The sequence below is a fragment of the Balaenoptera acutorostrata genome, chromosome 5, assembly GCF_949987535.1.
Source record: "Balaenoptera acutorostrata chromosome 5, mBalAcu1.1, whole genome shotgun sequence".
NCBI lineage: Eukaryota > Metazoa > Chordata > Mammalia > Artiodactyla > Balaenopteridae > Balaenoptera > Balaenoptera acutorostrata.
In genome coordinates this window covers 111,360,748-111,504,926 of record NC_080068.1, presented here as the reverse complement: position 1 = coordinate 111,504,926, position 144,179 = coordinate 111,360,748, and the positions used below count along the sequence as shown (strand labels likewise).

Here is a 144,179-nt window from a genome sequence, read left to right as displayed (position 1 = left end):
TGGTCACGGAAGGCATGCTTTAACACCACCGCTTTGGGGACTTGATGCTGACAGTGAAAGTACATGAGGGATAGCAAATAAAACTGTCTGCTCTGGTTTGGGAAATTTGGAGTTGCGTTAGGGAAACAGTGACTAATTTATGATAGGTATTTGGAGAAGAGATAGTCTGTCAAAATAAATCTATCTTTCCTCTTTTCTTGAGAGGAAGTAAGATGTCTTATGGATTTCCTTGGAATCCTTAAAAATAGCAGGGAGAGAAATGTTTCCATTATTCATGGCATGCTTTAGTTTTGCAGGTTGAACAGGCCAAAACATTTGAACTTGTACAGGTGAAACAGGAAAGCTCCATGCCATGCTGGAGATTGAACTCTTTAGGGATGATCCACACCAACAGCTTACATCCCCTGTATCCAGGATCTTTGGGCTTCCTCAGTCAATGGGCTTGACATGACTTTAGTCACACAAGGATTCTGAAATTTAGGAAAGTCAAACACAGTGGGGAGGAGAGCAGAGCACTGAGTGACCCAACTATCGGTGTATGCGAGTGCTTGCTGTCTTCCTGTGTATAAAAGAGGCAGAATTTACACTTCAAATTCTTTGGTTACCTTGCTTCAGACTGTTTAATCTACCTGAAAAATCGTCCATATTTTCTTTCCCCCATTCTCAAATTTAACCCCATTCTTTTGTGAAGCTTCTGAAGACTGGTAATTCTGGGGTTCAAGACTCATCACCATCTGTCAACTGGATATTATTTACTTCCAAGGATGTGATAAAGACTAAATGGAAAAATACGTAAGCAGTCCTTAATGTGCCTGTCACACAATAGGCTCTCCATAAAATGATAGCTTTAAATAAAAAATACTAGGACTTGCAACTATATTCTTTGAACTAGTGTCATAACAATATTGTCCCTAAATTATTTTTCCTTTATTTTATCCTCAGAGGCCCTCTTAGGCATGCAGTAGGAGAGCATGTGATAGGTCTTTGATTCTGAAAATGAATTTTGAATATTTGAAGGCATGTATATCATGCCCCGACCATCTATCGAAAGTGGGACAGCTTACATAAACAGTTTTCACTCTACTAGAAACAAATGTGCAGGATAAATTTATGGATGGTATTTGGCAGATTTAGATCCTTTGGGAAGATATGGAGGAAAATAATGCTTCATAATTATTGTAAATTCAATTTAAAATTGATTTAAAAGTCTTTCTCTTTGGTTATTATGATTGTTTAAGTTCTGGCCCTCCTCCTCTAATTACTATGATTTCTGGCACCTTGTACACATCCTTTATTTCTTGTCAAAAAATAAAATCAAACCCTGCTGTGATGATCCTTCTTCATTTTTCCAAACAAGCATTGTCTTTTCAGGAATATAGAGAGTGAAGTACAGGAAAGTGAACTTCTGGTTGAACTATTCAGCTCAGAATTCCCCTCCTCTGGGAAACTTTTTTCTACACTTCCCTTCCCTCAAATCTCTATAGAAGTAATTATTCATAATTATTAATTTTCTGTGCTACCTCTGCACTCTGCACATATTGTTAATCTTTCACTTTACCGTACTGTACTGTAACTTATTTTTCATTTCTGCCTCCCTTCCGAGACTGTGGGCTGTTTGAGTGTAAAGACTATGCTGTAAACATCTCTGTATCCTGACCTGCTGCTTGACTACATATGCGGCAAGTATTCACTGAAGTGAATTGTTGAGTTCTTGAGTCATTGCTATTACGTTTAGCTAACACATAAAGAAAACATGTCTACATGTCCATTTTCACAACAAATGGTCAGTGATATGGCTATTTGGCTAAGCCATGATTTTGAAAAAGTTTTCTTTGTAATACATTCATATTTTCTACTTTTACAAGTTAGTGTTGCTGTTATTATGTTTCTTAATCTCTAAACTCTTCGCAATGAATTAATTCTGCTTCACATGCAGCTTTAAACTCTTGGTGAAAAGTTTCCTGCCTGTTCTGCCTTTTCTGATGAATGTTTTCCTGTTGGGTGTGTTTAAGTTATTTACTTTTCCTGTAATGACAAATTCTGTCCAACTATATGGTGCCTCTCTACCTAAATTGTTATATAAATATCCTAGATTTAATTGTCCCTAGGGAACTAGCCTGAATTTAAAAGATGTATTTTCTCTCCATTGTTCCTCTGATAAATAAATTCAGCAAATACAGAAAGGCTGTTCTTTGGAATACTATGTACTATGTTTTTGTTTAACTACATTAATTTTTTTTGAAAAGATAAAGGTGAGAATATATAAATTAATAACTGTATTCTGTTTATCTCTCTTCCTTATTTCCAACGTTTACTCTTTAATATTTTACTTTATAAATTCCCAAAAGTAATTGCATTAGAATGTTAATACTAAGTTTTTCCTATATTCATAAGAGAGAGAAAAAAGCAAGATACACACATATATATATATGATTAATGGTATGACTGCGTATTAATAACAGCAGTAAAATAATTTTCTACATAACAGTTTGGGCAAAAGGGAAAAATTGATTTTATTGTACAGAACTAAATTATTTTCTGAATAATAGCAAACAAGTGAGATAAACAAATATTTTAATATATTTAAGATTATATTTAAAGTAAAATGATCTCTGCATCCTGTTATATTACAGAGTTTAAAAGGACAGTCATGTTAGCTGTTGTTTTAAAGATGAGGTTAAGTTACTTGTCCAGGGTCACACACTAGTTAGTAGCAGAGTTCGCCTGACTTGCAGACCAAGGTCTTGTTATTTTTAGGCAAATAAATCAGAAAGATACATTAGACCATGAACTGTCAATGCATTTCAGTTATCTCATTATTAACCATGACAATTACATAACATGCTATGTTTTGGTGCCCAATTTTTGTTAATTTTCAGTGCAAGGCCTACTAGAAATATGCAGAAAGTTACTGCTCAGTGTTTGTTTTTTCATTAAACATTTATTAAGCACCATCAGTGTGCTGCATGGTGTTAGGCACTGAGGATACCAAGTGGCTGAAAACACACATGCCCTGAGAAGGCATGGTTACAGTAGAAGAGCCAGCCCTGTGAGCACATATTCTGAGTATTAAAAATCCTTTTTAATATTTGATGAAGAGTGCATTGGAGCAAGGACAAGTGATATTCTTGGAGTTGTCCAGGTTTAAGGAGATAAAACTTGCAGAGCAACATAACTGGACATACCTGAAACTGTGGAATAAATCAGTGGGGCTCCCTTGTCCAGACCTGAGATACTGTTTTCCTGGACTTGCGGCTCTACAGCCTCCTCTCATTTGTCCCTAGTAGATTCGGTGCTCTACACCCTCAGGAAGCCTGCCGTGCACATTTGTAGCTCAGTGTCTTCATCGTTCCTGTGGCCTCTGTCACCTTCCTCCAGTTCACGTTTTCCTATTCATTCCTTAAATCTCAAGTCAAATATCATCTCTGCTTGGAAGCATTTCTTGGTCCCCCAAAAGCTAAATTTATTACTCAGTCATTTGAAACGCTATATCTAGTTGAAGTGACCACTGTTATAAAATTCTGATATATCTACTTTGTTTTCTTGCGATTTTGCACTTTATTAATTAATTTAAGTAAGAATGAATCCTAACGTTTTTCTAATACTACAAATGACATGTGTCTCTCATCAGGAAAAATATGTTCTCTTCCTCAGAAATTGGACTGTAATAATTTCAACCGATTCTGGGTTGTTTCCTACAGTGATTATTTAAATACTCACCTCATAGTATAGAGAGATGGGTTGGTAAGAGTTTACTTCAGAACTTTCTCAATTTTCTGACTTGTCATTACAGGAGTGAGTCAATTCCTATCTCTCAACGTGGGCTCTGGGAGCCTTGATCTTTGTGTCACTGAGGAGATTAAGCATACATAAGATTGCAGGTAGAGAACAGAATATGTGCCTCATGGAATAAAAATTTTGAAGCTCCTTTAATCAATCTTTTCCTCAAAATTTTTTTCTGTGTTTAAACATAAGCATACTTTTAATGTTCAAATTGCTTTATTAATAAAATATTGTTATAATCAGCTTTATAAGCTTGAAATACCACACAGTATGGGAACCCTAAACAGTCACAGCAAGTATTGTACACCCTCTATTTTACATCGTTTATATTATTGACTGTTAATACGTCATTTTCCTCTTTCATCTCCTGAACTAATATCATTTACTGAATTGCCTCATCAGTACTCCTTTTAGTAGAGATTATTTCAATATGTCGCACTTCAGAAAAAATATCAGACCTTTGAGAGCTTAGATTTTTTACTTTAGTTTCCTCCAAAATTGCTTTGTATATTAGGTCATAAAGATTTCCTAAAACTAAATCAGGCACATTTGATTTTGTATGGTTACAATTTCTTTGTTTTAGATAAATATTATCGATAGCTGTATGAATATGTTTTTAATTATTTTATGATGTCTTGAGAAATTATGTCCATTGTAACATCAGAAACAATTTTGACTTTTTCAATTGATCTTATAGGTTAGTCGTTGATGTTTTTCCATTTCCTTTTTTCCTCCTGAACTTTCCAGTGGAACCAACATCTCTAAACAATTATCAGAGTGAATGTAATGTCTGGTTTGTTTCTAAAATCTTTATTTTGTTCTGAAATATATTTATACCACACACCTATGAATGTTATAGAGGTGATACTGTTGATTTTAAACTTTATAAGGCATAATGGACAGAATAATTTCAAACATGTCTAATGAAACTTCTAAGATACCTGTATTTTAGTTTACTCTTAATAGATACCAAAGTCCTTTGTATGGAACCCAAATCATGCAATAGTACCCTTAAAGTATGAATTAATGATTCAAATCATTATTATTTCATAATGCTATCTCTCATAATTTTACCCTGTTTCCCCAATGAGAAGGAATATGTAAGTGTTTGCGTGGTAATCAGGATCATTTTTGTATTACTCTCAGCAACAGAAAAATTAACCCTTGCCTCCCTGTTCATATCCTTTCTGAAAAGTACCTGTGCCCATCAGAAGCTTCCATTATGGGGAATGGTGAACCTAGGTAGCTCCTTTGTACCAGGTGACCCTGCCCCTGAAGAGAACCAAGCAGATTCTTTTAGCCAGGAATTTGGAATTTAGAAAAATCAAACTGAGTGAATCATCCAGCTAAGAAAAACGGAGTCCCAAGATAACAAAGAGGTATGACTGGAAGTTGGCTCTGAAAAAAGCCAAATCCAGTTACAGAGAGAGGACTGCCACAAGTCAGCAAAGAAGGGTGGTTTTCAGAAAGAAGCAGCGCAATGAAACAGAAGCACAAAGCTAGGCAAGAACAGGAAACGGGCAGTCCCATGAAAAGCAGAGGGAGTGGTCTGGTTCTCAGCTCTCAGGTCTGGGCCAGTGTGACCAAGCTGAGTTGTGCTTTTGTGTCTTACCCTCAGGTGCTATCACATTTCTTCTACCACGTGCTTCAGATTTTCTAATTGCAACCTAATAATTCTGAGAGGTATTTAAAAATCAAAAGGTATTTGTAAATTTAATAATACCTGAGAGGTATTATAAATCAAAAGAGTGGAAGAGATTCTCCTTGCAGTTCCATTTCTTGTAAAGTTACCAGATCCAAAGTATGTGAATAATAAAATACATTTCAATCTGCAAAATAACTTTTTAATCTTAAGGTATATTTCCATATTAGAAAATCATAAGCAATTTTTTTCACATGGTATCTATCACACAAGACGATCATGTCAGATGTTCTCTAGTAAATTCTCAAACATCTTCTTGGCCCCAGTCAAACCTGAACTCTAGCATGTGTTAAGCTTGAACTTAATAGACAGTATACTTATTTGCTCAAGTAACAGATGTCCTCTATTTGTTTCTGGACTGAAATTTTTTCAGCTTGTGTTCTTATTTATTCCAAATTCAGTATATTTTTATGTAGGACTCTTTAGACTCTGAGTGACAAGACCCCCTACCTTGAAATAGCTTAGACAAAAAGAGAAACTTATCGGTTCTCATAATGGGATCCTCTAACATTAGATTTCAGGTTTGACTCAAACCGTAACTAGTAATCTTTCTCTCTTTGTCTCTTAACTCTGCTTTCCCCTATAGAGACTACTTTCTTGAGTAGGTGCTCTCCTATCTTCCCTCCTGCCAGTTAAGAAATCTTGACAAAAGGAGAATGTCTCATTCTCAATGTTACCAGCAAATATCTGACCCCACTGCTAAGAATCTGCTTCTATGGCCAAGGATAGAATGCTCTGAGTTGCAAGGTCTGGGTCCTGTGTCTACTCTGAAGTCACGTGAAGTAAGAATGGGGGAATGGGTAATTTCGCCAAGGAAAACCAAGATGCTTCTACTCTGAGGAGAAGGACAGGTGGTGCTGGGAAACATAAGTAAAGATATCCCCTGTATCTACCCAGTATTTCCCATTTCTGTATTTATTCTGACTTTGCATTCCCACCCCAGTTATTATAGCTTTGTTCTCGTCAGTTATGGTCTGTTGACCTACACATTCTTATGCACTGATAGTGCATTATCTTCCACATTGGATCTACCAATTCAAGAATCATTCATCCAGTGACAGTCTTAGGAGCTGAGACCTTTTATGTGATATGATTCAAAGAGTGCCTGGATATTTCCTTTTTTTCCCCAAATATTTCCTCCTACTGTCTGACACAGAGATGTACTTTTTTGGATCCTAGGGGTCTTGGAGTTTTCCAGTTTTGTTTAAACACAAATATCCCCTTAGAGCAGTAGTAGCTTAAGCCACTCAGAGTTGGTGCTCTAGCAAGGATTAGCTGATGGCTAGTGATAAAAGTTTTCTGAGGGACAGTGTTTAAGGGAGATGGAATATTAGATGATTTTTGTTGGCACGGCATCAAAGATTTACTTAGTCTAACTTCACAATTTTCTTATGGTTATTCCAGCTCTAAGTCATCGTTTATACTTCTTCAACTCCAATGGAAAAATACAGATAAATTGTATCAGATATAAGAGAAGAGAAAAAAGTTACAAAAGGGTTTATTATTCCTAGATGTTTTTAAAAAATGAAGGGATTTCAAGTGCCAAACCACAAGGAAGACAAGACATGATAGCTATCCATCAGTGCTTGTGGAGTCAGATTCTGTGTCAAAGAAAGATAATGTTATTATCTTTGCAGGTTTTTCTGGTTAAAAAAAAAAAAACTCATTCAATAACAGACGTTGAGATCATGAAAAATATTATTAAATTCAAGTACAAAGCAATAATGTTTTATTGAATTGAACTGAAGAAGATTTAATTAAGTCTTTTAACATTTGGTACCTTCCACATGGCAGGCATTAATCTAGGTGTTTGGGCTACACTGATAGGTAAAATAGACTGAAATCCTCACCTTCATTGAGCTTACATGTTAGTGGAGAACATAGACAGTAATCAACATAATAAATAAGTAAAATATGTAGAGTAATAGAAACTTACAAATGCTATGGCAAAAATAAAATATAGAATAAGTTAACAGAAATAAGGAAGGCTGTGTGGCGGTAATGGTCCAGTTTTAAGTAGGGTAGACTTGACTGAGAAGATGACATTTGGGCAAAGACGTGAACCGCTGAGGGGATGAGCCATACGATGTGGGCAGGAAGGAGCTGTGGGCCGAGGGAGCAGCCAGCGAGAAGTTCCTGGTGGGAATGTCTGCAAGGCTCAGCACCCGCAAGGAGGCTGGTGTCCTGGGAGTGAATGAACGAGGAGGAGAGTTGGGGGAGATGAAAACACAGAGGATATTGTATATTTTCTACCAAAATACTTGACTACAGATGGGTTGTATCCCCTGAGGTTCTAAAAGTTTAGCTATTACATTTTTTAATGTATTTTTCTCTGTAAATACGATTAGATTAACAGATTCTGAGCTATGGTCTCCTTTGGTTTGATGTTAGTTTTACCTATTTTAAATTTCTTCAATTTATAATCTCATTTTTTAAATAAATGTGAACTACTTCCTAAACGGGTGTTTCTGCCATGTATGTTAGTAGAGCATTCTCAAAAATGTGCTTTTCTGACCGGGCAGGAGGGTGGGAAGCTGCCACATGTGACTGTATGTAGCCGCCGACTGGATGATGATGAAAGGGCCGTGCTGCAAAATATGCCTAAAAGTGGATAACTGCAAACAATCTCCCTCTCCCTCTAGCGTCCAAGAAGGAAAACGTGCAGACCTTAGCTGAGTGGAATTTGTTGGAAACAGAGCTTAAGTGAAGTCGAGATAAAGTTTAGTTTGGACCTGGCCGCTGATGTGCTGGGCAACTGTGGACCAGTTACTGACCAAAATCTTAAGTAAATGAAAAGGTCTGATGGCATCATTGTGAAGTAACTTAGTAGCTGATGAAATTTATTTGAGATTAGCTTTTACTATGTGTGTTTGGCATTTGGCAATTGTATATATAATCATTTCATAAGCGTTTGTTAATATGAAACCCAGTGGATGGAGCTAAAGTATTTTGGAAAAAAATTACAAAACCAGACGGGTCCCTACTCTTGATAACTATAATACATTTCGGATTTTCTGTCCTGAGTATTTATTCCCAGCCCTGCCTTTGCTACTAAATGACACAATTTATGGCTTCTTTCTTCCAGGGACTGTGAATGCTTAGCGAAGAGCAATTTATTTAGTGTAAGCCTAAGTAAACACAAGAGAGCAGGTCTATGAAAGGAAATAAAATATTACATTCCAAAAATGGGTCTTATGCTTTTACTTGTTTCTTTTAGTGGTAAAGTTAAGAAATGATGATTTTTTTATTTGATAGAATTTTAGATCTTTTACTAATTGTTTTGAAGTAAAAAATGTTCCCCTTTAGGCCTTGAGTTCTTGCTCAGTGTTTCCTGGATATTAACAGTTATAAATTTTGTTTTTCTACCCGTTTAAGTAATATGTGAATATAAGTATATCTTAACTCTTACATAAACAAAACAAAAAACACAAATGAGCTATAAAAATTTAAATAATATTGGAATGTATATAATAAAAAGTACCTTCACCAACCTATTTCCCTCAATCCTACTTCCCTTTCCATGGTGAAACCAACATATTAGGAGTATGTGTCATTTAAATGTTCAGCTTGTGTGCACACACACAAACACAGAGTATGTTTTTCTGCATTTTGCTTTTCTCATTTAACTATATAACTTGGAGATATTTTTGTATGTGATAACTACTCATTTATCTCTATGGTTTTATCTCTATCTCTATATATCTATTTTCCTACTTATCTATCTATCCATCCATCCATCCATCCATCCATTTAACTATCTAATCTCTCATTTTTTTTGTTTTTTTAATTTTATTTATTTTTATATCTTTATTGGAGTATAATTGGTTTACAATGTTGTGTTAGTTTCTGTTGTACAACAAAGTGAATCAGCTACAAGTATACATATATCCCTATATCCCTTCCCTCTTGAGCCACCCTCCCTATCCCACCCCTCTAGGTTATCACAAAGCATCGAGCTGATCTCCCTGTGCGATGCAGCTGTTTCCCACTAGCTATCTGTTTTACATTTGGTAGTGTATATATGTCAGTGCTACTCTCTCACTTCATCCCAGCCTCCCCTTCCCGCCCACACCTCCCGTGTCCTCAAGTCCATTCTCTATGTCTGTGTCTTTATTTCTGCCCTGCCACTAGGTTCATCAGTACCGTATTTTTTAGATTCCATATATGTGTGTTAGCATACGGTATTTGTTTTTCTCTTTCTGACTTACTTCACTCTGTATGACAGACTCTAGGTCCATCCACCTCATTACAAATAACTCAATTTTGTTCCTTTTTATGGCTGAGTAATATTCCACTGTATGTATGTGCCACATCTTCTTTATCCATTCATCTGTTGGATGGACACTTCGGTTGCTTCCATGTCCTGGCAATTGTAGATAGTGCTGCAATGAACATTGGGGTGCATGTGTCTTTTTGAATTATGGTTTTCTCAGGGTATATGCCCAGTAGCGGGATTGCTGGGTCATATGGTAAAACTCTTAGAGGAAAACATAGGCAGAACACTCTTTGACTTAAATCATAGCAAGATCTTTTTTGACCCACTTTCTAGAGCAATGGAAATAAAATAAAAAATAAACAAATGGGACCTAATGAAACATAAAAGCTTTTGCACAGCAAAGGAAACCTAATCTCGCATTTTTAACATCGCCTCATAAGCCCCCTCTCTCCATCATTCGTCTCCACCTCTTTCTGCTCATCTGCATCAATCTCTCACCAAAGACTAACTTTCTTTCCTTCTTGTTCACAAGACAGAAAATATTACCAACAGATTCTGAGTTTGCATCTTCTTTTATCAAGAACACACGTAAAATTAGACTATTATTTTTAATGCTAATTCCAAGTTTCACAGGGAAGGAAGGGGGTCACTGGCCCTATTAGATCAGATGTGACACCAAATCCAAGTACTGTGTGGCCAGAGAGGCAGATGGTGTTGCAGCAATATGACTGCCAGAAACCTTGTTCTGCAGCTGAAAGAAAGACAAATATTACATAATATCACTTACATGTGTAATCCAAAAGATAATACACATGAATCTATATACAAAACAGAAACAGACTTACAGACATGGAAAACAAACTTACGGTTACCAAAGGGGAGAGGGAGAGGGGGAGGGAGAAATTAGGAGTATGGGATTAACAGATACAAACTACTGTGCATAAAATATATAAGTAATAAGGATTTACTCTGTAGCACAGGGAATTAAATTCATTACCTTGTAATAATGTATAATGGAAAAGAATCTGAAAAAAATATTTAACTGAATCATTTTACCGTATACCTGAAATTAACACAATATTGTAAATCAACTATACTTCAATAAAAAAAATACACATACCATACAATACAAAAAAAAAAAAAAAAAGAACTGTAGATGGGAGTCTGTTTTCAGAGAAAACGGTTCTCTGAGAAAGAGATGGGGGTCTAGGCCTCCAATTCAGTAAGTGTCCACTCAGTGGACTTCCTCTTAAACTTCCTCTTAAAAAATTTAATTCAGTTGTAAAACTTACCTCTCAAAGGTAAACTCTAGTATCAGTAGCATTATTTTGTATAGGAATTATCTTCTTATACAACTATTGATGGGACAGTCTTTTTTATTCTTCTCTAGCTTCTAAACCTGCATTACACTTATCTATTCCCTACTGTAAAATATGACACTTTGGGATCTGAATACACTGGGTTTTTTTTTTTTTCCCCAAACTAAATCAGGAGACGTTGTCTGAAGTGTTATTATTGAAACAAAAATTATTGTTGAAATTAGATGCCACCTAAAAAAAGTCAAAACATGCTTGTTTTAGATATATCTCCTGGTAAGAAATATAAACGGATAGGGGCACTGAAGCCAACTTGCCATGGCAGAAGCATTTAGAAGAGGTTAATTCCTCATGAGGACTTTAAGTTACATCTCTAATGTTTCAATGTTTTCCGTTCTCTTGAAGAGTTTAGAAGAATATAAAATGATATAATCAATATTCATGAAGATACTTTGCCCCAAAGGCCACCTGCTTTTATAATTGGAGATATTGCCTTAAAATTTTTATTGTTGTTGCTGTTGTCACTTTTATTTATGGAAATTTTCAAAACTAAAAAAACAGAAGAGTATAATGAATTCTTATACATACATCACTCAGCTTCAACAATTTCAAAACCCATCCCTGAGATTATTTTGAAGCAAGTCCCAGACATAAAGCTATCTCATCTTGTAAATATTCTAGTGTGTATCTTTAAAAGATAAGGACTGTCTAAGAAAACTCATTTACAGAAACCATTATCACAACTTAAAGATTAACAATAGCTCCTAAATTTATCAAGTATCCATCATATAATTTTTTCAATTTGTTTGCCTAAATCAGATCCAAATATGATCCATGCATTACGATTTTTTAATGTGTCTTAATTATCTTTCCTTTGTCATCCTTTTTTCCTTGCATTTTGTTGTTGTTGTTGCTGTGGTTCATAAAAATTGAATCATTTGTTAAATAGAGTTTTGCACATGATCAGGATTTTACCGATTTCATCCCCGTGGTGCTATTTAATATGTTCCTCCATTCCCTATATATCTGAAAATTCATACTTCAATCTAGAGGCTTGATTGAATTCAGATCCAATTTTTTGGCAAGACAGCTTGATAGGTGGTACAGCTGACCCTTGAGCAACTCCCAGGGTAGAGACACCAACCCTCTGCAGAGCTGAAGGTCCACATATAACTTCACAGTCAGCCGTCCTTATCCTTGGTTCTACATCTGCCAATTCAACCAAACTCAGATGGCGTAGCATTGTAGGATGTATTTATTGAAAAACTTTGTCTGTAAATGGATCTGTGCAGTTCGAACCCATGTTGTTCAAGGGTCAACTGTAATGTGCACTACTGCCATCAAGCAGCGTATCATATTTGGCTGTCTCAGTTTCTGTAATGTCAAACATTGATGATGATTGCCTAGATTCCATAACTCATTAAGGATTGCAATGGTGATGATCTTCTAATTCTGTCATCTATTAACCCCTATATGAAGAAAATGTTTTGATAATTTATTTGGTTACCCTGAGGTATGGTGAGACTAGGAAAAGCAGAATAAATGCTTATTTTTTCTTTTTTTTTATCATTTTCAAAAAATAATAAGCTAGTTACTATGCATGGTCCCCTCCACCCTATTCCTGTCCTCCATTTTATTTGTGTGGTGATTTGTCTTTATTATTTTTTAAATCATAAGCAAAGACAGATAGAGATACAGTTACAGATATATATTTGTAACTACCCCTTCTTAGTTAAATGATAGTACACAATCTTCCATCTTGCCTTTTTTCACTTAATGATACATCTTGGAGATCACTCCATTTAATATATTAAGTATATTACTTATTCCTTTGTACAGATACGTAGAACACCACTGTGGATGTGTTCTGAGTTTATTTAACCAGTGCTCTACTTATAGACATTTAGATTCTTTTCAAACCCTTGATATTACAGACAGTCCTACAGTAAACACCCTGTGTCAATGTATTTTTGCTAGTGTATCTTTTGAAAAGATTCCTAAAAGTGGGATTCCTCACTAAGTCAAAGGTAAAATGCATGTGTAGTTTTGCTAGGTTGCCAAATTCCCCTCCATATGGGGTACTGCCATTTTGTATTCCCATCAGCGTGGGTGCTTGTTTTCTCACAGGCTTGCTGTAGAGACATTATCAAACATTTGGATTTTTGCAGTCTTATAGATAAGAAATCATGTATTTGTGTAGTTTTAACTTGTATTTCTCTTATTATGTGCAAGCACTTTTTCATATTTTCAAAAGCCAATTTTTTTCTCTAAACTCTCTGTATCTCTAGGCTATTTTTTTTGTAGAGTTGTTTGACTTTTACTTTTCCATCTTTTAGAAGCTCTTTACACATTAGGGATAGTCACCATTTATCTCTGATATAAGATCCAATTACTTTTTCTTGTTTGTCATTAATATTGTATCTTTGTTTATAGTGATTTTTGCCATGAAAAAATGATCTTTATGAAATCAAATTTTCTAATCTTTATTACTTCTGGATTTTAAGTCAGAAGAGCATTTCCCTGGTTATGGAGGAATTCAGTTTATGGAGGAATTCATCCATGTTTTCTTTTTACCTCTCACATTATTTTATTATTTTTTTTACATTTAAAATTTTGATCCATTAGGAATTTAGCTGTGAGGGTGTAAAGAATAGATTCAGTTTTACCTTTTTAAAAAAATATTATTATCTAGTTAAACTAATCATCTTTTAGCCCACCGATTTAGGATGCTGCTTCTATCATATACTAAATGTCCATATGCAATTGGGTATACTCCTGAGTTTTCTGTGGTATCATGTTGGTCTGTATGTCTGTTTATGTGCCAGTAACAAACCAATGCCTCTTTTAGAGGTTTTAATTTCTGGTAGATTTATCTCCGTCTCTCTAATCACTACTGTTCTTTTTCAGAGTTTTCCTGACCTTTCTTGTTTACTCTCCTGAAAGATTTTTAATCCAATGAATTTTAAAAACAACTTTCAAAGAAACATGATGAATTTTTACTGAGATTATATTAAGTTTATTAATTCAGGTGTAACTGACATCTTTATAATGTTGAGTCTTCTGCTCCAAGAATATAATATTACTTTCCATTTGCTTAAGTCCACTTTTTTTTTTTATCTTTCAGGAATATTAGGTTTCAAAAATATATTTTTTGTACATATCAGGTTATGTTTATACCTAAGAATTGTATGATTAGATTTTGGCAATTGGCATGGGGTCGTCACTTCCTTTATAATGTCTAAACAATTTTTTCTTATATATAAAGACTAGAGATGATTGAATATTAAATTTAAAAACTGATTCTTTAGTAAATTCCTTTTTTCTTTTTAGTTTTCCAGATATATACTTAACATTATCTGCAAATAGAGGTAGTTTTACTTTAACCTTTCCAATTCTTATGGCTTATGCCTGATTGATTTCTGTTGCTCAACTGATGACTATTACCAATAGCACAGTGCTCAATAGTAGTGGAGATTGTGATCATCCTCATCTTACTTCTGACTTTCTCATTTAAGCATCAAGTGATTCTATTAAGTAAAGATTCCAACTTTTGTAATGATATCTCTATCCCTATTATCTCTATCTCTATCCCTTTATCTAGACCTAAACCTATATATATATACCTAGACCTAGACCTAGGCCTAGACTTAGACCTAGACAGTTGACCCTTGAACAAAGTAGAAGGATTAGGGGCACTGACCCTCTATGAAGTAAAAACTCTGAGTATAATGTATAGTCAGCCCTCTGTATTCACAGTTCCTTTATATTCGAGGATTTAACCAACCAAGATCCTGTAGTACTATGGTGTTTACTATTGGAAAAAGAATCCACGTATAAATGGACCTGGGCAATTCAAACCTGTGTTGTTCAAGGGTCAACTGAATATATCTCCATAAATTCCCATTCTGTTGGTTAATATTTAACATGAATAGTATTGATTATTGCCAGATGCTTTTTCTGCATGTATGGAGATGATCATATTATTCTCTTAGCCCTATTACACTGATGGAGCATATTAATGGATTTCCTAAGTACATTTCTGAACAAACCCTCATTTAGTCATGGTGTGTTGTTTAAAAGGACTGTTGAGTTTTGTTTACCACGACTATTGAAGATTTCTTCACATCCATATTCACAAGTGTTGTTATCTCTCTCTTTCTCTTCTGTTACTTGTTACTGCATAAAGCCATTATATAATACTGTGTCTCTCACTGAAGGCCATCCTGTAGTCTAGGCTCTACAGGTAATTGCATTTTTAGTACCACTCTTTATTTCAGTATCTCCCCAGTCACTGTGGTTTTCTAAATCTTATTTTCTGGTAGATTTCTAAGGAAGGGCTTATGTGATAATATTCTCTGACCCCTCAGATTCACAAACCATTTTGTCTGGAACTTTTGTATATAAAGATCAGTTTACCTGGTTTCAAAACCCTTGGTTCACATTTTCTTTCTTTGAATATCTTAAATATGTTACTTAATTGTCTCCTAGTATAAAACATGGTTGATGAAAGTGACACGATCTTTTTGCCTACTGGCCAAAGGACATTTTTTTTCAAGTTCAGTAGTTTAACTAGAATATGTTACGGGGTTGTCCATTCTGGGTTGACTTTCTCCTGTGTAACATTATCATATGTAATTTCAAATCTTTTGGTTCATGTTATTTTAGAACATTTTCTTAAATTATTTAGTGTTTGTTTTGTTCCACTGCCTAGGTTTCTTATTTGGGAAAACTATTATAAGTATGTTGAATCAGCTTTTCCTATTTCTATATTTATTATTAGTTTTCTTGAACTCTTTTTTTTTTTTCTTTCTTTTTCTTTTTTGGTCACACTGCATGGCATGCAGGATCTTAGTTCCCAGACCAAGGATCAGATCTGAGCCCCCTGATCAGATCTGAGCCCCCCTGCAGTGGAAGCTCAGAGTCCTAACCACTGGACCACCAGGGAATTCCCCTCTTGAACTCTTTTTATCTCTTTCCTTATTTCTTGATTTATCCACGTCCCTCCTTTTCATCTGATATTTCTCCTAAAGATTCCCTTTAGGAGATTCATTCAGTCTTCATTTCTGAAATGATTTTTCTTGCTACATATCTTTTCAAATATTTCTCTTCTTGAAACATATTATTAGAGTTTTTCGAATTCTGACATATGATGTTCTTTGATAGCTTCAATTTTTTTCTTAATTTCCTTTAGTGTGTTCTGGAATATTAGGTTACTCTTTTTATGTGTTTACTGGGTATTGTTTTGGTTTGCTTGTTCGGTTTTTGGGTTTTGGGTTTTTTTCTGCTTGCAGGTAGTGATGCTATTCCAATCCTTATTCTCTTTTTTTACATATTACATTTATATAGGATTGGGCCACAATCCTCTTTTGTTGCCCATTTTTAATTCAAATAAGTTTTTCTTTGCTCTTAGAGACAGGGTTGGGCCAAAATAACTTTTCTAGATACATTGCTCTAGTACTCCCTCTTCTGTTGTTTTTACAGAGTGATTTAAAAAATGGCCTCATATTTTTGAGATCTACTTCCACCCTTTGCTCATTTTTATCTAGACTTTTTCTTTTGTCCTGATTGTTCTTGGCCTGCTCAATTTGGATTCTATTTCCAGAAGTTGCTCTTCATTGAGGGGCTTTGTTCCTTGATATTTAGAGCCTGCAGAGCCCATTCCCTCCTGGTTTTGTATACTATTTTCAGATTGGTTGTTTTTTTTCCAATGAGGACCAGATAAAGATTTGGGGTTGTGCTTGTTCTCAGAGCTCCATTGCTTTCCCTCAATACAGTAAGTCCCCTAAATATAAACCTTCAAGTTGCGAACTTTCAAAGATGTGAATGTGCGTTCAGAATGCAATCCAGTTCTACCATGTCATCTATGACAAGAAAAAAAGAGCTGCTACCCAGACATCACTGGATGGTTTTTTCAAGAGGGTAGATAGACTTGAATCCAGCAAGGAACCAGACCCTGTGCCATCAACGTCAGGTGGGAGTGAAATTGCAGCTTGCCCTCCGTCTCCTATTGCTGACGATCCTTCAGCTCTACCATCTGCCATCTCCTCTCCCTCCTCCAGTCAGTAACTCTTCTTGCCTGTTGAGTTACTGGATGCCAGCCCCTGTATGCCAGCTGTTGTACTGTACTACTGTACGTTTCAAGGTCCTGTACTGTAAGATTAAAAATGTTTTCTTTATTTTTTTGTGTTTGTTTTTTATGTATTGTTTGTGTGAAAAGTATGATAAACCTATTACAGTACTATATAGCCATTGTGTTAGCTGGGTACCTAGGCTAACTTTGTTGGACTTATGAACAAATTGGACTTATGAACGTGCTCTCGGAACAGAACTCGTTCATACGTAGGGGACTTACTATAATCTTTTTCATGGAAACTGATATTGTATGGGCCTTATATAACTACTGATGATTTTGTTCACTCACCATGTTGCCTAATTATACTGTAGATGTTGTCTGTGTTTTTTGGTTTTGTTATCCTAGTATCTTTTTCTGGTTTTGTAAAGCAGGAGTTTAAAAACTATTCCATCATGTATTCCCAGACTCTCTACCTTCATAGTTTTACCTACAGACTTTTCGAATAACACTATCCCCTTGTGTCAGGGGCTGCTTTATTTGGTGGTTTATTGCAGGAAGTAGAACAAAGAGTAAAGTTAGGACAGAGTGAGTAAGGGGGAAAGCAGTTTGTTGAAATAATCTTTTAAAAAATCAGGACAAAAAGATGCAAATATTTTTACAGTGGTGAGCAGGCACAGGAACTAAAGGAGGGTTAAGTACTGAGGTCTTCAGATTTTGTTGCCTTTTTTTGTTTTGTTTTGTTTTGTTTTGTTTTTAGGTAGCCAGGGAAAGTTTGAGGATAAAGTGGTGGTAAGTGAGATTAAGCAGGTATTGTTTATTCCCAGTGCATTCTGCACGTTCATGGGACTGCTAGCAGCACTTTATTCGCCTTTGTTTCTGAGTGGTGTGGAAGAGTTTTTACAGCAGACTTCAGTGCCACATGGGCAACCTCTGAATAGGCCTTGACAAAGGAAGATGGCTCCTTGTGTATAGTTGGGTAAGGGGAAGATTTTTGATTTTATTTTTTTCAATCTTGGCAATCTGAGATTTGAAAGGTATTGCAACCTCTTCATTAGAGGAGTAGATGAATTCGTTTGTCAGTTCTCTTCCATTTAATAATAGCGGTACAAGAATGGCCTTTAAAAGCTTTTCTCCAGAAAAGTTACTTTGTAATAATCTCTAGCTCTTCATCTTTCTAACCATGGATATATGTGCATTACTCCCCTCTGCTACATGAACTTAGACCTCTCTTAGTCTTGTAGACTAATAATAACTATGTAAGATCACTTATTTTTTTAAAGCCCATTTCTAACAGTTAACAGGAACTCTTATCAGAGAAAAATGTCATGATGGGTTGCAATTTCCATCCCCCATATATATGGTCTCACTTAGAGGCACTACTTAGAGTGGTTTCCTTAGGGACATTTTAACATCAAATGGCCATTGGAAAAGAAATCAGTTGATCATGTCTGCTATATTCAGAAAGCGTGTTACAAATGAGTGACAGTGTACAAATTAACTTAAAATTAACAGTCTTAGGTGTATCTACACTTGGTTAAAGACAATTAAGAGTGTTGGACTGTAGCAAGAATAACTTTTGATCAGAACTTGTAACTGTGAGCTTTTTTAATGAGTGAACTCCTAGAATTATGCAAACATATAGAAGAAAAATCATGTAATTCTGTGAACTTGAAAATGGTGCTTAAAAGATTATAAACGTATCTTGACTTTTCATGTTAGAAAGGGTCCCGGTTGGCATACCCCTGACCCCAGTGCTAGCTCCAGTGTAAATTGGAAGGGGGAAAATATATTCAATATTATAGAACAATAGGATAGCTTAACAATTTGAATAATTCTATAACATGATAAGATTATATTTATGTAATACATTTTGATACCTAAAAGGCAAACCGATCAAAGATTTAAGAATGTCATTTTCTTGTTAATTAAAATACACAACATTGGTACTGGAGAACAAGGCTAACCCAATTTTAGAACATGGAAACAGTTGTTACATTCTAGGAGATACTATTTGATCTTAGGTGTATACAAATCTGCACATATATTCTTGACACTAACAACCAAAATAGCGTTTTATGGATTTCAGGTGAGATCGAGTGCATTCAGGGTGGTATGGCTGTAGACATATTTTATGGATTTCAGAAAGACCAACAACTAAAAAAAAAAAACTAAATGAAATTTGAACTTATTCTAACTCAGATTTCTTAATAATTTAAAACTAAGTGGTCAAAGTGCACATATATTAAAAAATGATTCCATGAGCAGTTTCAATGAAATTAGATATTCCCTCTGCTTCCACATATTTAGCACTGCCTTGAATTAATTAAAAGTACTGTGATTCCAAATAACTATTAATTTACTGAGTAAATTGAACAAATCAAATTAAATAAATGGACAAATTAAGTTAGTAACAGAACAACTTGCTGATTGCTAGATCACTCTATTTTTGATGGCCACTTCCTTTTTCTTTGATCTACGACAGTTTCATTTTTGTATCATATATACTCCTGTATTTTATTGTTTCCATCTTTCATTAACAAAGTGCTGTTTTTAAATGTAGAAATGATCTTATCTTCTTGGCAAATAGCTTGAATTTTTTGTGTTCTTTTTCAGGGCCCCAGTGGAAACTTGACAGTCACTTTCAGACGCGGTCAGCTGCATTCATATTTAGCCATAATTCACACAGAAGAAGGTGAGGAAGTTAATATCATTAACACAGGTTAGAGGTAAAATGGTAATAGGAAAATTTTTAAAATAGCACTTTTAAGTGGACATATGACACATCTCCCACATTATGTTTAGGAACTCTGGCAGAGTTCCAGAAATGTTCCACTTTCCTCAAATGTTTTATATGTACTGTCTATAAATTCATCTGTTAGGGGCTGAATTGTGTGCCCCCTCCCCAGATTCATATGTTGAAACCCTAACCCCCAGTACCTCCGTATGTAACTGCATTTGGAGATAAGGTTTTTCAAAAGGTAATTAAGTTAAAATGCAGTCTTTAGGGTAGGCCCTAATCCAATATGACACGTATTCTTTTACTAAGAGGAAATTTGGACAAAGACAGAGGGACAGCCCAGTGAGAAGAAGGCCATCTGCAAGCCAAGGAAAAAGGCCTCAGAGGAAACCAAACTGCTGACACCTTGATCTGGGACTTCCAGCTTCCAGAACTGTAAGAAAATACATTTCTGTTGTTTAAACCCCCCAGTCTCTAGTATTCTGTTACATCAGCCTGGGCAGGTGAGGATACCATCCTTATAGCAGAGAGTCTGTTTTTGGTTTTCTGCTCTATGATCATTCAGCTTCCAAGAGGCTTTACTATATTGGTCGAAGCTGCAATATATGTACTCATCTACTTGTATTCTTGGTGTTATTTGTAGCCCTTTATCAAGTGATTTATCTTGGCTCTTTTAGAGGAATCAGTGTTACGTCCTGCTGCAGTGATGCAAAGCCACCTCCATTTTGTTTGGATGAATTCTCCTTTTCTTAGGTGCACTGCACATTGTTGCCATAACTGGGCATCTGTGAGTACAAATGAGGGCCTGCTGTGCTGCAAGTTACTCTTTGCTCAGTATTATTTTAATATTGGACATTGTTTTAAAGGCATGACTAAGGCATACAAATAAGAGATAATACATGCAATAAATGTGAAGTACCTAACAAGTTTAGCACAGAGTAAGCATTCAGTATATTTTGGTCATTATTATTTTTTTATTATTACTATATCTTCCAAGCCAGTTACCTTTAAAATTCCTTAAACTGATTGAAGTTTAATACTTTGAGTTTTTCGTACCTCAAGATGTTTTTGAGCATTGGAGCCTATTCCCAGAGTATCAAAAGGTACGACCTATTGCAGAATGATCATTTGAAGATAAACTGAACACAATTTACATTCCCTTTTACCAAGCATGGTTATGCTTCAAACACAGATTTAAAATTGCCACTTAGGAACATATTTCCTTAGTTTGTGCCAATAGTTTTCCCATTATTTTTCAATCTGTGCCATGATTTGTTTTATAGTTGAAGTTTTTCTATGTTTACTACTCATAGTTTCAGATAACTGACCAGGAACAAACACATTTTACCGTGACTGGATTAACTACCCTGCCCTTCCATTTTTTAATATGCCTTACTTCAAATGACCATATCTGACTAGAAAAATTGCCAGATTTGCAATAGTTTCCCCATTTGAGTAATGTTTGTTTTGGCAATAATCTGCAATAATAGCAGGATAGAAATCAATCCGTCTTGTTGGCAGGTTGCATACTCATAGAGTATTTGCCCAACTCGTTGCATCCAAATCTGTATGGTTGATTAAAGCCAAAAAACCAACCAACACAACCCTCCCCCAAATAAAAACAGTAACAAGATAGACACTTAAAAATTCATGTTGCAGGAGCCCTCTCGCATGAGGTCCTGTCAAAAATAACAGCAGTTCTAACTTCCTTGTCAGACTCCTACAGAACCCTGGAGGACTAAGGAAAAGAATTTGGAAACTACTGGTCTAGATTATCTAAAAGTTGTGTGTTTTGTTGTTCAAGATGAGATTTCTTGCAATGAGCCTCTCTCAAGAATTAAACATATTTTCCAAACCACCAAGTATAGTACTCTTTCCAGAAATGAATCTTGAAACAGCCTGCCAGAGCTCAGCAGTAGGGGTATATGGACCACCAAGAAGGATATGCAGTGTATAGAACCAGCAGAAACTGTGCATCATAAAGGGAAAGGTTTGGTGTTAAACGTTTGGTGTTAAACGCTTCTAATTTCAGTTCTACCTAAGGTCACCCATATGCACAAGAGTCAACAGAAGTTTGTCTACCTGAGTTTCTGACTATATTATTTGCATGCTTTTTATTAGTTGGGTTCAGTCTCTTAAGGGAGGGATTTGTTTAGTAAGTTTCTATCATTTGGGTGGCAGGTAAAGTATTGAGAAGATGACTGATGTGTCAAGGATTAAGAAACAAGCCATTGGCTAGGAAATTATGTTTCTGATTGATTTACTCTGAAATAACCTTGAACCATTTCACTTGTGCGTGTTTGGGTCAAGCACAGCTAGTGCCTCAAATGTGAGTGACGAGGTCTTTTCTCATTCACTGGACCTGTTGTCCAGGAGATCAAGTCAGAAGAGAGTTAACAGGTGAAACTATGGCAGGGATAGAATAGGAGGTGCAATTTTTCATATCTGGTATGTAAATTAGTCCTATCAAGAGACACTAAAAATGTTCACAATACCAGTGCTAATATTCATTTATCACAAATTATTTAAAATGTAATTGACGCTAACACATGGTACTATTTTTCCTTAGACAATGAGAAACATAAAATTCTCATGTGATAAGATCCAAAGTGTGAGTCCTACTAGAATTGAAGACCAGGTAGGCTGGTTTACCATGGAGAGAGGAAACACACAAAACCATATATTCCAAATCCTTTAACACCGAAAAATGATGGAGATGTTTCATGTGCATCTTGTGTGAACAAGAAGATTCGTGGGCCTATGGGACCTACTAAAAATTAACGTCCCTTCCCAAGTTTGCCAGAGTACCGTACTTCTTACTTATCTAAAATGACCCAAATGACCACAGCTAGTGTCATTTCTCTGCATTTAACCGCAAATGTGGGAATACTGTCTCCCTGTGTGCTGTTAAAATGTACATGTAACTTATGAGAAAAGGAAAGACTCTGGGGGACATTCCTAATATTTTTATTCCCATAGTCATATGAATTCAATCCAGCTTGGAAGCTCCAGATACCCTGTGAGAGGCTGAGATTGGCAGAGTTCAGTGGTGGATGAGAACAGAGGAGGGCTAATAGCAGCAGCTCCTGAGAGGGGTAGAGGCAGATTTCAGTAAGTCAGGGCCTTCACAGTGGACCATAAGACTCTCCACGGCCAAGGCCCTGACTTACTCACTTTTGTATCCTTAAGGCCCTAAATTTAATAAATATACAGTGAATAAATGAACAACTGATAAATAGACTATTGTGGGAAGTGGTTACTAATGCAGGGAGAGAGAAAATAGGATGAAAAACAAGAATAAGGCAATGAGGTGTACACTTAGCTTACCTTGGCCCTAAGTATTCAGAAGGAAACCAGGACCCAGAAGAAACTGCTGAGTCAGTTGTGGTTTTTCTGTGGAGCCAAAATCACCCCACAGCTGAGGAGCAAAGAGAAGTGGGAAATTATGGCCAAAGGAGAAAGTGTCCACAGAGGCACTTTCTTCTGGACAAGAGGACCGTATCTTTACTTCTGTACAGTGTTGCTTTTATTTATTTACTCCCTAATGATGTTATGCAACAGGCATAAAAAATCTATTTTTCCAAGTAGAATATGAAGCTTGTATCTTCATATTTATGAAAACACACATGAGAAAACACATGTGGGATTAAAATGGTAATCCAAAGGATTATGTTTATTTGCAGTTAGCTGATTTTGTGTATGCATACCTACTTGTCCGCATATAGGTTATGTCTGTCTGTTTCTGTCTTCTATACAATGTTACAGAGAGCATTTGGACCATGAATGAAATTAGTTTTTATCTTCTTTTTAGCCTAAGGTGTAGTTGTGTATGTTTTAGCATTTGATTCCATAGCGTGATTTTGTTTTATATAAAAGGGACAATGTTTGTGAAAGTAATTTTCATGTGAACTTTGATTTTTAACCATATTTGTAAAGTTTGCTTTTGGAACTTGTAGGGTCCTCTGTAAACCTCTGAGATAATCTCTTTATCCTGATATCTAGAGCTGAAGGGTTTCTTGAGAGTACATGTGCTGAATTGTACACTATTTCTTTTTAGCATATGACAGGAGTTGGGTTCTGAATATGTGGTATCTTATTTTGGTTGGTGGTAAAGAAAGAGGGAACCAACAGAAACAGGCAAAGTATCTTCAGATTTTCTGTTGATTCATTGGAGTTGGTTCTTCAGCAGCTGGTGGATTCCCACACTCTTCAAGTGGAGGGAGAGTGATTTCTTGCTTACATATTTAGCTCTCTTTTCCTTTTGCCCTAAAATACTCTTGAAAAATATCCAAACCAGTAGGGTCCTAACTTAATTTTCTCCATTTCTCTCATGTTTTCTGTTTGGCAAATCACAATGAAGGCAAAAGATACACCTTTGTGTAAAGTCTAAGCATTGAATCCCAAGTACTTATCTGTAGAGTGTAAGTTAGTTTCCTTGCCCTCCACTAGTGCCTGGAATGCTTACAAATCCTTACAAATCCATTCCTGGGCATATTTTTCAAAATTGAAAAACAAAATTTTTTTTAACGTGAAAATCTCTACCCTGAGGAAGCACAAGGCAATCCAAAGATAAGAAAACATGTCTGAGGGTTCCTCAAGTTTTAATCACCTCTTGCTTGTGCATTCAAAAAGAAAAAAGTCATTCAGAAAATGAAGAATTCCTGGCAGACAGAACAGGGCAGAGAAATATGCAAAGCTGGTGCAGCCCGCGGGAACCCAGCTACAAGTTCACACTTTCGACCTTCTCAGCCCTTTGGGTGGAAAAGAAAGGAGTCAGTAACGTTCTCCCCTAGCAACTGTTGACTGTGCACCGCCGTCCGCGCTGGTGTGCGCCAGGATCAGGTGCGAAAGCTGAGGAACTCAGGTCTGAAGATCCTAGAGCGTGTTTAGAAAGAACAGCCTGCTCCCCTAGCTGTTAGCCATCAAGTTGTGCCGCACGGCCTCGATTTCTCTGTGCACAGATGTTAGCGCACCAGAGAAGGAGAAATGCAACAAATTCCGAAGCCCTTGGGTTGCCTTGGAAGCCTTGGCTCTCTACTGCCGCTGAACATCTCCAGTCCCAGAGACTGCCTGGGACAGCTCTCATCTCTGTCTCCGGGAACGCTTCCTCGCCTTGCCCAGCGGCTGCCACTGGCGCCCCCAAGCGCCGCAGACCCGCGCGCTCCAGGCCTTCTCTGAGCCTCTTTCCCACAGAAGCGAACCGGACCCGGGGAGCCTCGGGTCTCGCAAGAAAGGCTTCGCATGTAATTCCCAGAGGCTAAGGGGCAGAAAGCAGAACCTCCAAGACTTCCTTGCCGCCCCGTTCGTTCCTGTCTGGGATTTCCTCTTTGCAAAGCGGCGAGTTGCCTGGGACGGTAAAGGTGCCCGGTAGAGCTGTGAGATTCAAAGCTCGGAAGGTACTCAGGGGGCCCTCACTGCTCCCATTTCCTCAGAGAAGTAGGCAAATGCTGCTTGTGTGGTGGGGAGGGGGACTGGAGTGGGAAGAGGGGGAGACCAGAAAGTCCTACACGCCTCTCAGAGGGAGAATAGGAGCATCTTTCCCCCTTCTCTGGTACTCTTCTTCCCAAAGCCCCATTTGGGTCGGTTGGGCACTCCCTGGCGCACCAGTACAGCGCCAGTCTCACACATCCACTGGGAGGCACAGGCTAAAACCCAACTTGAGCATACACAGACCATTAACGCCCAGATGCTCACTTCTTTCAGTCTTCTGTAGGGCTTTCCCAGTGCTCCTCCAGGAGTCAGGGGCTGGAGGTGGGTTGGGGAGGGGTGCTGGCGGTCCCGAAGCGAGGTGGCAGCTCGCCCCTCTCCACGTCCACATTTGCCATCCGTTTGTTTGCAAGGGTTCTTCCATCCTCTGGAGTGGCTGGTTGTCAGGAATAATCAGAACCCCGCCTGTTCCTCTGGGGGTGAATCCCATTTCCTCAGCCGCTGTACGGTGGAAGGTGCAAGGGCAGTGGGAGGGGGCGAGGGAGAAGCAGAAGGGGAAGCCTCAGAAGGAGCAGCCGCAGGGAAAAGAGAAGAGGGGGGCGGGAACGCGGGGGGTGATAGATACGTTTTCACTCTTTGTCACTATTGAATTGGGGGCGGAGGAAAAAAAAACCCATTGTGGGAAGCTATAAAAAGCAAAGGGGGCGGCGATGAGAGAGCAGACGCAGAGAGGGAGACCTCGTGGAGCGCAAGACAGCTCCCAGGGCATCGCAGCGTCCCTGGCAGCGCTTGGCTGCTGCAGGGCTGTGAGCCGGAGAACAACGCTTCGGGGCGCCTGTGCGTGCGTGCGGGACCTTGGCTGGCCTCAGACCTCAGGGGTCTTGTCTGGGGGCGGTTCCTGATCCCCCATATAGTGCCCGCTAACTTTGAAAAGGAGGACTTATGTCCTGCAAAGGTTGAGACATAAGGGGTAGGGAAGGAAAAGGAGAGAAAACGCAACTGAGGCCGAAGGAGAAGGAACTGATGTGGACCTCCTGAGCAGTTGGGAGGAGGACTGGACCTCGGAGAACCAGGCGGGACCTCGGAGGTGCGGGGCAAGGAGCAACGGAAGCGGTGCGGGCCGTGGCGCTGGGTCTTCTTGCACCTCGGGTCACGCCTCCTTGGCAAGAAGGCGCCTCGCCTTTGATTGCTTCCAGTTACTGCAGAACTTCCTGCCCTGGCGGAGAAGCAGGTCTTGCTTGGGTCGCGCTCCCTCCCGGTCTGAGGCGTGAGACTGAGTTCACACGGTGCTGGGCCCCCAAAGCCAAGTGGGGTTGGGGGAAACAGAGTCTGCGAGTCCCGGCGCCCCGAGCGTAGGGCCCCGTGTTGGGCTCCTCCCTCCCTCTGTATCCGCACCCTTGCGGGCTTTGCCCCTCCCTGGGGACCCCTCGCCAGGAGATGGCCACGCTGATGCGGGGCAAGGACTCCTCCCGCTGCCTGCTCCTACTGGCCGCGGTGCTGATGGTGGAGAGCTCACAGTTCGGCAGCTCGCGGGCCAAACTCAACTCCATCAAGTCCTCTCTGGGCGGGGAGACGCCAGCCCAGGCCGCCAATCGATCTGCGGGCACATACCAAGGACTGGCTTTCGGCGGCAGTAAGAAGGGCAAAAACCTGGGGCAGGTAGGAAAATACCCCCAATGCACTCTTCAGCCAGGAGAGGTAGGGACCGGCCGGCACTCTCGGACACTTCATTTGCCTTTGCCCCCGAGGGCGCCCCCAGGTGTGGCGCGCGAGACGGCTGGGGAGGGGTTCGCAGATGCACGTCTGCACTGGCGGGGGTGGCTGGGTGGCTGCGAGTGCTGGAGGGTGTGGAGCGGGCGGGATGGGGTACTTTCTCATCTTTGCTTTGGGATATGATGGGCATGTGCGGAGATCTAGTGCGTACAGATGGGGGAAAGGGCCGGAATGGTCCTTCTCCACATTTAACACGGTGGATGTCGAGGATGATATTAATAGCTAACACACAGCAACTACTATGTGTCAGGTACTGTTCTAAGCGTTTTACATATGTTTAATCTTCACAACCCTATGAGGTGGGCGCTGTTACTATCGCTATCCGGCAAATGAACAAACTTAGGCACCGAGTAGAAGCTCTTTGCCCACGGCACACACTTAGTGTAAGTGGCAGAGCGGGAGTTGAACCCGGACAGTCTGAGTCCAGTTTCTGGGCGCTTAACTGTTTCATTTCACAATCCGAAGAGGGAATTTACCGTTTTTCAGGTTCTCCTTCCTTCCCAGCCACTTTCTCATTTCCGTGAAGTAAGGTCACAAACAGAAAGCTTCAGTAAACGTGCATTTCTCACTCCTGGATATAAATCATCCCGGAGGAAACAAAATAACGAAGCGACAATGGCAGTATCATAGTTACGGAGGACCAGGGTGCCTGGGACGTAGCAAGGAAAACTCCCGAGGTTTATTTTCCAGAGGGAACTTTCCGCGAGCATCTTTGTTTCTCTGTCACACAGACAGATAGATTGACAGTCATGCAAACAGTTACACAAACAGACACAGAAGAGACATGAGTGCGCACACCCTGCGCCCGTTGTGGCCAGCACGCAGCGGCCAGGAGAGGGGGCCCTGCGGGCACTGGGAACCACTACAGCTCCCCCTTCCACTCCTTTTTTGCGAAGCCAAAACCGAAAGCCAGTTTGCCAAGCAGCACGGGCACATCCACAGCACAACTGTCAACCCGTGAAGGCGGCTCATTGCCCCACAGATTCTGGGTTTCCTTGTTTTATGAGAGGCTCCTGCTGCAGCTGCTGTGCGCGTCCTCCGCTGCCCAGGCCCCCAGCGCAGGCGGCAGAGCGAAGGTTGACAACCAAGGCCGTCCTGGATGGACAGCGAGGGAAGATTCTGCTCCGCTTGGCCCCCTAGTGCCCTCTCACGGGGAAAGTTTTGCTCGTTTTGCAGTTCCAGAATGCTTCCTAGGCTTTGAAATGTCAAACATTTCAGCTATCCTCTCAAAGGAATACAAAGCCTGCAACCACAGTAATTTTTTTAAAAGTCTCAAGGGAAATAAACTATACATCTGCATACACACTACATGCATACATGTCCTGTGCATATTATCACACATGTGTACATACCTCCATCCACACTTACAAGACCACTCTCATTCCATTTTCCTCTTCCTTGGGAAACACCCTGCCATTTTCAATAGGAATGGACTTCTCTTAGAAGTCCATAATGTCATGGGTCAAAGACTAGAAAGGATGCTCTCAGTCCAAATCATCAGATTTTTTTCTAATGCTACTGACTTCAAATTCCACCTTAACAGTTGCTGAAAAGAGCTGGGTTTAGTTTAGCAAAGAACAGAGGGATGGACCCAATAATCTTTGAGGTTCCTTTTGATTCTAATCCATGTACATTCTGTGAGTTTCTGCAAAGGGCTTTCTGTTTCCGTCACCATTGGGCCCTAACACCTGCTGTTCCTCAGTCAAATTACCAGTTATGTCAGCACTGCCGCCAGCCATAGGGTTACATGGGTTAGACTGTGGGATGCATCCCAGCACCTGGCTTATCCTTTATGTTTTGGTAGCATATCAGTATATAAATATGTATAAAATATGTGTGCTTATTTTTCTATCTCTCCAAATATCTGCTCCTTAAAGAGGTTGTGACTCTGTTTTGCATGTCTTCAAATTGAAGATTGATTTATTTTATAAATGAGTTGAATTTTTCTTTTTTTTTTTCTTTTTTGAGTTGGATGTCTTGTATGCTTTCCATAACTTAGTGGTCCTATGGAATATATTTCATTATATTTACTTAACTATAATACAGGATCCTTAGAATTTGACATTGGGTTTGTGAGAAAATTACAACTTATTAGAGACAATGGTAACATAGACTTGAAACATTAAGTTGACTCACAGTAAGATAGCTGTAAAATAAAAGGATTATCTTTTGTACATTCTGGCTTCTCACTTGTTTATTGGGTGACCTAAAATGTGTACTGTTATAAAGGAAGAAATAGAAAAAATCTTTCCTCTTTGAAGTAGAAAGAGGAATTCTTTGAATATTTATGGGTCTCTTTATCTTCTTTCTTCCACTAGTTATGTGGTTACCAAAATTCTTAGTACTCTTATTTTCAATAATGGAATGGAAATTAGAAAGACTATTCAAAACGGAAGATGCCACATCGTTTCATGGAGAAAAACTTTAGAAGTAAAATGTAGCTGAACTGAATTTTTATCCATCATAACATGATTGATTGAGAAAATTTGTAGTAAAATGCCAACTGATAAAACTAGCTAATTACGTAGTGTCATCCTTAGGCCTAATAAGTCTGGTTGTCTCCCCGTCCCCAATCTTTGATTGATGATACTGAATTGTATGCATTTCAGAGGTACAGGAACCAGAGACTGTAAGGTATAACTTCAAGTAGGCATGTCAGAAACTTAGTCTTTGGTCTCCTTTTCCTTAAGTGAAAATTGAATAATGGTCTATTTTTCCTGATTTACTTTCAGAATAGAGAATTAAAATAAAAATTTTATTGCTATTGCAGAAAAAATTACTGAAGAAATTTAATAATTCACTAATCTACAAAAGTGAAAATGAGACTAAATTGGCGCTAAGGTTTTCTTGATTCACCGTAGCTGATTTCATATGAAGAAAACATTCTAATTAGTAGGAATTCTACTTGTCCTGTCAGCAAGGTGAATCATTTGTAAATCACTTCTGGAGGAGTAGCCTTTGAATTTCAGGAAAGATTTAGAGGGCACTCAAAGAAAATGAACTGTTCTCCAGGGGTGTTAAAATTCTCATTCTTAGGTTTGCTTTCAAAGACGCAGTTATGAGTTATGATTGGAAACTGACATAGAAAATTGAATTCATTCAGGTGAATCGATACAGAAGTAGCAAAAATTATTTTGCAGAATTATTCACATTGTTTTAATTTGACTTTCCTTTTGCATCTATTATTAATGTGTTTTAAAAGGTAGCGTGTGTATGTATATGTATATGGGATAAATGAGATTGTAGGACTGTTACTAACATATATATAAATATTTATATATCTCAATTTCTAAAGAGACTTGCAAATTTTCTAAATCAAAAGTATTATTAGACAAAATATTCAATATCATGCGCTTAAATATATTCTGATTAAGTACACTGTTGTTCAACATCACCTCTGGAGCATGAGGTATCAATTTTTACAGACCACCTTAAAGACAGATTTAAAAAAAATAAAGCAATTTATAAAATCAATTTACCCTTGAAATTAACAGTGATTTTTTTTTTTTTTTGAGAATGAAAAACCTTTTGAATGTGTTTGTAATAGCTTCTTTTAGTCTTTACTCCTTACTTTGTCTTAGACTGGCAGATTAATTTGAACACAATGCTGTATGATTTTGAAATATTTTTAAAAGTTACGATGAGAACTGTGGAAAATAATTATATTTTAAAGGTAGATAACCTTCCTGGCATGTGTCTCTAAAACGAAGGTGAAACTGGTCATGTAAATTCAGATTCCATTATTTTCTGATATAATCTTGATGCTTGAAGGACGGTGGTTTGGATGAAGTTATGTTATGAGAAAAGAACGCTTGAAATACATTGAAACAGAAGCTTGAGGACGTTGGTTAGAGAACACTCATATTTGTATATTGAATTTTCTTTAATAAAAATGCTGTATCTATTTGTATGCACAAACACTCATGAATATGCTCATTGAAAAAACTATATACCCTATTTTCTGTAGGTGATTTCTTCACTTTCTAAAATTATCCATGACTTTTTTTTCTCTTTTTTAAACCCCATTCCAACTTTCCCCTGCTTGAGGATAAATATTTGCTATCTCCTCTGGACATCAACTGACACTAAACATAATCAGGAAAGCAAATCAGTTTTTAAATTAAATTTTTCAAAGTGAAAAATATTTGAAATAATCTACACTACACTACTTCTTTTCTTTCACTGAGGATAGTAGAGAATTGATGGTTGATACAAGTGAAGGTTGCCTCGTGAAGAGCAGGAAAAGTATTTTAATGATGATCTAAGTAGAGGAATCCATCATTTTATTTCTGTGCTAGAGGAGAGAGAGTAAAGGACGAGGTTACTTAAACTCACTCCAGCTGTGACTTTGACCCTACCATAGTCTTCTTTAGCACTCCCCTCTGATACATATTCCTTCCCGGGATGTTTCAAATCTTACAATTTTTAAAGTAGAGAAAGCAATGTAATAGAAAGGTAACGTATATTCTGTTCTAGGAGAATACTGCCGCTTCCTCTTCTTTTCCCTGCACGATCGTTTTGTGTACGTTAAAATGATCTGTTAAATTATAGAGGCCTTTATAATACTCAATATACTTACTATTTTAGACTCAGTCTCTTCTGGCTGTTCATTCTTTGGTATTGATGTAACATTGAAATGAATTACAATCTTATTTCCATCTGTGACTCCCTGAATGCCCTTTTAAGTCGTTTTATTTCATTATACCTCTAGTCACTTGTACTCATCCATAAAAAGGAGATAAATCTGCTCCTAGTTAATTATTCAATCATGGAAAAGATTTATGCAATATTTATATTCCTCTTATTGAGTCATTTTTTTAAAAAAAATCTGAAGCAACCCTCAAAATAAAATTAATAATAATTAATAGATAGATTTTTGTGTTGGATTGCTTTAAGATTATATAGAAAGATTAAATATGGAATATATAACAAAAGTTTAGTATTACTGTTTAAGGAAAGCAGAAGTTAATTTTTTTCTTTCTCTGTCCCCACTTTCTGGGAATGAGAGAATGACATATTTATCTCTAATTGTTGGGGGTTTTTTTTTAGGATGAATATAAACCATTCTCCCAAACACAGAGGTCAACTGATATAAAATATGGGAGATTTTTTTTGATAGGAACATCTGTCCACAGGAGGAAAGTCACCATCCAAATATTTTAAATTGTGGCTTCCCATTGAGTCTCTCATGCTAACAATTTTGGGTTATTGCCCACTTCTTTGGGTTCGAAACAAGGAAGGAAGGCCACGAATAACACCAACATCTAATCAGGGTCCTTAGGGAGAGTTCATCCCATAAATCCTTGTCTTAGTGATGGTAAATTAAATCAGAAACCTTTAAGGCAGAAGGGATTTCAATATCAGATATAAATTGCTGTATTTTAACTCAGTTTATGCAGCACTAAAAACAGAATTATTATATTCTAACTTTTATCCACAACCAATGAACCTGAATAAGAGACTATATTTGTGGGATCTTAATACTAGCTTAGATTTATCTATGTGCTTCAAATAAATGTAGAAATAAAATCAGCAAAACACAAAAGTAGTAAACATTTTAAAAAGTTACTTATCTCTCTTCCATAGTTAGATAAAAGGGACAAATATGCATCAGATATCCTTTAAAATATATTACAGCGTCTAATTTAATTGGTTGATTCTACTTATGTATTATAATTTGGCACACACAATAGCTCAAATTTAAATATGTCATTATCATGCAACATTTTAACTGTCCCAACCTGTCTAAAGCAAACAAATAAAATCAGTGAATGAATAAGTACATTAAGTGGCAAAACAAAGCATCACAATTAGGGGGAGAGACTTCTTAAAGTAGTGGATCCATCCAAATATCTCCTAAAAAATGTTAGCTCTCCATATTATGCTTTACCATGTGGAATAATAATGTTCTTTCTTCCCAGGACTAGAAGAAAAGAGTGACTTTCAGATATTATTTCCTTAAACTGGCTTGCAAATAGTTATAGCACACATCAAATTATAGTAAGAGGTTCCATTTATTGATTATTTACTCTGTGCCAGGCACTGCTGCAAATGCTTCATTTGAATTAATTTTTTAATTCTCTCGGCAGCCTTTGGAGCAAGTCCTAACATCATCCTTGTTTTTATAAATGATAAAACAATAATTCTCCTGAGACACAGAGAGGTTATGCAATTTGTACAAGTCACACAGCAGTAAGTGGAGAAAGCCAGAATACGTACCCAAGCGATCTAGTGTCAGAGCCTGAATATTTAACTACCAGACCATGCTGCTACAATATGCTGCAATATACAATATGGATACAATATCCATACAGTGTGGACTTAAGAGGAAACATGGGCCTTTATTTTATTCTTCCCTATTCTATTTTCTAATGACATGGATATAACTCTACATTCATTAAAATCATAGCAAAACCCAAACCCTCTGTTGATGCCAATTGCTACTCTGAGTAACCAAAGTTTGATAGCAGTTCATGGGTACAAAGGCATGCACATAGTAGTACACTAGTTTCGTCTCTGCCTTTACTTGCCTCCCTGCCAGGGAGAATTCACTGTCAACAAAGAAAACATACACACACACACACACACACACACACACCTCTTTCTTTCTCTTACTCTTTCCCATTAAATTATTGCGTTGCCCCAAACAGATGGGAATGCTATTGCATGGATCCTATTTTTCTCTTTTTTTCTCATGGTAACCACCATACAGTCCCCAGTACCCATCATCCTGCATCTAAGTGACACCACGTGCCCACTGACATCAGCAAAGTGGAGGCCTTCTCAATGGCTTCTCTCCAGTGGCTTTAAGTTGGTCTGGCTGGCATCCCTCACATTAGGATCAGATTGGGGGAAACTGTCTAGGTTTAGAACCTGCTATTGCTTTTGTCTTGTCTTTACTTTTAACCCCTCCGAGCTGCCTTTCAGAGCATCAGTTGATCTGTAGCAGCACTGCAGCACTACAGCTTCCTAACAGAATTCCTAGGGGAATTTTTCCAAATTTCAGCTGGCTAGCTTAATGTCTTTGGAAAAGCCACTTAACCTCTGGTCTTTTTTTAAAAATCTGTAAAATAGGATAACAGTAGCAACCATAATAGTAACAATACTCATCTTACTGGGCAACAGGGAGGAAGAGGAAAGTGCACTTAGTCATTGAACTGATGTCATTATTACTATTACCATTACAGAAATAAGTAAGGTCAAGTGCTCCTGCACGAAATAGAAAGTGGCTGCTTAATTTTCCCCACCAAGATGGGAAGGAGTAACTAAACGAATGCATGTGATGTACATGAAGGAAACAAATGAACTCAATTATACCAAGGCCAAGAATTGTAAAACAGAACAAAACAAGACAAAATACACACACACACGCACACCCACACACACACACATATGCTATCATGTTTCTTGCACTGATTGTTAGAATTAAAAGGGATGGTAAGTCAGTGCTGTCTTGTAAAACTTAAGCAAAATAGCACATAATTGAAAATTGATGAAATTATACAGAAGGAAGAGTATAGCAGACATTAAAAATACAACCACAGTAAGGAGAGGTCCTAAAAACTATGGCAATATTAGTTATTTAAACATGGGGACCACAATAATTGAACAACATGTTATAGTCTGCTGCCAACAGCATTCATTTGATATTCTCCAAAGTAAGACAGCCTATGCCAAGGCAAGCTTCTTGACACTTTCTGCACAGTGCTTGGAGCCCAAAGGGCTTGCTGAGAATTTGGAAGACTTATAACTCTCTTTGAGTGTCAGACTGTCCTGCTAAGAGGACTCAGAAATTTGGAGCTCATTATTCTCGTTCCATTCCCTTTACTTGTTTGTTTGTTTTGAGTTCTTTTTTCATGATTCAGGTAATTTGGAAATATTTTAGTAATGTCAAATTGAGAGTGAAAGTCATCTCACTGAAGTATGTGATAAAGTTCTTTTAACATACTGGATACAAACTGTTTGCCAATAAGAGTTTCTATCTGGTAATGAACTAAAAAACTTCATTCAAGTGGGAGGACGGGGAAAATTGTCATTTAAAACCAACTAAAGTAACAGTTCACATTCAAATAATAGTCTTCACTTGCTCATTGTAACTTCATCTTAACCCTTTGGAATTTAGCACTGTGAACAAGCGCTGTGTTAACTTATCACTTGAAAGCCAAAGTCTTTTTTCCAGTAACCATCCTCTGTACTCTGTTGTCTGTCTTTTATACCTAATATAGCCCCTTGCTTCTGTAATATTACATATTTTTCTTTTCCTCTCTGGTTTGTTCCTCTTTATTTCTTTCACTGATTCCTCCACAACCTTCTGCCCATAAACGTGGGCATTCCTTCACATTCTCTCCCCAGTCCTCTTTTCTTTCTGTTCTGTGTTCTTTTCTTTGCTGATATTATTTCCTTCTTTGAAATCATTGGTCACATATACAGATGTTCTTGATAAAAACTCCTGAGCCCCCCTGCCTGCTCAACTGTTTTGAAGTCCTTTCAGAAACAAACAAAAAATCTCCATATCAAAAATTAAACCATTTACGGTTGACTATAAATTGTCAGGAGTCAGGCAACCAAGTCTTTATGATTTCTCATTGCTATCAAAAAAGTCTGCTAAAAAGTGCCCCGGGTTAGACTAATGCAGCCCCCAAGAATCAAGTCTGATTGCCCCAACTTCTCATGCTCTTTTCCCTTTCATCACTTACTGGACATGAAATAAACCTGTGTAGATTCCTATCAAGACAGGTGCTTTTGTTTCTTTAACTCTATTTATTTGAATGCTTTGGATGTAAAGGGCCTCCAGTTTTTTTTCTCTATGATGGACTTGTTACATCAACTAGTGTCTGATGAGAATATGCAAGTATCTATTACTTATGCTCATGAAATGTTACATATTATAATATGCAATACATATTTTAAGCAGTACATAATGTTTGTTTTTATAGCTTGAACTACGCACTAAAGAGTAATTTTTTGCTACTTGCTATTTTATAAATAATTACTAATTTCTAGTGTAAAATGCTTCCTTAACATTTATTTTCCACCTGATAGACTCTTAAAAGTGCTTGCCTCTTTAATAACTGAATAAGAGGATTCTTCAAATATGCCTAATCATTATTAATCAAGATGGAGAGCTTTATAGAAAGAAACAAGAGAACCTTTTATCATCTACAAGTTTCAAGAACTTGTACAAGAGACTAAAGTGGGCATAGTTATAGCCGGGAGATACATTAGAAATCACCTAGTTTAACTCGCTCATTTTACATACGAGGCAACCAATTTAGGAGATGGTCATGATCTGCCCAATGTACCACAAATAATGCCTGTGACAAAGGAACTTCTGCGGGAACTTGGATCTTCTGACTTCTAACACAAGCCTTTCGAATAATAACAAAGCTCTGTAGAAGAATTAAATTCAGTTGATTACAAAACTGATGGGAGATAAATTATAGGTAGAGCTCTTTATTCAGCTCTAAATTTGTGTATGTCAAAATGTATTAGCAAAGAATACAATGTCATGATTCCAACGGTGTCAGTAGGATTCAAGCAAAATTAATGAAAGGATGTGGCTTTGACTATATTATCCTTGCTTGCTTTTTCATTCATAATACCTCAATAAGCCTGGCTAAAGAGAGTCTGTACCAAAGAAATATATTTTACATTGGATCAAGTACACATACGTATACACATACACACACACACACCCCCTTGAAAAAAAAAGTTTCAACAATAAATACTTTTAAGATGCAGTGAGTCTTTAAGTTCTTTCCTTCTATTCTCCTCTGCACTATTCTCTTGTTCTGTTCTCTTTGCTCTCTCTCTTTTAAATACTGGTCATTACTTATAGAAATGACTGATCAAAACCTGTGGTTTGAAAAACCACTGACTCATTTGCTACTGCCCTCACCCTGAGGGAACTCAGGGCATTATGCTCAGAGATTGGTAGTACTTGAGGAATCAGCCCCAGTGCGGGGAGACAGAAAGCAGACGCAGGCGGGTTTTCACGGAGAGAAGCATCCACCATCTCAGACCTCTCCCACTTTCCCTTCTGCAACTGCATGTCAGCCTCTGGCCTAGATGTGGTGGAACTCTTCACCTTGGGATGTGCCTAACCTCTGCCTCTCTCTCTACTTCCAGGAGTAACTGACTTATAACAATGCTGGGTTTGGTCCTTGGATGTTTCCTGTTAATTAATGTCCATGTTAATCTGTTATCCCACATTAGTATTGTTCTTTCTGGGTGGATGCCATGTGTATCATCATACTTTATTTCTAAGAATATGCAGTTGAGGATGGCTACAGTTTCTACACAGGACAGCAGATGAGCTTGACAGAGCCTGGGATAAAGATTCAGAAGACCTGGTTAGCCTATTTTTTAATATGCTGGACATTGAAGAAATCATCTAACACCTTTAAGCCTTAGTTTTCTTATCAGTAAAGTGGGAGCTGTGACAATGGTGTCTTTTCCTATCTCTTTGCAAAAAATAAAGTATTGTTTATTTACATTACATCATTAGAGGTTGTGTTATGAAAAACAAAATTAAGACCTTTCCACTCTGAATTTATGAAAGACAAATCTGAATTAGACAGAATCAACCCAAGAATGAGTTATTCGAGTTGGATTTTATGATTCTGGAATCATAAATTCAGTTTCTGTTTTGACAGATTGCCTTTATTTTTTTAGGGAAGAAAGACTGAAAGCGGAAGGTGTTTTTTGGTTTTGTTTCCTTTCTTTGCCTATTTGTCTTGATTTTCTTGTATTTCATCAAAAATTTCAGTACCAGTAGTAATTCTTCCACATTTCTTATTAGAACTTAGTTCTTAGTTCTATTATTATAAGGATTATTATTTTTATTCTTGCAGGCTACAAACAGCCTGCTATTAGAATATTCTGCCTATGACATTCAAGAAGAGCTCTATGTGTTTTTATTCTATCATGTATGAGATGTGTTACTATTTATATATTTTTAAAACATCTTGGAAAGGCATTATAAGGGCCTCAATAATAGAAGTAAGTGTATTTTTAAAGCTCTAAAACTAAACTTGAGTGTCATATTTTGGGCACATTATAGGTTACAGGGTTCACAGTGGATAAAGTTCAGAGAAATAGCCAATTATAAAGTCAAGCTGTATGGGTGTGAGATCACGTGAACTGTGACAGACAAAATATATTTTGCCACAAACTCTTCAAACAGGAAAGTGGGTATTTTTCAAAGCTGGTGAAAACATATTTTTGTTTTCCTAAGTAGGCATTTCCTAATGAACAGTGTAGTAGTTCTGATCTTTCACGTTCCATGTGCAGGAATCTCACCCAAACATTTGTCCAGGCTAGAAACAGTCTAGGCTTCCTGCTTGCCATCCCTGCTCCTAGGCAATTATGCTCTAATTGATAGGATTCTACTTCTTTTTTAATATTGATCTCTTTTGTTGTTTTATTGTCATCCCAACTGCCATTGCGTTCAGACCATTGTCATTTCCCAGTGTAACATTACAATTTTGTGGTATTTTTGTGCTTCTCCAAACCATCCTCCACACTACTTCTAAAGTGAGCTTTCTAAAATAAAAATCTGATAAAGGTCCTCTAGAAATGTTCACTTCTAGAGCATGAAGTCTAAACTTCTCAACTTGGCACACAATGTCATCAATTGTCTTGTTTCTCTTACTTTGTCCCTGGGGCCACACAGCTGATGAATGGCAGAGCTGGGATTTAAAGCCAAGCAGTCTTCCTTGAGTCTGTCTACTTAATCATGCTATGTTGCATCCTCATATAAATTGGAGGCTAGAGAATCCAGCTAGAGACTTTTTATTGGTATGTTTTAGAATTCAGATGTGATTAAGTTCTTCTGGTAAGCCAGTCAACTTGTTAATTGCTTACTTACTTCTTAGATGTATTAGATGCTATGATCACAGTGAAACATTTATTAGACACATATGTTATGCTGGGCCCTTGGTATAAGTAGCCGTAAAAACAAGTGTAGTGTATTTGACGAATCCAGTTGGAATTTTCAGGTTGAAAGAGGATCCCAGATATTGTCCAATTCAGGCCTCTATTTTCAATACAGTATGAGAGCTGAACAATTTGATGAGTTTTCCTTTTTTTAAAGATTTTTAAGGATGAATACTTGTATCTCCTAGTTATCTAGTTATCTTAACTTTAATTATGTTAAGAATGGGGACATTCTGCTCTCTGCTGTAAATGAAGCATGGATAAAACAAAGCTGGCTATCAATCTCCAGGTAAAAGCACTTCCTCATTAACAGAAAATGTAATCAAGCTATTTCAGTCATTTTTCATGGAGTATACTCTGGTTCCCTTGATGAACAGTCAGGATGCCCTGGAAGAGTAAGACTGTATTCATCAGCGGTCAAGAAAAGGTCTGACATGCTAGACATTATGTTGGTAATGTAAAGAGGTGGTGCCTGCCTTTTCTTTTCCAAATATTTTGGAAGGAATTAAATTTTGATTTTTTTTCCTTTGTTAATGCCTCACTGCTCCCTGAGGAAGTCTGATCCTAGTTTCATTTACAAAGCATTAAGGAAACATAAGTGGAAAGAGGCAGGTTTACAAGGAATAAGAAGCATGGTAAGAAATAACAAGCTTGCACTAGTAGGAGGGTAGGAGTCTGGTGACTTCAGAACAGATGGTAGAGGGGTTGTGTTAGGTAAAGTGGACAAGATCTTCCTACAGGTAAGGCGGAGGAACAGAATAGAATGTGTGCTGAAATATATCAAAGCAAGAATGTGATAAATGTGCAAGTTTAAAATGATGTCATAGATTTTTTTTAACAAGCATGCTCAAACATTATTTTTCCAAATTAGTCACTGCAGAAAGCTCGTTCCTCTGATATTGTCATTTAGACCTTTCTTTTGAAACTTAACTTCAGAAGTAGTTTACATGTTTATTTATTTTAGGCCATAATTTTATGACCATAAACAAGATTATATACATTGACCAACACACCACATTGAAAATCCTTGGCTCTGAGTGGCTTTGTGTTGTTTCCATAAACAAAATATCCCACAGAAGGTGAGGATGTTAGTCAAAGAAATGTAGTGTACTTTCTGAAAACAATTCCAAAAAGTTCCGAAAAGCATTCTGAGTCACGGAGTCAGTATTGTGGTTATAATTATAAACGTTTCAATGTTGATTGCTTTAAGGTGGTATACTCTCAGTTTGGTTGATAGTCTTAAAAAAACCCTGTAATATCATCTTGTGACCGGGTCCTCTCTATTAGAAGAACCTGGTCGAAATTGATGTAGCATGGTTACCATTCCCAGGAAACCATCATTTTCAGGAAGCAGTTAATGAGTGCAAACCAGCAGTACGTTCCCCACCCAAAACCCACTCTTTTCCTGAAAGAAGAGGCAGGAACACATCGTACACAGTGCAATGCCATAGAGTCCAGTCTGGTGACACACGTTACTTCATGTGCCACTTAGTAAAAATGCATGCACTGAGGCCAAAAAAAAAGATGTCTGTCATAAGTTATTTTTTAATGCAAACATATCCTATTAAAGTTTCAGAGAAAAGGCTAAACGGCTTAACTCAGTAAAAATGTTTTGGCAATTGTTCAAAATTAATACAATGCTTCCAAAATGCTCTTTGGAAATCCTTGTAAATTTCCTTACTTGCCTATTTGCCCTACTGCTATCTTCCCAACACTCTTCAGAAGGAAATGGCTTTTTAACAAGAAAAATCTTCTTGAAATTACATTTCCAGTGGGGTCCTGGCCACACCAGCTGCAACACATTGTGACTAAATTTTAGTCTCTTTTGGTTCTCATTGTTAAAAACACAAGTGACCAACAGTCAGGTCTTGTGCCATAGCCACCCCAGTGATTGATTACAAATTGGATCGGAGTGTGTGTGTTGTTAGAAAATACAAGCTTTTGACACAAAATAACAACTATATTTGATGGCCTGTCACTTAAAAAATTAAGACCAAAAAATATAATTCTGATTCTCAGTAGACATCAATAAAAAAAAAACATAGCCCAACCTCACCAGTAATTTTTTTTTAAAAAGTCTACTTCTGGGAGAGTCAGAGACTAGCTGGAGAAAATGCTCTGGTGGTGGGACCAAGATGTTCTTAATCTTCAAGGGCTATTTAAAATATCTTAGGGAATCAAGGCAGAGGGCCAGAGCACTGGACAAATTATTGATTTCAAATCCCTGCTACCAGATTTAAGAATTGCACATTCAATGAAGAGCCAATAGCAATCACCATAATAAGATTTAATATAAGGATTTGAAGGAGTGACAATCTGCAGCTAAGATGCATGGAAAGGAAAGGAAGAACATAACTGAGAGCTACTTGTGACTTAATCACAAAACCAAACAGGATAAACAGGCCAACCTCCAAATTGTAGTCATTGCCTACCCATGGATAATGCAATCTGATATTATGTGTTGTGACTATACACCTCCAGCACATTCCTACCAATATCCTACAGCCAGCATGAGTGTGGTTGGTACTGTGATTGGATATCTAGGCAATACATGGGCCCTTGCTTCTAGAAGATAGTGCAACTAACATTTGTTGAAAACCTACTTTATGCCAAGAAATTTACATTAATTTCACTATATTAATAACATTAAATTAATTTTCTCAACACCCTATAGCATCTGTCATGTGCAGAGCACTCAGTAAATATTTGAGGGAGGCAGTTAGGCAGGAAGGAAGATGCTAGAAAAGTGACTATATACATTATGAGCAAGCTCAATATTTGGTATCTGTGGTCCCATGATAGATCAGCTTCAATAACTGTAGTTATTTGACTACAGTTTTAATACGGAAGAGTTTTACCTTGATGAGCGAAGTGGGGAGAACACTTAAGTTTCTTTTTTTTTTTGTAAAAGTGAATGAGATTGTTTTACCATACTGGCTTTTTTTTTTTTTTTTTTTTTTTTTTGGAGTTTAACAACTTTATAGAACTGTGCGTATAAACTCTGGAAACACTATTGAAGTCCTTGTTTTCTTATCTCTGAAGAAGAAACCAAAATTGGCACAAGCTTCAAGGGGAGTAGAGTATATATATCGATTAAAAGAAAAATAAACGTTTTAAATATCTAATAATTACTAATGGGACTTAAAGGTAACAATAGATTGCTAAATAAGGACCTAAAGATAAGTTGTGGGAAATTCAGCCCCGCAAATTGCAAAGAAGTGAGTCTTACTTTATACTATTCTAGATGTCAGTTTTAGTGGGGGGGGGGGGGGAAGACAATTAATACTAATTGTTCAATAGACTCTGGGTTGTCCACCATGTTTTCTCTGACCAGATTTTCATTAAAGATCAGGAAGTCAAGGTATGGGCCACATGTCTCATTATGGCTTAAAGGGAATAGGGAAGAGAGATATTCCCTTGTTGGTCTGATTGTTGCAAACCCAGTGACAAGAACATAGAGCATTTTTGGAATTTGCACATGCTTAACACCTGGAATATTCTGAGAGTTATAGTCATTCTTCATCAGTCACCAGAATGAAAAGCCAAATGCCGATCTGAAGGAGGACTTCTGAGGCAGCTCTTCTGGAGCTAGCAATATACCATATTTGTCATCTCTCAGACATAAGCCTTTAATCCCCTCTTCCTAAAATTGTTTATTTTAAAATGTGAGAAAGGCTAAGGATGTCACAGCCGAGTGGTGAGCTTTCTCTTTAAAGAATCCCATCCTTCAAACCCATCTTCGGCAAAGAAGCTGGCATTTCATGTGCTGAGCAGACGGCGTCCTGCAGCTCTGGCCAGCCCGCATGCGTAGCTGGGCCGATCTGGCACGCAGGTGTCCTGATTTGGACCTTCCTGAGATTCTGACACCACACTTTCCTCCATTGGGAAGTATGACTTGGCTATGCTGTTTTCCAGTGACAACAGATATACTGGCCTAACAATGACAGCTCCGACTAAGGTGGTAACATAACCCTCTAACTCATATTTAGCTGGGACCCAGGGTACAGGGTTTGTTCTAGGAGTCTAGGCCAACTTTTTGGTTTTGATTTCCTTTTTTATATTGTGTTGTGTCATCCATATCTCCTCCTTTCACCTCTTAGGATTTGGGGTACATCTCAGAAGGGTGGGAAAGTTCTTTAGAGAAGGAAACTACTGCTGTAATAAAGCTAAAAATTGTACATTATAAGGTAGTTTTCTAATAATTAATAAATATTGAGCAACCACATTCCAATGTTAAGTAGTCTTCAAGGGTTTAAAGATAAGCAAAACTAGACAAATGCATTAAACTTTTCATAGCATTTTACAAAAACTACTGTGAAAGTAAGAGGAGATTTTTAAAATGCAGGCAACAAGGAAGAAATTTAGTTGCTGTTCCTTCTGCGTAATCTTTTGCATAATCATTTCAGTCACACCAAAAATATTTCTTAGTTCTGGGCAGAACCCAGATTTTTGTTTTTAATTTTGTTTATTTATTTTTGGCTGCGTTGGGTCTTCATTGCTGCACGCAGGCTTTCTCTAGTTGTGGCGAGCGGGGGCTATTCTTTGTTGCGGTGCATGTATTCTCATTGTGGTGGCTTCTCTTGTTGCAGAGCACAGGCTCTAGGCACACAGGCTTCAGTAGTTGTGGCACGCAGGCTCAGTGGTTGTGGCGCACGGGCTTAGTTGCTCCGTGGCATGTGGGATCTTCCCGGACCAGGGCTCGAACCTGTGTCCCCTGCATTGGCAGGTGGATTCTCAACCACTGCGCCACCAGGGAAGTCCAGAACCCAGATGTTCTGCATTTTTTTTTTATAAAGAAAGCAATATTTAAGAACTTTCCCATTCCTTTCCATCTTAGTAACAGCTGCCTCTAACACCTGCTTATAATGAATATGTCTAAGTAGGAAAAACATAAGGGGAAATAATGAGGGAAGTAGGTGGTATCATAATTTAGAGCTATAGATTGTGTTCTTGCCCTGACTCTGATTCTCTCTCACAAAAAATAATTTTGAAACTGATATCTTATTTATTAAAAGCTACTCATTTTCACTCTAGTAGGTTCTACAAACTTGGTTGGGTCTGCATTTAGATAAGCAGATATGATTACTCGGCTCAGCTCAAGAAGGAAAAATTTATTACCCAGAAGTGATTTTATCCCACTGTCTTAAGATAATTCAATTATCGCCATGGATCTAAAAGGAATAATATAATATGGAAGAGATATTCTGATTTTCAAAAAAGTGGAGGTTTATTCTATAGAATGATGAATGTGGACTACATTACAAAGCAGATTATAAAATTAGGTACTTAGGGAAATAGATTTACCCAAGGAAAAAACACAGCTTTACTTAGAATAAATCACGACAAACTAATTTTATTATTTCTTGAGCACGGGAACTGGTCTAATACCAGTATGATATTTAGTCCTTGCCATTTATAGCCATTTTCTTTGTGAGTTAATGATCTTTTGGCTTTAAATACCACTATATGCCAATGACTCCCATATTTACATCTCTCAGCAATACCTCTCTCTTGAACTTCAGAATAATAAGAATAATGTGTTAACCTAACATTTCCACTAATAGATATTTCATACTGACCATATCAAAATCATCTTCTCCCTTTTCCAAACCTATTGCACCCATGGATTTCTTCATCTCATTTGATGGTAAGTCTCTTTTTCTAATTGCTCAACCAAAAAGGCTTGGATTCATGTGTAACTTCTCTCTTTCCCTTACACTCACATCCAGCCCCTCAGGAAAGCCCCTTAGCTCTGTCTTAAAAACATATCTATAGATCAAAACAGGCATTTCTACAAAAGTATGAGTGAACAGTAGCTCACAGAAAAATGACTTAGGAATTTAACTGAGGCAGGACAAGATACGTACAGGGCAGAACAGACCTTCCTAAGAAAATACCTTCACACAAACGTGAGAAACATATTCATTTTATAGTCTAGGAAGTGTTTCATCTGTATACATTTAGAGTATTAAAGAATTTGGTATCCTAAAAACCAATTCAATCATCAAGTCTGCCATTGCCAGAGCAGGAAAAATTAATCAAGAAGCATTTATTGACCATACCCTATAAAAACAAAAGCATTTTGAAAATCCTGTTATTTGTTAGACTGGATCCCTCAATCATTTTTTTAGTGACCAGACAACACCAAACCGATGTATTAGCTGTGCTTTCTTGATACTTTCCAAATGTTTTTTGGTTTTGGTTTTGGTTTTTTTTTTCCTTTTGGGGGGGGTCGTCTTTTAATTTTTCTTTATGTTATAGTACATACATAGCCAGCAGATAAGGAAAATGATTTCTTAGATTGGCCATTATGTTCTCTAATAGTCTTATATCGAGATGTGACTTAGTTTCCCAACCTCAAATTTTCAAATAACTTTGCTCTAACTTGACTCTTTGGAAGGGCAAGCTTTATTTATTGTTTAAAGGAAGGGGAAATGGGACTTCCCTGGTGGCGCAGTCGTTAAGAATCCGCCTGCCAATGCAGGGGACACGGGTTCAAGCCCTGGTCCGGGAAGATCCTACATGCTGCAGAGCAACTAACCTTGTGCACCACAACTACTGAGCCTGTGCTCTAGAGCCCGCAGGCCACAACTACTGAGCCCTCATGCTGCAATTACTGGAACCCATGTGCCTAGAGCCCGTGCTCCGCAACAAGAGAAGCCACTGCAATGAGAAGCCTGCGCACTGAAATGAATAGTAACCCCCGATCGCCACAACTAGAGAAAGCCCGCGTGCAGCAACGAAGACCCAATGCAACCAAAAAAATAAATTAAATAAAATAAAGTAAAATTAATTTAAAAAAGGAAGGGGAAATGATATCACACAAGAGGTATTATGATATTGTTATTATGCCATTTATCATGGTCTCAATTTTTATCATGAGAGATTTCTCTCTTTTGGTGTTTACTCATGTTACCGGTATGATTTATCTGTCATACTGGTACATAGACATTTGAGAAAAAATGTATTTTATTTTAGCTACTAAAAGTATTTTATTTTGCCAAAGTTTCAGGTTATTCTGTAATCCCATTTACAGAACTAAATATTTTGTCTCAAGAGAGATGAAAAATATAAAGCTATATTAATTGATGCTGTGGTATTGACCAATTAACCAATGAAACAGACTAGAGAGCCAAAAAAAGATTGAAACATTGATCATTAAGAGAAGAAGGAACTGTTTAAAACCTGATGTTGGAAAAATTGAGTATCCATAAGGAAAAAACTGATACTGTAACACTGCTATATACAAAGATCGATTCTAAATGAATTAGTGTTTTTATGCAAAAAGAAAAAAATTTGAAAAACACTTAGAAGAAAACATAATAAATATCTTTCAAATCTTGAGAAAGAAATGATTTTTTAAGTAAGGCACCAACCAGAAAATAGATGATAAATTTGACTACATTTAAAGTAATACTGGCCTACCCAATGATACCATAAAGAAAGTAGAAAACAGGTCACTAACTGGGAGATGTACACAGCACATGTAGCCAACCCAAATCTTGTATGACTAAGGATTAGTGTCCAGAATATTCAACAAATTCCTACGAATCAATAAGAAATTAAAACCGAGGTACACAATCCATAAAAATGGGAAAAAACCCATGAACAGGTGCTTGACAGAAGGGTAATAAAATGGCCAATAAAAATTTGAATAGAGCTTCAGTATTAATTAGTAATAAAGAGAATGCAAATTAAGATATTGACGTTCCATTTTACACATATTGGATGATGAAAAATTAAGAACTTGATACTACCAAGTGTGTAAGAGAATATGTGGAATTTTAATATATTTTTCATGGGAGTGTAATTGCTACAACCACTTGACAATATCTTGTAATTCTGAACATTCCTATATTCTCTGACCTAGCAATCCTACTCCTAAGGATATAACCCAGAGAAGTGTTTATTTAGGTGTACCGCAAGATATGTATAAAAAGGGCTATAGCAGCATGGCTTGTAGTATAAAAAGCCAGGAAACAACCTAGTTCATCAACAAAAGAACGTATATACAAATTATAGTAGAGTAATACTGTGGAGTACTATGGAGCAGTGAAAAATAAACTATAGCTAGAAGTGAGCTATAGTTTAGCTAGCTAGACTAGCTAGAACTATAGCTAGAAGTGAGCACAAATGAAGCTTTGAAATGTAAGTTATATTATTTATATATTATGTTCTTTAATATATGTTATTATTATTATATTTATAATATATAAATATTATGGAGGATACTGTTAATTTTAGAGGGAGTCAAGAGGGTTGGGATATAGGAGGTATACTAAATGGAGGCAAGTTATTGATATTGTTCTAGCTCTTGGGTTGGATGGTGGGTTCATAGTTGTGCTTGCCAACTTTAAAATATTTAAATATATTTTGCATGTATCAAATATATTTTAATATATTTAAAAAATAAAAATTAAAAGGTAATACAGAAGAGATCTCTGAGAATTCTTGTATAGCTTAGGGATCATCCATTCAGGTAAGATATCTGCAGATGAGTGTTAAGAGAGAGGTAAATATCTCTGAGCATATAGTTTGAGATTATCATTTTAAAAGTGATGTTTAGAGGTCGTATGTTGACACTATGATAAACAGTATTAGGGAAAGTTGAGTAAAAATAGGACTCAGACCTTAGAGAATGTAGTTAAAGCTTTTATGAGTTTCCTCCCTAACCAGTGATGAACCTCTTTCCCATTCTCACACATCCCCACCTTCCAGCATATTCCCTTGATCTATGAACCTGGATATCCCTCTGCTTACTCACCATCTCTGAAAATGTCATGATTTGGGGGTATTTTCTATCTAACCCTAATGTAGAAACATTTTTTTTTTCTTTTAGAAAAGCTTTCATGGCTTCAATAAGCAACCCCTTCTGCAAAACATGTTTCTATCTTGTTACTGTAACTTCCTAGGAGATTTGATAGAGATGAAATTACTTATTATAAATGAAGAGAATAATAATTTTAAGGTCTCAACACTGAAGCTGACATAAATATTGGATGAATTTAATCACATTTACGAAAAATTTTTGCTTAACTGTTCTACTGGGAATTTTATTAAATCTATTTGCTTCGTGGGTTTCTTGCTTGTAAAGTAGGTGATGATTCTTAAGCTGTACTAAAACAGGTTGAAATATCTTTAAAATCTGTGTTTAAACTTTCCCTTCAGCAATATTATTTATATGGGATATGAGATACTTCAGCCATTCAGCTTTGGATGCATTTTGCCTGTTGCATTTGGAGAGTGTGATTAAAATGATTTTTATTATGTGAATGGTAAGTTATATCTGGTTAGCAACTTCCTGTTCTAAAGAGAACAGGGGTGGGTGCTGTAACTCTTCTCTTTAAGAGCAAAAGAGAAAATTACTTTTTCTAATTTATTGACATGAAAAATCGCCTTATGCCAGTAGTTATTAAAATTTGGTCCATGAACTCTTGGGTATGTCCAGGACCCTTTCAAGAAGTCTAAAAATTCAAAACTCTTTTCATAATAACACTAAGATGTTATTTGCCTTTCTTTTACTATGTTATCAATGGTGCAAAAAACAATGGTGAGTAAAACTGCTGGTGCCTTAACATGAATCAGTGTAGTGGCACCAAACTGCTAGTAGCCATTGTATTCTTCACCAACATACTCATAATAAAATTATACATACATACATATGTATGCCACTTTCCCTTAAGAGAGTCCTTGATGAAGCAGTAAAAATTAATTAATTTGATTACATCTTGAGTACATATCTTTTAAGCATTCTGTAAAATGTAATAGTAAGTATGCATAAAGCACTTTTGTTGAATCTCATTATTCGACTGCAATACTTGAGTTGCAAGTTGAATTTGCTGCTTTTTTTTCAGGGACAGCCGTTTTTTGTTTTGTTTTTTTTTACCCGAAAGAATGACGGAAAAACAAGCTGTAGTTATTCAGACTTACCAAGTTATTTAGCAAGTGTTTTCTCAGAAAGAACAAAGTGAACCTGTTAGTTCAAGGAAAACAGTTCATGATATTTGTTGCCACGATAAGATATGAGCTTTCAAGGTCTATATAACTCTACAAACCAACATTTCCTAAGTGATCAATGGATGATGTTGCAGAATGATAGTGCAAAGTAGACCAAAGGATTTTAGTGTAATAGAGTATGAAAGTTTCATTAATATGGCTTTGGATTCTATACTGCAACTAACCTTTAAGAAACTACCATCTGTTGAGTTTTGGTGTAGTAATCAAAGAAGAATATTCACAATTATATGAAAAAGCTATTAAAATACTCCTCCTCTTTCAAACTACATACCTGTGTGAAGCCAGATTTTCTTTATCTAGTTCAACCAAAACAACATATCACAAGAGATTAAATGCAGAAGCAGATAAGAGAATCTAGCTGTCTTCTACTAAGTCAGACATTAAAGAGATTTTCAAAAATATAAAACAATTCCATGCTTCTCACTACATTTTTCTTCTGTTTTAGAAAATATAGTTATTTTTCATAAACATATAATGGGGTTATGCTATTATTTTGTAATGAACTAATAAATATATTTTAAAAAGTTTTAACTTCTAATATGGTCATTATGGATAGATATCACAAGCATAAAGAAAAGCTTTTGGGGGGCCCTCAATAGTTTTTAAAATTCTAATAGGGTCCTTAGACTCAAAAGTTTGAGGACAATTCTCTTTTGCAAATTCTTGGTCTTTCTCTTCCAGTGGTTAGGAGCAAAGTAAACAGAAAACTTTCAGGAGTTTTAGAACTTAACAGAACTAGAAAGGCAACTTGATCCACTCTCTTTAAGTTCTGAGACTTATCACCTCTTACTAAAATTGAACCCAACATTTATTCTCTTTAACCAATATTTTTTGAGAGCATTTTATATGACAAGTATTGTCCTAGAACTGGGAATATAGAGAAAAGACAAATGCCCCTGTCCTCTCTTAGAAATGTTATTTAAATTAGATATTGGATTTAGCTTAAATTGATAACAGTGAAAGATTGTGTGACAGTAATGATGTGTATTTTGTCAACCGAAAAATAAGACCATTGCTGTAATGCAACAAAAGCATTTATTTGGGGTCTTAAGAATTGCAATTCTGGAGACACAGAATCTGGTAGAAACCCAAATGTACTCTCAGGAGGGTTGAAAGCCAAAGGATTTTTAATGGAAAAAGCAGGAATCTGACATAAGTCATATTGCAAGAATTATGATTGGTGCTGGCTGACTGGAACCATTTTTGTCTATACTTGATTGGTTGCTAGGGTTGTTATTATTTGAGAGTCTGCTGTGTAAGTGTTCTTTCAGGATACTGTGGCCCAGTTCAAAGTTCATGTTCCATCCAGGTGGAGACATGCATAGGTCCGCTTCCCAATGGCCTCCCGGCTCCATTTTAGTGCTCTCTTGGCATTACAGGCTCCATTTTATTCATTCCTTCACAATTTAGTAGATATTTCAGTTTTAAAAATAGAAATAGAAGTATTATGTATTTTTATTGCCTAATGACTCTCATATTTAGGTGTCTTAATACAGGGTTAACCTATACTTGGAAAGGGAATCATTAGATAGTTTATAGTGTTTAGTTGATGAGGCTTTAACCAACTAAAAGCACACAAGTGAGTATAGATGTTGTATCGTTATTCGTTTCCCACCTTGTAGGAAGGTAGCCTACTTGCAGGTAAATCAAGTCATTTAAATGGAAGGAAAAAAAACCTACATGGTTTTTTCTTTTCTTTGCCTTTGTGTGTGTGTGTGTGTGTGTGTGTGTGTGTGTAAAAAACATCTCATTTAAAGCGATAAAGTGATGGTACACTTCACAGATGGCAAAATGCTTTGGGATCCTTAGAGGAAAATAAATCCTTTTGAAGTACAAACTTGAAGAATTGAGGAACAGTCACCTGGGGCCAAAATCTTATTCTCTGTAATTCGAGAAGAATTCCCACAGAATTACAGAGATTTAGAAACTGGTTAGCAAGTACTCATTTAAAGAAAAATCTCTGTTATCCAAGGAGCCTAAAATTGTTTTTTTGCATAACAAAATGTCTTAGTCCACTTTGATACTGATTCAAGAACATCCCTTCCAATGCTGTCAAAGTGAGGGCTTGCATATTAAAGTGACTTACTTGAAAAATGTTGCTGTCCCTTTGCCCTCCCCCAGCTGCAAGATCCCCTGTTGAACCATGATTTCATAAAATTATTCTGAAATAAAATTTCTTTTTTCCTTTGCTCTACCCCTTCCAGCTGCAAACTCCTACCCTGCTTTGTGTAATAATTAACACATATGTTGAAAATAAGAACTCATCTTCTCCCCTCTATCCTTCCAGCTGCAGATTTCTAGCCCTTCATGGTTTTTTCAGCTTTTTGTTTGTAGTAATATCTCATAAATACAGAAAAAGTTCAGATTCTCTGGTTCGTCTTTCCAAACCCACACTGTTGTCCTGACTCTCAGTGGTTCTGATTGTTGTCAGTGGAGATTAGCCCAGGCCCTTCCTCAGTTGCAACATTACTTTTTAATTCCACTATTTTTATTTTTGAATTCTCCAGTCCTGAAAACATTACTAAATGAGCATTAGCCAAGGAAGGGCATGTTATAACTTTCTAGTATTGAAACTAAGGAGAATTTTTTTTCTATGCTTGAAGATGATAGACATCCTACCTTTTGAACTGATCCTTTAGTAGGTAATCTAGAATTCCTTCATGTTAAAAATGTTATGTATATAAAAGCATTTCAGTTGTTGAGAAGATATATTTGGTTCTACTTTGATAATCCTTGATGCTCATGTTCGTTTTCATTTATCAGATTGCGAACAGAAAATTCTCTGTTATTTGGCATTTTATGAAAATACATTACAAATAATCAAATATTCCTGATCACAGAGTAATGAATGGATATATCTGTTATGCAATCCAGTTTTGATTGTATTTGTTCATCATCTTTCTAAACACTCTTGAAAATGTCTGTTTAGTAAAATATCAAGTCTAGGAAACCCTTCTATGTTATTACTACTAGTAACAATTTTATATGACTTATAATTTTCTTAGACTACTAAACCCTAAAACTTGGAAACAAGTATAAGTCTTACTTGACACTAAATAAATAACTTGAAGTGTAGAGAGTGTTCAGTTTGCACGTGTGTGTGTGTGTAAGATGTTGTGTGTATGAGACATTAAAGGAGCTTTTGGCCTCTCCCTTTGCTCCTCCACGTTCTGGCTGGAGTGAGCTTTCAAAATTGCAAATCTGATGGTGTCTCTCCCTTTTAAGGTAAAGTCTAACTGCTTTAACATGACTTACAAGTCCATGACTTACAAGAGTGCTTATCTTTGCCTAACACATGGTGCTTCTTCTTTTTCCCATTACACATTTTACTTGCGTAACTCTTGCTCATCCTGCAGACTTTCCTGAACTTCTCAAGACAAAATAAGATTCCTATGTGTTCCAATAGCACCCTGTATTTACTCTCATTATAATTGTTGCTACTGTAAATATTTTTGGTCAGTAGTACCCCTCAGTCCCCATTTCTACTCAAACTGAAAATCCTATTTTTCACCATTGTGTATCTAGTGTCTAGTACAGACACAGAGTAGACATGTAGTAAATATTACTTGAATGAATGAATAAGTGTTGAATTATAAATCTTTTAAAGTGTCTCTCAAACATGAAACGTGATACCATGTTGCTTTTTATGTAGTCTACTCAGTTTTTATTAGCGGTAATTAGAGAATACCTATTTTCTTTTATCCTGTTTTATCAGAGGCTGAGACATAAGCAGGGCGATTACTAGTAGAGAATATTGGAGTTGAATCAAACAAGGTGCAGCCAGGAAAGGAGTAAGGGTCAGGAGATGAGATGGGGGTCTAGTTGGGGAAGTTTCTCATTCTGAGAGTTGATATTACCCAAGGAATCAGCAAACCTGTATAATGACATGCAATCACCTCCCACTGTTTACCTGAGTCTTAGCAATATCAAGTATGTCATTATATGTCTATCCTTGCCATACAGCATGACTTCATCAACTAGTATACCAGCTCCTAAACTTAGCTACATACTAGAATCACCAGATGCCCCGTTGCACCTCAGAACAATTAAATCTCCTGGTGTAAAATCCAGGCATGGTTAGTTTTTAAAGCTCTTCAGGTGATTCCATTGTGCAGCCAACTTGAGATCCACTGTACTTGAAGATGACAACAGAACTATTGATTTAGAATTATATTAAACTCTATGAGCATGCTCAAGGAAGGGCATCTTTGGGTTAGAAAATCACCTCAAGTTGTGAGCCATAGCACCACCATACTTCAAATATTTGATTTCTTCTCAAAACATTTCTTATTTTGTAGTGGTATAATTTAAAATTCTATTTATTTAAAAATAGTAATGGAGTCACTCTCATTATTTTCAAGAGTGCTGAAATAAATGACTACTTTGGCAAGAAAAGATCATTAATACATATGAAAAAATAACCTGTTTTCTTACTTTTCTTAAGCCTCTGCTGAAAAAAAGAACTTAAATTTTTCATGACCATATAAAGAGAAAACAGAGCCTCCATTACTTTTGAGTCCATTGACACAGAGGGCATATTAAAGTTCCATGCAGGAGCTTAAATTTAAGCACAAACTTAAGAAAAAAAAAAGCACAGATCTTCTGTCTTTTTAAAATGAATTCAGGATCATTCTATCGTTCATTAACCTAAAAAAGCAAAGTTACTGTGATAGTTGCTCTTTCAAGATATATGCACCCATTTATTTTATCCATTAGCTCTGAAAATTTGAAGTTCTATTTTAAAGAACATCTTCTCTTTATAACATCTAAAACACTACCCTTTGGAAAAGTTTTCACTGTTTATCAATGTTTGATGTATTTGTCTTATTAACACTCCTTATTTCCCTTCACTTTCTCCTCCAAAATAGCTGCATTTTACTTATAACCAAGGAAGGTTAAAATTTTGTTTCAATTTTCTCTCAAAACACTATACTTCCCATTCAAAATTTGAGAACAATATTTTTGCCAAAAGGTTCTTATGTAACAGTTGTATGTTTCCTTAATTTTCACTTGATTTGCTTTGTATAGAAACAGGACACAAGCCAGAGATTGTCACCTGCCTTTTCACTTCTTTCACCGAAGTCAAATTGGGAGGTAGAGAGGGTAAGTGCAGGGGAGGGGATGAGCAGAGAGTAAACAAAAAAGGGGAAACCACCTGCCCTCAATTCAGCCATCAAATGAATCACACAGAATTTAACACTTGACAAATACTGTGCACTTAACATGATCTTGGAGTCACTAAAGATTTCAACCAGACTCTAGAAATTTGATTCAGACAAACAAACCTTCTTGGTTACCAAAAGATTGTTTGCCGAAGGTATTCTTTTTCCTACAACCAGGTGCTGCTAAGCATGGAAAGAGGAGCTGAGACCAGGGAGGACTCCCTCCCCGGGGTTTAGTTAGGTGTATAGAAAAGTGGACTGCTTTGAAACGTTGTTATGTTGGAATTCCTCCTTCTGAATCATGCTGTAATACCCTACCCACATTATCAAACTTATATATTCAGCCATGATGATCATTAATAACACACAAAAAGCTGCTTGTTTTTTTTTTAAGTCATTTTAATGTGAGCCCTCAAACCATTACCCTCCAGCCCTTTAATTTTTATTTCCGACATTTACCTTCCAGCTCATTAGCTACATTCTAGCTCTTTGATTACTTTCTTAGCTCTTTAGTTTTTATTTCCAACATTTTCTTAAATGGTGGAATTGTCTTTGAAGCCACGACTGAGTTTTACACAGAAGGGTGTTATTTATTTTAAATTCCCATTGGCATTACAATTCTAGTTTCTGTATAGTTATGCTGTTTTAAAACAGGAGACCATCGTCTTCTCTGAGGAGTTTCCCCAGTGATTCTGGTAAGCTGCCACATGTGGGAACTCACTGCTCTAGAAACAAAAGTATTTATTAAGTGAGATTGAAAAACTTCTTGTTAACTAGTGTAGCATAATCAGTGAAACTCTACTGATAATTGTAAGATCATAATATAATTTGTCTAACAGAGAGTGTCTGAGCCCATTAGAAACTAAAACCAAAATAAAATTAAAATCTCTGCATTTTACCCTCCCACTTAAAAAATACTTGAAAACAGCTTCTACCTCTTAATTGCAAGTTCAGAATAATAATGCAAATAGGCTACAAGAGGTGTAGAGGTGAACTAAGAGAATGGTGCACATCAGATACCATAGAGAAAACAAAGAATGCAATGATGTTAGAGCAGAATCAAAATATCTCCATATATTTTGGGGAGAACTGTGTTGAAGGCATCAAGGAGGAAGAAACAGGTCTTCTAGGTCTTTCTGCCATTGCACATTTTAAAATTTTCTAATTTTTGTTTTCTCTTGCTGCCGTAACAAATTACCACAAACTTAGTGGTTTAAATCAATCAAATTAATTATTTTATAGATCTATATGTCGGCAGGTCAGCACTGGTCTCATTGGGCTAAAATCAAGGTGTCAGCAGGCCTGAGTTCCTTTCTAGAGCTCTAGGGGAGAATCCATTTCCTGGACTTTTCCAGTTTCTAGAGGTTTCTCACATTCCTTGGCTCATTGGACCCCTTTCTTCCATCTTCAAAGCCAGAAACAGACGGTTGAATCCTTTCACATTGCATCACTCTGAAACCTTTTCCAGTTTTAAAGATCTATGTAACTGGATTGGGCCGGCCCAGATATTCCAGACTAATCTCCCCATCCCAGGGTCTTTAGTATCTGCAAAGTCTCTTGTGTCATGTGAGACAACATGCTCACAAGTCCCAGGGGTTATAGGATATGGACATCATTGGGGGGACATTATTCCTCCTATAATATGTGTGACCTTTAGGCAGTTGTTTTGTACACCCCATCTTCTATAAGTTTATTAAATTATAGTAGTATATAGTGAGTGAGGTCAATTTTAAAACTTTAGTAAAAGAATTTGTTGGCAACTGCAGATGACTTGTGGTTAATGGTAGAATAGATGTTAATAGATTCTTAATTGGGGCTTTGGTCTAAATCACCCTTGAAAATTTCTTAGGCAGACATCATTGTGAACCCTAGCATAGGTCTATCAATAAAAACCAGTACAATCCATTTTTTCTTCATTACTGGAAGGGATCACTAGAATTGTGATGTGTATGAGCATCAGATACAGTAGTTAATAGATGAAAAATGTATTTCTCTAAACCCTTGAATCACAGTGAAGTGAAATACCACGATATCACAATATAAGAAGCACTCTGAAACTGAGTAATTCAGTAGCATATTCATATACCCAATCCCTCACTCACTGTGTTATACAATTTGGAATGGTGGGCTTAATTAAAATTGTTCTCTCTCTTGCACTCTATTTTATAGATTCTTGCTCTCTTTCTCCCAGTCCACATAGTATTATGAATGTAAGTTACGCTGAACCATGTTGCTTCATCACTTCTAATTTTGACCATCCCTCATAAGAAAATAACTAAGTAAAACAAATAGGGAATATGAATTCCATCCCTGTGCATTTTTTTCCCCCATCTTGTAGTTCAGTTTGGAATGCAAGACTTACACACACAACTTCTTAGAGTGGGCGTCTCAAGTTATAATGTGCATACAAATTACCTGGGCATTTTATTAGAATGCAGTTTCTGCTTTAGCAAATCTGGGGTGGAGCCTAACATTTTGCATTTTAACAAGGTCCCAGGTGATGTGATGATGATGGACCTGGTCTGAGACAGCTTAGTTGTACCCTGCTGATGATTTGTTGTTGCCATGGTAACCCCACCAGCAGGAAAGGAAGCTGCTGGTTCAGGCATTTGGCGTATATGCTTGGCCGAGAAGCCAAGGGGGCCAAGCTACTCTCTGTGGAACTATGACTGAATGCCTCTAAGTCAGAATCCTGCCAAGGCCGAGCTTTAGGGCAGTGCCACCGAGGCTCGAGCCTCCTGTAGCCTTTGGCTCAATGACAATGAAGGCTGCTGGGCTGGGATCCCGAGGCCTCTCTAGTCAGCTCAGGGAACACTGGGAACATGAGCACATTTGTTAGGACTAGAATGATGGTAAACTATGCCTGGGCAGAATGAAGCCTGAGGAAGCTCTGGTGGAGATCCGTAACTGTCCTGTGCAGAACCCTCTTCTGACTTGCCTGCAGGAGAGAAGGACTAAGCCATCCAGGAGCTGGTTCCCTCTGAAGTTTCTGTCAGGGTAGCAGACACACACGGAGAGTGCCATGTGAAGAGGAAGGCAGCCATCTATGAGCCAAGGATGGCTAAAGATTGTCAACAACCACCAGAAAAGACAAGGAACAAATTCTCCCTCAGCAACCTCAGAAGGTGCTCTCCGAACAGCCCCTACTACCTGTTAAGTAACAAGGTTTTAGTGGACTTGAGCTATGGAAGAGCTCACTATCAGTCTGCCCCTAATCCTGTAGGAGGTGCCATGAATCAGGTACTATTAGTCATTTATGGAATGTGATAACTTATCTGACGCTATGCTAAGCATTTTATTCACGTATCTAGTTTAACCCTCACAATGGTGACAAGAGACGGGTATTATCCCCATTTTACAGAAAAGGAAGTGAAAGCTGAGGAAAGTCAAATGATTTGTTCAAGATTACATAGTTTGTAAGTGGCACAGTTGAAGTCAAACACATCTACGTTAATCTAGATCCTGGAATTTTAATCACTGTGCTATGGTAACTGTTTCAACAAGGAGTAGATCCAGAACCCCAGGTCCAGAAGTTAGACTATTAGAATGAGACTGATTTTTAATTTTTCATACCATTTTTAGGGCATGCCAAATTTGCTTTTGGCTCAACATTTATGTGATGACTAGTGGTTTTTCTCTTCCTTTTTCTCTCTTTCTTTTTTCTCTTCTTTTTCTTTTTGGCAGTAGAAGTCATTGAGCCAGCAAAGCAGAAGCATGTGAAGCCCTCCAGCAGATAAACATTTTCCATTCACATTTTGAAGAGAATTAAAAAAGCCAAATAAAAGAACCCAAATGGCAAACACTGTAAAGCCATTCCTTCATAAAAATAAATTTTTGGTGAAGAGGTCTTTCATTTGGAAATTAGATCCAGCTTCTGCTTATGGAAAAAGCAAGTAAAAGGCAGGGAGAAGACCAGTAGGTCTGCTAACTATATAGCCACACGGTGATACTCTGAGTTCCAGGATACAAAAATGTAGACTTAAAAGATCTGAACAATTTGTTTGCATATCTATGCACTGTGAAATCAGGCATTGTGAAGAAACAGTGTCTTGTAGCTAGTTCAGAATGATATAATTCAGGACAGATTTTTTTTTCTCCAACACATGGTTTTGAAATCAAAGATTTTTTTTTTTCTTTGAAGCAAGATGGAAAAGTCATTATGTACCAAGTGCAAAAAATTAAGTGCAGAGTAAGATTTTCATGGTAGGTAACATTTCACTTACTGCTTATCTTTGATTGGGTGAGTATATTTCTTGTCAGCAAAGACCAGAGGGTTTTCCAGGGCTGAGGTCTGCAGTAATCCACTGAAGGTAATGATGTAATGATAAGGCTTTCACATTCCAAAGGACAATGATTTTTCTCTGTTGTGAATTAAAATGTTTATTTTTTCCTAACTGTTCCAGAAAATTTCTTTAATGCATTGTTATATGCTTTTCCATATGGAAAACAAATAACTTTTCATTCTGTTAGGTAAGAAAAATAACAGTCCATTCTTTTGTAAACACACAAGACAACGCACCAAATGGTGTGAAAGGTGGCAAGCCATGATTCTCTGCCCTGTGTGGTCTTAAAACCTGCAGATAATCTAAGATAAGAAGGAAGAAAAAGAAAGAGAAGGTAAGGTACGGTTCCTACTGAGCAAGAGATACCTCCCAGGTTTGGGGCTAAGAGCTTTAACGATATTATTTAATCTTCACAGCAATCAGTACCAGTTAATTTAAACCCCAGTTCTGTTGCCTTAAAAAACCTATTTCCTTAATCTAGTCTTGAAAGCACGAATATCATCATATAAGAGTTAAGCTGCTTATTTAGAAAATTCTTAGAAAAGGAAAGCCTTTAGGATTACCAAGATCTCTATTAATTTCCTAGGGCGGCTTTAACAAAGTGAGTGGCTTAAAACAGCAGAAATTTATTCTCTCACAGGTTTGGATGGGAGATGCCTGAAACTGAGGCGCTGGCAGAACCATTCCGCCTCTGAGGGCTCTATAGGGAAGGGTTCTCTCTCACCTCTTCTGATGGCTATTGGCAATCCTTGGCATTCCTTAGCTTTGTATGTTGCATAGATTTATAGTGCTGGAGAGTTGTAAAACCTGGTTGCACTGGGGCTTTATATTTCTGAACAGAGGGTAGGTTTTTTGTTTTGTTTTGTTTTGTTTTGTTTTTAGCAGAGAGAAGAGCCCTGTCCATATGATATGGGGAAAAATCAAAAGAGGTCAATCCTCAGACCAGTCATACCTGGGTTTTCTCTCCCAGGAAGCTTCACATCTACAATCTTAGAACCAGCTGCAGTTAGTACATGTCAGGTAGTTGTGAAACGGAGAATAACTACTTACCTCAACTCTCACAGATTTTGAAGGTAGTGAGATCTAAACTTCCTAGCTGTATGGTCATGGACAAGAGACTGAATTCAAATTTTAGTTTCCTCATCTGTAAAACTGAGATAATATTCAGTGCAAGAGGATTTTATGAGACAGTACATTTGAAGAGTCTGGCAGATAATGGACCATTCGTTCTCTTTGTCCTTTGACTTATGTGGGTGCGCTCTATCTCAAAGGGGTCACAATTTAGGAAATCTGGTACAAGGCCACCTCTGTTAGCATATGAAATAGGAAAAATAGTCAGATGAAAAAAGACTAGCATACAGAAAGACACTGAATAGTTACCAAATAACAAATTGAGGTATGCAGGTATAAACTGCTCTTTTTCTCCTTGAATAGAAGCCTCCATCCTGAGTCAAGTCTCAGGTGCTAAAAGCAGTTTAGTGTCCAGTGTTGCAAAATGGATGGTGCAGTTGAGGTCTATCCCGATGGGGCTTTTTCTGTAAACCTACATCGTTGGAAACGCCTCATAGATTAACTGTGTGGTTTCCTTTACTCATAGAACTACCTGTTAGATCTGTGGGAAAGAACTACAAGACAGAACTGCCAAGTAAACTATGAAAAACCTAACAAACTTTTTATCTTAGGTATTGGCATATCCCAATGATCTGTACTGTTCTAGGGTGTGATAGCTTAGGAGTGAATATGATTTGAACCTAATACATTTTTAGAGGGTGTCAAATTCAGAACCAGGCAGATCCATCGCCTGACCCTAAACATGGTCCTAAAGTAAATCGCTTGAGGAAATTGGATCCCAAAGATTACAGGTGGGGAATTTTGAAGTGTGTCCATATTTCATTGGAGATCAAAGAAGCCTAACTAAAAGAATTGTGGGCTGACTCACACGATAACTTCTTTTTGAAAGGGCTATTTTATCTTGAAGATTATGAGTTTGGAGGAACTAAGGTGATTGGCAGTGGAAAGAATCAGAACATGTGAAATTCCTTAAAAACTTTTTGACTTAAATAACTTTGTGTTACACATAATTTAAAAAAACCCTTTACACTTAAAAAAAAATGGATGGTGCAAGTTTTGCTTAGACTTAAAAATCCATAATCATTTTGTCTAAATCTTATAAACAGCATTCTTTATTCTCATTGAAATGAGTGCTATACTTTTGATGAATTAAACAGAAACACTGTAACTTAATCTCTAGCCGTTAACATCACTTCAAAACTGTTAAACTGTGGTTTTCCAGTCTGTTAATGCTAGCAAAGAAAACTCCATAGTAAAAGCAAATTTGCCATTAATCAAGGACCATTCTTCTTAAAAGTAAGAATTTATTAGATATATAGCAAATCTTAAGTCCAATAAGTAAGTTTTAGTGGGTTTTTATCTTTGATTATTTATAAAACTTATGCATTGTTTTAAAATATTTTGGCCTGTTGATGTTTATGTTTTCATTTTATCACCCTTTACACACTTTCCTTTTCTGCAAATATGTCTGCTCTTATCTCTTTATGTATTTCTTTTCATATTACATATTTCATTATCACATTTATCCATTTTCATAGTGATAAGGTTTCAAAACATTCCCCTTCCTTTCATAGGCACACTTCTTTCTACCAGAATTATTTGAAGAGCTGAACTCTTACCAATTGAAAATACCGCAGTTTATACTTAAAATTTACATTGTACATATGTCTATACACTATTAAAGTAAGAAGATGAAAAAATATGAAAATTTGACTTAGATTTTTTTAACAAGCTATTTGTTTTTTATGTAGCCATATACTTTCGAACTAAAGAAATAAAGATTGAATTAGAAAAAGAAGTCCTCTAAAAAAAAGATATAAACATATATATGTATGTATACACATACACATACACGCATATATATTTAAAGATTTTCTTTATAAAGTAGGGTCACATCTAATGCATTCTTAAAACCCTAAAACATGCAGTGGCTCAGGCCTTGTGCTAGGTTATTTACGTATTTCAGTTGTGATTCTCATAGCAACTCTGGAAGGTAGGCTTAGGATTATCATCAGGGAAGTAAAGTAACTTGCCTAAGGACACAAAAGCTAAACTCTGAGGTCAGGTTATTAATCCAGGTCTTTCTGATTCCAAAGTTGGTATGCTTTCCCTGAAGCCAACTCCTGCTTTTTTTACCCTAAAGAAACTTAAAGTGGATGACTCTAAAGAGTTACTTTATGCATCTTGGTTAATTCAGTGACCCTCATTTTTAATGCTTCAGTTGTTCCTCTGGAAGTTTCTCCCATAGTATTCAGGAAGCTATTTTTATCAGCTGCAAAATCACATACTTATAATCAATTTATGTGATTATACTTGGGATTTACTGCCTCAAATGTAAGCTTTCTAATATGGTCATCAATTTGAAGTACTATTTAATGCTTTCTGTAATTAGTACAAATAAACAGATTTCTCTCTCTGAGTAAGACATTAGGACAGTTTTTCTGATTAGCTATAGCTATTTGTATATATGGCTCATCTTAAGAAAATCTGACAACAAATTTATTGAACATACACTTGTGAAAAGTATTATTAATATTTTGTAGAACTGTTCCATTTACATGAGAATACATTGAAGAGTTTCTTTTAAAATTACATCACTATTCTCTTTTGACTAGAGCTACTGTGTTAAACGAGATTTACTGTAAACTTCTTGGTGGCATCCATCTCAGAGAGCTGCCCTTTACTGGAGTAAAGGAAGGGAGGTAAACATACCTTCATGCCCTTGCATAACCAAAGTGATTACAGTACTTTGTCAGGAAAATGTGGGTACACTTAATGTACTCTTCTTCCAGAAAAGATGCAAGCAAAATAACTTGTTCGTGGCCAGACGGAGGGCTACAACATTGTGACACTGAAACAGAATGGACCAGAAAAACTCAGTACATTCAAAATAGATCAGAAAATATGATTCATTTATTTCATGGAAAAACAGGATGTCTTGACAGCTGAGAAGGAAGAAAAGTCTTTTGCTTAAATATTTCAAGTTCTCTCTGCCAGTTGTTTAGCATTCTCCTCCCTCACCTGCTTAAATGTTCACAAAAAGGGTGTTTCATATGCTGAACAATCTCTGGACCATCCTTGTTCTTGAACAGTCCTGACATCTTTAAGACTGTAATTCTAGAAACAGGAGCCTGATATTAAGCATCTGGACATGCTCTCCATTATTTCCTCCCGAAGAAAACAATAGCTGGGTAACATTACACTCTAATGGAATCCATTTTCACTAAATATGTACATTTAGTCAGATGCAGTTTGGTAGACCATAAAAGAGAAAAAGAAGAAACTATTTAAAATGAGAAGGACAAGTATTGATATAATGCCCATTAAAAAGTGTCTGAGTAACTGATTACACATACATACATAATTGCAGACATGAATATTTATTTCAATACACCTGAGTCTTGGAAAGTTTTGAGAAGAAATATCAGTATTTAGCTACCAGGACCTTTATAATGGATGTTTTGGTTTGTGGACTTGCTGTGTTCCTGTCGTCCAATAATTTTTTTCTGTATGAAATTACAAGGAAGATTTTTCATTGGCATGGTAAAGGAAGAATTGAACGCTAAGGAAATTAAAAAATATATCTCTTGAGTGTCTGGATAGCTGATTGGCCCCAGATAAACTTGTTGATACTCTTGGTAATTTCCTATATTTCAGGAGGAATTGAATCTGTTTGCATATTGACATTATATGCATAAATATGATCTATATATTCCCACCAAAACATGTGGCATTTGGCTGATAAAAAATCTGAAAACCATTTCAGAGGATGAACAAATAAAATAATTGAAACTTTTAACCTGGGAAGAATGTCTAGCAATATTTTAAGTGCTGATGTGGAGGTGCTACATGTTAGGACCCTGTGCTAGATGGTGAGGATACAGAAAGAGTTCTTGTATTATATAGCTAGCACGATGGAAACAGTTATTCTTTGTAACGGAAAGAAAGAACTGGGACTAATGGTTAGGTAGGCATTACAGAGATTAAACTTGAATTTTGTTTAAGGTAAAATTTTCTAAAAGTCAGAGATTTTATGAAAGTAAATGGGCTGTTTTTTGTTATAGAACTCTAGGAATGTTCTAAAGGTAATTGTGTGCCAATTTGTAGGGAATATTTAATATATATTAGTATATAAATATAGCGAAACTTCCTACGTTTCCTCTCAACTCAGTGATTTCTTTTCAAAATCATATGTAATTTATTATTAGTCAAAGTTAACTCAGAGTTAACCTTGGCCTACGGAAAAAAGCTAAACTAGGTGTCAGACACTTTTCAGAGAAGCAGGGAAACCTACTAGTTGTATTCCTGTCACAACTGCCTTAGAAAGGAGAGGACCAATCTTGTGCAGCTGTTTTTCCTCATCGCACTGGTTTTTAGACTACAAAAAACAGGCCACCGAAGGACCTCTGAAAACCTGTCTGCATCCCATGGCCCAGTAATTTTGTGTGTGAGGTTAATCACTAGATCCTGCCCTTTCTTTGATGTCTTGGAGGGTGAGGGTAGTTGTGGCCTCCAAGATCTGTCAACTTCAACATCCACCTGATTTCATAGTTTACCATAGAATTCTGGGCTCGAAAGAACTTCATTCAAAAACTTTTCTTGATAGCATATTAAATTTACAATCTTACAAACTTAAAATGAGAGGTGCTCAGTTACCTTTCCTGGAAATAGAAGGGAATCCTGATCAGAGCACTGGAAACAAGAGATCTCTAAGTTTATACTTTTTTCCTTATAGTTGCATATTCTATGTCTTCCATAAATTGAATCATAGACTGTTTTTCAAATCTGATCTATAAATCGTTGCAGTTGGGGCCAGCTTTGTATCTGAACACTTATCATTTAAGAGAGTCTGTGATTCCGAAGATCTGGAATGACAAATAAACTTCGTCTCTATACATTCTATTTGATTTTCATTACAAATGAAAGCTTTCCAAAGTAGACTTTTTTGTTTTTTTTATTCTTCAGCACTTTCCCCCCACTTTAAGGAATATCACAGAATTAAGAGTTTGGGACAGATGGCTAATTAAGTAAAAATATGGAAGTAAAATTTCTTTTGCATTTCTCATGGCAAAGGGTACTTAAAGGTACATAGAATCCTGTTCCATAGTGACCTTATTCTGCACATGAGAATGATTTGTTTTCTCTCCTACATTATGTAGGATCATGAAAATTCGTATTGGTGAATTTGTTTTTTAAAAATTTCTTCAGCAAAACGTGAACAAGCAAGAGGAAAATGAATTCATTCATTCTTATTTCATGAAAAATAACAGAACATCCATTGAGGCTTTTATCTAATCTGAAAGTGAAAAAAAATGTCAATGAGTGGAACACTGGTGAAATTTCTGAGTAAAGTTTAATTTTAAATTATAAATTTTTATATAAAGTACTTGAAGTAGGAAAAAGAATTTCAGAACTCTGGTCAGTATATTTACAACAATGTCTATAGCTAAAGAAAAGTGAAATAAAAGGATTAACAAAAATACTATACATTTTAATTGCTGACTTGTTAATTCTCAAAAACGTTGTCTTAGAAAATGACATTAGGACTATAATGAATCTCAATATAATATTTAATATTATGAAATTCTGGAAACAAAAAAGGAAACAAATTGGATTATAGGAAATTAATATTTTAGGTAATAATTTTAGTTTACATATAATTAGTACTGTTAATGTACTAATTATAATAGTATTATAATATTATAGTATTAATAATATTATCTGTAACAAATGAAGCCAGATTTTTTGATAAAATAATATACCAATCCTGAGAAGTTTTCCATGGTAGAATAACAGCATATTTTTCTAAAAAAATAAATGAGGAAATAACTCCTACTGTCTTAAGCTGTTTGAGCAGTTAACTGCATGTGTCCATGTGTTGGTCAAACAAGAGCCCTTGTAGTACTTGCTGTTGTGTTCATCAGCAAGACGGTCCTCAGAGGAGCACTGGGACTTCAAAGGAGAGCAGCTGGGGGCCAGATGGGGCGAGTGGTAGCCACAAAAGGGTTAATTTGGTAATTTCGTTAGCAAAGTGTCTTCTTCCCTGGCAACTTTCCTATTATTTACACAAAAAAGTCATGGTGCTGAATTATAAGAGAAAAAGAATTGGTCTCTAACCCTCAAATTATTTTTCTTCTGCAGTATCTGGTTCACTCAGTATAACCCACTCTTATCTAATTCAGAATTATTATAAACTTTAATTGTGAACTTGTTATGAGGATCATCTGTGAGTGAGTGTGTGTGTGTGTGTGTGTGTGTGTGTGTGTGTGAGAGAGAGAGAGAGAGAGAGAGAGATTGTTTTGGAAGAGGGATGGATCTGTCTAAAACTTGGACTGAAATTGTGTAAATGAACTCAGAAAATTTATCTTAAGTGAATGTAAGCAAACTTTCAGATCTGTTGTGGCCACACTGGTCTTTGGAAATAGTCTGCAACGCAAGGGCATTGCATGGCAAACTCTCATAGCTTGGCTTTTATCCTCATGAGGTCTTAGGCTGGTAACAATCCAGGGATAAAGGAAGCTAAATGGCCCCACTTGGTGAGAGGAGAGGATGGTATGAGAACTTAATAGTGGAGAGGCTGCTAAATACAGTGTCTGCTGGCCGTTTCCATAAACCACAAAATGCTCTTTAAGTTCTTCAAACCAAATTACTTCAACCACTAGATAAGGTTTCAATGCATGATATTATTATGCTGCAGCCTTTTATCCCCCTTCCAGGTTAATATCTTTGTTTTGATTTTGGCTGGGGAAGTTCCTTTGTTGGTCAGCCGCAACATTTCCATTAATTCACATAAATTCCCCATCTCACAATGCTTGCCAGATTTCTCCTTGCCCAAACAGGAGAGAGAACATTCGCAGCGTTGCATGAAACATCTAAAATTAAAATTATTTTTCCCAGAGCTTCACTGGATTGTGAATAACTTTGATATTATTCACAACCTTCCTAATCAAAGCAGTGAACTTGGGAATACTTTTTATTTTACCTAGGAACTAAAACTCTTTATGATATTAGAAATTATTTATAGGTTTTAAAAAATAAAGGGGTACCAGAATTGCTTCAGAGATTTCAAAGAAATCTAGCTTGCCTGTTTTAGCTGCCCGGAGCAGCGATCCCTGAGAGCTTATATGGCGTCCCCCTTCAATTCCTAACGTCACGGAGCTACCTGATAGGCTTCATGGGTCTAATCCAGCAATCTAATCAGTCACCAATCCAAGTGGCCAATATACTTACTCAGTATCGATCAGGTGTGAAGCAAATTGGTCCTCATAGATACTGTGGCAATGATTACGTGGGCAAAGTTAACTAGAATTTCACAGTTTCAATAAACTAGAGAAATTAGTCTGTTAGTAGAATGATTAGGAACCTCCATTTATTGAGCATATTTTACCATGTATCAGGCATGGGCTAAGTACTTCATACACACAATCTCTTGAATTACTGACAACAACCAGAGAGATAAACATTATTTTTAAAATTTTACAGATTTTTGGGCATTGCTCCTTTAATCAATTTGCCCAAGGGTACATGGTCACCAATGGAAGAGTCAAGATTTAAGCAAGACTCTGAAGGCTATGCTCTGAACCCTTGCTACTCCATGCTATTTAATTGAACCCTGCTTAGCCAGGCTTTGGGAAGAATGGAAAAGAATAAACTTCTTTGCACTTGAACCGTTTTCTGATTGAAAGGAACCCAAAGAGAGATCCATACTGGTTCTGTGCAGTATCTATATGAGATATTCATAGTTCCTGAAAAGATCCCCATTCAATCCATATGCAACTCTTTCCTTCTCAGAGGGCACAGGAACACCTGGTGAGGTCTCATTGAAACGGCTATGTGATAACAATGACAGCAATAAGCCCAAAGAGCTTTCGTCTGTCAGGCATTGTTCTAAGTGCTTTCCATGCAGTATCTCAATTCCATCTTCACAGCAACCCTATGAGGTAAATTCTCATGTTCTGGGGCCAGAGTTAAGTGGGGGTCGGTAGATTTTTCTACTCAAATATATGTGTAAACGCTACCTACTGTATTCTCTTCTTAATGATTCATAGTTCACATTAGCCTAGTAAAGGCTCTGAGAATTTCTGCAGTAACGAAACTTATCTTTGTTCTAGCCAGAGTATTCAAAATTTATTTTAATATATACTCCTATCGCCACTAACACCTATTGACATGCCACAGAGTACAGATTGAGGATTGCTCTTCCAGATCTTCAGTAATAGCCTGAATTCAGAAACAAAGCCATGGGCAAATCTTTAACGGCTAGGAGGTGGGGAGGGGGGCAGCAGGTGGAGAGGGGTGTTACTCCAGTGATTCTATAGACCACACCAGGGACACTGGGCTCAGGTGAGCAAAGCTGCATTCCACGTGCCAATCAGAAAGTTGTTTGCCAATGCAGAAGTACATAGAGGGAAAGTCTGGCGCTTAACTACAGGTTGGCACTCGACCCAAACCTTTGAGCATTTCTGCTATTTCCTAATGCAAATCTTTCATCTAATGATCTGGTGATTCCATGGCTTAGGGCAGACTGGCACCATGAATGTAACTGATGATAATAGGATAAGTCTGTTCAAGCAGAGGTAATCTTGTTACATTTACTTGTGAAAATTGTTGGTATTTCACAGCCTGCTCTTTAACTCAGGACTCTGGGGAAAGGTTTAGCAAGTGATTTAGATTCAAAATCCCATCACCTTTCTGGCTCCATGGGATCACTTTAGAGTTTAGCATCAGGACGGAGACCAAAAGGAGCCATGCAAGGTTGGCCATGCAAACAACTAGAGTTAGAGGATCCAAGTGGCAAAATGAGTAAGGGAATGAACTATCACTGGAGTTCAGGGTTTGAAGCTGAGGATGTAGAATGAATGATCATGAAGCCTTCAAAAGTTTGAGCCCCGATGAGGAACCTCATTGATGGGTTGGATTTGGAAAGATACAGATGAAGAAGAGTCGTATTCTGACATACACATGTGTGTACGTGCATCTGTACATGTGTGTATTGGAGGCCAGAAGAAAATAAGGAGTCAGTATGGAAAAAAGGACTGTGGCAAATTGGGCCCGTGTTCTGAAGGTCACAAGAACTTGATCTGGCTGCATGACAGTGCTCATAGGAAACTTTAGAAATGTAGGTTAAATTCAAGTTATGGGGTTCTCTGAAGGTCAGGCCAAGAATTTGGACTTGTCTTGGTAGTCAAAAGACAGCCTTGAAGGTTCTTGAGCAGTGGGATGACATCAGAAGTGGTGTCTTAGCAAGAATCATCCAGTGGTGCTAGGCGGGGTAATCTGGAAAGAAAGGGAGGAGACAGAGGGCCATACAGAGGCATGGGGTGCAGCAGGATGAAGACCTGGATTCGTACTGCAGTGGAATGGAGCCAGAAGGAGGGATTGGAAGGATTATGAAGTATAAGGGTGAAGACAGCTGTAGAAGAATATGGGCGTACAAACCTGGGTGATCCCTGAAACGGAGGTTGAAATAACTAACTCTGAACCACATTTTATCTATGCAGCACATCAATTTGGTCAATACACTGAATAATTATTAGTATAAACACATTGTCTCATACCAAAAAAGTGCCATTTCAATAACTGTAAAAATTTTCACAAAATTTTTTCCTAATCCATGGCAAAAAACTGAAATGTGCTCTCTCATAATTTGTGAGACTATATTAATTATTTTTCCCAAGTGGTATCCACCATGGATTGATATTGGAAGGGCATTCTTCCTTTGCATAAATTCTATACTCACAGAGAACAAAACTTTTTAATCTAAAAAGAAGATAATCTGATGCCTATTCTATTTAACATCCTGCCTTCAAAGTCTATGCCATAGATTTCAGCTTCCTCGTGGTCATTTTCTTCTATATGTGCAGAAGGAAAAGAGAAAAAGACAGATCTTTATTTTGAACATTGAGTATATTTTCCACGTGCGCTTCCTGATCCTTCTCCAACGTGTTTACTGCACCAGGAGGCTGACCTACAAGAAATATGTCAGGGGTACCCTCGTTTCTGGTTCCCAGTTTAGTCTGGCCATCAGAAGAGACCAGTCAGGAGACTGTGTGGTAGGAGGAGATGCTGTGGTTTGTTGGAGACATTCCCCTGGCCCCACTCTGCCTTCAGTGACATCATGTTGTTAGCTTTCATTCAGCTGTGATTGGAGAATTTATACCATGGCCATGAGCACATGTTACAAATCAGGGCTTTCATTTTTGGAAAGCCGGGTTACCTGCATGCTCCTAGAGGCGTGTGGTTCCAGGCACTTACGCCTTTTGTCCCCTCTGTACTTGGCCATCTAGGCCGGCTGTGTACCTTAACCAAAGGTGTATGGAGGGGACTCTTCACATAGCATCACTGTTCAGGTTCCTGCGACCACCACTTCGTCTTCAGGCTTAAGAGACATAATGGTTTCCTGCCTTGCTCACCTCAGATTACTGCACTTCCTCTTTCGTTTCTCTAAACCTGTACCATCTAACATGGTAGCCACCAGCTACATGTGGCTGTTGATCACTTGATGATGTGATTAACATAACAGTGTAACTGATGAGTTGAATTTTTTATTTTATTTAGTTAAAATTAATTAAATTTAAATTAAAAAGCCAGAGACAGTATAAAACATTTTCCCATTAAACACAGCTTTATTATTTTGGTAGGACTATATTTTACTTGAGAATTTATTATTTAAACTGAGATGGACTGTAAATGTAAAATACATACCAGATTTCAGTGACTTTATTTATTTTATTTTTGGCTGTGTTGGATCTTCGCTGCTGCGTGCAAGCTTTCTCTAGTTGCGGTGAGCGGGGGCTACTCTTCGTTTGAGTGCACGGGCTTCTCATTGCGGTGGCTTCTCTTTGTTGCAGAGCACCGGCTCTAGGCGCGCAGGCTTCAGTAGTTGTGGCACACGGGCTCAGTAGTTGTGGCATATGGGCTCCGTAGTTGTGGCTCACGGGCTCTAGAGCACAGGCTCAGTAGTTGTGGAGCACAGGCTTAGTTGCTCCGCGGCATGTGGGATCTTCCCGGACCAGGGCTCGAACCTGTGTCCCTTGCATTTGCAGATGGATTCTTAACCACTGCACCACCAGGGAAGCCCTTCAGTGACTTACTATGAAAAAAAAACTTCCTACCCTTTTTTTATATTTATTACATATTAAAATAATGTTTTGAATAGGTTGGGTTAAACTAAGTATATCATTAAGATTAATTTTGCCTGTTTCTTTTCACTTTTTTAATGCAGTTAAGAGAAAATTCTAAATTAGTATGTGGCTCCCACTAATGGACATTCCTGCTGTAAATCTTGCCCACACTACTGTAAATAGCCCCTTTATACTCTTCAAATACACAGCTTAAATATGCCGTCAGTTTTGACTGGTGGAACCCTGATTCCACTAAAACCAAAAAAAAAACAAAACCAGAAAACTGTGACTAATTTTATTTCTTGTGAGTTAAATCACCACTCTGTTTTTAAAGAGAAAAAAAATAGGCTTCTTTGAGGGGGATACATATATTCAGTAGGCACTATTAGCTTGGCGACGCTTGGCTTTTAAAGATGTTTCCTAAACAATTTTTACAGTGTGCTCTAGTAGAGTAATCCTCAAAAATGTTTCCCGAATGGAAGTAAGTATTAATATTGTTAAGCAGCTATCAGATGCCAGAAAGTTTTTTGATAGATTATCCAATCTATCCAATCTCCCAGACCACATTCCATTTCTTCCGCAGCCCCACGGGTAACACTTTCAAACAGACCTAGAAAAGACTATAGCTCACAAATTCCATGAAAAGGAGCTTCTAGCGGAGGCTTGTCAGGTCACTTGCAGGAAGGCAGAGACAGAGGTTTGGTGGAATAAATCAAGCTGATCTGGACAGGCTGCGTTCTGCTGAGCCTACCGCCAACCCCAGCGCAGTCTCACCCCATCCTTAATCAGAGTGCTACGTGGACCATTAGGCAGTCTTGCTTCCCTTTAATGACACTGCGAAAGGATGTAAAGAGAGGCTCAGAGATGTAAACTGTACCCAAATCACACAAGGGACGAAGGTCCTTGAGCTTGGGGTTGAAAACATCATAGTGCTGCCTCCCATTCTTATTTTCAATCTATGCATAATTTGATCCTCCTGCATTTGACTCTGACCTACACTGTAATTCTTCATGGGAGTTTTAAAGTGATGTTTACACACATGTTAGCACTTGTTGCTTTGGACTTCACTGTATCCTCCCTAGCTAAATGGGTGTGAAATAAAAATGTGTTTTTAAATGCAGGTAGGGACTGTACTTGAACCCATGTTAATTCTGGAATTGTGCACAGCTGTGTGACATTAAACACTAAAAAGGGAATTACAGGAACCACCAGAATCACTGCAAAATTGGTCATGGTTTTGTACTCCTTATTTAGTGCAAGGAATTCTTTGGGTGCATAATAAATAGTGACTATCTGATTAAATGTAACAAAGAAAGGGATGCTCCTTCCTTTATCCATTTTATATTTTTGGTCTGATCTAATATGACTGTGTGACCATCTAGACACGCTCTCATCTAAACTCTTCCAAAACTGAAAACAGAGGCAGTGTTACTTGGGGATTAAAAGAGAGCTTGGAAGCAGGCAGACCTGAGTTCAGCTTTGTTACCTAGATGCTGTGTGACTGTGGCCTAGTTCCTATACCTCTCTGCACCTCCATTTCCTTGTCTGCAAGAAGAGGGTAACAGCATAGCAGTTAGAGTTCTTCAGGTATAAGCAACAGAAACCAACTCTTAAGCAACCTATACAAAATATTTTTTAAAAAGGAATTTATTGCAAGGATATGAGAAATAATCAAATGAAGGAATGAACTGAGCCTCAGAAGAGCATGAACCCATGGCACTCCAGGGTTCTAGAAAACAAGACCTTTGGGGCCTTATTAGGGCACCTCAGCCAAAATAAAAGACCTCTTATAAGATTTCATCCTTTGGATTTTTTACTCAAGATGCAAATTCCCAGAAAGAGTCTGAGTGGCCTAGTTGAGGTCCTGCCTTCCTTTCCTTGATGAAGGGAGGGCAGGAGAAGGAAGGGTGCCCCCACTGACAAACTAGTAAATGAGGGAGGCTGATTTTTTAAATAAAACATCAGGGTGGTGTTACCAAGGAAAGGGATATGGGTGCTGGACAAGCAAAAGAAATGAAGTATTTTATATTCTCTTGACTTATATAGAGTCATTATACTGTTCAAATGAGATCACTGACATAGGTACACACAGTAACAGTACATATAAATTGTCAATAAAGATAATTTTTAAAAATTATCAATAAGAAAAAATTCATAGTTTAGTTTATTCTTCTCATTATGCTCTCAGAGCATATTTTAAACACACACGCACACAAACAGAGCAGTCCCTTAGATCTTACGAACGGGGGCATTTTAACAATTTGCTAACTAGATAGATATATATGGAAAACAAAATAAGTAGTAATTATGTCCCAAATAGTTAGCATGCAATTATTTAATTAAAAAATCTGCCTTCACTTTTTCAAACATAAGCCAACAATAAATCCCATGCCATCTATTTTAGTTATGGTAAATCATAGTCATATGTGGTCGTGATTATGGCTAATCGTGGGATAAAGGATTTAATTTTAGAGTATGAATGAAATACATTCTTGTTGACATTTATGCATGACAGTCTCGGAACAATAGGGGAAGAGCTAACAGCCATGTGATGTAAAACCCCCTTATAAAGAGAATAATAACATTTAAATCAAGGATTCTGATTCTTAATGATGGTACTGATGATTCTAGAAGCTTGGGCTCTCCATATTTAGAATGCACCAGCTGCTTCAAATTAGAGAGACTGTAGACTCTTCTGACGTGGGTTCATTGATGGGTGTGTGTGTGTGTGTGAGAGAGAGAGAATAAGTCTTTCCAGCTATATGCAAACAGAACGTCTAGAACACTTCCCTGAACTATCAGTCTACAGAGGAAAATATTCTGTGGTAAACTGCTATCCCACACTAAGATTGCGAATCTACATTGAAATTTGTAACTTTTTAAAGAACATTAAGAGAGATTCTATTTACACTTGGCCTGAAATTGCTTACGAACTGAACGAAAGTGCCAGGAACTTAAAAGGAACCAACTGTATTTATTATTTTTTTTTCAAACTTCTGCTTTCACTTCACAATAATGTCTTCCATTAAAACTAAATGATTAGCATCCTTAAAGCAAGGCCTCAAACAATTAACATAAGACTTGAAGTTACTTCCCTCATTGGAAATTTTTAGTAAAAATCAAAATATTCATTCAATATCAAGAGGAACCAGAGAATGCCCTCTGCTTCTATAACACACCTCTAGTAAGAGAAACTCCTGCTGCACTACTACATAGTGTCAAGATATAATGCCTGTCAAAACTTTTCAGGGACTTCTGCAAATAAATATGGGTTGAAGGAAATTTTAAATTGTGCCATTTTATAATTGTACTGTGTGCAGTACACTCTTGATATTGAAATCACCCTTTCTATTCTGGAAATATCTTAACATTCACACAGTGACTCTGAGCTACCATTAGGGGGCAATGTGGAGGAAGCTTGGCTAACTGGGACCTATTGATTCCTTTCAGTGTATTTTTCATTTCAATTATTGTATTTGTCCTCTCTGATTGTTCTTTATATTTTCTTTGTTAAAAAATTCTAATTTCTGGCTCTATACATTCGTTCTCTTCCCAAGTTCTTTGATCATCTTTACGATCCTTATTCTGAACTCTTTCTTGGGTAGACTGCCTACCTCCACTTCTCTTAGTTCTTCTTCTGGGGTTTTATTTTGTTCCTTCATCTGGAACATATTCCTCTGCCACCTCATTTCGTCTAAGTTGCTATTGGTATTTTTATGTATGTGGTAGGTTGGCTACATTTCTCAACCTTGGTGAAGTGGCCCTCTGTAGGAGGTGCCCTATGGGTCCCAGCTGTGCACTCCCCTCTGGTCACCCAAGTTCTAGGGGTTTCCCCTAAGATGTGTGGGTCCTTCTGTGGTGGCAGGCTGACTTTGTGGGCAGTCTGATAGGCTTGGTTGGCTCCTAGTCTGGTTGGTTGCCAGGCCCTGTCTTGTATGGATGCTGCTGGCTGCTGTTTAGCAGAGTCTGGTTACAAGGTGGCTGATTGCAGAACCCTAGGGGGCCCTAGGGCTAGTGCTCGCTCACCAGTGGGCAGAGTCTGGGTGCCCGAAGACCCACTGCAGGGGTATTGCCCACCCACTGGCAGGTGAAGCCAGAACGTGGGATTAGTGCCAGTCTGCTGGCAGGCAGAGCTGGTTCCTGGAGTCTGGCTACAGGACCCAGAGATCCCAGAGCTTGTTTCAGCTCGTTGGGGTGGGGGGTTCCTGACACAGTTGGGTATGAGGTCTGGGGTGTCCCGAAGGTTGTGAGGTGGGCCAGGGCCCAGCTAGTCCCAGGGTATGGTCTGGCCTGCGTTGCAGGATCATAGTTTTCTTGCTTCTGGTGTCTGCCCCTGGTGGGTGAGGCTGGTCTAGAGGCTTATGCAGGCTTCCTGTCAGGAGGGTGCCTGCCCACTGATGGGTGGAGCTGGGTCTTAGCCCTCTGGTGGGCTGGGCCATGTCTAGGGGCATGTCTGCAGGCAGCTGTGGGCTCTTTAATCTTTAGGCAGCCAGTCTGCTGATGGGAGGGACCGTGTCCCCACCCATTTAGTTGTTTGGCTGAGGTGTCCCAGCACTGGAGTCTACAGGCTGTTGAGTGGGTCCAGGTCTTGGCACTCATGAGCCAATATGACAGCTGCCAGGAGTGTTCTCGCATTTGAATGTTCCCCAGTTATGTCTCCCACCAGTGTCTATGTCCCGCAGGTGAGCTGCAGCCCCGCCACACACACCTCTCCAGGAGACTCTCTAAGACCAGCAGGTAAGTCTGGTGCAGGCTCCTATCAAATTACTGATTTCGCCCTGGGTCCTGGTGTGCATGAGATTTTGTGTGTACCCTTTAAGAGTGAAGTCTCTAATTCCCCCAATCCTGTGGGGCTCCTGCAATTAACACCTGTTGGCCTTCAATGCCAAATGCTCTGGGGGCTCGTCTTCCTGGTGCCAGACCCCCTGGTGCCAGATCTTCTGGAGCCAGAACCCCCCTCGTTCTGGTCCCTTCTTTATGTCTCTAGTTGTAGCTCTTTTCCGGTAGGTTCCAGTCTTTATCATCGATGGTTATTCTGCGCATAGTTGTGATTTTGACGTGCTCGTGAGAGGAGGTGAGCACAGGGTCCTCTGCTCTGCCATCTTGGCTGCTTTCTGATCCAGCATCAGCCGGGATCTAAACTGAGTCCTGATCAAAGACTCAGGTGGATTTTGTATTGTATATTTGAATATCTGAGTGAGATTACTTTCCTTCCTCATTCCCTCCCACCTTCCTCACTTCCTTCTTTCCTTCCTCTCCCCCTCCCTCCCTTTCTTCCTTCCTTTCTTTACTTAATGTTTTGTGATAATTATAGATTCACAAACAGTTGTAATAAATAACATAGATTTGCTGTACTCTTTGCCCAGTTTCTCCCAGTGGTAACAACTTGCAAAACTATAGTACAATATCACAACCAGGATAATGACGTTGATATAGGTCAAGGTATAGAACATTTCCATTCCACAGGGACCTACCATGTTCCCTTTTATAGTCACATCCACTTCTCTCTTGCCCTAATTCTGTCATTTCAAGAATGTTCCATAAATGGAGTCATACAGTATATAATCTTTGGAGATTGGCTTTTCTCACTCAGCATAATTTTCTGAAACTTCATTCAAGCTGTTGTGTGTATCAATAGTTCATCCTTTTTATTGCTGAGTAGAATTCCATGGTATGGATATACCAGTTTGTTCAACTATTCACCTGTTGAAAGACATCTGGGTTTGTTTCCCGTTTTTGTCTATTAAGAATAAAGCTGCTACAGAAGCTTGCATATGCTACAGAAGCTTGCTTCCAATGTTCATAGCAGCATTATTCACAATAACCAAAAGGCAGAAACAACTCAAATGCACATCAACAGATAAATGGATAAACAAAATGTGGTATATATATATATATAAGCATGGAATATTATTCGGTCTTAAGAAGGAATGAAATTCTGTATATGCTACAACATGGATGCACCTTGAAAACATTATGCTAAGTGAAATAAGTCAGACACAAAAGGACACATTGTATGATTTCACTTATATGAATTACCAAGAATAGGCAAATTCACAGAGACAGAAAGTAGCATAGAGGTTATGAGGGGCTGAAGGAGAGAGAGAAATGGGGAGTTATTTAATGAGTATGAAGTTTCTGTTTTGGATAATGAAGAAGTTCTGGAAATGGATAGTGGTGATGCTTGCACAATATTGTGAATGTTCTTAATGCTACTGAATTGTACACTTAAAAATGGTAAATTTTATGTTATGTATATTTTACCGCAATTTTTAAAAAAGAATATATAAGCATTTGTGCATAGGATTTTGTATGAACATCAGTCTTAATTTCTCTGGGATGAAAGTCCAGGAGTGCAACTGTTGGTTTGTATGATAGTTACATTTTTGTTTTTTAAGAAAATGCCAAACTGTTCTCCAGAGTACTATGCACTTTAATTCCCATCACCCATGTGTGAGTGATCCAGTTTCTCTGCATCCTCACCAAAATTTGGTGTTGTCACTAATAGTTTAAAAAATGTTAATCATTCTGATAGGTGTGTATTGGTATCTCATTGTGGTTTTAATTTGCATTTCCCTAATAACCAATGACATTGAACATCTCTTCAGATGCATTTTGCCAATTTATATATCTTCTTAGGTGAAATATCCCTTCATGTCTTTTGCCTACTTTCTAGTTGTATTGCTTGCTTTTTTACTGTTGACTTTTGGGAGCTCTTTGCATATTCTACATACTAGACCTTCGTCAGAGATGTAGTTTGCCAACATTTTCTACTACTCTGTCACCTGTCTTTTAATCCTTCTAACAACATCTTTCATAGAGCAAAAGTTTTAAATTTTGATGAAGTCTGATTTATCATTTTTTCTTTTTGTGGATAATATTTTTTTTGTGTGTCGGGTCTAAGAACTCTTTGCTTAGTCCTAGATCCCAAAGTTTTCTCCTCCTTTTTTTTTCTAAAAATTTTATAGTTTTACATTTACATTTAAACCCATGATTTATTTTGAGTGAATTTTTGTATAAGGTATACAATTTAGGTCAAGATTATTATTATTTTCCTTATGGATAACCAATTGCTTTTGCACCATTTGTTGAAAAGAGTATCCTTTCTCCATCAAATTTTTTAAGTAACCCTGAAATAATGCCTTTTTCTTCCTTCCTTCCCCCCTCCCTCCCTTCCTCTTTCTCTTTTTGGCCACTGCTTTACATTATCAACAGTATCTTCACTGTAGCTGGTTTTCTTTCTGTAAACAGAAGTTTTGGCACCTTCATGCTATGAAGTTTGATGACTGTGTATATGGAAGGCACAAATTCATATTCTCCTATATATTTATAAAACACCTAAATCAGCATTTTGCTAGCCCATTTTTGTACTTTCATAATCGTCATGTTAATTAATGAGCAAAAGAGAGATGGAGACGGGTAAGACATTCTGTCCTCTCTTTGCTGTACAGTGTACTCAGTGTCGGCAGCCTCAGTTCATCTGGGTTTATTTCTGTTCTGGTGTATTAGGAGCACCAGGAACTTGGGAATGAGGCACAGGTGACTTTGTAGTTAGCAAAAGTGGTGCTGAGAGCAGTAATTTATGCAAATAGATCCTATACATTCCTTCTTCCCTCCCTCCCTCCCTCCCTCCCTCCTTCCCTCCTTCCTCCTATGAATAGTTAATAAATAACTGGGAATAATATGTTACACAAAATAGACAGGTCTTTGCTTTCATAGAGGTTTTTATCCTAGTGACGGAGGAAGAAGACAAGTAAATAGATTAAATAATCATGGATTAGAATGAATGCCATTTTATAAGGTTTTATCATTGTCATACACTGAAATACTTCAAACATTCAAATATTAGTTGTGTTGACTGTGATAATAGAATGACAAAATGTGTCATTAGAGTGATATGTTTTGATTCATTGACACTATTTTATTGATTTGCCCAGTATTTATTGCATATACCAGCATTGTGCTACTTGCTGCTATAATCTCGAAGAAAAAAACTTCATATGTTTTGATTTCCAAGAATTTATAATTTAGCTGAGGAGATAAGAATATACATAAACAAGTGTCATATAAAGAGAATGAATGATACATGAAGGGAAAAAATGACAAGAGTTCAGTGAAGAGGAACAGTCCCTTCCCTTGGGAATAATCATGGAACAGCATGGGTAGGCAACATCGTAAAGCCGGGCTTTGCAGCCAACCTTAAAGGAAGACAGGATTTCAAGTAGTCAAAGACCATGGAGCAGGCAAAGGGTAATGGAATGATGGCCCTAAGAAAGGCTCAGCGTGGAGAGAAAGCACGATTCCTCTGTTTCAGAAATGACCGGTTTGACATCATAGTTTAAAAAGTAGGAGATTCAAATACAAAGGGAACAAATGCATGGCAATGCATTTTGAATGCTAGTGGAGAGATGTCTATTTGTACCCTGACCCTATACTCACAACAGCTTATAAAAGAATTCAAACAAAGATTCAGGCTTTAAAGAGGATGGAAGACTGTTTCCATTTGTGTAATAGCTTTTAAGATTTTAGACTGAATAATGAATAAAGTGTAATGTTTTATAAAAAAAAAATTTATTTTTCCAATGAAAGGCTAGAAATACTTAACTAATGTGTCAACATGAAATCACAATAATTTGACTGTCATTTCAATTTACTTAAAAAAGTAAATTCAGACCATACCTTCATGAATCCACAGGGCACAATTTTGCTTTACTCTGATTCCATCCATTATTACGATATATATTACAATATATTTTGCATCAGCAAAATTATGAGCAGATCCTTCTCACCCTGTTGCTTTTTTCAATCGGGCAGCATGTTAAAGAGTTGGAGTCCTGACCTGTATTGAATCCTTGCTCGTGTCACTTAATAATAATAATGTTTACATCATGTTGTTGTTGTAAGGATAAAAGGAGACCAGGTATGTGAATTTTTTTAAAAATTGGTATAGTACAAATTTAATATTATTAGATAATAAACTTCATGATGGCTTAGACTGCGCTTCATATATCTTTGCATTCCCCGAGTGCCTGCTGTGGTACCCGGCACACGGCACCTATTTACTCTCAGTAGCATTACTGAAAATAGCAACAATACCACAGTACATTTATTTGCCTGTACACATAGAGTCTGTTTTTACGTTTGTTGATGAACAAATGAATGTTCTATGAACTTGTTTATAAAGAATTTATTATGTAATTATTCTGTTTAATCATAGTGAACCATTCAGAATAGAAAAGTCATATTACTTGTGTCAAAGAAAAAACCACTCACAGAATTATTACTCGTTATACTTCTGGGATGATATATCTAGTGTAATGCTGAATAAAAGTCAAATTACATGTGTTCTACTGGCTTCACTTTATGTTTAAGAAGATATAATATAGTCAGTATATAACATGCAGAAAAGTTAAGAAGTTTAAATTTAAAGTAAATATTTAAACTTAATTTTTGATAACATGATTATATATACGTGTGTATATATATAAACACAAATATATCTATAAGTATATACCTATATATGTAAATATGTAGATGTATAGATATTATAGATATACAACCATATGGTCTAAATTGAAATTAATATAATACTGCTAGTGCCTCAGAATGTGCTGAGTTTCAAATCACATTGATAGTGAAACAAAATAAACATGTATAGCTATACAGCAATTATGTTGTTAAAATTAAAATTTTATTCCAGATCTCTTACTGCATTCTATATGGGAGAAGCTTTCTGTAATATAGATTGGTGTAGCAGAAACTGTAATACAACTACCAAAATGAAATTTTATGTGTAGGTTTGTGGATGAGTAATTTAAGACTTGTGGTAGTAAAGTGACTAGTTTTATGTATTGTCCCCTTATGAATCTATTTGACCACTTATAAAAGTCTTACGTGGTTAAATGTCCAGGTTTAACAAACAAACAAACAAACACCTGGATACTGTGATGTATGAGAAAAGACAGAAACTGCATCTGTGCACGAGTGCAGCGAGTTTAAGTCGGTAGTAAGTCTGCGAACAGCACGGCATCTGCTGAGTGTGTTACACACTTAGCAGAGCAGATCCTGAACACGTGCAAATCCTCACGGTTTTGGTCAGCAACAGTGTCCAACAGTGATATGGAGCTCCTCCTAGGATAAGTCACAAGTGTGTAATTTACCATGGAGTGGCCTATTTATGGTACACAGGAGGATACCTTGCTGGTTGTTTTTTCCCAGAGTTATTAAATCTTAGCAGCAGTTAAAATCCAGGATACTGTATGACTTTACACAAGATGACAGGATGCTTCCTACACTCTTCCTGTCTTTGAAAAAATGATATTCAGTAGTCTAATCAGAACTCAAGGAATGGGAAAAACGTGAGTTTTTGAGCCAGATGAACTTGCCTTCAAATCCTGGCTCTTTATTTAGCTTTTTTTGGCCCAAGTTTTAGTCTTTTTGTACAACAGACAGAACAATATGCACCTTGTATGGTCATTTTGAGTATCAAATGGGATAATGGATGCAAACCTTCAATATAACACCCAGCATCTATTAGATGCTCACACTCCCTCATCCTTCAACATCACACCTCCTTTCCATTTCCTATCGTCCAAGGGGAAACGAAGAAAAAAATCTTAAGAGTTTTATAAATTTTCAAAGTAAAAACTTTGAATGCTTTCCTGTTGAAAATTGATACTGATTCATAAAAAAAGAATGCAAAAGCTTCGGAGATATTGGTACCTATAAGAAAAAGCCAGCAACTGTTCGTTCTAAGAACTTTATATATGTTATTAATCCATACATTAATAAATACCCCATCTGGTAGATATTATTCTAAGCATTTTGCATATGCTTATCGTAACAATCATGAGGAAGAAAGTACCAATGTACTTATATTGGCCTTATTACAAGAATACAAGCTCGGCAAGAGGAAGGCATATTTAACAACCACCTTGTATTTTAATGTTACTTTGCTCTGCACTTAATACGCAGTCAAGAAACATTAGTTGATTTTTCTTTCTTGAGAACTTTCACTGCTAAACCCAGAACGATGACAGTATAGAGACTCCATTTCCCTGATCCAAGTACTAACCAAGAAGCTCTAGGCAGTAAAGATCTACCTAGTAAGCGAAAAAGCAAGAGTCCTGCTTTGTAATTTGTGAATAACCTTGATAAAGTTCAAACCTTGTGAACTGGTTTGTTCATTTATGTAGAGATGGGGTGGAGAGGTGGGGTGGGGGGCAGGCAGAGAAAGAGTGAGAGAGAGGGAGGAAGGGAAGGAGGGAGGGAGGAAGGGAGATGACAGTTCTCTGAATCCTCAGGTGTTCGAGATTACTGGCTAATTACTCTTGAAGTACTCAGATTGCATTTCAGGAGTTGCACTGAAAAAAGGTGTATTAGCAAAAACTTTATTATGGCATGACCAGTCTGAGACCCTTACTTCTCTGAACCTGTTAACTAGCATCACAAAGGAATGGATGCCCCGTTACAATGGACTTGGAGTACCAAAGGGAGCAGCGTCAGGTCGCTACACCTGGATGGTCTTCACGGGTGGAAAATAAAATAATGAGGATACCCACTGGGCCACCCACTGCAAAATGCGGGTGACCAAATAAGCCAACGGAACCTCTAATGAGTGTTTACTCCAAAGGACTCTGCATGTAAACTATTTCCAGACTGATGTGGTGCCAAGCTTAGAGCATTAAGTCTTTCGATGGCTTTTGTTGGTCAGCAGCCAAGGCATCTAGGAACAAAGGAGGGGGTCTCCTTATTAAACATATCAAGAATATTACTTTCAGACAAGAAGAATGCAAAGAATGGATCAAAGAACACCATAAAATAGATGGAAGACAGTAGAAATAAGTAATAACAGCATCATTCATACTCAGAGTTCAGGGTGATTTCGTTTAGTTAGGGCATTATTTTTCAGAAGACTTTAAAGCACTGCTTAACATTTATGTGGTCTGGCCTACATTATAGGTAGTTGTGTACACGTCTTTGGTTTTGATGATCTGGAGGGCAGGAGTTTCCTCTGCCCTGTCTCATGAGTGCGCCATTAATCTTCTGGTTCTTTCTTCTTCCAGCACTAAGCAGAGTATAGGTATAGGTTGTTTAAGAATTATTTCTGAAATATGTTAAATTGAATTTGCAACCACTATTGCTTTAATAATATAAAAAAACATGAGGAGGAACATATCATGGTATTTTTTTTTTAAGGAGAGGTAAATCTGTAATACAAAGAAATTGCATGTCTAGAGGGAATAACTCAATATCACTTAGAAAGTTAGTGGCTGGGTTTATCCTGACTTAGGGACCTTGTATATCTCAGACTAATCAAATCCCCCAAAGCAATGCAAATGACAGAGTACATATGGAAAATCACATTCTCTGTATGTTTACCCAGAGAAAATACAAAGCAAGAAAATGTTTGCACACTGTGACAAAAGTCAGTGGTAGAACAGATTCTAAAATGGCCACCCAAACAAATGTTTACTTCTGTAAAGCAAAGCAAAGCAAAACAAAACCTAATTGGGTATTTTAAAAGTTTGAAACATAACAACAACACTTACTTGATTCCTTTCTTCCGTTTCCAAATAGTTGTGTTAACATTTTGGAACATTTACCTTTCTGATCCTTCTGAAAGAAGTGGTCAATTGCATTTTATAGCAAGATTTCCTAAGAGACATTGTCAAATGTAAATCTTGGCCACCAGTTTCTCCCTCTTTAGGCACAAGGCGGCCACATGGGTGTTCAGAGCTGGCCTGCAATCCTGGAACTGCACTGCATGGTTTAAGGACTTTCCCGACGATCAGCATTGCCTGTCCTGCCACAGTCCTAGCATAGGTAACCGTCCCTCTTTTCTAAACGGACTACAATTGCATGCTTGCAGTTATATACATATTCAGAAAGCTTCCAAAATGTTTGTTTATAGTCTTAATTTAACAATCTCATATAGTGCCAGAAAATGTTTTCTGTGAAGTCGATAGCAACATGATCCCTATTTCATAAATGTGAAAACTGAGGTTAAATAAACTGTTGAAGGTCATGCAGCTCAAAAGTGGTAAAACTGGGATTCAAACCCAAGCCACCTGGCTCAAGCACACTAAAGTTTAACCCAAACTCAAAAACACATGTTCTAAGGAAAATAACGATAGTGGTTGGATTTTCATAAAGTCCTATCCAAATCAATATCCCTGAAACTGTATGGGATGCAACTCCCTCCTTTATTTCACATCCAGCTCCGTATTAGAAACAGGAAGTTCTCCAGGTCTTATGCCCCTGGGGTGGGTGGGGGGTGGTGGTCCCACATAGTAGATTCGAGAGGAAAGTTGGAATTATGAGAGTGAAGGAGATTTCTGACCAGTTTACACTCCTGGGGATATTTCTGTGCTCTCGAGGACTCCCTGTCTTCCTCTTGTCAGCTCCTTTCCTTTGCTACCACCAGTAAATTCCAAGTTGCTTTTTTTCCCCTTACTTCAGAAGGCAGTAGAATATTTCTCACACCTAAAGCAAGCAAAGTGTATCAAAAACTTTTTCTTTTTTTTTTTTTGGCTGCGTTGGGTCTTCGTTGCTGCTCTAGCTGCGGCGAGCTGGGGCTACTCCTCCTTGCGGTGCGCGGGCTTCTCACTGTGGTGGCTTCTCTTGTTGCGGAGCACGGGCTCTAGGCGCATAGGCTTCAGTAGTTGTGGCTCGTGGGCTCTAGAGCGCAGGCTCAGTAGTTGTGGCGCACGGGCTTAGTTGCTCCGTGGCATGTGGGATCTTCCCAGCCCATGGCTCGAACCCGTGTCCCCTGCACTGGCAGGTGGATTCTTAACCACTGCGCCACCAGGGAAGCCCGTATCAAAAACTTTTAAAGTTTCTATTGCCAGGGGGCAGAAAGAAACAGGTTGAAAGTATGTCAGAAGGGAAAACATATCCCTCCTTTCTTTTTTTAAACTATCCTTTCCCCTCCCCACCCCATCATTTAAACACTACAATTGGTCCAAGTTATGTAATTGATTTTCAGAGTAAAGCTTTTTTGGTGTATAATTCTGGAGTCAGCATGACGCTGAATTTCTGAGGGGAGGGCGAGGACACATGGGAACAGATATATGAGGAAAGGGAGACCTTAGCACTACTGAGAGAGTAGGTCCCAGGAGTGATGGAGCTCAGGGAAATAGTCCTGGAGAAGGGGAAGTGGGAGCATGTGGGATGGCTCCAGGCTGTGTGAGACGAGAGGGAAGAGGGGTCCCAAACCGGAGCCTAAAAGTTTGAGCAAAGGCAGAGGAAGGAAAGCCAGGCTTTGGTTCTCAGCAAAGATCATGAAACTGCTTCTTTGCAGTAATTGACGCCTGAAGAAAAAAAGAATTTAAAAAAAAGCATAAATCAGCCTCATCCTCCAGGAACCTAGCACTCAAGTTAATTCCAGAAAGGAGTTGGGATTTGTTTTAGGTCAAATGCTGAAATTTCTTCTTGAGTACTTTTGTTTTACTCTGGGAGTGTCTCTAAGTTGACCAGTCATGCTTCTGTGAAATCCAAATTGGCAACATGGGAAAGGGAGGAAGAATATGACTGTATATCTTGAGGGAGTGTCTTTTTATCTCCTCTTCAGTGGGGGAGTCAATAATATTAACTCCTTTTCTCTTAACCTGAAGGAACTACAGCCAGAGCCAGCTCTTCAATTTTCTGTAAATCCCACGTGTGACAAGCGTTCGGGAATCTCGCCAACACATTCAAAGCCAAACTGCCCAGAAAGCCATATGGAAAATGGAGACTCAGTGACCTCATTATGCAGAGCATTTTATGCATTATGTATTTCTGCTATCTGGTGGGCACACTGTGTTTCACAACAACTTTAATTAAAAGTAAATATAATATTTGCAATAAATTTAAGAATATGGAGCAAGGTCCCATTATTTAGACTCTTACTTTAAATCTTAATCACAATCAAGACCTCCTTAGAGGAGAGAAAAAAAAAGATTTATGTGTATGTGCACATGCACACACACACACACTAATATGCTAGAGAGAGGGCGGGTATGGTTGAATCACTTTAAGCAAGTCGCTAAACTATCCTAGCTTTATTATCCCCATCTATAAAAATGACAATAACAACCAAAATGAGACAAGCTGTGTAAAAAGTTGAGGCGCCCCACCGTGGATGGGGGCTCTATTTGACTGAGGTATCTCCAAATCTTGGACCTCTAATACGTCTCACTCTCTGAGGTTTCCTTCCTTCCCTTCTTTCCTCCCTCCATCCCTTTCTTCCTCTCTTCTTCCTTTCTTAACATGTATTTATCAACTAAAGTGCTACCTATTGTGTTTGAGGTAATTAACAGAATCCCCAGCAGAGAAGAAAGATCTGTGCCCTAAGATGGATGCATCCTCCTCTTTAAAATCCTTATGTAACTTCCTAGTACTTTTACAACAGAGACCAGTATCTGGGTCATGGCTTAGCAAGCCGCATCTCACTCCACTGCCATCTTGTTCTCACCTCTCTGGACACTTTGGCCTTCTTTGTCACCATGCAGTCTCCTGCCACAGGGATTTTACACAAACCATTTCCATTTTCTAAAGCTTTTCCTCAGCATGGCTCTCCCTTCAATTTGTTAACTCACAGGCACCCTTCAGCCCTTCAGCTCCTCAGAAGAACTTTCTCTGACCCTTCATCTGGATGAGGCTCTTTTGCTGTGTGCTTCTATAGCACTGTGCCACATTTACTTATCTAAGCTTATCGTATTTATTACTCTCTACTCTACCAAGCAGCAGGCTCCCTAAGAGCAAACACTGTGTTTGTTTACTTCCACCACTGGGAAGCCAGAGCCTCCCACAATCCCTGACCTATGATAAGTGCTCAATATTTATTATTTGAATGAATGAATGAGTGGGTGAATCCACTAAGGAACTTCACTGTCCTCAGTTCTTGTCCCTATCAATCAGTTATTGTAAAGCTTTATATAAAGCAGTCCCTCCTCTAAATTAAAAAAAAAAAATAAATGTGCACTTCTCTATTATACAAATGGACTATAATAATGAAGATAATTCTTTGAAGACAGTGCCTTATTGTGACCTTTCTTCTACTTGTAATCTATTATTAACCAGAAACCTGCAGCTGAAAAGCCGGGTACTTCTGAGACAGCCTCCAGAGAATTATGACTTCCAGGCTCTTCATTAAGATGCATATTGTTTAAAGAAAGGAAGAACCCCTGAGGCTTACAATATGCTCTTTCAAACACGACTATTTGCGAACAATGGTCAAGACATTTAGTTTACTTCCTAACAGATGAGGTTTAAATAAAAAACACACATACATTCTTGGGAAAATTAAAATGGTTGAGAATTTAGAAGAGATGGAGAGCTGGCTGCTAATGAGAAAACCCCCAGGAAATTGATTACGTTGGTATTCAGTTGCAGCTTTTATGACTGGAGTTGAGAGTAATGCTACATAAATTTTGGCCTATAATGCATATACTGACATAACTTCCATTGTGTGAAAGGCATATGAAAAAAATGAATGAATTGCATGATTTTCTTTAAACTCAGAGTCTGATATTATGTCACAAAAGCCAACTTTTACTGGAGACATTATGTTGGCTACTGTTTTTTGGTGAATTATTGTGTTAAATTACTACTTGGTCATTAAGTCATAATTTTAATCATCTTAGAATATAAATTATCCATGACTTACTACAAACATCTAAACCAACTTCATTTGAAATTATGTATGTAAAATCCTTTACGTTTTCCTAAATTATTTTTATATCTTAAATTACTATGTGTATCACTGGATTTTTCACTGGACTTCAAATATAACCAAGAACTTCTCAGTGGTATTAATATATTTTGGAAGAAAATTGAAAGAATTATATAAACAATTAAAAGCAAGTCAAGTAGGTTACATATATTAAATCATATTTTTGGTGGGATGCTCCCAACAGTTTTTATTCCTAATTGGGAATACCTGTATAACTCTTGGCTTTGACATTCTTGGGAAACCTATTCCTGCCAAACTTTTAGAAATAACTCATTCGGCTCACAAAAAGATATGTTGCTGTAGCTTTAACACAATGGCTGATATTACCTATGCCAAGAAACAAGAAAGAAATACTAACTATCTGGATATTAGCTAAACAACATAAAGGTATATTTCTATTTTATGTCTTCAAAACTGCTTAAGTGGTATTTAAATGTCAAGAAATGAAATTTATAAGACATAAAGTACATGAATATAAGAAAAATGTGGAAGGAGGAAGATTTCTTCTTTTACTTTTATTCTATTTGAAATCAAGTTAGGTTGAGTGAAAATGGTTAGGGTTTTCCAAAGAAACAGAACCAATAGGAGAGAGATGTAATATATTTATAGATATAGATAGATACATAGATCTATATGTCTCTCTCTCTCTCTCTCTCTCTATATATATATATCTGGCTCTATCTATTTATCTCCCTATCTATCTATCTATCTATCTAGCTTTTAAAAGAAATTGGCTCACATGATTGTGGGACAGGAAAATCTGAAATCTGTAGACTGGAAACTCATAAAGAGTAGACATTGCAGTCTTTAGGCTGAATTTCTGCTTCTCTGGGAACCCTCAGGTTTTGCTCTTAAGGCCTTTCAACTGATTGGATGAGGCCCACCCACATTATCGAGGGTAATCTGTCTTACTTAAAGTCAAATGATTGCAGATGCTACTACATCTACAAAATACCTGCACAGGAACATTCAGACACATCAATGTTTGATTAAATAACTCAGTACATTAGCCTACCAAAGCTGGCACATAAAACAAACCATCACAGACACCAAGTTGCTTATTAATCTCCAACTTTATCTGCCACTTGCCAGCGGAGACGAGGGGTGGCAGGCGGAAGCTTCAGAACCACGGAGGAGAGTGCTGCAACAGGGGTGCGGAGGGCAAAGCAGAGAGATTCCCGCACAGAGGGCCAGTGCCGACCAGCACTCACCAGCCCGAGAGGCTTGTCTGCTCACCCGCCGGGGCGGGCGGGGGCTGGGAGCTGAGGCTTAGGCTTCGGAGGTCAGACCCGAGGGAGAGGACTGGGGTTGGCTGCGTGAACAAAGCCTGAAGGGGGCGAGTGCGTCACAGCTAGCCAGAGGGAGTCCAGGAAAAAGTCTGGAACTGCCTAAGAGTCAAGAGACCATTGTTTTGGAATGTGCAAGGAGAGGGGATTCAGACCACCCCCTAAACGAGCTCCAGAGATGGGCGCGAGCTGCAGCTATCAGCACAGACCCCAGAGACAGGCATGAGACGCTAAGGCTGCTGCTGCCGCCACCAAGAAGCCTGTGTGCAAGCACAGGTCACTAGCCACACCTCCCCTACCGGGAGCCTGTCTAGCCCACCACTGCCAGGGTACCATGATCCAGGGACAACTTCCCCAGGAGAACACACAGCATGCCTCAGGCTGTTGCAATGTCATGTTAGCCTCTGCTGCCGCAGGCTTGCCCCGCATTCTGTACCCCTCCATCCCCCCGGCCTGAGTGAGCCAGAGCGCCCTAATTAGCCTCTACTTTAACACCGTCCTGTCTGAGTGGGGAACAGATGCCCTCAGGTGACCTACACGCAGAGGCGGGGCCAAATCCAAAGCTGAATGCCAGGAACTGTGCAAACAAAGAAGAGAAAGGGAAATTTCTCCCAGTAGTCTCAGGAGCAGCGGATTAAATCTCCACAATCAACTTGATGTACCCTGCATCTGTGGAATACCTGAATAGACAATGAATCATCCCAAACTTGAGGCTGTGGACTTTGGGAGCAACTGTAGACTTGGAGTTTGCCTTCTGATCCAATTTGTTTCTGGTTTTATGTTTATCTTAGTTTATTATTTAGAGCTTATTATTGGTAGATTTCTTTATTGATTTGGTTGCTCTCTTCCCTTTTTATTTTATATATATATATATATATATATATATATTCTTTTCCTTTTTCTCTTTTTCTGAACGTGTACGTGTATGCTTCTTTGCGTGATTTTGTCTGTATAGCTTTGCTTTTGCCATTTGTCCTAGGGTTCTGACTGTCCTTATTTTTGTTGTTGTTTTTTGGTTTTTTTTAAGTATAGTTTTTAGCGCTTGTTATCATTGGTGGATTTGTTTTTTGGTTTGGTTGCTCTCTTCTTTCTTTCTTTCTCTTTTATCTTTTTTTTTATTACTTTAAATTTTTTAATTTTTAAGAATTTTTTTCTATTTTAATAACTTTCTTCCCTGCTCCCACCCTCCTTCCTTCTCTCTCTCTCTCCATCTCGCTCTCTCTCTCCTTTTCTCCCATGTATCTGAGCCATGTGGCTGACAGGGTCTTGGTGCTCTGGCCGGGTGTCAGGCCTGAGCCTCTGAGGTGGAAGGTCCACCAGACACCTCCCGGCCCCATGTAATATCAAAGAGGCAAAGGTCTCCCAGAGATCTCCATCTCAATGCTAAGACCCACTACACTCAACGACCAGCAAGCTACACTGCTGGACACCCTACGCCAAATAACTAGCAAGACAGGAACACAAACCCACCCATTAGCAGAGAGGCTGACTAAAATCATAAGTTCACGGACATCCCAAAAAACACCACTGGACGTGGTCCTGCCCACCAGAACACAGGCACAAGTCCCCTCCATCAGGAAGCCTACAGAACCCACTGAAACAACCTTACCCACTGGGAGCAGACACCAAAAAAAACGGGAACTAAGAACCTGCAGCCTGCGAAATGGAGACCCCAAAGACAGTAGAGTTAAGCAAAATGAAAAGACAGAGAAATACACAGCAGATGAAGGAGCAGGGTAAAAACCCACCAGACCAGACAAATGAAGAGCAAGTCGGCAGTCTACCTGAAAAAGAATTCAAAGTAATGATAGTAAAGATGATCCAAAATCGTGGAAATAGAATGGAGAAACTACAAGAAACGTTTACCAAGGACCGAGAAGAACTAAAGAGCAAACAAACAATGATGAACAACACAATAAATGAAATTAAAAATTCTCTATAAGGAATCAATAGCAGAATAACTGAGGCAAGAGAACAGATAAGTCACCTGGAAGATAAAATAGTGGAAATAACTACTGCAGAACAGAATAAAGAAAAAACAATGAAAAGAATTGAGGACAATCTCAGAGACTTCTGGGAAAACATTAAATGCACCAACATTCGAATTATAGGGGTCCCAGAAGAAGAACAGAAAAAGAAAGGGACTGAGAAAATATTTGAAGAGATTATAGTTGAAAACTTCCCTAATATGGGAAAGGAAATAATCAAGTCCAGAAAGTGCAGAGAGTCCCATACAGGATAAATCCAAGGAGAAACACACCAAGACACACATTAATCAAACTATCAAAAATTAAATACAAAGAAAAAATATTAAAAGCAGCAAGGGAAAAGCAACAAATAACATACAAGGGAATCCCCATAAGGATCTTTCAGCAGAAATTCTGCAAGCCAGAAGGGAGTGGCAGGACATATTTAAAGTGATGAAAGGGAAAAACCTACAACCAAGATTACTCTACCCAGCAAGGATCCCATTCAGATTCGATGGAGAAATTAAAACCTTTACAGACAAGCAAAAGCTAAGAGAATTCAGCACCACCAAACCAGCTCTAAAACAAATGTTAAAGGAACTTCTCTAGGCAGGAAGCACAAGAGAAGGAAAAAACTTAAAATAACAAACCCAAAACAATTAAGAAAATGGTAATAGGAACATACATATCAATAACTACCTTAAATGTAAATGGTTTAAATGCTCCAACCAAAAGACACAGACTGGCTGAATGATTACAAAAAGAAGACCTGTATATATGCTGTCTACAAGAGACCCACTTCAGACCTAGGGACACATACAGACTGAAAGTAAGGGGACGGAAAAAGATATTCCATGCAAATGGAAATCAAAAGAAAGCTGGAGTAGCAATTCTGATATCAGACAAATAGACTTTAAAATAAAGACTATTACAAGAGACAAAGTAGGACACTACATAATGATCAAGGGATGAATCCAAGAAGAAGATATACCAATTGTAAATATTTATGCACCCAACATAGGAGCACCTCAATACATAAGGCAAATGCTAACAGCCATAAAAGGGGAAATCGACAGTAACACAATCATAGTAGGGGACTATAACACCCCACTTTCACCACTGGACAGATCACCCAAAATGAAACTAAATAAGGAAACACAAGCTTTAAATGACACATTAAACAAGGTGGACTTAATTGATATTTATAGGACATTCCATCCAAAAACAACAGAATACACTTTCTGCTCAAGTGCTCATGGAACATTCTCCAGGATAGATCATATCTTGGGTCACAAATCAAGCCTTGGTAAATTTAAGAAAACTGAAATCATATCAAGTATCTTTTCTGACCACAACGCTATGAGACTAGATATCAATTACAGGAAAAAAACTGTAAAACATACAAACACGTGGAGGCTAAACAATACACTACTAAATAACCAAGAGATCACTGAAGAAATCACAGAGGAAATTTAAAAATACCTAGAAACGAATGACAATGAAAACACGATGACCCAAAACCTATGGGATGCAGCAAAAGCAGTTCTAAGAAGGAAGTTTATAGCAATACAAGCATACCTCAAGAAACAAGAAACATCTCAAATAAACAACCTAATCTTACACCTAAGGCAATTAGAGAAAGAAGAACAAAAAACCCCAAAGTTAGCAGAAGGAAAGAAACCCTAAAAATCAGATCAGAAATAAATGAAAAAGCAATGAAATAAAACTAAAAGCTGTTTCTTTGAGAAGATAAACAAAATTAATAAACCATTAGCCAGACTGATCAAGAAAAAAAGGGAGAAGACTCAAATCAATACAATTAGAAATGAAAAAAGGAAAAGTAAAAAGTGACACTGCAGAAATACAAAGGAGAGATTACAAAAAGCAAATATATGCCAATAAAATGGACAACAACCTGGAAGAAATGGACAAATTCTTAGAAAAGCACAACTTTCTGTGCCTGAATGAGGAAGAAACAGAAAATATAAACAGACCAATCACAAGCACTGAAATTGAAACTGTGATTAAAAATCTTCCAACAAACAAAAGCCCAGAATCAGATGGCTTCACAGGTGAAGTCTACCAAACATTTAGGGAAGAACTAGCACCTGTCCTTCTCAGACTCTTCCAAAATATAGCAGAGGGAGGAACTCTCCCAAACTCATTCTACAAGGCCACCATCACCCTGATACCAAAATCAGGCAAAGATGTCACAAAGAAAGAAAACTACAGGCCAATATCACTGATGAACATAGATGCAAAAATCCTCAACAAAATACTAGCAAACAGAATCCAACAGCACATTAAAAGGATCATACACCATGATCAAGTGGGGTTTATCCCAGGAATGCAAGGATTCTTCAGTATACGCAAATCAATCAATGTGATGAACCATATTAACAAATTGAAGGAGAAAAGCCATATGATCATCTTAATAGATGAAAAAAAGCTTTTGAAAAAATTCAATACCGGTTTATGATAAAAAACTGTCCAGAAAGTAGGCATAGAGGGAACTTACTCAACATAATAAAGGCCATATATGACAAACCCACAGGCAACATCATTCTCAATGGTGAAAAACTGAAACCATTTCCACTAAGACCAGGAACAAGACAAGGTTGCCCACTCTCACCACTATTATTCAACATAGTTTTAGAAGTTTTAGCCCCAGCAATCAAAGAAGAAAAAGAAATAAAAGGAATCCAAATCGGAAAAGAAGTAAAAGTGTCACTGTTTGCAGGTGACATGATACTGTACATAGAGAATCCTAAAGATGCTACCAGAAAACTACTAGAGCTAATCAATGAATTTGGTAAAGTAGCAGGATACAAAATTAATGCACAGAAATCTCTTGCATTCCTATAAACTAATGATGAAAAATCTGAAAGAGAAATTATGGAAACACTCCCATTTACCACTGCAACAAAAAGAATAAAATACCTAGGAATAAATCTACTTAAGGATACAAAAGCCCTGTATGCAGAAAACTATAAGACACTGATGAAAGAAATAAAAGATGATACAAACAGATGGAGAGATATACCATGTTCTTGGATTAGAAGAATCAACATTGTGAAAATGATTATACTACCCAAAGCAATCTACAGATTCATTGCAATCCCTATCAAACTACCAATGGCATTTTTCATAGAAGTAGAACAAAAAATTTCACAATTTGTATGGAAACACAAAAGACCCCAAATAGCCAAAGCAATCTTGAGAAGGAAAAACGGAGATGGAGGAATCAGGCTCCCTGACTTCAGACTATACTACAAAGCTACAGTAATCAAGACAGTATGGTACTGGCACAAAAACGGAAATACAGATCAATGGAACAGGATAGAAAGCCCAGAGACAAACCCACACACATATGGTTACCTTATTTCTGATAAAGGAGGCAAGAATATACAATGGAGAAAAGACAGCCTCCTCAATAAGTGGTGCAGGGAAAACTGGACAGCTACATGTAAAAGAATGGAATTAGAACACTTCCTAACACCATACACAAAAATTAATTCAAAATGTAGTAAAGACCTAAATGTAAGGCCAGACACTGTAAAACTCTTAGAGGAAAACATAGACAGAAACACTATGATATCAATCACAGTAAGATCCTTTTTGACCCACCTCCTAGCGCAATGGAAATAAAAACACAAATAAACAAATGGGACCTAATGAAACTTAAAAGCTTTTGCACAGCAAAGGAAACCATAAATCAGACAGAAAGACAACCCTCAGAATGGGGGAAAATATTTGCAAACTAAGCAACTGACAAAGGATTAATCTCCAAAATATACAAGCAGCTCATGCAGCTCAATATCAAAAAAACAAACAACCTAATCCTAAAATGGGCAGAAAACCTAAATAGACAGTTCTCCAAAGAAGATATACAGATTGCCAACAAACACATGAAAGGTTGCTCAACATCACTAATCATTAAAGAAATGCAAATCAAAACTACAATGAGGTATCACCTCACACTAGTCAGAATGGCCATCATCAAAAAGTCTACAAACAATAAATGCTGGAAAGGGTGTGGAGAAAAGGGAACCCTCTTGCACTGCTGGTGGGAATGTAAATTGATACAGCCACTATGGAGAACAGTATGGAGGTTCCTCAAAAAACTAAAAATAGAACTACCATACGATCCAGTCATCCCACTACTGGGCATATACCCTGAGAAAACCATAATTCAAAGAGTTATGTACCACAATGTTCATTGCAGCTGTGTTTACAATAGCCAGGACATGGAAGCAACCTAAGTGTCCATCGACAGATGAATGGATAAAGAAGATGTGGCACATATATACAGTGGAATATTACTCAGCCATAAAAAGAAACGAAATTGTGTTATTTGTGGTGAGGTGGATGGACCTAGAGACTGTCATACAGAGTGAAGTAAGTCAGAAAAAGAAAAATATATACCGTATGCTAATACATATATATGGAACCTAAAAAAAAAAATGTTTCTGAAGAACCTAGGGGCTGGACAGGAATAAAGATGCAGACATAGAGAATGGACTTGAGTACATGGGGAGGGGGAAGAATAAGCTGGGATGAAGTGAGAGAGTGGCATGGACATATATACAGTACCAAATGTAAAACAGATAGCTAGTGGGAAGCAGCCACGTAGCATAGGGAGATCAGCTTGGTGCTTTATGTCCACCTAGAGGGGTGGGATAGGGAGGGTGGGAGGGAGAAGCAAAAGGGAGGAGATATGGGGATGTATGTATATGTCTAACTGATTCACTTTGTTATATACCAGAAACTAACACACCAGTGTAAAGCAATTATACTCCAATAAAGATGTTAAAAAAATAAATAATAGAACTAAAAGGCATACCATTTATATTTAAATATGAGTAACCAACTTTGTTATATAACAATATATGTGTTTATATATTAAATAATAAGATCTAGCTGTAGGTTTAATAGGTACCACAATTTTATTTAATTAATTAATTGTTTTGGCTGTGTTGGGTCTTCGTTGCTGCGTGCAGGGTTTCTCTAGTTGTGGATAGTGGGGGCTACTCTTCGTTGCAGTGCGCGGGCTTCTCATTGAGGTGGCTTCTCGTTGTGGAGCACAGGCTCTAGGCGAGCAGGCTTCAGTAGTTGTGGCACGCGATCTCAGTAGTTGTGGCTCGCGGGTTCTAGAGCGCAGGCTCAGTAGTTGTGGCGCACGGGTTTCATTGCTCTGCGACATGTGGAATCCTCCCAGATCAGGGATGGAACCCATGTCCCCTGCACTGGCAGGCAGATTCTTAAGCACTGTGCCACCAGGGAAGTCCCTGTCCCATAATTTTAAAATGGTGATGAAACAGTATTTTGAGATCCAGAAATGACTGTAATGTGATATGAAGATACCTGTGATTTCTATTGTTGACAAAGTCACAGATACTGCTAATGCCACTGTGATCCATGTGTACATTTACAATTCAAGGACATGGAGTTGGAGATTAGTGAAAATAAAGATGTCATGCTTCCCCAACCAAGTTCAGAGACCTCTGGTTAAGAACCAGTCCACTGTTTGATGAGGGAAAAAAAAAAAAAAAAAGATGGTTTAATCAACTGAGACTTGGAGATTACCTATGGATTTAATTTCTCAAGCTTTGTCCTGATGAAAAGAATAATAGCAATAGCTAAACACTTACAGCAATTAGTAAGTGCCAGACATTGTTTTAAGTGCTTTAAATATGTCACATCACCTCATTCTTAGAAAAACTTTATGAGGTAAGATTTTACAGAGGCACAGAGATGTGAAGTAACTTGTCTAAAGTCACACAATTTTGTAAGTGATAGAGCCAGGTCCATCATGGTCTTTTAACTATTGAGCTATATAACAACTGGTTTCTTTGTATTTGCCTGAGTTTTGTGGCAAATGATGGAAGGGCAGGATTATGTGAGACTTTTCTTTCCAGTAGAAAAAGTTATGAAACATATTTTAAGTATCTATAAATTTGCATAGGGGGGTTATTATTGTCTAATTTATAAATTGTTGAAACTAAATTGTTAATGTCAGAAGCACAAGAAAGGGAAAACTCATGCTTACAAAGAAAGTCTGTGACTGTTAACTCTTACCAGACTTTTTTCTTTTTCTTTTTCCTTATTTTTTTTAGTACAAGCTGTTGGTGGTTACAAACATTAGAGTTTGAAATTTCTTTATAAGGTTAAAACATTTTAAAATTTATTTTTGTGTGGTTGTTTGACTCTTTTGGAATTCTGGAACCACTCTGTTGTGAAAATGTCAAGGTCTTAGAAGTTTTAATAAGATTAAAAATTTAGGAAAATTAACATGGTGTTAAAACATGGCTATTATAATTAAGTATTAAATATTTTTCAACTCTAAAAATTTTGCAAAAGAGAAAACCCACAATATGTACCAACTTTTCAACAGGGTCAAAACACTTTTTTTTTTTCTGAAAGATTTAATGAATTTAGGATTACTATTTTAGAACACACAGAAACTGAGCCAACTCTTGATTTTCCAGAGAAAGGGGAGATGAGATGGCATGAGGATTCATATGCAGTGTCAAGCCAAACTTAGTATTTAATATTAATATAAACCTTCTCTTTTATCAAAATATTAGTTAAGCTTCTAACAAGTAGATGAATTATTTAAATGGAATTAACCTCTACATATATTAACTTGGCAAAAGAGAAAACTTTGGATAAAAAGAGAGAAAAAAATCAGATGCTTGGATCCCCCAAATATGCATAATTATAATGAATAATAAATATCATTGACCATATTATTAAACTATTTTCCTCAAGTAGAACAGGCGTATGACAATAGAATGGACAAACCAGTAGGAAAGAAGAAAATAGGAAAAATATAAACCTGTCCACTTCATTGTTCCTTTACAGTTTAATAATTATTGCTAAGACTCAATTGAAAAAGAGAATTTAATTAATTAGTTGTAAGCATTTTTTCTAATTATAAATTATAACTAATGTGAAGGAAAGTTTGCACATTTTAAAATAATATGGGGCTTCCCTGGTGGCGCAGTGGTTGAGAATCTGCCTGCCAATGCAGGGGACACGGGTTCGATCCCTGGTCTGGGAAGATCCCACATGCCACGGAGCAACTGGGCCCGTGAGCCACAACTACTGAGCCTGCGCGTCTGGAGCCTGTGCTCCGCAACAAGAGAGGCCGCGATGGTGAGAGGCCCGCGCACCACGATGAAGAGTGGTCCCCACTTGCCACAATTAGAGAAAGCCCTCGCAGAGAAACGAAGACCCAACACAGTCATAAATAAATAAATAAATAAAAGAACGTGAATTTCTTTAAAAAAAATAAATAAATAAATAAAATAATATGAATGCTAATATGAAACATCCTGAAACTTCAGGCAGTGTGTCTTAAGGCTAGTTGACCATATATTTAGTGAGACATAAATCACTGTTTACAAAATAAATTTATAATGGATATCTAGACATCTAAGTTCTTCTTTCTATGCACGATTAGTTTTATCCTTTTTTTTCTAAGTTCATACCCCCTCAGTTCAGTTTTCATGCCAGTGAGCAAATTGTTTTATAAATTGATGACATCTTGAGCAAACTCAGATTTCAAGCATTTTAAAAATTACTTGAGCTTCACTGAGTTTGAGCTTAATTGAATATCTATACACTCTATGTTAGGAAGGGCAAATTGGTTTCACAAGGGGCAAAAAATATTTGTTGAATGAATGAATGAATGAGTGACTAAAAGTGAACTTCTGTCAACGATAACCTTTTCAATATCCTTCACTTTTGACAATATCCTTACTGTTGTCATAGATTTGTGCATATTTTGTGCTTATTCTTTATTAAGCATATTCCGTAGTTAAAAACAAAATTGAAATTCCCATTAAAATCTGACTATTATGTTCTAGGAATGAAGTTACTTATGGGAATTTTACCAGTTGTAGGTCTAGGTCCCACTTAATCTCTGTATCCTCTTAAGAAACCTTTGAAAAAATAGGCATAAAGAATCAAGTAGACTTCCCAGAAAACTGAAGAGATTTATATGACAGGGAAAGGGGTAATTTCCTTGCATTGAGTACTGCAAGCCAACCATTGCTTAATGCCACCAAAGACCAATTTTCTAGAGTCCCTGAGAAAGAAGAGTGAGATCAATCAAGAACATAAACTTATGGGAGGCAATCAGGCACTCATAGAAACTGCTTAATGTAATGAAATTTTGTGATGTGGATACTTGTGAAATTTAATTTCTATCCACCAGGAAAATCCTTTTATATGTTTGGAATATTTTTCCACACAGACAAATAAAATCTTTTTTTAGACATCTTGTGAAAGTCAAGTACAGTGATTGGGCATGTTTTTTGGTTTTCCAAAATATTGTCTGCTTGATATGATCAACTATAAAGAAAAGAAATATAAACATGTGTCTGTATTTAATGTCATTTTTTCATTTCTTAATTTTTTAATAATAACCTTTCTGATTCATTTTGTTTTATTTAAGGAATGGGGAGAACATAAGGAAAATTGAATCTATTAGGCAGGAGGGCAACTGGTTGAACTGGATACCAAAAATTAAAAGCAGCTGTGCTCAAGCACATAATTTTTGCCCTTCTTGCTTAATTAAAATTTTACCAAATTATATCCTTTAAAAATGATGCTAGCCATGTGTCCATGAATTTAGACTTCCTTCACAGTGCCTACCATATATTCAGTACAGTAGGACTTTTTTTTTTTAGTTTATATGTCTGGTTTCGGGGGAGGTATAACATAAATGGGAGATTAAGAGTGACAATATCACCCTTGTTTCTTGACTACAGGTGCAAATCTTGTAAAGTATAAGTAATGTGCAATCTAAGCATATTCTCATAGATCTCAGGTTTGCATCTATTTTTGATTGATCCTTTTAAAAAGGATTGAGATTAGTATTGATACTTGAGCTTGGGATAATTAGTATTTTGTTAATAAAACTCTCAACAAAGATAAAAGATAGTACAACAGTCCATTCCAAGAACCCTGTATATAATTTATATATCTAATATACCTTTTTAATATACATTGTCATGTTATCAATCATTTCTATCCCAGGTCACAGAAATTGCAAAAATAAAGTTTTGCCATGCAGACAATTCTGAATCAATTCTCAGTTCTTTTACTTCAGTAGAAGTGGTCAGCTAAATTTTTTGAAGAGTTCTCGTTCTTTTTTTTAAATGCTAGTAGATCACCATCTTAACAAATATGGACTACATTCTCTTACTCCTTAGATTAAATTGTCTCTGGAGTTCAGAATTCCTGTATTCAATAATTATTCACTGATCCTCCTCTATGTACCAGAAACTACGTGAACTTGCACATAGAGATGAGCTAAACACCTTACTTGCTCTTAGGGAAATATCTAAACAATAAGTAGGTTGTGATAAATGCTGCAATAAAGGGAAATGAGCTCTACTGAGAACAGGGGTGGGCGTTCTGTTTCTGGGGTTGGGGTGCAGGAGGAGGGCATCAAGGAAAGGGCTCCACCAGAGGGGTAATGTTCACTTAACTCTTCACTGGGCCATGTCATAACTTAAATGTAGGATTTCCCTTTTTATCGGTATTCTGTAGTTAATAACAATAGCTTACTACCCAGCAGTGTTCTTCATTTGCTCCCTTTGTATTTCTGATTATGGCAAATAAAACCATTTTGCATATCTAGGGTTAGCTGCAATTCACCAAAGGTTTCCATGGTACATCAGATATTTGTTGACCTTTATTGGAAAAAAGTAATAATTTGCTTCTCCTTTTGTATTGTTAAGCGTCAAAAGATGAGTGGTGGTGAATTCATGGGTGGTGTGTTGATACCCTACTAGGCGTGATTCCATAGGAGAGAAAACACTTATCCCACAGACACAGTCTGGCGTGGTGGTTCCCTTGCCAGCCCTATAAAACCTCCCCAGGTGTCATGCTCAAGCCTCGTAAGTGGAGCCAGCAATGAGCCTATTTTAAAAATGTGTTCACCTTACATTTACTTTCAGAGAGTTTCAGCTATAGAGAAAGTTTACCTTTCTGACTTTAGAAGGATGGGTAAGAAATATGGGTAAGAAAGAGAAGCAAAAAAAGCCACTCAGCCTTCATTTTGGAGAAAGGCATGAGTATAACATTAAAAGAGAAAATAAAACCCATTACATTTCCAGTAAGTTGCTATTTTAAGAGATAATTAACATTAGAATTTAGTACACTAATTTAGCGTCTTGTTCATTATTATTTATGAATAAAAAAATTTCCATTGAGAAGTTCCACTGAGAAGCAAAGTTGCCTCACTGTGCAATTTCCCAAGTCTCTCCAATTGAAACAAAGCAGTGTTATTAATTATGAACTTATGGGGTCATATTCCATAATGGGGAAATCTCTCCACATTGTCTGGAAGTGTTTCCATTCCAGTCTCTACAGACATGGCCATCTAACACTGATGGTGGTTTCTGTACACCATGAACTGCCAGATACCTGCTTTTCTCTGTCTCATAAAAATGAACATTTCTCAAATCTGATTTAGACTGTCATTGAAATAATGGAGTGGTATATTAAAGAATGTATTGTTCCTTAAGATGCAATTACAGAAGCCATCTCTCTTTCCTCTCTTATTTTGCTATGATAAAAATAAATTTGTAGGTAGTCCAAATAGAAAATATAAGGAAGTGATGATAATATTAGGCAAAATGAATCAACAAACAAAACAACTCAAAACTTCAAAATTCATATGCACAGTCCTAGGACTTTTAGATAATAGCTAACCGTCTAAATCTTGCGTCTGTGAAATTTTAGCTGGCACAGTGGTGACTTTGGCTATATACGGAGGAGGAGACAACTTTTCATCATGCAGGTTATTCTCTATTTTAGGGATTTTACGTAAATCAATGAAAATAATCACACTTTACAACAGTTACAGTGTACTTTAAGTAACAGGTTATCTCATCTGACCACTCAGTGGTGTAGCAAATAGAATAGTAGTTATCATTATACTCATTGCGTATTTGTGGAAACTGAGGCTTGGCTGATAATTTGCAAAAGATGGTGCTCACACTCATCCGTAACTTGGATTTTCCTCACCGTAATGCATAGCAGGACTTTCACAGCCTAAGAAAACTAGATGTCAAGAGCTTAAGATAAATGAACTAGAATCATAAAGTGAGTACAGATTTGAAGTCTAAAATATTTGATTTTATTACCTGAAACTGATAGGGTTGTGCTACATTATCATAAGTTCTATGTCCCATTATTCTGTGATTCTGGAATGTCAGAAGGAGGCTAAAGTATTCCCCTTTCTGCAGGGAACACTCTGAATCTCTCACTCCACTCTTCACTGGGCTATGTAGTGACTTAAATGTAGGATTTCTGTTTTTATGTGAGGGACTGCCTCACATGAACACAGGGGGAAAAAAAATCTCAGTAACCTCTGAGCTTCTGAGGGAAAGGAAGAAAGATGGGAAGTCTCAAAGTTTTCCCTTTTATCTACTGAATGAGGCAACGCATCTATAACCTTGAAAAATCATCAAAATGTAATTGATCCTCTAAGTGGTAATGGGTTAAAGCCTTCTCTGTCTCACATTTTTCTTTATTAAACATTTGTTACTTTGTTCTTTTTATGTAGAGCAAAACCACTGGAAAGGTATGAACAGAGTTTATACCAGAAGGGTATCTAGCCACCTCTTTAAATTTGTGTTACAAGTGTGTTTTTGTCTGTTTTATTTCCATAGAGAAAGGTGAAGCACAATCCCCCCTTTGGAGCAGTGAACATAGTGATGGGATGGCCAGCACTCAGTGCTGGTTGTCCTGGTAACAGCATCTCAAATCTTACACTAACATCTGGTGTTCTTAAGTTTAACAGCTGGTTGTCTACAGAAAAATTTGAACAAGGAGTTGAAACACAAATGGGAATACCATAAAATAAAAGTAGTTACCTAGGAGGAATACCAAGAAATAACTAAGCTAAAGCAGGAAATTAGATGCAACTTGCAAAACACAGAGAGAAATATCAGGGATTAAAAAATGGATAAAAGATAATGTTATCCTGAAAAAATAAAATGAAGATTTTGTATTAAGTTCTGCATTATTTTTATAAGAAAATTGACATGTTGGAAACATGAAAGGTCAAGATTAAATTTTGGAGAATATGGCCTAACAGGCTGTTTTTTTGAACTCTCTATAAATCCTAACAGAAGTGGAAATCTTAGTACAGTTAAACCTTTTGAGAATTCTTGGTAAAGTGTTTGAAGATGAGAAAATACTCAGGATTTCTCCTAGAAGTGGTTGATCAATAGCTTTTAACTTCTCATTTCTATTCATAGAATTACACGTTATCATTATATTCAAAGGATTTGAGGCTATTCTTATTTTTGAGAAGGTAGTTTTTTATGGACTCACTGAATACATATTGGCACTGAAGTAGTACTTATTTGGCCCATTGATAAATCATAATGTTAATACAAATAAAGAATTTTGGCATCAATATTACTCTTCATTTTGAAGGGCACAGGGTCTGATTATTTACAAAAAAGTTGTTAACAGAGTCATAGTGATAGCTCTCCACCTTCATCTCTTAAGTTGGAAAGTTAATTAAATTCTCAATTACTATAGTTAAAAAAATTTCTGCTATACCTACTCTCATACTGGGTGATATGAGAATATTTGAAATAGAGATAGGTCCTTCCTTTCCTATAAGGAAACTGGCCAAAGCTAAGCAGAGACTTTCTTGTGGTTTAAGATAATCACAGTTAAATAAAACTGGGCTAATAAGAGTGTAAAACTTATTCTGAGTAGATTTAATAGGCAGAACCAGAACAACTGGATAGGATTGGAAAGGGAATTAGACTTTTACTTGATGTAGAGAAGAACAGTTTAGGAATTCGTTTCCAAAATGGAATAGACAGCCCCTTGAGGTCATCATTCCCTCACTGGAGCCAAAGCTGGATGAGATGCTGAATAAAAGATTCATGTTGAGTTAAATAAGGGCTACATTCACATCCAAATCTAAGATTCAGTTTTGTTGTTTAGTCAACACCACACCAAACATGTAGTTATTTCCAAACATGCATTTTTGTTTAATGGCATTTAGAAAAAATAAGCAAATTATTGACTGCATTATTTTCTATTTAATAAAAATATTTTCCCAAATGATAGACATATCAATTATTTTTTTCTTAAGAGCCATATTTTTGGAGAAAATTTTAAAACACTAATAATTTAAAAGAATAATTAAGTCTCTGACTTCCACCACTCAGAATCAAGAGCTTTTAAAGTTTTTCCATATGTGATTAAACATTAAACGTTAGAGTTTAACAAGTTTAACTTTATCATTAAGAATGCTCTGAACACTGCTTCCCTTCCCTCCCTCTATAATCTCATCCTCTACTCCCTTAGTTACAAGGTTCTGTTGGTCTCCTTTCGAATTTTTGAACCACTCCAAATTTTCACATTTTTAGAGGACGTTTAAAGAGAAATAGGAAAGTCATGAGGAAGAGATGGTTTTGATTGAACCCTAGTGAGTGCAGATGTAAATATGCAACATTTAGGATGCCAGAAGAGACCCAGAAGATGTTAGGCAGTGAATGGGAAATGCCATTATTGTTGAGAATGCTATCTATAGAAGACAGTCAGCCATAGAAGTGGATAGAATTCTGGAGTGAAAGATTCTACAAAAAAATTTTAAAATCTGAGACCAGAGATGTTTAGAATTACTGTGTTAGAAAGGTGAGGGAATGAAGAGGACCCACTTAAGATAAGGTGAAGAACCAGGATGATGAGTGCTAGAAGCTAAGGAGGAAATCATTGTCCATAGAGGACAATCATTTCCTTCAGAAAGAGAATGACATGATCAAGGATAACCCTCTGAATCGAGCTCTTAAAAGGTGAAGTATGACCAGGGGTGAATGAGAGTTTCTGCACATTGGTAACGTCAGATCTCAGGTTAAATGATGAATTAAGGACTAGATTAGCAGCCAGAAAGAGAAGACTACATGTGTAAACTACTCTTTCAAGAAATTTACCAATAAAAGAGAGAATGAGCATAGTTAGAGATTTTGTTTTTAATAAGAGAATTTTGCTAGGGAAAGACAATTTGCTAGTAGACAGGGAGAACTAAAGATACACTATTCTAACTAAACTCTCACTAGTCAAACTGAGGAAAACAATATATTCAGGTAGTGGGCCAAACTTTTACAAGAGAAACTTAAAAAGATTAGAGAAATAAGAGTCTACAGACCCTAAAAGAGAGAGCAGGAGGGAAAAGGACCCCGTTAATGCTAGATGTGCAAAACTATGTTTATAAAATACATCAATTCATTCATTCACTCATTTTTAAGCATATATTATATGCCAGGCACAGTTCTAGATGTTGGAGATACAGTCATAAACTAAGCAAAATAAAAAATCCCTGCCCTCATGGTGCTTAAACTTCAGTGAGGGGAGAGACAATAAACAAGCAAATGATTAAAATAAGCAGCATGTCAGAGGGTGAGAAATGCTATAGAGAAAAATAAAGTGGTAAAGGAGCTGAGGGAGCAGTAGAGCGAGATGTCACGGGGGCCTCAATAGTAAAGTAAGCGAAGACTTGAAGGAGAGGAGAGAGCGGGCCAGGTGGCTCTCTAGGGAAGAGCCTTCCAGCAAAGAGAAGAGCTGGTGCTAGGTCCGAAGTTGGAAGATGTCTGGTGTGTAGGAATTACAGCAAGGAGATCAGCATGGCTGGAGTGGGGTGAGTAGTGACAAAGAAGCACAGGGCGAGCTCATCTCAAACAGAAGGGGTTCAGACTTTTGTGTGGAGATGCAAAGCCAGAGGACTGTTTTTAGTTAGCAACTCACAGGATTCATCTTCCATTTCAACAGGCCCACTAAGGCTGCTGTGTTGAGAATAAAATTCTGGGATGGCAGAGCAAAGATGGGAGGTATGGAGTGGAGTGGAGCAGTGCAGATGGTGAGAAGAGATTGGATTCCAAAAACACTTTAAGGGTAGAGCTCAATGGATTTGGTGATAGATATGAAGTTAAGAGTGAAAGAGAGGAATACAGCATGGCAACAAGGTTTTGGCCTGACAACTGCCATTATAGACTTGCCATTTACTGAGATGGGGAGGACTTCTGTGAAAAAGAAATAGAATAGCATTTGTAATATTTTTTTGAAGCTCTCCAAAGGATCATCCCTACCTATATTGATTTTCACAAAACATATTACCTACTGGGACCTTTTTGACATTCCAATTTGGAAATGAACTGAAGTTTTGCAATTCAAGACATGTTTTACACTGTGCGGAAGGCTCACACCCAAGTTATTGCTTGTAAAGCACTTAACACAGCCCATGGTCCATAGTAAACACTCAATAAATATTAGCTATTATTAGAATTTTTTGTAGTGTCAGGTTGTTGAGAGGTTGATGCTATTTCATATTTATCAGAGGTTTTGTCTAGATCTCTAGTTTGTTCTACTAGATGGAAACAAACAATAAAAGGAGGTAATCATATTATTTCTGTAATGCTAAAGAAACAGGTTAATGACAAGTAGCCCCTGGAAAATGGGCAATTTTTTAATTAGTTGCAACAAATAGCTTTTTAAAAACAAAAAACAAAACAAAGCTTTTTAAAGGTGATTTCCTTCATTATGTAGATGGAAACCAGAAGCCCACAGATGTTAAGTGATGTGTTCAGAGTGTACATGCTGATATGCAAGAGTCAGGACTTGAACCCAGAATTCCACCTCCCAGTGCTCAGCTATTTGGACCACAACATTATCTCTTTTGTTTGAATCCAAAAGCCATTTGTACAAAGATTCTATGTGTTTTCAAGCAGCTGCTTTTATATTCATCAGAGACAAAAAGGTCCCGTTCTCCATTGTTTGTGCCTTTATTTTATGTATGGATAGAAAATAAATAGAAGTCATAAAAATGTGACCAGAGCTGTCATCTTTTTACCCAAAATAAGAGTCCAAATAGCCACCCCCCACGCAGAGCAGAGCTCTAGAAATGTGTAATTCAAGTCACCTGGTACAATGGGCTCTGCAGGTGTTTGTAACACACACCCTTTACTGGTAAATGGTTTCCTGGTGTTTCATTTAGTCCCAGTGTCAGTGCATAAAGAAGGAAATCTCAGACATCAAAGGAAGAAAGAAGATTAAAGGATCCCAGCACTTTAGAAACAAGACATTGTCAGCTCTACCGTTTACCCCCCAACAATGCTCGTCCATACTCAACCCCAAGCAAAGTGACCTGGAGAGCGTGCACAGATCTGGTAGGCAGATGTTGGAATATATGTTGGCTATATTGCCCGTTGTCATCTATACACATGTACACACATGGGGTAGGGCAAAGAAAGTGGTTGGGGGTTGATGCTAAAACACTGGCATCGACTCCTGCAGAGATGCAGGAGAGGAGTGGATGCCCTTATCAGTGCTTCTGAGACCTTTTGGTGCACACTGACTAGGACACTGGCAGGAAACCTTATGGGTAAGGATTGACCTGTGTCCATCATGTCAATCAGACAGGTTGCTTGAAGCTATATATCTAGTAAGTGCCTCAAGTAATACTAAAAGAAGCCCTGTTACCTTTGATTTTAAGCAAACTAATTCATTCAACATTAATGACTATACCATGCCAGGCACTGTGTGTCAGACCCAAGACAGGAGACACCTCTAGTTCTGGCATTTTGGAAGTACAAATTGAAACAGTTTAGTAGTTTCCTCAGACAGGCTGGAAGAGCTTAACTAGTTAAGTAAGAGGACTGATCTTCAGCAAGGAATAAGACTAATTTACATAATTATTTTAAAGCTGATACATAATTATTTTAAAGCTGCTTTTACCTACACATTTTCATTTTGATGTTGATCCAGCCAATAAACCTGTGATGTAGAGAAAGTGGACGCCTCCTATAAGCCTACTTTGTTTAAATATACAACGGTCCTTGGTTGAATTAGCAAAACCTATAATTAGAAAATAGGCGAATAGGCAACTCAGTCTAGCATGATGGTTCTCAAAGTGTGGTCTCCTGCAACATCAGTATCACTTGGGAGCTTATTAGAAATGCACTCTCTCAGGCTCTGCTCTAGACTTAACCAGGATCTTTGAGGCTGGAGCCATGCAATCACCTCTAGGTGATTCCATGCAGGCTAAAGTTTGAGAGCAACTGGTCTGGTAAAGAATTTAGAGTTAGAAAAAATGGGTTCTGTTTCAGGCTCTAGCACTTACTAACTGCAGGCCACTTAACAGTCTCTGATTAGGCTTCCTTACCTACAAAGCTGAAGTTGATAATGCCTACCCACACTGCTTAATCTATATGGCGGGCAGAGGAGGGGTATTTTGGAGTGATGAAAATGTTTCGGAATTAGATAGAGGTAGTGGTGGCACAAGACTGTGAATGTACTGAATGCCACTGACTTACTTTAAAAAAAATGTTTAATTTTGTTACATGAATTTCACATCAATAAATTATTTTAAAAATCCTATTCAACTCACTTCCCAACTGAATGAAAGAATGTGCATGAAGGCTCTTTGCCAATCAGAAGGTGCTATACAGATGTGGGCTTATAGGAAGGCCATTCAGAAAGTAACTTTCCTCAGGTACTTTTATTTTTCCTGAGAAACAGAGAGCCCTGTCATTTAGATAGACATTTAGCAAGTGTTGCCAAACAATGTGGCATTTTAAAGAAAACATTTTATTTTTATGGTACCTTTCAAACAACTGTCAAGGGGTGAATTTGAGGTAGGCAGAGGGGAACACCAGCTGCAGCTGATGTGGTTAGTATCAACAGATACAGTCCTACACCTCCAGGTCATACATGCACCCCAGTTATTCCAAAACCGAAAGTACACGAATGTACTTAGAAAGAAACTTTTCACTCAGTCTGATATCAATTCTCTTCTCCTTTGTTTGCTCATTCCAAGATAATGGAGTTCCTGTGTGCTCCCTGAAAAGATGAGTTGAGAGTATGTGTACTGCCAATACCTGAGTTTTGACTACTCAAAAAAGCAATGGCTTGTTTCTATCCTATATGAGTCTCTCGAGGGCATTGACCATGTCTTATGCATCTTTACCACCCCTAAAATGCCTACATTAGTAGCACTTTAGTAAATGTCAATGTATGACAATGGCTTGAAATGGATGTTTTCCTGTAGGGCCCCTGGGACAAGTTTTCACTACAGAGATTTGAGGACCAGAGGCTAAAGCACTAATTTATAAATCCAGTGATGTCATGGCTACCACTATATGGTAGATTGTGAATAATCCAGTTTATAGAAGCTCAGAAGTTTACTCACATTATCAGAGGTCTTGTCAGCCTAATGCAGTCTGATCTGAGGTGGCCTTTTCAGCTCCTCCAAGGCGAGGATGGAATCAGGAGAAGGAAAAAATTTTGATTCCATGTTGTCAAGATGCTGCCTGTGCTTTTTGTGTGGAACTGAGTGATTTCAGATTACGTTTATAGTTGGCTGCTCCTTAAAGATTAGTTTTAGAGTTCTGCCTATGTTGCAGGAATTCTTTAATGTTCTTTTCATGGAAATTTTTATACATACATGAAAGTAGAGAGAATAGTATGAGTGAACCCCCATGTGCCCATCCCATAGATAAAACAATTTTTAACTCATGGCTAACCTTGCTTCATCCACATACCCCAACTCATCCTCACTTTCTGCAGAGCATTTTAAAATAAATCTTACACAGCATGTTATTTCATCCACAAGTATTTCAGTTGTTTCTTTTTTTAACTTTAATTTTTATTGTATATTGGACTATAGTTGATTTACAATGTTGTGTTTCAAGTGTACAACTGATTCAGTTATACATACACATATTTCTTTCTTTCTTTTTTTTTTTTTTAAGTGTTTCTTTATTTGGCTTTGCCGGGTCTTTGTTGCAGCATGTGGAATCTTTTTAGTTGTGACATGCAGGATCTAGTTCCCTGACCAGGGATCGAACCCGAGCCCCCTGCATTGGGAGTGTGGAGTCTTAACCACTGGACCACCAGGGAAGTCCCTCTATTCTTTTTTAGAGTATTTTCCCATATAGATTATTATAGGATATTGAGTAGAGTTCCCTGTGCTATACAGTAGGTCCTTTTTGATTATCTTCCCAACCTTCCCAACCTTCTAATTTATCCTCCCCCCATGTTTCCCCTTTGGTAACCATAAGTTTGTTTTCAAAGTCTTTAAGTCTGTTTCTGTTTTGTAAATAAGTTCATTTGTATCATTTTTCTTTTAGATTCCACATATAAGTGATATCATATGATATTTGTCTTTGTCTGACTTATTTCACTCAGTATGATAATCTCTAGGTCCCTCCATGTTGCTGCAAATGGCATTATTTCATTCTTTTTTATGACTGAGTAATATTCCATTGTACATCTGTACCACATCTTCTTTATCCATTCCTCTGTCTATGGACATTTAGTTTGCTTCCATGTCTTAGCTATTGTAAATACCGCTGCAATGAACATTGGGGTGCATGTATCTTTTCGAATTATGGTTTTCTTTGGATATACACCCAGGAGTGGGATTGCTGGATCATATGGTAGTTCTATTTTTAGCTTTTTAAGGAACCTCCATACTGTTCTCCATAGTGGTTGTACCAATTTGCATTCCCACCAACAGTGTAGGGGGGGGGTCCCATTTCTCCACACTCTCTCCAGCATTTATTGTTTGTAGCCTTTTTGATGATGACCATTCTGACTGGTATGAGGTGATATCTCACTGTAGTTTTGATTTGCATTTCTCTAATAATTAGTGATGTTGAGCATCTTTTCATGTGCCTTTTGGCCATCTGTATGTCTTCTTTGGAGAAATGTCTATTTAGGTTTTCTGCCCATTTTTTGCTTGGGTTGTTTGCTTTTTTGATATAGAGCTGCATGAGCTCTTAGTATATTTTGGAGATTAATCCCTTGTCTATCACTTTGTTTGCAAATATTTTCTTCCATTTTGTGGGTTGTCTTTTTGTTTTGTTTATGGTTTCCTTTGCCTTTTTAAGTTTAATTAGGTCTCATTTTTTTAATTTTTATTTTCCTCTTCACTACTCTAGGAGGTGGATCCAAAATGATATTGCTGCGATTTGTGTCAAAGAGTGTTGAGCCTAAGTTTTCCGCTAAGAGTTTTATAGTGTCCAGCCTCATATTTAGGTCTTTAATCCATTTTGAGTTTATTTTTGTGTATGGTGTTAGAGAATGTTCTAATTTCATTCTTTTACATGTAACTGTCCAGTTTTCCCAGCACCACTTATTGAAGAGACTGTCTTTTCTCCACTGTATATTTTTGCCTCTTTTTTCACAGATTAATTGACCATAGGTGTGTGGGTTTATTTCAGGGCTTTCTACCCTGTTCCATTGATCTTTATTTCTGTTTCTGTGCCAGTGCCATACTGCTTTGATGACTGTAGCTTTGTAGTATAGCCTGAAGTCAGGGAGTCTGATTCCTCCATTCTGTTTTTCTTTCTCAGGATTACTTTGGCTATTCAGGGTCTTTTATGTTTCCATACAAATTTTAAAATGTTTTGTTCTAGTTCTGTCAAAAATGCCATTGGTAACTTGATAGGGATTGCACTGAATCTGTAGATTGCCTTGGGTAGTTCAGTCATTTTGACAATACTGATTCTTCCAATCCAAGACCATGGTATATCTTTGCATCTGTTTGTGAAACCTTCAATTTCTTTCATCATCTTATAGTTTTCAGAATACAGGCCTTTTGCCTCCTTAGGTAGGTTTATTCCCAGGTATTTTATTCTTTTTCATACAATGGTAAATGGGACTGTTTCCTCAATTTCTCTTTCTGATCTTTCACTGTTAGTGTATACAAATGCAACAGATTTCTGTGTATTAATTTGTATCCTGCAACTTTACTGAATTAATTGATGAGCTCTAGCAGTTTTCTGGTGGCATCTTTAGGATTTTCTATGTATAGTATCATGCCATCTGCAAACAGTGACAGTTTTACTTCTTCTTTTCCAATTTGTATTCCTTTTATTTCTCTTTCTTCTCTGATTGCCGTGGCTAGGACTTCCAAAACTATGTTTGAGAAAAGTGGCAAGAGTGGATATCCTTGTTTTATTCCTGATCTTAGAGGAAATGCTTTCAGCTTTTCATCATTGAGAATGATGTCATCTGTGGATTTGTCATATATGGCCTTTATTATGTTGAGGTAGGTTCCCTCTTATGCCCACTTTCTGGAGAGCTTTTATCATAAATGGGTGTTGAATTTTGTCAAAAGCTTTTTCTGCATCTAGTGAGATGATCATATGGTTTTTATTCTTCAGTTTGTTAATGTGGTGTATCACACTGATTGGTTTACAGATATTAAAGAATCCTTGCATCCCTGGGATAAATCCCACTTGATCATGGTGTATGATCCTTTCAATGTATTGTTGGATTTGGTTTGGTAGTATTTTGTTGAGGAGTTGTTTCTTTAAGAGAAAAGAACTTTAGAAAAATAACTGCAATACTATTAATATTATCAAAACTTAGAGTTAACAATAATTCCTTAATATCATTAAATATCCAATAAGTAGAATTCTTGAATGTTTACAATTTTGGAAATTATCAAGGAAAAGTGATTACAATTGAAATTTGTAATCTGTAATGAAGACCAGTGCTTGGTCTTTGTCTGTAAAGTGACACATCGATAAAGTGCTTAGGCAAATTGTGAAATCATTTTGTAAAAAGCACATCTGCAAAATATCTGTAGTGTCCAGGAGCCTGTTATTTTCAGGGTCTCATGAAAATACGTGCAGTTTGTAGAGAAGCTCTAGCAACTGTGGCATCTGTTAGCAGGAGGAGTCTTTTTGGCTGGTGAGATGGTGAATTTAAGGATCTACGGCTGGGCTGAGGTTATGTGGAGAGTACTGAACTCATCCTCACCACACCCAGGTTATGCACCCAAATTCCCAGGCAATTTTTGTGTTATTTTCGGCAAAGTCTGTCCTCAGTGAAAACCATCCTGCTCTATCACTGGAAATACATTTTTTGCCTGTGATTGGGTATTGGTTGAGAACTTGGCATTGAACCAGCCAGACAGCAGGACATGGGTGTGTATTATTACCCCATCTCTGTACATCCAAACATGTTTATCTAACAATGGAAAGACCTCCTGCAGACATTACGAGGACAAGACGCATAGATGTTAAATGAACTTCTCTGTAGAGCTCTCCAAACACGTTGGCAGTTGTGACAGAGAGAGTTAATTTGTTAATACTTAAGAAATTCACTGCTTTGAAGACAAATAGCTCTATGCACAGTTACTGTTAAATATTAATAATAACTATTATTATATAATCAGTAACTGGCTGATTACTCTTTTAACTGATTCATTCTATGAAACTGTGTTTTAAAGAACTGTGATTTCTTTTTGGAAGGTTCCCAAAAAGCAGGACTGGACTTTTTAGCAAATTTGCTGTTATTTATTAATGTCTAAGTATAAGAAAGGCATCCTGATGTTTCTTGGAATCATCATTTGCAAGTTGTAAACAGCTTTCAGTGTACCATTTATAAAAGTACAGCTCCAATTCTCGTTACTATGGGATAAACAGTATTATTTCAAGAGCTCGTTCTTGGCTTTTCCAAAGCGTCCTGTTTAAAATCGTAGGCAGAATTTGATCAGTGTGTGCTAGTCAGTGCTGTGCTCACGCAGAGGAGATGAAAAGCAGCACATGACCAGGTCCTTATGCTTTTGATCCGCCCTCAGAAAAGAGCCTGGCGAGTGCTGGGTTTTGTAATAAAAATCACTTCATCCAACGTTAATGTGGAAACAACTTGATTTGTTTGTGTGAATAAAGTTCTGGTGATCTCATTTAAACCCTGGAAATGTTATAGTCAGACTGTAATCCATCCTATCTGCTACCTGCTGTGCCCAGGTGTGGCTGTGTCTTTCCTTTTCCTACAGAACAAGGGAATCCAATCACTCTAGTCTCTAGACTGTGCAGCTAAACTGTACAGGAGTCTCATAAAGACTTAACCTTTACAAACACACAGTGACATCTCTGCTTGGACTCAAAACATGTAACAAACATTTCACTTAGGAAATTTGACCTAGAAGGTAGAGTTCTTATTTTTTTCCTTTTTGCACACGCAATAGGCTCATAGAATCTTTCTACAAATACCAAATATGAATCTAGTTTAAGCTGAATAAGTTCTTTGCAAATTTCTCTAAGTTCTTAAACTTGGGAGCAGGGCCTGAAAAACGTATGGGTGTCCCCAAAATTCTGATGTGTGGGCATAATGAGGGGAGTTGTTAGGTGTGTGTAAGAATTGTAGACATGATTTGAAATGAATTTGGTTCATAACATAGACATGCTGTCCACATTTTGGGGTAAAAATTGACATGCCAATGAGATTTAACTAATTTAACACGGTGAGAACCTTGTTTAACTCAATTTGTTTAAGATCATAAATAAGTTAGACATTAAATAAATGTTTTGGTGGTGGCATTCCATGGGGTGAGCATTTGGAAAGCATTAGTTGTTTTGTGCTGGTTGTTATATTGCAGTGACTAAGGTGTATCAAGAAATTGAATCCCTTTAGTATTCCACCTACATACCTTTAGGATGTTTAAAGGAAGCCATCATTATTTGCTCACCTTTTTGCTTCTTTACAAAAATATCTCATAGTGGTGGAGGTTAACTAGGAACACTATCAGATATGACCTCCAATAAGAAAAATATTGAGAGACAAAGGCAAAGAAAATTTAGAAAGAAGTATTTAGGGTGGAGTGTCAACAGGTTCATCTGATCCTCAGAAGTACCCAGTGTCATAGCTCCCACCCACCCAGAGGCTTAAACAATTTCCTGAGGACAATTAGGAAAGAGATGAAACACAGAGTCATTACTATGAATGGCTGCTAGGACAGCATTATTGCTGTGGCAGAGACCATCAATACCACTTAGATATAAAGAGCCTACTTTTCACTTTAGATAATTTATATGTGAAAAATATCATCAGTTATAGGAATGTAATGTAAAGGAGCTGATGATAGCACTTGAAAATGTGAATCTGAGGCTCAACATGAAATATTTGCAGCCAAGTTGCTGGTTGGAAAATTACTCATCCATCAATTTTCTTTCTTTTTTTAAACACATATGGCGTCCTAAGTTAAACAGTTACAGGTTACAAATGATTTATGTAGGACTTAGTTGATTTTTTAAAATCTATTTCAAAATATATACAAAATCATCTCTTGATTTTCAAGTTCATTCTTTTTACCATCTGCTGATGGGTACTTGTATGAGCATTTTTATCAAATCGATGGTACAAATTTCAAACCACTGTTGCAACAATATCTCATTCATTAATTCATTACTGGACAAAATGTGGAATGCTAACTTATTCCACGTGACCATTGGAGAATATCGACATGAAAGATGATTTCCATAATCAAAGAGTATAAAGAAGGCAGAGGAAGAATTTAACAGAACATGGTCTGTGTCATGGGACAAATAAGCATGAGGTGTTAGCAGAATGCAGGTTAAATTGGACATCCAAATCAGCTAGGAGTGAGGAACTAGCCCAGAAGGTTTCCAAAAAGTGAAGTTATTTGATATAATCTCTGAATGAGTTGGAATTATTCTGATGATGAAGTGAATGGAGGAAAGGTATTTGTGGCAGAGGAAAAGTGTCTGCAGGTCCACAGACATGAGGGTGTGTGGCTGACTGAGGGATGTGCAAGCAGCCCCTATCACTGGAATATATAATGCAGTGCTGGCTGGGGGGGCAGACAGGGGTCATATGCCATGCTAAGAACAAAAATATTTTCTGCTCATCTTTATTGCTACAAAATTGCCTTCTTTGGTTAAAACAAACAAACAAAAACAAATGGGATAGATTTCAGATAGCATCCCAAACATAGTTCCAGAAACACTTTACTGCTGGATGTGAGGGAAAAAAATTTGAAAAAAGTATAGGATTTCAGATTGACGCTAGTAAAGTTGTATTAAAACCTTTATTAACAACTTGGCTGATGAATTTTTTTGATTTGTTTGCCTAGACTTCCTTTTGACCAAAATAGCACTTGAGTTGTGTTGAGGCAGGACATATCTACCCCAATCCCTGGGGTGATCCTTGCTTTCTTAGCTGCACTCTATTTCTCTTTCCTACTCTCCCTCCCACATCTCACATTTTAAAGCCCCATATTTGCTGAAAATTCTGCTGGAATGTGAGGCCAGACACAGAGGTGTTAAAAAGAGTCCAGTGCCAGTACATCTGGGGATCCTTAGGAATGAACAAGGGCCAAGAAAAGGAGTAGCAGAAATACAGAGGAGCATACTCTTTGCAGGGTCTGGAAGGACCAATGGGATGAAGTGACTTAAGCCCTGAGACATGATTTCATTTTTTTCATCTAGTAACAAATCATCTGATCTCTCTCTCACTTTTGAGAGTGTCCTGGTCACCACAGCAAGCAGATATACAGAGATGTGGGTGGTGTGGGGGACCGATGTCTTCTATGTGTTTTCTTTGAGATTATTAACACATTGAATATGTCATCCTAAATGAACCACATTTCTGAGGCTGAGATTTGAACACCAAGGTCGCACAAACCAACGTATCTGTCATCTGGCTCATAACTTCCTTCCTTTCCAATCCTCTAGCAAAGCATTTAAATAGAATTTTTTGATAGAAGTAGATTATAAGCCAATGAGTGATGTCTTTCTCTATGCCATATTGTTCACTAGAAGTAAATTTTCTTTGTCCTTATGTGCTGACCGTCCCTTCCTCCTTCTACACAATAAGAATTTAAATTTGTTCATGGGGGCAGGAGGCTGAGAAGTAAGACCACATGTGTATCAAGATATTGATTATTTTTTGGAAAAAATGTTTTATTTTAATAAACAACATATGGTCATATAATTGCTATTATCTGACACTAAAAATAAAAATACTCTCCAGGTTGGGGCTTTTCAACCCAATCGTCTTGTGAATACCTGAAATAAATGAGTAGCCTTGGATATTTTAATTTCATCTGTCAGGAAGTCAGGCAATAATTCCCCTGGATGCTTTAAACCTATGATTATGTTAGAGACTCTGAGACTGATTCAAACTCTCTCAAACATTGTCCTGATCTTTGGAACCCGGAAATGACAACACAGGTGTACTTAGAGCGCTCTTTGCATGAAGAACTCCTGTGTGACATCTGCCTTATCAACTGAACATTCCAAGTAAATAAAAATGAAACACAGGCATGTAGCATAGGTCCCTACCTATTTTACAGGTTATATAAATATCAGCTTAAAATACCTAGGGAAGGAATCAAACTGGAAAATAGGAAAGAATAAGGATGGTAAAATAACTGATTATATGCGATAACTCCTATTCCTTTCTCTTGGTAACAGACAAGCTTAGTAACTTACGCAAACTTCTCTCTTAGTAACTCATCCAGAGTTCAGGAGTTGAAGTGCCTCCTCCTGTCGCACATGTAACTTGCCTCTTGCCCCTCTGTATCTCAGGAGTGTGTAATAGCGTAATGATTCTAGTCCATGACTCTTCACCGACTTACTGTTTATTTTCCTCCAAATGGCAAAGGCAGAAATAGATTGAGTTACTTAGGCAGAGTTCTGTGTTAGAACTGTGAACCACCTCTCCGCCCTACTTTTTTTAATCAAAAGGTTTCTTAGGTTTTGATTCAATCTCCGTGACTATTGCTATTGCGTAAACCTCTTGCTCCAACCTTCTGGGTGATCTTTTGGGACTGTGCTTCATCTCAAACGTTTGCTTCTCCTCCCAGCACACCTAGAGGATAAAATGCTGCCTGCTTTCTTATTTATGACTCTAAATTTAAATGGTACATTTTATATTCTCAAGCAATATTTACACAGGGCTTAAAGTAGTTCTTTCTTAAACAGAAATTGAGTTTTTTTCACTGCAAATGAATATTGAGGGCTATATTTTGCTGTGCTTTTTTCCATCTTCCCAACTATAAAAGAGCAATATTTTCAATTTTATCAGCTTCCATCAATTGTTTCCTCAAAAATCAGATTAGAATATGGTGAGAGGCCATTTGTCTATTAGTCTAGCCTAATTCTTAGAAGAAGTAAAAGAGAATTAAATGAGATTAGAGAAGCATAAAGTTTGTACATTTTATACTAAATGAAATCAGCCAAAACAATAAACATTAGCTCAATTAAATAACTGTTGGAACAATGGATTGTTGATATGTGTGTGTGTATATATATATATCATTTGAATGTTGCATTGATGGTCTTATTCTGCTAATAAGATGACATTTATGAAACAAAAGAGAATTTTTAATCACGAAACTTCAATCTGTATTCTTGATACACTTGCAAGAAGCCCTGTCTCCAGGACACCCAAGTTCTTCCAAGCCTTCCTAATATGAAAACCATGAGGCATAAAATTAGCAAGTAATAAGAAATTTCACTTTCAATCTCATAATATTAAAGTTGTCCCTCGGTGTCCACAGGGAATTGGTTCCAGGAACCCCCACTGTTGCCAAAATTCAAGGATGCTCAAGTCCCTTAGGTGGAATGGCTTAGTACAGTCGAGCCTCTGTGTCGGTGGGTTCCATGTCGGTGTGTTCCACGCGCGCACACACACACCACACACATCTTCGTGGGGTTCTCATGTTCTCATCTCTAAACCCATGATACTATAAGTGAAAACTTACTCCAACTCATGAAACATTTCAAATTCACAAGTGTTTACGTTTGGGCACAGAAATCTTTACCAACACTGACCTACTCTATAATCATAAAGAAGGTCTTCTAAACAGCAGTTTGAAAGTATGTTAAGTTTTCATATCTACCTGTACATCAGTATTTGAATTTTCAATGTGCTTTTCATTGGAAAGGAAAATTTGATGCTATACAAAGAATAGAAAATAATAAAATCATACATCCTCTATTTATCATACTTGATACAGGGAGGAAGAGTACTTGTTTTGTAAAGACCAACAGGATACACGATGCAAAGAAAATTGCAAAGCTATGCATTGCCAACACGACACAGGTGTACACCACCTGAGGACATGAAACAAGCCAGCAGTAATGGGTGTGTTGACAGCTATGAATCCACACTGTGTTTCTCCCGAAGTGCACCGGTGTGTTTGTTATGTGTTACTTTACTTTTTTATTTGTTTTAGAAATCCTCAAGCCCACCCCTAAACACAGTGGCTAAGTACTAGGAGTGAAGATGAACCTGCCTGGAAATAGTTGTTGTCAGTGAGTCTCTTAGACTCATATTGATGTTAGGGAACCAATCCCCCCCTTAGACCCATGTCTATCTGGGAAGTACTACAGAGTTCATATCTCATGTAGACCAGACACTGTCTGTATAATAAATGTATAAGAGCATCTTTAATCTTTGCAACAATTCTATAAAGCAGTGTTTCTCTATCTTACCTTATCATATAATCACCAGGACAGGATTCATTAAAAAATATAGATCCCTGGACCACATCCAGGCCTACAGAATTAGTCTCTATGAGGGGCCTGTGAATAAGTAGTTTTTAAAGACACCTCATGAGATTTTTAAGATTAGGTAAGGAGGGAAATGCTGCTGAAGGTAGTATTATACCCATCTTATCAAGGAGGAAATGGAGACTCAGTTAAGTAACTCGTACAACAAATTAACTGTGAAGGCATAATTCAGATTGCAATATAACTCCAAATTTCTTCCTACCATGTTACCTTGCTGCAGGTCATGAGGTCAAGCAAATTTGTAAGGCTACAATGAAAATTCTATATTATAGACATTCAATTCTGGATTTAAAAGAAAACGTAAAATTGTGTAGTTTCTTCCTCTGTTTTGGTTAGGACAGTTATACTGAACCAATTGCAGAATTATAAAGGGCTTCATAATTATATGCGGAGTATAAAGGGCTCCAACCACTGCTGCCAGAGCACTCTGGAAATGCTTTTTGAACATGGGATAGAAGTGTTCTGTCCTATATATTCCAAATGAGGGGGAAATGGTCAAAAACAAGCAAAAATAAAAAGCCATGTACTGTTTAGATTTCTCTAGGTGCTGAGACCATATGGGAAGGGTTCCTCTTCCCATTCACCCCGTGATCAACAGCAGTAATGGACATGTTACAGTTGAGAAGGTGGTCTATGTTCAAAGTAGAGAATTCCCTGGAATCTCTTTTCTGCTTAATGACATACAGAGAACAGGGTGAAGCAACTAAAGTTGGAGAGGACCCTGCCTTTATTTCACAGAATTATTGTTTCTTAGGATTTAAATGAGGCTTTCTGAATACATTGGGGAGGTTAATGAACCCCTGGCAGAAATCTATCATTCCTAATTTATAATCCAGGCAGTATTAGTAGAAATTCTCTCAATTTTGAACTTTTATATCAAAAATCAAATGTCTAACAAACTTAGCCTTGAAGTGAATATGTATAAAAGGTATTCAAAGGTTTTCCATGGTGTGCACAGCATGAATTGTTTTAGGGAATCAATTTCCAGATCCTCAACTTCCATGGTTCTTTTTCTTAGAATTGTCTGGAATATGCCTGTGTTTACAATAAGTCTTTTGCTATTTTATGTGGGAAAAAAAGCAAAACCGTCACGCATTCCAAATCTTGATATATTGCATTAGCCAGAGGTATAAAATCCACTTTTGGATGAAAAACTAAAATAGAATTTGGAATATTGGTTTTAACAAAGATATTCTTCTTTTTTTTTAAGTTAATTAATTAATTAATTAATTTTTTATATTTATTTTTGGCTGTGTTGGGTCTTTGTTTCTGTGCGAGGGCTTTCTCTAGTTGCGGCAAGTGGGGGCCACTCTTCATCGCAGCGCGCGGGCCTCTCTTGTTGCCGAGCACAGGCTCCAGACGCACAGGCTCAGTAGTTGTGGCTCACGGGCCTAGTTGCTCTGCAGCATGTGGGATCCTCCCAGACCAGGGCTCGAACCCATGTCCCCTGCATCGGCAGGCAGATTCTCAACCACTGCACCACCAGGGAAGCCCAACAAAGATATTCTTAATGGTTGATCAGGGCATCCTAAATGTACAAAGGCACTTTATTTCCTTCTCTTATCTTGTTCTTGGATTGATCCCTTGATCATTATGTAGTATCCTTCCTTGTCTCTTGTAACAGTCTTTAATTTAGTCTATTTTTTCTGATACGAGTATTGCTACTCCAGATTTCTTTTGATTTCCATTTGCATGGAATACCTTTTTCCATCCCCTCACTTTCAGTCTGTATGTGTCCCTAGATCTGAAATGGGTCTCTTGTAGACAGCATATATACAGGTCTCGTTTTTGTATCCACTCAGCCAGTCTATGTTTTTTGGTTGGAGCATTTAATCCATTTACATTTGAGGTAATTATCAATATGTATGTTCTTATTGCCATTTTAAAAATTGTTTTGGATTGTTTTTGTAGGTCTTTTTTTCTTCCCTTCCTCTTTTGTTCTCTTGTGATTTGATGACTATCTCCAGTGTTGTGTTTGGAGTGCTTGTTCTTTTTTGTGTGTGTAACTGTTGTCATTTTTTGGTTTGAAGTTCCCATGAGGTTTTGATATAGCAGTCTATATATATACGAGGTTGTTTTAAGTTGCTGGTCTCTTAATTTCAAATCCATTTCCCATTTCCTGCATTTGTGCTCTCCTCTTCTCATGGTTGCTGGTTTTGATATCATACTTGTGTGTGGATGATTTCCTACTTTTACTGTATGTTTGCCTTTACTGGTGAGCTTTCCCATTTGTGATTTTCTTGTTTCTAGTTGTGGTCTTTTTTTTTTTTTTCCACCTAGAGAAGTTTCTTTAGCATTTGTTGTAAAGCTGGTTTGGTGGTGCTGAATTCTCTTAGCTTTTGCTTATCTGTGAAGCTTTTGATTTCTTCATTGAATCTGAATGAGAGCCTTACTGGATAGAATATTCTTGGTTGTAGGTTTTTCCTTTTCATCACTTCAAATATCCTTCTCTTATTACTAATTTTTAAAAAGTGAATCTTGGCCCCAGTTGGAAAGTTCTGGATATAGAACATTCAAAATAGCTGTTATGACTTGTGCGTTTTAAAATTTAACTGAATGTCTTCTAAGACTAACTTGTTCAAGGAAGAATATCTATTGGTAAATATGTTGTGATTTATTTTAGGATCAGGATGCATTTAGGATCAGGCTGCGCTGATCAATATTTTATTGAATCATGACAAATTACTGTGAACTTCACCTTATAAAATGTGTAACGTTATATATCATATTAATAAAACAAACAAACTTATACGGAAACATTTTACGTGTCAAATGCGATGATACATGTTTTTTAAAATTAGTTTAGGGGTAATGCAGGCAAAACATTTGTAGATCATAGAACATAGTTGTTAGTGTCTGGATCATAGCTGGTGTTCAATAAATAAAAGCTGAATAAATAATTATTGAACACTGAACGAATACCCAAGCAGCCACCCTAAGAACCTCTGGCACAGATCCAGACCACCATGAAATATCTGAAGATTTCCTCTCAAATTTAATATAGCTCAATTCTCCTGGCCTTAGGTTCAGGAATCCTCAAAGATGCATCTAGTAAACCCCTATCCCCTAGAGGTAATTGTGGACAAAGGAAAAGATCAAATTGCATAGCCTTTGGCATGAAGTGTACAACTGCACATTAGCCAGATTGAGTTATATTTCCCTGCACCTCCTGCAGTTGCAATGTTAGGGTTTGAGTTTGAAATGACCACCTTAAAGGATAGCGTATTTTGCATGCTCACTGAAATACAGATCTATCATGTGGAATGTCATGACAAGGGAAATTAATCTTTAAGAACCTAGAGGACACCAGTGTGATCTGGTTTCCCAAATGTAATTGCCAACCTTTTGCTGTGCTCTCTTTAAGACCCCAGACATGTTCCAATCCCCAGCCCTTTGCTTCTACCTCCCTCTATCCACTTGCCTCAAATGTTTTTCATTCCCACAGCTGGGTTGTCCCCCTGCAGGCTTTCTTCTGCCTGCCCAGCTGATGACGTTTTTCTGGCTCCAGAAAACTTCCGAGATGGTTACAAACAGTGCTTACAGGGGACAAAGGATTGTCCCAATTAAAACAACAACAACAACAAAACTAAGACAGTCTTGCAAGAATCCAAATGGGTGGGTAGCCGACATGAACACTTTATGTTGTTTCTCTCTTCTTCATTCCCCCCATCATTAAACAGGAACATGTCATCGTTTTGAAAGCTTGGGAGTTAAACTAAGGTTTTAGCTGTGGCCAAAGGTCTATTGAATAGTCAGTGCTGCTGAGATACCTGAAACACTTTTTCTCATTTCATAATCACTTCACTGTTGCACTGGGGGGTTCTAAGGGATGGGCAGTAATTGGAAAATAAGAAAAAATTCAGCCCTAAATCTAAGTCTTGATTTAACAGGCCTTTTCTCCCTGCAGTTTTAAGAATAATTGAAAAAAAAAAAAAAGGCTCAATTAGTTTAAATAAGATGCAGTAACATTTTATTTTGTTCACTAGAATATTATTTATCATTATTTGCATGATGGGATTTTGCTTATAACTCTGATTACACTGAGTTTAAGTGGACATAAAACTGTTGTCACAAAAATGGAATGAGAAGATGTTGTTTACAGTCTTGTGTTTTCCGCCAGTATTCTGTTTTTTTCCAACAGCTGCAGCAGGACATGCTGTTGGTATTTGGAGGCTTCTAGAAAGAGAAGTGGCCAAGTTTATTTTCCTGATCTCTAAATTCAGCACATAGGTCACCACTCAAACACCTTTTCTATGTGTGCATTAATAGTCATTATTAAATGCCCTCAGTCACGACACCTTACAGTGAGGCCTAAAAGCCAGGGCAGGGCTCTGATCCCCAAGTGTTCTGCCGCTGAGCACATGTGATTTATCTGCAGAAGTTACTTAACCTCTCTTCACTTCATTGTTAAAACTGTAATAAATGAAGGTTCTAGATTAGCAAAAATATCCTTTATACTAAAAAAGAAATGCTTACTTCTGACAGACTTATTTTCAAGCTGTGTCCAATGTGTTCACTCTTATTTTAGTCCGTGTCATGGTGGTAATGATAACTAGCACTGCTATTTATGGGAACCACTGTATTTGTAGCCTAGAAAGGGGGTTGGGCGAAACGTCTCTGTTTTGTGGCCTGAGCGTGGACAGCTCTCATGTTTTCTTAATTTACGGCCCGTCATCTGCTACTATTAGATACCGCAGATGAACTTATCCCCTCAGCATGACTAAAGCTAAGTCATGAATGATTCTGCATGAAGGCGAGTATTCCTGGATGCTCAGGCAACCAAATTTCTGATTCAGTTTTGGAACTTTTAGTACAGGATAGGCATGTGTAAAGTCTCTCCCTAATTCTTTCACTTGATTTCCAGTCTTCCACACAGACAGACTGTCACTGTTCCTAAACTCAAGTAAATGAAGAACCATAAAAATTAACTATTAATAAATAAATAATTTCCATAGCAGGTTAAGAAAATCAGTCTTATTCATTTATAAAATAAGTACCAGGGAAGCATATTATTATTTTTGTTAAATGGAAACTTAGACTAAGGTACTCAAATGTAAAAATCATCATTAAATGGGACCTTTGGAGGCCAAAGTAAAGGGAAAGTATTTTTCCGTGGGAAAGCTTCTTAATGACACTTTTATTAATGTATATAATTCCCTTCAGTGGGCTGTTAATTGCCACAGGTCACGTCTTCAGGATTCTCCATAACTACTTTAACTATGTGCTTTTTTCCCGTCTCTATCTCTGTCTCTGTCTCTCTCCCAATCTCCCTCCCTCGCCTAATATGATACAATTTCCAGACATGTTAAAAGGGTTAACGTAGGAAAAACCCAATAGCAAGCTGCAGAGCCTCATACTTGAGTTGAAAACTCTTTACTAAAAAATAATGCATTAAGCTGAAAACATGAGAATTGGTATTAATGGGTCAGAATCACATTTTCTCCTGTTCTGTATTCTCTTGCTAATGGTTACACCAAGGGAAACTTTATGGCTGACTAGATCCATCCTGAGGGAACACTGATTTCAGATGTTTCTGAAATATCACTTGCTTTCCCTAAACTTGTTTCAATCAATTTTTCTCATCCATTCTTGATTTTATTCATATATAAAGGCTGTTTTTTGGAGCCAGGAGTTCCATAAGCATACTAGAAGCTGTGTAATATAACCTTTCATTTCAGTTATTAAAATTTACTTTTTTTGTCATAGCACTCCTCTTAATATTATGTTTCTGGGATTCCATTCCAAGGACAAGTTCACATTAACCATAACCTTCAATTAAAAAAAGAATCCTGCATACTTTTTCTGCCTATATCATTTATATTTCAAGCCAATTAAAAGATATATTGGAACATAATAAAAGTAACTGATATTTTTTCTCTCTTCCCTCTAAAAATTGGTGAGAATTTTACTGTGATCCCATTCACAAAGTACTACTGTGCATATTACTTTTTGTAATAGCATCAAATATTTTCCATCTCAAGTATTTTCCATTTCAATATTTTCCATTTCCCGCCAACTGAGAACGGGAAGACTATGATGTGCCTTCCACAATTTTCTGCATAAGTGAACCGCTCCTTTTAGCAAACAACTTGCTTCCCACCATACAGGCTATTTTTTAGGAATGGAATCAAGTATTATTCTATATTCAGAATCCCTTGAAGAGTCATTGTTTGAGTTGAATTGCGCATGATGTTTTAGGTGGCATGTGTTTACTTCCATTGAAAGAACATGTCCTATTTTTGAGGAAGGAAAAGAAACTTGTGAGACATCAGATGTTTCTTGCAAAACAATTCGGTGAAATAAATGTAAATGAATCAGAAACACGTGAATTGTATTTCAGTTAAAATTAATGGGTTTAAATATGAAGGCAGTAAAGCGCTCAGGGGGGAAAGAGTGTAGCAAGTCGGGAAGTGACATTTGTTTTGTTTTCATCTGTCTTAGACTCTTGAAAATGGCCTAATGCTCTGAATTCAACCTCATTCAGAGTCTCTCTTAAGTCTAATGATGGAGTTATAAAATGGGACAATAGTATTCAAATTAATTGTATAGCTTTATCTGGCTCCAGTTATAATGTGGGCGTCAAACATTGCCACTGTGCAATTTTTCAAAAGCACTTTCAGTTTGAAATTAGAGGTTTTTCTATTTTCTATTCTCTTCTGAGGGTAAACAGTAAATTGTAATGATGCTAAAAGTGTATTTTTTTTCATAGAACAACAATGTAAGGGTTTCAGAGTCACATATCAACTTCGTATTTATTTCCTCTTTCTAAGATGAACAGATCTAAATGGAAAACACAGGGGGCAGAATGCATACACACGTATGCAGGAGAAGGGCACAGGGAGAAAAGGCGACGGAACAGAGTGAGAGAGAACGAGAGAGGGGGGGAAGGAATAAGCAATGCATGCAGGGGTGAGGTCATCAAGCCTCATTTCAAAAGTGAAGCGCTCAAACCACACTACTTAGTTTAGCGTCACAAAAATTTTATCCCATAGTTTTATAGTCATATCATTTATGCTTGCTTAAAAACAACTACATAGCTTCTTTATATTTTTGTATTTTTCAATTTTAAAAAAATGCATTACTCTGAAAAGCAGGGAATAAAATGAACTACAAAAAAAAAAAAAAAAAAAAAGGACTTACAAATAATTTTCCCTATCAACATGCCTCAAAATGTGAGTACTGTAAGTTTGATGTGTGGTGTGATATTTCAGTTTCTCAACTCTCAGTCTCTGAAAACAGGGACATTTTAAGTGTTCCAGTAACTTGCAAGAGACAAGGAGTATATAACTGGAGTGTTTGTTTATATATATATATATATATATATATATATATATCCTTTTTTTTGAGATAATATATGACACTGCTTAAGTAGCCTTCTGAACATACAACTTGGTAGAGAAACGTAGGAACAGAAGTCCTTTCTGTATAAGTTGAAGGTACAGTAAACCATAGGGCTGTTTTTGCATGTTAAGAGCCTGCTTTCTTGTTTCCTGAGAACATGATGCTGTATCAATAATTGGAGTTCAGCGTCTCTGACCACTCAGAGCTCTGCTGCTGCTCACCACTGAGTTTGGAATGAAGATGCTGCTCCTTGATTTCTTTGTGCCACAAGGTTCATTGCTTCCAACTCTTCTTAGAAGCGTCTCCCCTCTTTGCTCCTCTATCTGTTCCATAATTGGGCAGGAGATGTGTTTTAGCTGCTACCACAGCCCTTTGTTGCTTTATTTAACCTTCTCCTCATCCTAGTTTAGTGGATAAAAAATGGAGTGGCTAGGCTGTTTCATTTACACCTTAAATAGTGGCAATATAACATTTAGAACTGGTTTTGAGCTCCCAGAGTCACCCTTTAGGGCTCTACTAATCAACATAAAGTCTAAATCCTAACCCCTAATTTGTGTCAATGAAAATATATGAATAGTGTCAACTTTATCTTCATCACCATCAACAGTAAATATTTATAAAGTCCTCAATTAAGTAACTGTTACTACGTAGTATCTCTGCTGAGCACATTATTGCAATGGTATATTTCCTTTGAGGAGGGATATATTGTGATTGATTTTCCATCATGATTTGGTGCAGTAACTTTTTGTTACAAGATCTAATCTTTGCTTTTGGTGGTGTTGTTCCACTTCATGACAGGCCTACCCTTGTAGCAGTGATAAGGAATGTGAAGTTGGGAGATACTGCCACAGTCCCCACCAAGGATCTTCGGCCTGCATGGTGTGTCGAAGGAAAAAGAAGCGCTGCCATAGAGATGGCATGTGTTGTCCTGGCACCCGCTGCAATAATGGTAAAGGTCTCGCTCAGTGTTGAAGGGCCTCTTTCCTTTCATGTAGGAGGCCTGGCTACCAAGTTAGGCTGCCTTCCCCTTAGTCAGACTCCTGAAATGTAAGGAGCCTTTCAAAATAGGCAAGAATGGGATCAGGGTTTAGATATGTATAAGATTACCTGGATTCCCTCTCAAATCTTAGTTTTCCTGGGCTCTGATCATCTCCTATAATTTATAATCTATGCTGATCTAGGATTTGCCGTATTGAAATGCTGCATAAAATGCTAGATGTTCTATTCCACTGAACACTTAAGCAAATATGTGCAAAGGAACCAAAGAAAGGAACATGCTATGATTTAGCAATACACTTGTGAATCTGTTTTCCATTTCCATACTAGTTTCATACTTTTACTCTCATACTCAAGGTGTCCTCTTTTGAAGGCCCTACCCCGTGGCATGCACAAATGCTGATGGAGTGATTGGTTCCTCCGAAAGGAGACACAGGAGTCTATTCCCTGGCCTTCACCCAATCTCAATGAGCTTAGAGGCAGACAGTTCAGCATTAATGATAAAATGAAGAACCACCAACAACACATGGTAAAACCATTAAATAATTGCAGAAGGTGATCAGAAACATACACTCAGTCATACAAAACAACATAATCAGGCTCATATACTTACTCCTGACCTCTGGGCACAGTCCAATTGGAAGTGCCCTGGACAAGAAGAGGTGAAGGCAAGAAGACCTCGTACCATTAGAGGCGTTTACAGTGTAGACAAGGATTATACTGTTGACTGAAAAAGGAACCTTGATCTTTTTCTGATCAGATGTCTGATTAGACAATTTTAAGGTATTAAGAGCCAATCATAATTTAATACTTTACTATGTCACTATTCTAAGCACTTCACATGTATTCACAGTAATTTAGTGAAATGAATTCTGTTTTCATCCTTATGTTTGCCCAAGGTCACTTGGTCTTGAGGGTGGCAAGATTCAAATCAAGAAAGCCTGGCTCAGGACCAAACTATTCAATTCTCAGTCTGGACAAATATGTAAATAAATGAATAGATAGATGATAGATAAATGGCTTCATACCTCACATCGGGAGAATACTTGGATAAGAATCACACTTTAGAGAACTGAATAAGTCTAACTGATTACCTGACCATCTCCAGGCATCTGTATCCCCGTCACTGAGAGCATCTTAACTGCTCACATCCCAGCTCTGGACGGCACTCGGCACAGAGATGGAAACCACGGTCACTACTCAAACCACGACTTGGGATGGCAGAATCTAGGAAGAACACACACTAAGATGTCACATATAAAAGGTAGGGATATCTGTAGCTCTATGTTTACTTTTTCTTATTTTATAATGAAGTAAAAGAAAAATATCGATAATTAATTCCATTGGTTTTGTGTGCAATTTGAAAAAAATATTGGGAAGTTACTTTAATAGCAAGATTTTAACTGAATTTCTTAATTCTTAATTTTGAGGATGCTAGAGGTTTCTTAGAGATCTTAAATTGTTAGAAAATACATATTACAAGAATTACAGTACCCCTAATTAACCATGCCATTTTCTAAACAGTCCTGCCTTTTTACAGGATGTTTAGAATACATCTTTTATACAAGCATTTCTCTTCCATATTCAAGCATAAAGCATTCCAAAAAATAAATGGGAAAATGGTTGCTGCCATATGATTAAATCACTAAGATTTAGAGTCTTTTTCTCATCTTTGCAGATTCAAAAATTGTATTTCACTTAACAACCAGATAATATGCTGCGCATAAACCAATTTACCAAAAATAATTGAGATTACATATGCCCATAAAATGCCCTTCCTTGTGTCAAAATATTTGGGAAGCCTAATCACTAATAGTAAAATTTAAAAGTATGAAATTATTGAACCCAGTTACTAATAGTAAAATTTTGAAAAATAGAAATACCTATATTTTTTTGTTTTGAAATACGTATATTTTTAAAGGAAGTTTTTGCAAGTGTATTCTGTGGAGCACTATTCTTTCAAGACGTTCTGTGAATGAAAGAGCCCTGTGTTCAAGAGTTTTGTAATAAGATATCTCCCCATTTCTGGAACTTTATAATAAACATTGATATATTGAATTCCAGCAATGAGGAAAACTGGTTAACTTTTTTAAACATTGTATTTCCCTGGCTTACTTGACCACAAAACCATTTCCCCACATTTTCACCTTCTGCAGAGCTAGTATCCTAGAGAATATCTGACCTATTAGTCCAACCTGGAATATTAATGGTCAAATCAATAGGGCTAAAGAGACTGACAATTCCTCTTCAATTATCCCTTGTCTACACTCCCTGAAGGCCTAAGTGCTTTACCCACATCTCCTATTTCTAGTCCACCAAATTCACATGCATTTGTTAGTACGTGAGTATCCTTCTTTATTCTGACAGATATCTATGTCACAGTACAGTTTCAAATTTATTGTTTTTATCTAATTATATGTGGAGTTTTCTGATGGCAGCCAGTGATGAATCTTATACAGCTCAGCTAGTGAGTTGCATCCACATCACACAGTGGAGCTGGTGACATCTGGGATGACAGCTAACCTTTTAGAACAGACTTGGCACATTATGGCCTGTGAGCCAAGTCTGTCCTGCCGCCATTTTTGTAAATAATCTTTTATTGTAACACAGACTTGCCCATTCACTTAGGCATTATCTGTGGCGGTTTTTATGATACAACAGCAGGATGAGGAGCTGTGACACAGATCACATGGCCTAAAAAGTTTAAAGTATTTACAATCTGGCAGGTCACAAAGAAGCTTGTTGACTAGTACTTTTTTATAAAGATTACACATCAACCCAGCTGTGACGTGTGGGTGTTCTTTGCTGACTTGATTGTTTTTCTGAATTAAATACCCAGATTTGTGTTCCTACGTCATTTTTATGATGGGTTCTTGGTTGACCCTGGGGCTATCTGCCCTTGCTCTGCTCCACTCTGTATCTCAGCTTTTTATAGATTTCATTTCCTGGGATCCCCGTCAGATGGCTTCCGACAACGTGGGTTTGGCTGTGGTGAGACTGAGAGGTAGAGGAAGGGAAAAGCCAACAGATTCTCTCTGCCTCAGGTTGTGTTTCTGGCAGAGCTGTACCTCTTTGGGGCCTCAGCTCCTGCCAGGTGGGCCTGTTGGAATTCCAGTTCCTGCCCTTGCCCCACTCAGATACCACCGGCTCCTTTGGATCCTCCAGACTAAATGTGGTAGTGGCTTCCTGTTGTGTTGCTTCACCATCCTCTGGGACTTCTTAGCCCTGCCACTCACTACCTATGTGACCAGTTCTCTGCATTAAATATCTTCTCTTTTGAATACTCAGAGATTCTGTGTTCCTGGCTAGATTTTAACTGATACATGGTCTTTAGGAGTCCCAGACAATTACAGCCTTCTCCTTGAATCAGAGTTTGTTTACTCTTTCCAAGAAGGTACCAAATTAATTAATTTGGAAGCAATTCTGTTTACTTATTTTCACTCACCTAGTAAACAAAAAAAGAACAGAGAAATATCTAAAAGCACACCATGCCAAAGTAAAGAGAAGATTTTTTTCTAAAGTGTCATGGTAAAATCTTTTGGTCATCCTCTCCGTAGGGCATGAAGGAGACCCCTGTCTACGATCATCAGACTGCACTGAAGGGTTTTGCTGTGCTCGTCACTTCTGGACCAAAATCTGCAAACCGGTGCTCCATCAGGGAGAAGTCTGTACCAAGCAGCGCAAGAAGGGCTCTCACGGGCTGGAAATCTTCCAGCGGTGTGACTGCGCAAAAGGCCTGTCTTGTAAAGTATGGAAAGATGCCACCTACTCCTCCAAAGCCAGACTCCACGTGTGCCAGAAAATATGACCACCTCTGAGGGAGGAAAAGCATCACTAGCAGACTGTGAATCTGTGTATTTAATACATTATAGCATGGCGATTTCAGAAGGGCTAAAATGAGGAGTGTCACAAGATGATAGATCACAGAAAGAGAAAGAAAATGGAGCAGATTAGAAAGGGTGACAAGTGTGGTACAATCAGTGTGTTTCCACCATGCACCTTGTTTATGTAAATAATGTATACATTTGTGAAAATGCTATGACTCAAAAAAAAAAAAAAAGTGAAATTACTGACGAATACCATGTGACTTTCCAGCAGTTTAGGTTGTGCTAGAGGATCAGTTTCCTTCACATTGGTGATTGATTGATTGCCTATAAAAATAACCTGAAAGCCATATTTCTCTTTAAAGTTATACTTTACTTTAACAACAAAATACTCCCCATATATCCTGGCATACAATAGACTCTAAAACATGAAAAGAGGGGTTGTTAAATAGGAAATGAAAGCGTGGAGCAGAGTTAATTTGCAACACAGAATCACCTTTTAATTTGGAGCACTACTTCTTACCACTCAATTAAAGACCTTCGTAGATAGATAGATAAGAAAAAAAGCAGTCGATATTTTCCAAATAATATCAAAATAATCACAGGTCTTTTGTCTAGTCCTTCAGAAAAAAACAAACTCATTTTTCCTCAGACTGCTTATTTACATTTTTCAAAACTTTAATTTCACTTATAATTAATAAGAACCAGTATAATAAGACAAAAATAATCCATTCAGATTATAAAGGATCTAAATTGCATCTCTCTTGATTGTATGTGATTCCTACCCATTTTATTCTCTATATTATACACGTTATTTGTGAATAGCACCGAGCAGAATTTTCAGATTGTAAAAGTTTTAAGATGCCCAAAATAAAAGTTACTAGATCACATTTTTTAAAGCTTCGGCATTCCCTATTTTTGATAGAATTGGACATTTATTCTTTACATACTCTGCAGTATAGTAGGGTAAAGCTGATAAAAGAGACGAGCTACATGTGTCCTGCACTGAAGCACAGCAAGGAAATAAATAGGGAAAACGTTGTCAAGCGTCCAGGTTTTGGCAACACATAGATCGTATGTCTGAAGCACAAACTCACTTTTCGTATTTGAAGCCCAAGGCTGCACAACCTATAATGGAAGTTTTCCATGGGATTTGCTATCACAATATTTACTACGCAGATGAGTTCAGCGTAAGTTAACTACTTGACCTCAAAATATTTATTTTCTATTTTTGAGGTCCTAAAATAATCTTAATATGAGGAGGTCTCATTAAACGGACTCCAAGACAGGTAGGATGGTAAGCTTCCATTACCCTCGGTAAGCTTCTTTCTAACTGGCTGGCACTATCTGATTTTTTCTGCACCAGCCTCTCTCTGCAACAGCTGTTTCTTTGCCAAAGATACAGTTTCTGTTTTCTGCAGTCATTGAGATTAAAAAACTATAAATGGAATAACTTGTAAAATGTACATTTTGCTAATCTATAGAAACCACAGGTTCTAAATTCTTTGAATCCATTTTATTACTTTTTTACGTTACTCAGTTCTAAATATTATGTCTAGAGCATAAAGCAAAAAAGTTATCTCATAGTTGTTACTTTTGACCTTTTCTTCTATAGACCTTAAGTCACTCCTTAATTTTCTTTTACTTAAATCCCAGTTGCAGTCTCACATTCAAGTTCTCCCAGTAGAAACTCAACCTGAGCCTGCATGTCTATTAAGAATTTCAGCTTCCCACATACATTTACAAGTATGATTAAGATTTACATTTTCCCCACATGTCTGTTAAAACTTATTAGCTAATCTATCCAAGAACCAAAGTCTGTACACAAGCAGGTTTCTATAAGCTTGGCAACATGAAAATGGAACATTTTAGTCAAACATTTCTTATATAGCAATCTGGTTTCTGCATTTTTTTCCTTATGTACATCCCTTCAAAAATTATTATTTGAAGTAATTTATTTACAGGAAATGTTAATGAGATGTATTTTCTTATAGAGATATTTCTTACAGAAAGCTCTGTAGCAGAATATATTTGCAGCTATTGACTTTGTAATTTAGGGGAAATGTATAATAAGATAAAATATATTAAATTTTTCTCCTCCAAAAGTGGAATTCAAACTTCCTTGTGTTTTGCTTATGGGAAAAACTTTTACAGAATCATAGATTCTCTGAGTTCAAGTGGACTGGGTCTGATGTTGCAGTCTTAGTTGAAATCCTTTGGATGACATCACCATGAGATGATCCAAGGCAGTTTTACTATTACTGAAGGTGCTTATTTCATGGCAGGAAAGCTGTAATTGTTTGTTTGAAAGTTCTTTTTTCATTAAACTAAAGTATTCCAGCTTGTGCTTACCACCCATTTATTCTTACTTTGCCTTCTGGAACATTTTAGAACACAAACTCTCCACAAACCTCTTTAAAACACTTGAAGTCACCTACCATATTTCCTATAATCTTCTCTCCAGGTTAAAATTTCCCACAATAGAGATGCCAACATGCTTAGGGTATTGGTTCATTCCTCTGTGGCACAAAGAAAATACAAAATATCTTTATCCCTATATAGCTATAGACTGGCCCTGCGTGACCTAAAATCTACTTCCCAGGAAGGTCTTTCCTCTGCTTCCTGAATACAAAGATGTCAGGAGTGTTTCACAAACATTATTCACCAATTATGAGACCAGGAGTGGTTGCAAGAGTCCATGTTGTATTAGAGATGTTAATGGGCTGGAAATGTGGAAAATAAACATTCTGTGACATAGTGGAATGGACTGAGTACAGCTATGGCAACTTAATGACACTAAAACAGTCCCATAGCTAGAGGTCCTGGTTGAAGACATTTCAAGCACTGGTGAAATAATTCCCCACATTATTCTAATTAGTCACTTAGTATATTATTAAATAGTTATCCATTTCTTCAAATCGAGAACATTTATATTTCCAAGCTACAGTGTATTTTTAGATTATAACAATCATATCGGTGATATTTTTCTTTTCCACTGAGCTCAGTGAGATGCTCTGAGAAGTGACGAATTGTCCTGATTTCCTTTTTTAGCCAAGAAACAAAATACCCTATCATAGCCTCAGGATTTGAGGAGGGGAAACAATCCATTACACCTTTCTCCTTCCCCAAATTCAGACCATTTGAGAAAAAGGTTAAGAAAGAAAGGCAGATGACAGATTACCCTATGGCTGATAAAGTTAATATTGGAAAGTGTGGCATGTATCTGTGGGCAAGAGGACACCAGAAAGAGACAGATTCTGTGCCCCTTCTCAGGCAATACTAGACAACATCAGTTCTACCTGTTGGAACTGCCCCTGTAAAACTTACAATCTGGATGGGCACAACAGAATGATACACTTTCTTCTGGAAGTTAGTGCCAAAGAAGAAGAGTAGAGAAAGGACAGAACTATGCATTTCTCATCCAAGAATCTCATTTTAAATTCTCTAAAACTATATAATTCATACCACATGAAAGGAGTGAGTGAGGGATGAAGTTGAGACAAAGATTATTATACACTCCACATTAAACTAACATGAAGGTTTAGAAAAGAAGACCCTCTCCCCATATTATTCCCCAGATCTTTATATTCTTAATCAATTGTACATAACCCTTTGTCTATGGTGAAGATATGGGTTTTAACCAAAATCTGAGAAGCTATCTACTAAGGTAGTACGTGATAAGGTCATTTCCCCAATGCCAACATTCCTTACTTATGGATCCTCTCAGGACCAGTGGCAAGCAATTGAGATTTTATCCCTAGAAAATTATAAAATGGATGAAAATAGTTCACTAATTCAGTCAACCCTAGGATCACACTACACTCAGGACTGAAAAAAAAAAATAACAAACAAAAAAACCCAACAACCTCCTCTTTCTTTTTGCCATCAAAATTATGTCCATCATATTATCCAGTACAGTCAATCAGAGGTTCTGTAGTGAGATTACATAACACATGCGTATCTGATATTAAAATGTATAAAAGCACTTCCATCACAAAATTCTGACAAAACAGACATGCCACACTTTTGAATATAAATCCACTTCCATTAAAAAATCCCTGGAAGAAATGAAAGTACAAAATTTAAACCTTCTTGCATGTTAAAAACAAGTTGAAGTCCAGAGAAATTATTCTATATTTGCTATCTTCAATGGACAACATAGAAGAAATGGACAAATTCATAGAAAGGTACAACCCTCCAAGACTGAACCAGGAAGAAATAGAAAATATGAATAGACCATTCACAAGTACTGAAATTGAAACTGTGATTTAAAAACTTCCAACAAAAGTCCAGGACCAGATGGCTTTACAGGTGAATTCTATCAAACATTTAGAGAGGAGTTAACACCTATCATTCTGAAACTCTTCCAAAATACTGCAGAAGAAGGAACACTCCTAAGCTCATTCTACGAGGCCACCATCACCCTTATACCAAAACCAGACAAAGATATCACAAAAAAAGAAAATTACAGGTCAGTATCACTGATGAACAAAGATGTAAAAATACTCAACAAAATACTAGCAAAGTGAATCCAAGAAAACATTAAAAGGATCATCCACCATGATCAATTGGGATTTATCCCAGGGATGCAAGGATTCTTCAACATCCGCAAATCAGTGTGATACACCACATTAACAAACTGAATAAAAACCATATGATTGACCTTCAAAATGGTAGACGAGTAAGACGTGGAGATCACCTTCCTCCCCACAAATACATCAAAAATACAGCTACACGTGGAACAATTCCTACAGAACACCTACTGAACGTTGGCAGAAGACCTCAGACTTCCCAAAAGGCAAGAAACTCCCCACGTACCTGGGTAGGGCAAAAGAAAAAAGAAAAAACAGAGACAAAAGAATAGGGACGGGACCTGCACCTCTGGGAGCGAGCTGTGAAGGAGGAAAAGTTTCCACACACTAGGAAGCCCCTTCACTGGCTGAGACGGGGGGGAGGGGGAGGCGGGGGTGAAGCTTCAGAGCCACAGAGGAGAGCGCAGCAACAGGGGTGCAGAGGGCAAAGCGGAGAGGTTCCCACACAGAGGATCGGTGCTGACCAGCACTCACCAGCCTGAGAGGCTTGTCTGCTTGCCTGCTGGGGCAGATGGGGGCTGGGAGCTGAGGCTGGGGCTTTGGAGGTCAGATCCCAGGGAGAGGACTAGGGTTGGCTGCGTGAACACAGCCTGAAGGGGGACAATGCGCCACAGCTAACCAGGAGGGAGCCCGGGAAAAAGTCTGGAACTGCCTAAGAGTCAAGAGACCATTGTTTCGGAGTGCGCAAGGAGAGAAGATTCAGAATACCGCCTAAACGAGCTTCAGAGATGGGCGTGAGCCACGGCTATCAGCGCGGACAGCAGAGACGGGCATGAAACGCTAAGACTGCTGCTGCAGCCACCAAGAAGCCTGTGTGCAAGCACAGGTCACCATCCACACCCCTCAGGGAGCCTGTGCAGCCCACCACTGCCAGGGTCCTGTGATCCAGGGACAACTTCCCCGGGAGAACACACAGCATGCCTCAGGCTGTTGCAATGTCACGCCAACCTATGCCACCACAGGCTCACCCAGCATTCCGTACCCCTCCCTCACCCCGGCCTGAGTGAGCCAGAACTCCCTAATTGGCCTATGCTTTAACCCCGTCCTGTCTGAGGGGAACAGACGCCCTCAGGCGACCTACATGCAGAGACGGGGCCAAATCCAAAACTGAACCCCAGGAGCTGTGAACGAAGAAGAGAAAGGGAAATTTCTCTGTGCAGTCTCACGAGCAGCGGATTAAATCTCCACAATCAACTTGATGTACCCTGTATCTGTGGAATACCTGAATAGACAATGAATCATCCCAAAATTGAGGCGGTGGACTTCGGGAGCAACTGTAGACTTGGGGTTTGCTGTATGCGACTGACTAGTTTCTGATTTGTATGTTTATCCTAGTATAGTTTTTAGTGCTTGTTATCATTGGTGGATTTGTTTATTGGTTTGCTTGTTCTCCTCTCTTTTCTTTATTACTTTTTAATTTTTTTATTTTAATAATTTTATTTTTCATTTTAATAACCTTATTTATTTTCTTTCTTTCCTCCTTTTCTTCTGAGCCGTGTGGCTGACAGGATCTTGGTGCTCCAGCCAGGTGTCAGTCGTGAGCCTCTGAGGTGGGAGAGCCAAGTTCAGGCATCAGACCACCGGAGACCTCCTGGTCCCACGTAATACCAATAGGTGAGAGCTCTCCCAGAGATCACCGTCTCAATGCCAAGACCCACCTCCACTCAACAACCAGCAAGCTCCAGTGCTGGAAACCCCAGGCCAAACAACTAGCAAGACAAGAACACAACCCCACCCATTAGCAGAGAGGCTGCCTAAAATCATACTAAGTTCACAGACACTCCACAACACACCACTGGATGTGGTCCTGCCCACCAGAAAGACAAGATCCAGCTTCACCCACCAGAACACAGGCACCAGTCCACTCCACCAGGAAGCCTACACAACCCACTGAACCAACCTTACCCACTGGAAGCAGACACCAAAAACAATGGGTACTATGAACCTGCAACCAGTGAAAAGGAGACCCCAAACACAGTAAGTTAAGCAAAATGAGAAGACAGAGAAATACACAGCAGATGAAGGAGCAAAGTAAAAACCCACCAGATCAAACAAATGAAGAGGAAATAGGCAGTCTACCTGAAAAAGAATTCAGAGTAATGATAGTAAAGAAGATCCAAAATCTTAGAAGTAGAATGGAAAAAGTACAAGAAACGTTTAACAAGGACCTAGAAGAACTAAAGAGCAAACAAACAATGATGAACGACACAATAAATGAAATTAAAAATTCTCTAGAAGGAATCAATAGCAGATTAACTGAGGCAGAAGGACGGATAAGTGACCTGGAAGATAAAATAGTGGAAATAACTATCACAGAGCAGAATAAAGAAAAAAGAATGAAAAGAATTGAGGACAGTCTCAGAGACCTCTGGGACAACATTAAATGCACCAACATTCGAATTACAGGGGTCCCAGAAGAAGAAGAGAAAAAGAAAGGGACTGAGAAAATATTTGAAGAGATTATAGTTGAAAACTTCCCTAACATGGGGAAGGAAATAGTCAATCAAGTCCAGGAAGTGCAGAGAGTCGCATACAGGATAAATCCAAGGAGAAACACACCAAGACACATATTAATCAAACTATCAAAAATTAAATACAAAGAAAAAATACTAAAAGCAGCAAGGGAAAAGCAACAAATAACATACAAGGGAATCCCCAAAAGGTTAACAGCTGATCTTTCAGCAGAAACTCTGCAAGCCAAAAGGGAATGGCAGGACATATTTAATGTGATGAAAGGGAAAAACCTACAACCAAGATTACTCTACCCAGCAATGATCCCATTCAGATTCGATGGAGAAATTAAAACCTTTACAAACAAGCAAAAGCTAAGAGAATTCAGCACTACCAAACCAGCTTTACAACAAATTCTAAAGGAGCTTATCTAGGCAGGAAACACAAGAGAAGGAAAACACCTTCAATAACAAGCCCAAAACAATTAAGAAAATGGGAATAGGAACATACATATCGATAATTACCTTAAATATAAACAGATTAAATGCAAAAGACATAGAGTGTCTGAATGGATACAAAAACAAGACCTGTATATATGTTGTCTACAAGAGACCCACTTCAGACCTGGGGACACATATAGAGTGAAATTCAGGGGATGGAAAAAGATATTCCATGCAAATGGAAATCAAAAGAAAACTGGAGTAGTAATTCTCATGTCAGAAAAAATAGACTTTAAAACAAAGACTATTACAAGAGACAAAGAAGGACACTACATAATGATCAAGGGATCAATCCAAGAAGATATAACAATTGTAAATATTTATGCACCCAACATAGGAACACCACAACACATAAGGCAAATGCTAACAGCCATAAAAGGGGAAATCGACAGTAACACAATCATAGTAGGGGGATTTAACACCCCACTTTCGCCACTGGACAGATCACCCAAAATGAAAATAAATAAGGAAACACAAGCTTTAAATGACACATTAAACAAGATGGACTTAATTGATATTTATAGGACATTCCATCCAAAAACAACAGAATACACTTTCTGCTCAAGTGCTCATGGAACATTCTCCAGGATAGATCATATCTTGGGTCACAAATCAAGCCTTGGTAAATTTAAGAAAATTGAAATTGTATCAAGTATCTTTTCCGACCACAATGCTATGAGACTAGACATCAATTACAGGAAAACAACTGCAAAAAATACAAACACATAGAGGCTAAACAATACACTACTTAGTAACCAAGAGATCACTGTAGAAATCAAAGAGGAAATCAAAAAATACCTAGACAAATGACAATGAAAACACGACGATCCAAAACCTATGGGTTGCAGCAAAAGCAGTTCTAAGAGGGAAGTTTATAGCAATAAAATCCTACCTCAAGAAAATCAAGAAACATCTCAAATAAACAACCTAACCTTACACCTAAAGCAATTAGAGAAAGAAGAACAAAAAACCCCAAAGTTAGCAGAAGGAAAGAAATCCTAAAGATCAGATCAGAAATAAATGAAAATGAAATGAAGGAAACAATAGCAAAGATCAATAAAACTAAAAGCTGGTTCTTTGAGAAGATAAACAAAATGGATAAACATTAGCCAGACTCATCAAGAAAAAAAGGGAGATGACACAAATCAATAGAATTAGAAACAAAAAAGGAGAAGTAACAACTGACACTGCAGAAATACAAAGGATCATGAGAGATTACTACAAGCAACTATAGGCAGTAAAATGAACAACCTGGAAGAAATGGACAAATTCTTAGAAAAGCACAACCTTCTGAGACTGAACCAGGAAGAAAGAGAAAATATAAACAGTCCAATCACAAGCACTGAAATTGAAACTGTGATTAAAAATCTTCCAACAAACAAAAGCCCAGGTGAAGTCTATCAAACATTTAGAGAAGAACTAGCACCTGTCCTTCTCAAACTCTGCCAAAATATAGCAGAGGGAGGAACACTCCCAAGCTCATTCTACAAGGCCACCATCACCCTGATACCAAAACCAGACAAAGATGTCACAAAAAAAGAAAACTACAGGTCAATATCACTGATGAACATAGATGCAAAAATCCTCAACAAAATACTAGCAAACAGAATCCAACAGCACATTACAAGGATCTTACACAATGATCAAGTGGGGTTTATCCCAGGAATGCAAGGGTTCTTCAATATATTCAAATCAATCAAGGTGATACACCATATTAACAAACTGAAGGATAAAAACCATACATAATCTCAACAGATGCAGAAAAGCTTTTGACAAAATTCAAAACCCATTTATGATAAAAACCCTCCAGAAAGTAGGCATAGAGGGAACTTACCTCAACATAATAAAGGCCATATATGACAAACCCACAGCCAACATCGTTCTCAATGGTGAAAAACTGAAACCATTTTCACTAAGATCAGGAACAAGATAAGGTTGCCCACTCTCACCACTATTATTCAATATAGTTTTGCAAGTTTTAGCCACAGCAATCAGAGAACTAAAAGAAATAAAAGGAATCCAAATCGGAAAAGAAGAATTAAAACTGTCACTGTTTGCAGATGACATGATACGATACATAGAGAATCCTAAAGATGCTACCAGAAAACTACTAGAGCTAATCAGTGAATTTGGTAAAGTAGCAGGAAGCAAAATTAATGCACAGAAATCTATTGCATTCCTATACATTAATGATGAAAAATCTGAAAGAGAAATTAAGGAATCACTCCCATTTACCATTGCAACAAAAAGAATAAAATACCTAGGAATAAACCTACCTAAGGAGACAAAAGACCTGTATTCAGAAAACTATAAGACACTGATGAAAGAAATTAAAGATGATACAAACAGATGGAGAGATATACTATGTTCTTGGATTGGAAGAATCAACATTGTGAAAATGATTATACTACCCAAAGCAACCTACAGATTCAATGCAATCCCTATCAAACTACCACTGGCATTTTTCACAGAACTACAGCGACAAATTTCACAATTTGTATGGAAACACAAAAGACCCTGAATAGCCAAAGCAATCTTGAGAAAGAAAAACGGACCTGGAGGAATCAGGCTCCCTGACTTCAGACTATACTACAAAGCTACATTAATCAAGGCAGTATGGTACTGGCACAAAAACAGAAATATAGATCAACGGAACAAGATAGAAAGCCCAGAGATAAACCCATGCACATATGGTCATCTTATCATTGATAAAAGATGCAAGAATATACAATGGAGAAAAGACAGCCTCCTCAATAAGTGGTGCAGGGAAAACTGGACAGCTACATGTAGAAGAATGAAATTAGAACACTTCCTAACATCATACACAAAAATTAATTCATAATGGATTAAAGACCTAAATGCCAGGCACTATAAAACTCTTAAAGGAAAACATAGGCAGAACACTCTATGACACAAATCACAGCAAGATCCTTTTTGACCCACCTCCTAGAGAAATGTAAATAAAAACACAAATAAACAAATGGGACCTAATGAAACTTAAAAGCTTTTGCACAGCAAAGGAAACCATAAACAAGACAAAAAGACAACCCTCAGAATGGGGGAAAATACTTGCAAACAAAGCAACAGACAAAGGATTAATCTCCTAAATATACAAGCAGCTCATGCAGCTCAAAATCAAAAGAACAAACAACCCAATCCAAAAATGGGCAGAAGACCTAAATAGACATTTCTCCAAAGAAGATATACAGATGGCCAACAAACACATGAAAGCATGCTCAACATCACTAATCATTACAGAAATGCATATCAAAACTACAATGAGCTATCACCTCACACCAGTCAGAATGGCCATCATCAAAAAATCTACAACCAAAAATGCTGGAGAGGGTGTGTAGAAAAGGGAACCCTCTTGCACTGTTAGTGGGAATGTAAATTGATACAGCCACTATGGAGAACAGTATGGAGGTTCCTTAAATAACTAAAAATAGAACTACCATATGACCCAGCAATCCCACTACTGGGCATATACCCTGAGAAAACCATATTTCAAAAAGATACATGTACCACAATGTTCATTGCAGCACTATTTACAATAGCCAGGACATGGAAGGAACCTAAGTGTCCATCGACAGATGAATGGATAAAGAACATGTGGCACATATATACAATGGAATATTACTCAGCCATAAAAAGAAACGAAATTGAGTTGTTTGTAGTGATAGACCTAGAGACTGTCATACAGAGTGAAGTAAGTCAGAAAGAGAAAAACAAATACCGTATGCTAACACATATATATGGAATCTAAAAAAAAAAATGTTCTGAAGAACCTAGGGGCAGGACAGGAATAAAGATGCAGACATAGAGAATAGATTTGAGGACACAGGGAGGTGCAAGGGTAAGCTGGGACGAAGTGAGAGAGTGACACTGACATATACACACTACCAAATGTAAAACAGATAGCTAGTGGGAAGCAGCCGCATAGCACAGGGAGATCAGCCCTGTGCTTTGTGACCTCCTAGCAGGGTGGGATAGGGAGTGTGGGAGGGAGACACAAGAGGGAGGGGATATGGAGATATATGTATGCATATGGCTGATTCACTTTGTTATAAAGCAGAAACTAACACACCCTTGGAAAGCAATTATACTCCAATAAAGATGTTTAAAAAAAAAAGAAACCATATGATCATCTCAATAGATTCAGAAAAAGCCTCTGACAAAATTCAACACTCATTTATGATAAAAACTTTCCAGAAAGTGGGCATTGCGGACCTTACCTCAATATAATAAAGGCCATATATGAGAAACCCATAGCTAACATCATGCTCAATGGTGAAAAGCTGAAAGCATTCCCTCTAAGATCAGGAACAACGCAAGGATGTCCATTGTCACCACTTTTACTCAACATAGTTTTGGAAGTCCTAGCTATGGCATTCAGAGAAGAAAAAGAAATAAAAGGAATCCAAATTGGAAAAGAAGTGAAACTGTCACTGTTTGCAGATGATATGATACTATACATTTGCTATCTTCCTCTTTTGAATAAGGAGTCAAAGCAAATCAAAATTCAAAATTCTCAAGTTACTAGCTAAAGTATTTCTCCGTCATTCCATATTCTGCTCTGTCTCAGCCAGATGAGTTCTTTATTTTTTTCCACTGTAAATTAACTCACTTTTTAATTAAAAAAATTTTTTTTTACAGTAGGTCCTTGTTGGTTATCTACTTTAAATATAGCAGTGTATACATGGCAATCCCAAACTCCTAATCTATCCCTCTCCGCTACACTTCCCCACTGGTAACCATATGTTCATTCTCTAAGTCTGTGAGTGCCAGAGAAGTTCTTGATGCCTGGGTGAAGTGGGACTCCTTCAACAACTATGGCCTGGACAGTGTCTCACTGGAATGACAGACTTTCACTTCTAATGAAATCCAATAAATCTTTAGGATGCACAAGATTAAGTAAAAACTGTCACCACATTTAGAAAATAAGCCTATCTCTACTTCATAGAGCAGGTATCTCAGGCAATGTGCTATTAACACATCTAGGACATGGTGTTGTCAAAGACCATAGCAAAGATGCTTGGAATCTGAGTGAAGGAAGATGGATGGAGAAAAATCTTTGTTTTTGCTTTGCTGAAAATGTTAACCAATCCAAATTAGTTGTCTGGAACCCATGACCTATATACTTAAAAACTTACTTGGGAAAAACGTCCCTCCAAGACATTAGCTACTGCAGTATATTTTACCATCAAGTAGGGTCGGGAGGCAGGGAGAATCCAGCTATGTTCTCCCTCTACTTTTACAGAGAGTGAGTGGTATTTGAGGCATTGCTGCCTTCAGGTAAAACTGGTCAAGTTTAGAAATTCGCCACAGTGTAAGCCCCATTGTGGCTTCTTTCTTATGCACCCAGCATGTTCAAAGCATCACCAGTGCTTAACTGAGAATAGGTTTGGTTGGGCAATGTGGCCTCCACAGTATCTTGCAAGCTGACCTTTTTTAGGGGTGACCAGAGTGGCTGCTTCCACTTGGTGTGGAATTATTCCCTCAACCCTGCATTTGT

The 144,179-nt window shown here is 37.5% G+C and overlaps 1 protein-coding gene and 2 non-coding genes across 4 annotated transcripts; 2 read left to right on the top strand and 1 right to left on the bottom strand.

The window, feature by feature from the left end:
- Positions 1-25,983: 25,983 nt before the first annotated feature.
- DKK2 (dickkopf WNT signaling pathway inhibitor 2) lies at positions 25,984-133,455 on the top strand. Of its 2 annotated transcripts, none has more exons than XM_007190999.2 (4): positions 25,984-26,913; positions 127,100-127,250; positions 128,406-128,561; positions 130,855-133,455. In XM_007190999.2, the coding sequence occupies exons 1-4, from the start codon at positions 26,692-26,694 to the stop codon at positions 131,103-131,105; spliced, it is 780 nt and encodes a 259-aa protein (XP_007191061.1). In that variant the 5' UTR covers positions 25,984-26,691; the 3' UTR covers positions 131,106-133,455. The 2 variants fall into 2 exon arrangements, with proteins under 2 accessions (XP_007191061.1, XP_057403404.1); XM_057547421.1 differs by having other exon boundaries at positions 25,984-26,952.
- On the top strand, positions 59,934-60,064 carry LOC114238998 (small nucleolar RNA SNORA18). The gene has a single exon (XR_003624212.1). It is a non-coding gene; the product is annotated as a small nucleolar RNA SNORA18 (small nucleolar RNA).
- Positions 73,662-73,777, bottom strand: LOC114238975 (U5 spliceosomal RNA). Its single transcript, XR_003624191.1, has one exon. It is a non-coding gene; the product is annotated as a U5 spliceosomal RNA (small nuclear RNA).
- Positions 133,456-144,179: the final 10,724 nt, after the last annotated feature.

Coding starts and splice junctions, on each gene's coding strand:
- DKK2 (XM_057547421.1), top strand. CDS start 26,692: ATGGCCACGCTGATGCGGGGCAAGGACTCCTCCCGCTGCCTGCTCCTA. Junction 26,953..127,099: donor GCACTCTTCAGCCAGGAGAG/GTAGGGACCGGC, acceptor ACTTCATGACAG/GCCTACCCTTGTAGCAGTGA. Junction 127,251..128,405: donor TGGCACCCGCTGCAATAATG/GTAAAGGTCTCG, acceptor GACCATCTCCAG/GCATCTGTATCCCCGTCACT.